The 103,872-nt window shown below is 43.3% G+C and overlaps 1 protein-coding gene across 6 annotated transcripts; it reads left to right on the forward strand.

Annotated features, from left to right (window-relative positions):
- The first annotated feature begins 12,924 nt into the window (after window positions 1–12,924).
- LOC139564047 (phosphatase and actin regulator 4B-like) lies at window positions 12,925–98,615 on the forward strand. 6 transcript variants are annotated; one of them, XM_071383253.1, is made up of 17 exons: window positions 12,928–13,071; window positions 13,313–13,407; window positions 66,122–66,228; window positions 66,331–66,375; window positions 84,553–84,714; window positions 85,059–85,139; window positions 86,005–86,532; window positions 88,824–89,180; window positions 91,289–91,432; window positions 92,585–93,110; window positions 93,348–93,628; window positions 95,098–95,323; window positions 95,469–95,524; window positions 95,976–96,037; window positions 96,376–96,513; window positions 96,688–96,764; window positions 96,952–98,615. In XM_071383253.1, exons 3-17 carry the CDS (start codon window positions 66,216–66,218, stop codon window positions 96,965–96,967), a joined length of 2,712 nt encoding a protein of 903 aa, XP_071239354.1. In that variant the 5' UTR covers window positions 12,928–13,071; window positions 13,313–13,407; window positions 66,122–66,215; the 3' UTR covers window positions 96,968–98,615. The 6 variants fall into 6 exon arrangements, with proteins under 6 accessions (XP_071239352.1, XP_071239354.1, XP_071239350.1 ...); XM_071383251.1 differs by lacking the exon at window positions 13,313–13,407 and having other exon boundaries at window positions 12,925–13,071; XM_071383249.1 differs by lacking the exons at window positions 12,928–13,071; window positions 13,313–13,407 and adding an exon at window positions 54,239–54,372.
- The last annotated feature ends 5,257 nt before the right edge of the window (window positions 98,616–103,872 follow it).

The following is a 103,872-nucleotide window of genomic DNA, read 5'->3' on the forward strand; positions in this document are numbered from 1 at the left end:
GCAGATAATGACAGGATGAAGCCAGAGTGGTTTATGATGCCCCAATCTGCATGAGGGGGGTTGAACCAACCATGACTGAGCATTGTTAGTATCAGCTATATATAGTACTCTGCATTTGTGTAAAGGTTAGGTTACTCAGTCCAATACTCAAGGGTGGTGGGTCGACCAGCCTCATTATTGCAATAATGAATAGATATTAAATAAGATGATTGTTTGAAGAAGTGACCAAATCTCTCTCAGTACTGAATTTCCACGACAGCCTACAGTATGTACAGTTGGCTGGACCTCTTTATTTCCATGCTATTCACCTCATATCCAACCCCAGACAAACTCTGCGACTCTGTAACTTTGCCTTTCGCGTGGTGGTCTCCAAAACAGGAAGGACTGTTTCCTCAACAACCCAAACAAACAGTCACTTTTGCCCCCGTTCCACTCCCCCTGATAAATGCCTCTCACTCTTATTGTCCCCGAGTGGCTGCTTTGCAAAGCGACCCCAATAACCCCGTAGAAAGTCTTCTGTAGCTGCACAAGTGCACGTGTTGTCCCTGTGAATGTGTCGTTGTTGGCTGATTTACAGTAGGTACATCATCAGTGCAGAGCATCTAGGAAGGCGGCATCCAGTTGATTGCTGTTTTTCGGATGACTGTGCGATCTCGCTCTGTCACAATCGTCGTAATGAGCGGACCAAGGCGCAGCGTGAGTATAGTTCCACATCTTTATTTCGGTGAAACTTAAACAAAAACAATAAACCAATAACGAAACGTGAAGACGTGGTGCACATGCACAAACACAAAACAATATCCCACACACACAGGTGGGAAAAATGGCTACTTAAATATGATCCCCAATTAGAGGCAACAATTACCAGCTGCCTCTAATTGGGAACCATACAAAACACCAACATAGAAAATTTTAACTAGAACACCCCCTAGTCACCCCCTGACCTACTAGACCATAGAGAAACAAGGGCTCTCTATGGTCAGGGCGTTACAGTACCCCCCCCCCCCCAAAGGTGCGGACTCCGGCCGCAAAAGCTGAAACCAAATGGAGGGGTTAGGGGGGGGTGACTAGTGTTGGTGGCGGCTCCGGTGCGGGTCGTAGCCCCCCCCCCAGGCCCAGGATCCGACCATGGCGCCGGGCTGAATGCCGTGCCTGGACTGTGCACCGGCGCAGAGGAGGACTCCGGCCCTGGAGCTGGGTTGGACGCCATGCCTGGACTGGGCACCGGCGCAGAGGAAGACTCCGGCCTTGGAGCTGGACTGGACGCCGTGCTTGGACTGGGCAACGGCGCAGAGGAAGGCTCCAGCCTTGGAGCGGGACTGGATGCCGTGCCTGGACTGGGCACCGGCGCAGAGGAAGGTTCCTGCCCTGGAGCGGGACTGGACACCGTGCCTGGACTGGTCATCGGCACAGAGGAAGGCTCCTGCCCTGGAACGGGACTGGACACCGTGCCTGGACTGGGCACCGGAGCAGAGGAGGGCTCCTGCCATGGAGCGGAACTGGACGCCGTGCTTGGACTGGACACTGGCGCAGAGGAAGTATCCTGCCCTGGAGCAGGACTGGAGTCCGTGCCTGGACTGGGCATCGGCGCAGAGGAAGGCTCCGGCCATGGAGCTGGACTGGACGCCGTGCCTGGTCTGGTCACCGGCGCTGACGAAGGCTCCTGCCCTGGAGCAGGACTGGACGCCTTGCCTGGAAGCTCCGGACCGTTGACCGTGGCTGGAGGTTCCGGACCGTTGACCGTCGCTGGAGGTTACAGACCGTTGACCGTCGCTGGAGGTTCCGGACCGTTGACCGTCGCTGGAGGTTCCGGACCGCTGACCATCGCTGGAGGTTCCGGACCGTGGACCGTCGCTTGAGGTTCCGGACCGTGGACCGTCGCTGGAGGATCCGGACTGCGAAGCGTCGTTGGCGGTTCTGGACTGTGAACCGTCGCCGGAAGCTCTGGACTGTGAACCGCACTGGGGACCTGGTGCGTGGAGCCGGCACAGGTGGTACTGGACTGGTGACACGCACTTCAGGGCCAGTGCAGAGAGCAGGCACAGGACGTACCGGACTGGGGAGGCGCACTGGAGACCTGGTGCGTGGAGCCGGCACAGGTTGTACCAGACTGGTAACACGCTCTTCAGGACCAATGCGGTGCCGAACACACCAAACCAACATCTCTCTCCTCTCTCTCTCTCCCAACATCTCCATCGCCTCCCTGACGGTCTCTGACTCTTCAGGGCGAGTGCAGGGAGCAGGCACAGGACGTACCGGGCTGGGGAGGCGCACTGGAGATCTGATGTGTGGAGCCGGCACAGGTTTCACCAGACTGCTAACCGGATCTTCTGGTCGAATGTTGAGCAGAACACACCTGCACAACATCTCTCTCATCTCTCTCTCTCCCAACTTCTCCATTGCCTCCCTGACGGTCTCTGGCTCTTCCCGCAGCTCAGCCGCCAGATCCATGGGCCCAACCCAAAAAAATCTTGGGGTTTCTTTGTCAGCGGACTGACGACACGCTCCTTATGGCGAGTGTGAGGAACCGGCACAGGACATACCGGGCTGGGGAGGCGCACTGGAGATCTGGTGCATGGAGCTGTCACAGATGGCACCGAACTGATGACCCGCTCTTCCACTCTCCGCTTCTCCGCCGACCACCCCTCGTGCCCCCCCCAAACAAATCTTGGGGTTGTCCTTGGGCTCTCCGTAACCAATGTGAGTAAGACCTTTAAGGTACAGGTCGAGAGAAGGATTATACAATTACAATAAGATTTTTATCCAGTTTAATTAAGGCCCTTAACCCCCTACTGTATCATTTCAGTGTTTGACCTGATGGGGCTTGGATAGGTGTAGCAATATGGTGATGACTCCACCCTGCTGGGAAATGGGCTCTGGGACACTTCTGCCATATTACTTACACAAATCTAGAACCTCCAGATATGCAAACACTAACTAGAAACCAATGTCCAATTCCAAACCAACCCTGCCCTAAAGTTTGATTTGTAATTGGGCACAACATATGAATTGCTAGGGAGAAGGGGTTTTAAGGACCAGTAAGGAACTGAACAGTCAATTTCAGTCAATATTTTTTGTAAAATTGTTAAAATTTTCAGACAATTCTTTCAAATATTTACCAGAAAGCAGACTCATTCAACTCTATGCTATATACTTACAAACCAACTTACCAGCTTTCACACTGCCAATGTCTGCAAGAAAACACATCTTTAAACAAATTAAAACATTATTATTACAACATGATTAAAGTTATTTACAATATCTTGCAATTTACAAAAGATGCAATGTCGTAAAATTACCTAACGCCTTGAGGTGGGGAGCCGGCCAAGCAGTGTCAACAAGGTTGAAGAAAACAACAGACAAAACAGATTACAGATGACAGACACCATGGACAGACAAATTCATGGACATTGACATGAGACAAACAAGACACATGAAAATGCTTGCATCATCTCCTGCACCGGCATAGGCGGTAGGTTGCTGCAGCACCCCTGATGAATCACAAAAAAAAAAGTATTCAAATTAGTGCGCTAGGGCTTCATTACACCTGTATGAGCAGAGAAAAATACTCAGCAGAACAGGGAGAAAAATACCCCCATGGATTTCAGGTATCGTGTCATGGAGGGTTCCTCACCTCTGCAGAGACTAAGACTGTTTCCAATAGCAAACCGCCCACAATCTGTGCCCCCTTTCTGCTGCTCGACGGCCGGCAACATGTACAGTACAAGTCACATCCACAGTTTGGACACACCTATTCATTCAAGGGTTTTTCGGTATTTTTACTATATTCTACATTGTAGAATAATAGTGAAGACATCAAAACTATGAATTAACACATATGTAGTAACCACATTTTTTAAAAACAAATCTAAATATATTTTAGATTTTAGGTTCTTCAGAGTAGCGACCCTTTGCCTTGATGACAGCTTTGCAAACTCTTGACATTCTCTGAACCAGCTTCACTGGGAATGCTTTTTAAACAGTCTTGAAGGAGTTCCCACATATGCTGAGCACTTGTTGGCTGCTTATCCTTCACTCTGCGGTCCAACTCATCCATAACCATCTCCATTGGATTGAGGTTGGGTAATTGTGGATGCCAGGTCATCTGATGCAGCACTCCATCACTCTCCTTCTTGGTAAAATAGTCCTTACACAGCCTGGAGGTGTGATGGGTCATTGTCCTGTTGAAAAACAAATGATAGTCCCACTAAGCGCAAACCAGATGGGATGGCGTATCGCTGCAGAATGCTGTGGTAGCCATGCTGGTTAAGTGTGCCTTGAATTCTAAATAAATCACAGACAGTGTCACCAGCAGAGCACCCCCATACCATCACACCTCCTCCTCCATGCTTCATGGCGGGAACCACACATGCGGAGATCATCCGTTCACCTACTGTGCGTCTCACAGACACAGCAGTTGGAACCAAAAATCTCAAATTTGGACTCATCAGACCAAAGAACAGATTTCCAGCAGTCTAATGTCCATTGCTCATGTTTCTTGGCCCAAGCAAGTGTCTTCTTATTGGTGTCCTTTAGTAGTGGTTTCTTTGCAGCAATTCAAATGTGAAGGCCTGATTCACGCAGTCACCTCTGAACAGTTGATGTTGAAATGTGTCTGGTACTATCACGTGTGGTCCCGCTCCCCCTCTCTGGCACTCGAGGTTGCCAGGTTGCTTATCATTACGCACACCTGTCACCATCGTTACGCACATCAGCACTTCATCAGACTCACCTGGACTCCATCACATTATTAATTACCTCCCCTATATCTGTCACTTCCTCAGTTTCTTTCCCGAGTCAGCATTAATGTCGTTATGTGTCCCTTGTCTAGACGCTGTTTGTTTTTTGTTTCCTGTCTGTCTGTTAATTCATTCAATATTCACTCCCTGTACTTGCTTCTCATCTCCCAGCGTCTGTCCGTACAGTTACTTGAACTCTGTGAAGCATTTATTTAGGCTGCAATTTCTGAGGCTGGTAACTCCTGAGGCTGGTACCTCTAATGAACTCTGGGTCTTCCATTCCTGTGGCGGTCCTCATGAGAGTCAGTTTAATCATAGAGCATGATGGTTTTTGCGACTGCACTTGAAGAAACTTTCAAAGTTCTTAACATTTTCCATATTGACTGACCTTCATGTCTTAACCTCTCTAGGATGAGAGTGGCGCTAGCGGCACTCCCCCCCCACCCCCACTGAAAAACCAGTGCCGCGAAATTCAAAAACAATATTTTTTTTAAATATTTAACTTTCACACATTAAAGTCCAATACAGCTAATGAAAGACACAGATCTTGTGAATCCAGTCAACATGTCCGATTTTTAAAATGTTTTACAGGGAAGACACAATATGTAAAGATGTACATCTATTACCTAAAAATACATTAGCATAATCCACCATCTTTTATTTGTCCACCAACACCAGTAGCTATCACCAATTCGGCTAAACTAAGATATTTATAGCCCCTAACCAATAAAAAAACTCATCAGATGACAGTCTGATAACATATTTATGGTATGGGATAGGTTTTGTTAGAAAAAAGTGCATATTTCAGGTAGATGGCCTAGGTTACAATTGCACCCACCGTCACAAATGGAATAGAAAAACTACTTAGAGCAACGTGTTTACCTACTTACTAATCATCAAACATTTCGTAAAAATACACAGCATACACGAATCGAAAGACACAGATCCTGTGAATACAGACAATATTTCAGATTTTCTAAGTGTCTTACAGCGAAAACACAATAAATCGTTATATTAGCATAGCACATAGCACATAGCAGCCCAGCATTGATTCTAGCCAAAGTGAGCGATAAAAGTAAACATCGCCAAAATATATTAATTTTTTCACTAACCTTCTCAGAATTCTTCAGATGACACTCCTGTAACATCATATTACACAATCCATATAGAGTTTGATCGAAAATGTTTATATTTAGCCACCAAAATCATGGTTAGACAATGTGAAATGTAGCTCAGCTGGTCAGAAAAAGTCTGTGCGCCACTTAGACAGTGATCTACTCTTATACATAAATACTCATAAACGTGACTAAAAAATATAGGGTGGACAGGGATTGATAGACAATTTAATTCTTAATACAATCGCGGAATTACATTTTTTAAATTATCCTTACTTTTCAATACAGCTTGCGCCAAGCCAAGCTACGTCAAAAAACATGGCGTCCGAAGCCACTAACACTTTTCGACAGAAACACGATTTATCATAATAAAAATGTCCTACTTTGAGCTGTTCTTCCATCGGTATCTTGGGCAAAGGATCCTTTCTTGGGTCCAATCGTCTTTTGGTGGAAAGCTGTCCTCTTGCCATGTGGAAATGCCAACCGCGTTCGGGATGAACTGGAAGCGTGCCCAGCAACTCACAGCGTTTCAGAAATAAATGTCCCAAAATCGCACTAAACGGATATAAATTGCTATAAAACGCTTTAAATTAACTACCTTATGATGTTTTTAACTCCCATAACGAGTAGAAACATGACCAGAGTAATATTACTCCCTCCACTAATGCTTGGAACAGGTGCGGTCGGTGTCCTCTAGGCGCATGACGCAGCTCCAAAAGATTGACTAGCCTCAGGGTTTTTTAATTTATAGTGCCTGTGAACGCGCAATCGACCCAATTCAAATCGTCATCACGTAAAGACATCCAGGGGAAGACGTAAGCAGTGTCCGTATAGTCATAGCAATAACAGTGGCCTTTTAACTGACTCCAGAACAGTGGCAAAAATTTCTGAATTCTGACTCCATGTCAGGGAAATTGCTGTAGAATGGGCTCTGTTCCACTTAGAGACAAAATTTCAACTCCTATAGAAACTATAGACTGTTTTCTATCCAATAATAATAATAATATGCATATTGTACGATCAAGAACTTTGTGGGAAGCCGTTTCAAAAAATTACACGATTAGCATAAATAGCCACAACAGCGCCCCCATCCTCAACAGGTTTAAAGTAATGATGGACTATCATTTCTCTTTGCTTATTTGAGATGTTCTTCCCATAACTTGGACTTGGTCTTTTACCAAATAGGGCTATCTTCTGTATACCACCCCTACCTTGTCCCAACACAACTGATTGGCTCAAATGCATTAAGAAGGAAAGACATTCCACAAATTAACTTTTAACAAGGGACATACAGTGGGGAGAACAAGTATTTGATACACTGACGATTTTGCAGGTTTTCCTACTTACAAAGCATGTAGAGGTCTGTAATTTGTATCATAGGTACACTTCAACTGTGAGAGACAGAATCTAAAACAAAAATCCAGAAAATCACATTGTATGATTTGTAAGTAATTAATTTGCATTTTATTGAATGACATAAGTATTTGATACATCAGAAAAGCAGAACTTAAATATTTGGTACAGAAACCTTTGTTTGCAATTACAGAGATCATACGTTTCCTGTAGTTCTTGACCAGGTTTGCACACACTGCAGCAGGGATTTTGGCCCACTCCTCCATACAGACCTTCTCCAGATCCTTCAGGTTTCGGGGCTGTCGCTGGGCAATACAGACTTTCAGCTCCCTCCAAAGATTTTCTATTGGGTTCAGGTCTGGAGACTGGCTAGGCCACTCCAGGACCTTGAGATGCTTCTTACGGAGCCACTCCTTAGTTGCCCTGGCTGTGTGTTTCGGGTCGTTGTCATGCTGGAAGATCCAGCCACGACCCATCTTCAATACTCTTACTGAGGGAAGGAGGTTGTTGGCCAAGATCTCGCGATACATGGCCCCATCCATCCTCCCCTCAATACGGTGCAGTCATCCTGTCCCCTTTGCAGAAAAGCATCCCCAAAGAATGATGTTTCCACCTCCATGCTTCACGGTTGGGATGGTGTTCTTGGGGTTGTACTCATCCTTCTTCTTCCTCCAAACACGGCGAGTGGAGTTTAGACCAAAAAGCTCTATTTTTGTCTCATCAGACCACATGACCTTCTCCCATTCCTCCTCTGGATCATCCAGATGGTCATTGGCAAACTTCAGATGGGCCTGGACATGCGCTGGCTTGAGCAGGGGGACCTTGCGTGCGCTGCAGGATTTTAATCCATGATGGCGTAGTGTGTTACTAATGGTTTTCTTTGAGACTGTGGTCCCAGCTCTCTTCAGGTCATTGACCAGGTCCTGCCGTGTAGTTCTGGGCTGATCCCTCACCTTCCTCGTGATCATTGATGCCCCACGAGGTGAGATCTTGCATGGAGCCCCAGACCGAGGGTGATTGACCGTCATCTTCAACATTTTCCATTTTCGAATAATTGCGCCAACAGTTGTTGCCTTCTCACCAAGCTGCTTGCCTATTGTCCTGTAGCCCATCCCAGCCTTGTGCAGGTCTGCAATTTTATCCCTGATGTCCTTACACAGCTCTCTGATCTTGGCCATTGTGGAGAGGTTGGAGTCTGTTTGATTGAGTGTGTGGACAGGTGTCTTTTATACAGCTAATGAGTTCAAACAGGTGCAGTTAATACAGGTATTGAGTGGAGAACAGGAGGGTTTCTTAAAGAAAAACGAACAGGTCTGTGAGAGCCGGAATTCTTACTGGTTGGTAGGTGATCAAATACTTATGTCATGCAATAAAATGCAAATTAATTACTTAAAAATCAAACAATGTGATTTTCTGGATTTTTGTTTTAGATTCCGTCTCTCACAGTTGAAGTGTACCTATGATAAAAATTACAGACCTCTACATGCTTTGTAAGTAGGAAAAGCTGCAAAATCGGCAGTGTATCAAATACTTGTTCTCCCCACTGTATGTTAATTGAAATGCATTCCAGGTGACTACCTCATGAAGCTGGTTGAGTGAATGCCAAGTGTGCAAAGCTGTCATCAAGGCAAAGGGTAGCTATTTTGAAGAATCTCAAATATAAAAAAGATGTTGATTTGTTTAACAATTTTTTGGTTACTACATGATTCCATATGTGTTATTTCATAGTTTCCATGTCTTCACTATTATTCTACCATGTAGATAATGGTACAAATAAAGAAAAACCTGGAATGAGTAGTGTCCAAACTTTTAACTGGTACTGTAAATTACCAACTTCTTATTAATATTTTTTTATTTAACCTTTATTTTAGAAAACATATTGAGACCTAGGTCTTTTTTACAAATGTGCCCAGTTTATACACAAAATAAATATACACATTATACCCAAACATATACACATTAAAATACAAAAATACAGTCATGGGAAGCACAAATAAAAGATCACAACTCACCCAGAAAAAAAGTTACATTCCTACACAAATAAGTCCCCAATCATCAGTACGTTAAATTGCCTGAATGGCACCAGAACATCAAGATTAAATGTATTTTGAATTTTGTTCCAGAAATTCAGTGCATTAAAACTAAAAGCAGATTTACCTAGCACTGTGGAGACCCTAGATGGCTAGGTTTAAAGAAATGGTTGTACAATAAATCCTTCCAGTGATCTAATAGTAGGTAACTACTTAACGTTACCCTGAATTGTGATATTCTCTGCCCCCTTAGGAATGGTGCGCCTCTTGTTGAGATCAGTGGTGTCTTCATGGTACTTTGCCTGGTTGGAAAGATAAAATAACATCTCCTCGAGGGATGCCATTAAAGTGCAAGCTACATACAAACAGAAAGCTACAATAAAAGTTAGCTAGCTAGCTAACGTTAGCTAAATAAAACTGTCTGGCTAGCTAGCTGACTAGGCAGGCTGAGGTAAATAAGTATCTAGCAATGTCAATCTAAAATCAACCTAAAAAGAGCTTCAATAGACAGCTGTGTGTTAGGCTAGGAGGTGGTTGTGTTGTACTTACCAGTACCCAGTGTTCGCGGGGTCCGACATGCCAATCAACCTGCTATCTGCCAATCACGGTAATGCCTGGAATGTTCTAATGCCGGGCATCCTGGCGGTTGGCGGAGTGGCGTGGAGGGGGGTTGGGCAGGGGGATGAAGCATTGGAAGTTAAGACCAGGTTTAGCCTTTGTTCTCTCTCTTACGTCTGGCCTTCACAAGAGAAGGTCACGGTTGGCTTGGGGGTTATCTTTCATTTATTTGGCGTGGGCTACGGCCAAACAGTAGCCTGTGTAAAGTTGGGTTAATAAACCGTTAATTCGTAAATTCAAACCTCTGTCTGGACAATTGTTCCTTTATGATCTATTCAGGTCATTACATTATATAAAGACAAATATATGGAAATCCTTGGAGAGTGATTCTGATGTAATAAATTAGTGCGGACCAAGTGAGCGCTTAGGAGGTGAAATAGAATTAGAACTGCCCGCGTCCTCCATCCGCCGCGTCTGCTACAGGGTAAAATAGAGCCACGCAACCAGCATAGCAATGGACGCTTTGGTTAATTGCGTAGGCCGGTCAGACTTTTGCAAGTTCTAGCAACAGCCCTACAGGGGGAGGGAACACACACACTTTTTGGCATGACAGGCCCCCTGGAAATCACGTTCTGGGTGCCAGGTCGGTATTCGGACATGATTACTACCAGTTTACAGTAGATAGATGGCTAGACTAACTTACCTATCAAAACATTGTTAGCTGACATGGCTAATTGAGTGAGTGTCAGTGACTGACATACCAAGAGAAAAACTGCTGATGCACAAACACATTTTGAAATTGCACCTTGTGTATTCTACTATTCTAAATATAAACAATAAGTTGAGACTCCAAATAAGTTCTTAAAAAATATATATATATGTTTTTAGGTCAGTGGACACCTAATGCCTGGGGATCCCTAAGCGACCGCTTATCCCTTATGCCTGGAACCAGCCCTGGTTGTCCTGCTATCCAGCTGCGGCCAGTGATCAAATCCTCTGCAGCTAGCCTGGTCCCCTGAACATAGACATTCCTGCCTAGATTGTGGCCTCATCCATTCTACCCGCTGCATACTATTATGCAGCGGGGGACTACCGGAATAAATAATGGCTCATAACATGCAAAGGCAACCTGATACAGCACAAGAAAACCTGAAACAACCCATCACAACACATATCTGTCTCTGGTTTCACTATGTTTTGATGTTTTTCTAACACCTGGGAACCAGCTCATGTTTCGTTATGTTGGACAAAACATCCGGCTGCAGTGTTCCATCAACACCTCAGACAGACAGAGTTCTGAAGAAATAAGAAATACAGTAGTGAGCCTAACTCTACTATACTGTACCTTAATGTTTCTGTTGTTGTTAGGCAGAGAGAGGCATGGCAATGTTATCAGAGGAAAGGGCACATGCTCATATCTAAGGAGGTGTAATACTGCCCAATGCCTGATTACTTTATAATGTCTCAATCTAAGAACAACCATCAAGCTGGAATCATATTTATAGACTTAAAAATGCTTCTTCCTTGAGGAAGTTACATGGAAAAGTTGTTTCTGTACACATTATCGGCAATGATTTAGTCAAGTGCATAACGGGTTTCATAATACTAGAATATGTATTTTAAAAAACGTCCTTCATTCAGTTCTAGATGTAGAGAACCTTTTAGAGAGTACCAACGGAGTACTAAATTCGATCAGATGTGCATGTTGTAAAAGTTAAAATGTTAGTTTTCAGTAGTCATCATTGCATTCCTTTGTCCAGTAACAATCAAATTATTTATTTTTAATCAAAGGGAAAAACATGTTTTCTTATGATCTGTTTTCAATGCAGTGTCCTCACATAAACCTTCCAATAAGAAATATGGCATTTAGGCAAAAAATATATATACATTAAATTGTGATTATGGAAATTGATGAGTTCTGTTTTACCAAAAGTTATTCCCCTGAAATCTATTATGGTCAGTAAAAACAGTAGTGTATTTGTAATGTTCTGCCGCAGTTTCCAGCTGATCCAACTCTTTGTTTCATAGTCTGTTAGTCCTTCCTGCCTTCCCTTCACATCACATCCTACTGGCACAAGATCATTCCTAAAGTATAACTATAACAATAAGACAATAAGCAGAATGTTCAGAGGGCAGTAAACGATTTACTACCATTCAGCCACTAGATGAGGCTGTATGTCCAATGTAAATTGAAGCTGAAGCTTGCAGAGAGTTTACAGGCTTTAGCTATTCTGTAGCCTACTTGGTCTGATTCAATCCAATTTACATTCAATCTAAAAATTCTCTTCAGTATGATAAACTGACTTAATACATATTTGTTCTATTCATGGCAACAATTAGGCTATTACAGTTGATATGACACGTTCTATATATTTGTTACATATGAAACAAGAATACAATTGTTTGACATGAAGTAAGACTTATGCCTACACCTGCACACTCTTAGAAAAAGGGTTTAAAGCAGGTTCTGCAGTTGTCCCTGTAGGAGACCCCTTTTTTGGTTCAAGGTAGAACATGTTTAGTTCATATTGGTGAAAAGGTTCTACCTGATACCAAAAAGGGCTCTACCCAGCCCAAAAAGGTTTCTACCTGGAACCAAAAACGTGTTCTCCTACAGGGACAGTTGTAGAACATTTTATGGTTCTAGTTAGCCCCCCCATAAGAGTGCAGTACATCAAGAGCTTTGTCTTTTGCTAAAAAAATATTTCAATCTTGACTCATCAAATGCTCTTAAAACACATTTATCTTTAGAGTTGTCCATGCTCCATGTGTGCTCAAATTGCTCTGAAAGCTTGTGAGACCAGTTACCAGCATATTATTATGGTCTTTAGTGATGATAAAAATATGAAAATATTGAATTCAACATCGCTCACATTGAAACAAAGAATACTGTATTGTAACAGTCAGCTGTAATCCGTTATTTCATTTAGGAACATCAATGATTTCAGATTACGAAAACAGTTAAAACAGTGCGCTTGGACCATTTTCCTTACAATGCTTGCTGGGTATTGATGTCTTTTTAATCCAAGGCAGATTCGATTTGCGACTACCACACATAGTAGGCTACTGAGATGCTCTTGGCTGCGGTTTTACACAAGAACTACTACTACCGAAATGCCCTCCAGGTTGTTTCCGGTCATTCCGGTAAAAAAAAGTTTCGATGGGGGCCTGGGAAAAAGTGTTTGGTGAGGAAATGGCTGAGTAGCCTAGCTATATTAAATCGACTATAACCGATTTCCAAACAAGAGGAGGGCAATTCATGAGTCAGGAGAGAAGGTATGTAGTAACATGCTATATAAACAGAGATGGATAATTCCCAGCAAAACACAATGAACGTGGTTTTAACTTGGCAATCACTAAGAGACAATTCCATTGCCGTTGAAAATATAGATTTGTAATAACTTTTTTCCAAATGACATTTTTTTATGAGTATTTATTTTGTTTTTACCGGTTAAATCAGTGATTATGTATTTTCCATCTTGGCTTGATCTCCATTGATGCTCTGTTGGCGTTCAAGCACAATGGATGCGCGTGATGACGCTCTCTAGATGTTATCAGTGGGATGGAGCGGTGATGGGTGGCAATTAGCAAGCCTCTTTCTCCTACAAAGAGGTAAGCTACAGGCTGCTGTTTGATTTTTTTTGTTGATATATGGTGACTATTCTTCATCCCTGTGGGTTGATTTACAACTGCGTTGTCTATTCAATTCGTTTTTTTGGCAAGAATGATAGGCTACAGTTGACGAAATAGCCAGTTGCTAAGTAGGCTAACCAGAACTTGTAGGCTACTTAATTAGTTTGAAAACAGCCGCTATAGTTATCTATGCAGTTGGTTTCCTGAAGGTCCATCATTTGCCCACTGTTCAGCCATTAGTAACAGTTAGAAATGTTGCTGCGGCTTTCTTTGATATGCACAATAGGCTAAACTGAGTCTAGGAATAGGCTATGCCAACATACGTAGTCAATCAGGAAAGCAAAGGCTAGCTTTTTCAAACAGAAATTTGCATCCTGTAGCTCTAACTCCAAAAGGTTTTGGGACACTGCAAAGTCCATGGAGAATAAGAGCACCTCCTCCCAGCTGCCCACTGCACTGAGGCTAGGTAACACTGTCACCACCGATAAATCCACGATAATCGAGAATTTCAATAAGCATTTCTCTACGGCTGGCCATGCTTTCCTCCTGGCTACCCCAACCCCGGCCAACAGCTCTGCACCACCCGCATCTACTTGCCCAACGATTGGAAAGCTGCCGCGGTCATCCCCCTCTTCAAAGGGGGTGACACTCTAGACCCAAACTGTTATAGACCTATATCCATCCTACCCTGCCTTTCTAAAGTCTTCGAAAGCCAAGTTAGTAAACAGATCACTGACCATTTCGAATCCCACCGTACCTTCTCCGCTGTGCAATCCGGTTTTCGAGCTGGTCACGGGTGCACCTCAGCCACGCTCAAGGTACTAAACGATATATCAACCATCGATAAAAGACAGTACTGTGCAGCCGTCTTCATCGACCTGGCCAAGGCTTTCGACTCTGTCAATCATCGTATTGTTATCGGCAGACTCAACAGCCTTGGTTTCTCAAATGACTGCCTCGCCTGGTTCACCAACTACAGGTGTCTGGCTAGACTGTAAACAGTCTAGCCAGGTGTCTGGCTAGACTGTAAACAATCCTTCCAGATTCCTATTAAACATCTCCAATCCAAAACTAAATCTAGAATTGTCTTCCTATTTTGCAACAAATCCTCCTTCACTCATGCTGCCAAACATACCCTCGTAAAACTGACTATCCTACCGATCCTCGAATTTGGCGACGTCATCTACAAAATAGCTTCCAATACTCTACTCAGCAAATTGGATGCAGTCTATCACATTGCCATCTATTTTGTTACCAAAGCCTCTTATTCCACCCACCACTGCGACCTGTATGCTCTAGTCGGCTGGCCCTCGCTACATATTCGTCGCCAGACCCACTGGCTCCAGGTCATCTATAAGTCTATGCTAGGTAAAGTTCCGCCTTATCTCAGCTCACTGGTCACGATAACAACACCCACCCGACGCACGCGCTCCAGCAGTTATATCTCACTGGTCATCCCCAAAGCCAACACCTCCTTTGGACGCCTTCCCGTTCTCTGCTGCCAATGACTGGAACGAATTGCAAACATCGCTGAAGCTGGAGACTCATATCTCCCTCACTAACTTTAAACATCAGCTATCTGAGTAGCTTTTTATTTATTTTTTCACCTTTATTTAACCAGGTAGGCAAATTGAGAACACGTTCTCATTTACATTTGCGACCTGGCCAAGATAAAGCAAAGCAGTTCGACACATACAACAACACATAGTTACACATGGAGTAAAACAAACATACAGTCAATAATACAGTGAAAAATAAGTCTATATACAATGTTAGCAAGTGAGGTGAGATAAGGGAGGTGAAGGCAAACAAAATATATAAATAAATAAAAATATAAAAAGGCCATGGTGGTGAAGTAAATACAATATAGCAAGTAAAAAATAAAAAATAAACACTGGAATGGTTGGTTTGCAGTGGAAGAAAGTGTAAAGTAGAGATAGAAATAATGGGGTGCAAAGGAGCAAAATAAATAAATAAATACAGTAGGTAAAGAGGTAGTTGTTTGGGCTAAATTATAGATGGGCTATGTACAGGTGCAGTAATCTATGAGCTGCTCTGACAGCTGGTGCTTAAAGCTAGTGAGGGAGATAAGTGTTTCCAGTTTCAGAGATTTTTGTAGTTCGTTCCAGTCATTGGCAGCAGAGAACTGGAAGGAGAGGCGGCCAAAGGAAGAATTGGTTTTGGGGGTGACCAGAGAGATATACCTGCTGGAGCGCGTGCTACAGGTAGGTGCTGCTATGGTGACCAGCGAGCTGAGATAAGGGGGGACTTTACCTAGCAGGGTCTTGTAGATGACCTGGAGCCAGTGGGTTTGGCGACGAGTATGAAGCGAGGGCCAGCCAACGAGAGTGTACAGGTCGCAGTGGTGGGTAGTATATGGGGCTTTGGTGACAAAACGGATGGCACTGTGATAGACTGCATCCAATTTATTGAGTAGGGTTTTGGAGGCTATTTTGTAAATGACATCACCGAAGTCGAGGATTGGTAGGATGGTCAGTTTTACAAGGGTATGTTTGGCAGCATGAGTGAAGGATGCTTTGTTGCGGAATAGGAAGCCAATTCTAGATTTAACTTTGGATTGGAGATGTTTGATGTGAGTCTGGAAGGAGAGTTTAGTCTAACCAGACACCTAGGTATTTGTAGTTGTCCACATATTCTAAGTCAGAGCCGTCCAGAGTAGTGATGTTGGACAGGCGGCAGGTGCAGGCAGCGATCGGTTGAAGGTCGGTTGAAGCTTACCGATCGCTGCAGCTGTACATAGCCCATCTGTAAATAGCCCACCTCATCCCCATATTGTTTTTAATTTACTTTTCTGCTCTTTTGCACACCAGTTTTTCTACTTGCACATCACCATCTGCTCATCTATCACTCCAGTGTTAATTTTGCTAAATTGTAATTACTTCGCTACTATGGCCTATTTTTTGCCTTACCACCTCACGCCATTTGCACGCACTGTATATAGACTTTTTCCCCCTATTGTGTTATTGACTGTACGCTGGTTTATTCCATGTGTAACTCTGTTGTTTAAATATACTCCCCTGGTCAAAAGATACTATCTTTTAATAGGCGCTAAAGCAGTTAGCGTCTGTGAACGGGGTAGAGTCGGACAGGCTTCCTGTGTAAATTAAAACACTGTGGAGCTGGCACAAGATATGTCTCTGAAAAAGTACCTCAATCCAGGGATGAGAAATGCGTTGTACTCCGAATTGTCCCCTTAGCCCAACTGTTACACTGAGAAGATTGAACGACTGCTAGTTAAGTAAACTGACATTAGTGATGTGCGGGTTGATTCAATCCGCGGTTTTATCCGTGGGGCAGACGGGTTTAGGGTCATGAAATATTGTGTGGATAAAGAGCGGGTGGGTTGACTAAAAAGAACAATACCTTAAATCCATGAATGTATTATTCTTGTGCAATTTATATCTATAGGCTACATTGAGGTTTTTGTTTAGTTATTTTAGGCTAGCTATTTGGTATGCGTGCGTAAGCCTAAGCTGTAGTGCCTAACCAGTTGTGGGAAAAGTACCCAATTGTCATACTTGAGTAAAAGTAAAGATACCTTAATAGAGAATGACTGAATGAGGTAGGTTTTCTGAGACATATCTCGCGCCAGCTCCGCAGTGTCTTAATTTAGTTTAGTTTATTAATTCGACCATTTAAAAAAAAAACAAGCACATATAAAACTTGAAAAAGCCTTACATGCACATTAATAAAATCATCAAGGATAACACACAATAAAGTCTGGGACTTATTTCCATTGTGGTCCTCTTGAGACAAGATGGCTAGACAAGATCGAACCCAGTATGGCAGTGAAATAATAAAACAAAAACAGAGAGGAAGAACATTTACATTTGACATTTTAGTCATTTAGCAGACGCTCTTATCCAGAGCGACTTACAGTAGAGTGCATACATTTTATTTTTTATTTTTTTACATACTGAGACAAGGATATCCCTACCGGCCAAACCCTCCCTACCGGCCAAACCCTTCCTAACCCGGACGACGCTATGCCAATTGTGCGTCGCCCCACGGATCTCCCGGTTGCGGCCGTCTGCGACAGAGCCTGGGCGCGAACCCAGCCCAGCCTGGGCGTGAACCCAGAGACTCTGGTGGCGCAGCTAGCACTGCGATGCAGTGCCCTAGACCACTGCGCCACCCGGGAGATCTATCTCATCATTCCAGTTACGTCATATGGGCACAGAATACATCAAACATATTTTTACTTTATTTTTAAAGCTGCCCTGAGAGGATGTTGTTTTTATGGGCAGAGGCAACTCAATCCATTCTGAGGCTCCAGTATACAAGAAAGTACCTTTCCCAGCATTACTCCTGAACCTGTATAAGTACACATCAGCAACACCTGATCTGGTGCTGTGATTGTGTGCATCCCTAACACGAGGAAAGTAATCACTTAGATATCTGGGCGCAGGACCATAAATACTCCTGTAAACCAAACCTAGTCTAATCTGGGACACCCTAGCCTCAACAGGTAGCCAGTTTAGTTCCTGAAAGCAGCTCCTGCCTATGTGAGTACGTGGACTCACCTTCAATACTACCCTTGTCAGCTTATTCTGGGCTATCTGGAGCTTCCCCTTCATAAGTTTAGATAAGCCCTCAAACCAGGAAGTACTAGCATAGTCAAAATGGCATTGAATGAGGGCAGTAGCTAGCACTTTCATGGAGTTCTTATCAAGCAGCTTGGACTTTCTAGCCAAAAACTTAGTCCTGGCATTAACCTTCCCTAGCACTTTATTGGCCATGCTCACACCTCCCAAGCTTTCATCAAGGATACATCTTAAGTAGCTAATAGAGGTTTTAGTAGTCAGCACCTCACCCTCTAACTCCACTCTGATTTCAGACGACCTACACAATTTAGGTCTGGATCCAAAAATAATTGCTTCAGTTTTCCCTAAGTGCAGAGATAGCTTATTATCTCCAAGCAATTTGCTAATTTTGGTAAGCTCTGTGCTAAGTATGTTCTCCAACATAGTTTTAATTTTGTGAGACACCAGAAGTGTAGAGTCATCCGCATAAAGAAAAAGACGGCAAGAACAAGGATCTTTCATATCGTTAATATACAATAAAAACAGCAGAGGCCCAAGTACGCTCCCCTGCGGAACGCCACAACTCATTGGTTTTGCCTGAGACAGTGAACCATTAACCTCTACTACTTGCTCCCTTCCTGATAAATAGGACTTTACCCAGCCTAGAGGGATACTGCTTAACCCCAGTGCCTCCAGTTTGGAGATTAGGAGACAGTGGTTAACTGTATCAAAGGCCTTCTGTAGGTCAAGCAGTACCATTCCACACAGATTTCCCTCATCAATCTCTTTCCTGATGAAGTCAATCAAATAAAGTAGACATGAATCAGTGGAGTATGTTTTTCTAAAACCCGCCTGAAAACCATACATTAGACCCTGTTTGTTAACATATTCATACATTTGCTCATGTACAACTCTCTCCAAGATCTTTGATGTTATAGAGAAGATAGATACAGGCCTATAATTCCCAGGGTCAGACTTTATCCCCTTCTTATACAGAGGTATAACTTTAGCTTGTTTCATGTCCCTGGGAAAGGTGCATTGTTCAAGAGAGAGATTAACGATATGCGTAATACAAGGGCCAATTTGCTCAGCAGAATCTATAAGAAACCTTGCAGGAATATTATCCAGGCCTGTTGCTTTGGAGCATTTAAGCTCTGCCAGCATACTGACTATTTTGGTTGTTGCTACCTTTGCAAAAGAAAAAGAGTTTGGCTGAACCCCTAACTACATAATACTTCTTGACTTGGTTGCTTCCATACAAACCAGAACTGGTAGGCAGCTTGCTGACCAGCTTTCTGGCAACAGAAGGAAAAAGAATAGTTGAATTCATTGGCAACCTCTGCTTTTTCATATACCGTCTCCCCCCTGATGTTCAGTCCAATACTGTTTAGTTTGGTTTTGGTAGTACTACTACAGCCTAGTTCCTTAAATGATTTCCAAAGCTTTTTAGGGTCATTTTTGTTCTCAATTATTTTCTCAGCAAAGTGTAACCCCTCTTAGCTTTATCCATCCTGCTCTTTCCTTAATTTCTGTAATGTTTATATAGGACAAAATCATGCTGCTCTTAAGAGTAAGAGTTCTTTAAAAAAAAATAAGACTTATTCCTTGCTTGGATAGATTCTAGAATCTCATGATTAAACCAAGGGCTAGATGTCTGTTTTACCTTGACCCGTCTAATGGGAGCCATCACATTCACCACATCAAGGAATCTACATTTAAAGACTTCCCAGGCAATGTCTACCCCTACACTATCTAGCACAGGTGACCAGTCAATTTTACCCACTTCCTCCCTAAACTTTTCAACACAGTATTTTTTGAGGCCTCTGATTCTAACGGTTTTGTGACACTTAAATATATCTTTAAGAATCCTCCTTGTGCAAAATGTAATAAAATGATCACTGATTCCATATACTATTACTCCACTCTGCGATATTTTAGATTTATCAGATTAGATTTATATTAGATTAGATTTATAATCTACAGTTGAAGTCGGAAATTTTCATACACTTTAGCCAAATACACTCAGTATTTCAACATTTCCTGACATTTAATCCTAGTTCAGATTCCCTGTCTTAGGTCAGTTAGGATCGCCACTTTGTTTTAAGAATGTGAAATGTCAGAATAATAGTAGAGAGAATTATTTATTTCAGCTTTATTTTGGCCCATTCTTCCTGACAGAGCTGGTGTAACTGAGTCAGGTTTGTAGGCCTCCTTGCTCGCACACGCCTTTTCTGTTCTGCTCACACATTTTCTATGGGATTGAGGTCAGGGCTTTGTGATGGTCACTCCAATACCTTGACTTTGTTGTCCTTAAGCCATTTTGCCACAACTTTGGAAGAATGCTTGTGGTCATTGTCCATTTGGAAGACCCATTTGCGACCAGGCTTTAACTTCCTGACTGATGTCTTGAGATGTTGCTTCAACATATCCACATAATTTCCCCCCCTCATGATGCCATCTATTTTGTGAAGTGCACCAGTCCCTCCTGCAGCAAAGCACCCCCACAACATGATGCTGCCACCCCCGTGCTTCACGGTTGGGATGGTGATTTTCAGCTTGTAAGCCTCCCCCTTTTTCCTCCATAACGTTGGTCATTATGGCTAAACAGTTCTATTTTTGTTTCATCAGACCAGAGGACATTTCTCCCAAGTACGATCTTTGTCCCCTAACATTCTCCTGTAAAATGTCTTGATAAACTTGGGAATTCATTTTTCCGTTGATGATAGCAAGCTGTCCGGGCCCTGAGGCAGCAAAGTAGCCCCAAACCATAATTCTCCCTCCACCATACTTTACAGTTGGGATGAGGTTTTGATGTTGGTGTGCTGTGCCTTTTTTTCTCCCTTCCAAACAACTCAACTTTAGTTTAATCTGTCCACAGAATATTTTGCCAGTTGCGCTGTGGAAACTCCAGGTTCTCTTTTGTGAACTTCAGATGTGCAGCAATGTTTTTTTTTCGCCAGCAGTGGCTTCTTCCGTGGTGTCCTCCCATGAACACAAATCAAATTGTATTAGTCACATGCACCGAATACCACAGGTGTAGACCTTACAGTGAAATGCTTACTTACGAGCCCCTAACCAACAGTGCAGTTTAAAAAAATACGGATAAGAATAAGAGATAAAAGTAGCAAGTAATTAAAGATTAGCAGTAAAAAATAACAATATATACAGGGGGGTGCCGGTACAGAGTCAATGTTCGGGGGCACCGGTTAGTTCAGGTAGTATGTACACTTGTGGCCAAAAGTTTTGAGAATGACCCAAATATTAATTTCCACAAAGTTTGGAGCCCATTCTTGCATAATCAATGCTTGGAAATTGTCAGAATTTGTAGGTTTTTATTTGTCCACCCGCCTCTTGAGGATTGACCACAAGTTCTCAATGGGATTAAGGTCTGGGGAGTTACCTGGCCATGGACCCAAAATATCTATATTTTCTTCCCCGAGCCGCTGAGTTATCACTTTTGCCTTATGGCAAGGTGCTCCATCATGCTGGAAAAGGCATTGTCCGTCACCAAACTGTTCCTGGATGGTTGGGAGAAGTTGCTCTCGGAGGATGTGTTGGTACCATTCCTTATTCATGGCTGTGTTCTTAGGCAAAATTGTGAGTGAGCCCACTCCCTAGGCTGAGAAGCAACCCCACACATGAATGGTCTCAGGATGCTTTACTGTTGGCATGACACAGGACTGATGGTAGCGCTCACCTTGTCTTCCCCGGACAAGCTTTTTTCCGGATGCCCCAAACAATCGGAAAGGGGATTCATCAGAGAAAATGACTTTACCCCAGTCCTCAGCAGTCCAATCCCTGTACCTTTTGCAGAATATCAGTCTGTCCCTGATGTTTTTCCTGGAGAGAAGTGGCTTCTTTGCTGCCCTTTTTGACACCAGGCCATCCTCCAAAAGTTTTTGCCTCACTGTGCGTGCAGATGCACTCACACCTGCCTGCTGCCATTCCTGAGCAAGCTCTGTACTGGTGGTGCCCTGATCCCGCAGCTGAATCAACTTTAGGAGACGGTCCTGGCGCTTGCTGGACTTTTTTGGGCGCCCTGAAGCCTTCTTCACAACAATTGAACCGCTCTCCTTGAAGTTCTTGATGATCCGATAAATGGTTGATTTAAGTGCAATCTTACTGGCAGCAATATCCTTGCCTGTGAAGCCCTTTTTGTGCTAAGCAATGATGACGGCATGTGTTTCCTTGCAGGGAATCATGGATGACAGAGGAAGGACAATTTTTCCAAGCACCACCCTCCTTGACGCTTCCAGTCTGTTATTCGAACTCAATCAGCATGACAGAGTGATCTCCAGCCTTGTCCTCGTCAACACTCACACCTGTGTTAACGAGAGAATCACTGACATGATGTCAGCTGGTCCTTTTGTGGCAGGGCTGAAATGCAGTGGAAATGTTTTGGGAGGATTCAGTTCATTTGCATGGCAAAGAGGGACTTTGCAATTCATCTGATCACTCTTCACAACATTCTGGAGTATATGCAAATTTCCATCATACAAATTGAGGCAGCAGACTATGTGAAAATTTATATTTGTGTCATTCAACTTTTGGCCACGACTGTACATGTAGGTAGAGTTAAAGTGACTGCATAGATGACAACAGAGAGTGGCAGTGGTGTGGAGGGCAATGCAAATAGTCTGGGTGGCCATTTGACTAGATGTTCAGGAGTCTTATGGCTTGGGGGTAGAAGCTGTTTAGAAGACTCTTGGACCTAGACTTGGCGCTCCGGTACCTTTTTTCGTGTGGTATTAGAGCTAGTCTATGACTAGGGTGGCTGGAGTCTTTGACAATTTTTAGGTCCTTCCTCTGACACTGCCTGGTATGTAGGTCCTGGATGGCAGGAAGCTTGGCCCCAGTGATGTACTGGTCTGTTCACACTACACTTAATGCCTTGAGGTCAGAGGCCGAGCAGTTGCTATACAAGGCAGTGATGCAACCAGTCAGGATGCTCTCGATGGTGCAGCTGTAGAACCTTTTGAGGGTCTGAGGAGCCATGCCAAATCTTTTCAGTCTGCTGAGGGGGAATAGGCTTTGTCGTGCCCGCTTCACGACTTTCATGGTGTGCTTGGATCATGTTAGTTTGTTGATGTAGACACCAAGGAACTTGAAGCTCTCAACCTGCTCCACTGTAGCCCCGTTGATGAGAATGGGGGTGTGCTCTTTTTCCTGTAGTCCACAATCATCTCCTTTGTCTTGATCACGTTGAGGGAGAGATTGTTGTCCTGGCACCACACAGCCAGGTCTCTAACCTCCTCCCTATAGGCCGTCTCGTTGTCAGTGATCAGGCCTACCACTGTTGTGTCATCTGCAGATTTAATGATGATGTTGGAGTCTTGCCTGGCCATGCAGTCATGAGTGAACAGGGAGTAGAGGAGGGGTCTGAACATGCACCCCTGAGGGGCCCCTGTGTTCAGGATCAGTGTGGCGGATGTATTGTTACCTACCCTTACCACCTGGGGGCTCCCCGACAGGAAGTCCAGGATCCAATTGCAGAGGGAGGTGTTTAGTCCCAGGGACCTTAGCTTATTGATGAGCTTTGAGTGCACTATAGTGTTGAACGCTGATCTGTAGTCAATGAATAGCATTCTCACATAGGTGTTCCTTTTTGTCCAGGTGGGAAAGGGTAGTGTGGAGTGCAATAGACTGCAACATCTGTGGATCTGTTGGGGCGGTATGCAAATTGGAGTGGGTCTAGGGTTTCTGGGATGATGGTGTTGATGTGAGCCATGACCAGCCTTTCAAAGCTCTTCATGGCTACAGATGAGTGCTACGGGTCGTTAGTCATTTAGGCAGGTTACCTTAGTGATCTTGGGGACTATGGTGGTCTGCTTAAAACATGTTGGTTTTACAGACTCGGACATGAAGAGTTTGAAAATGTCAGTGTAGACACTTGTTAGTTGGTCAGCGCATGCTCGCAGTACAAGTCCAGGTAATCCGTCTGGCCCTGCGGCCTTGTGAATGTTGACCTGTCTAAAGATCTTACTCACATCGGCTGCAGAGAGTGTGATCACACAGTAGTAGTTTAGCTCGTCCGGTAGGCTTGTGTCACTGGGCAGCTCTCTGCTGTGCTTCCCTTTTTAGTCTGTAATGGGTCACATCCGACGAGCGTCGGAGCCGGTGTAGTACGACTCGATCTTAGTCCTGTATTGATGCTTTGCCTGTTTGATGGTTCGTCGGAGGGCATAGTGGGATTTCTTATAAGCTTCCGGGTTAGAGTCCTGCTCCTTGAATGCGGCAGCTCTGGCCTTTAGCTCAGTGCGGATGCTGCCTGTAATCCATGGCGTCTGGTGGGGTATGTACATACGGTCACTGTAGGAACGACGTCATCGATGCACTTATTGATGAAGCCAATGACAGATGTGGTGTACTCCTCAATGCCATTGGAGGAATCTTGGAACATATTCCAGTCGGTGCTAGCAAAACAGTCCTGTAGCTTAGCATCTGCTTCATCTAACCACTTTTTATTGACCGAGTCACTGTTGCTTCCTGCTTTAGTTTTTGCTTGTAAGCAGGAATCAGGAGGATGGAATTATGGTCAGATTTGCCAAATGGAGGGCGAGGGAGAGCTTTGTATGCATCTCTGTGTGTGGAGTATAGGTGGTCCAGAGTTTCCCTCTGGTTGCACATTTAACATGCTGATAGAAATTTGGTAAAACGGATTTAAGTTTCCCTGCATTAAAGTCCCCGGCTACTAGGAGTGCCTACTCTGGTTGAGTGTTTTCTTGTTTGCTTATGGCGGAAAACAGCTCATTCAATGCTATCTTAGTGCCATCATCTTTTGTCTTTGGTTGTATGTAGACAGCTACGAAAAATACAGTGTTTTCTACAGCTTATCATGAAAAACTACTTCAGGCAGGCAATAGCTCGATAATTCCTTAGATATTTTGCACCAGCTGTTGTTTACAAAAAATACTTAGACCGCCGCCCCTTGTCTTACCAGATGCCGCTGTTCTATCCTGCCGGAACATCGTATAACCAGCCATTCAGCCGTTCAGCAACGACTCCGTGAAGCATAAACTGTTCGTTTTTAATGTCCCGTTGGTAGTTTAATCTTTCCAGTAAGTCTTCCATTTTATTGTCCAATGATTGCATGTTTGCTAACAGAATTGAGTGAAGTGGGGGTTTATTCAATCGCCTCTGACTTCTCAGAAGTACAGCTTGCTCTCCGGCATCTCTTTCTCTGCCTCCTCTTCACGGGGTCGGGACCTGTTCCCGAGGGAGCCGTATATCCTCCGCCTCGGGCTCGTCAGAGTCGTGAAAGAAGAAAAATGATTATTTTAGTCCGTGGCTAGTAATCGCAGTCCTGATGTCTAGAAGTTATTTTCGGTCATAAGAGACGGTAGCCAAAACAAATTTAAAAAACACAATCGGTTGGGGCAAGTTCTGCTCCAGCGCCATCTTTCTTCTTTAGTGTTTTACGTATCGTAGACTCGTCAACAGAGATGTTAGCAAGTTCCAGAGATTTCTGTAAGTCTTTAGCTGACAGTCTAGGATTCTTCTTAACCTCATTGAACATTCTGCGCTGTGCTCTTGCAGTCATCTTTGGAGGACGGCCACTCCTAGGGAGAGTAGCAGCAGTGCTGAACTTTCTCCATTTATAGACATTTTGTCTTTCCGTGGACTGATGAACATCCAATGTTTTTAGAGATACTTTTGTAACCCTTTCCAGGTTTATGCAAGTCAACAATTCTTAATCGTAGGTCTGCTGAAATCTCTTTTGTTCAAGGCATGTTTCACATCAGGCAATGCAATATTTGTGAGTTTTTTATAGGGCAGGGCAGCTCTAACCAACATCTCCGAGATCATCTCATTGATTGAACAGGTTAGCTGACGCCAATTAGCTTTTGGGGAAGTCATTAACCTAGGGGTTCACATACTTTTTCCAACCTACACTGTGAATGAATTATGTATTCAGTATAGACAAAAATACAATAATTTGTTATTAGTTTAAAGCACACTGTGTTTGTCTATTGTTGTGAAGATGAAGATCAGATCAAATTTCATGACCAATTTATGCAGAAATCCAGATAATTCCAAAGGATTCACTTACATTTTCTTGCCACTGTATGAATATTTAAATTGTCGTCATTTTCTTCCCTAAACCAAAGGGGATTTGATGTTTTCAAGTTTATGTTAAATTAGAGGACATTGGCACATTGTTTGTGTTTGAGCAGAGCAGTCTCTGTGAGGTAGGTGCCTGTGTTGTTGGGGTTGTAGTTAGGCTATGTTGAAAGGAGTTCTTTGTGGTTGTCTTAATGCTGGACAGTCAGCATGCAGTAATACCAAAGCATCTACTAACTCTGTGGTAATACAGTAGCAAAACACTGCTGCCCGTTTTGCCTATGTAGTCCTGTTTTACAGAGACTACTTAAAACAGGATAGTGCAGAGGTGTTGGATGCATGGTGTATCATTATGTCAAATAAAATGTTCTGTCACATGAGCCAAATACAACTGGTGTACAGTTATTTTTTTTTTAGTAAAAATATAATAAAATAGTGACACAAGGAATATAAAATGTGATACAGTGTATGTTTGCAGGGTGTTAAACTGTCAAACCATTTCTGTAATTTAACTATAATCTAATAATTTAGTCCAGGTCTGGGAGGAGATACCTCAGGAGACCATCCGCCACCTCATCAGGAGCATGCCCAGGCGTTGTAGGGAGGTCATACAGGCACGTGGAGGCCACACACACTACTGAGCCTCATTTTGACTTGTTTTAAGGACATTACATCAAAGTTGGATCAGCCTGTAGTGTGGTTTTCCACTTTTAATTTTGAGTGTGACTCCAAATCCAGACCTCCATGGGTTGATAAATTTGATTTCCATTGATCATTTTTGTGTGATTTTGTTGTCAGCACATTCAACTATGTAAAGAAAAAAGTATTTAATAAGAATATTTAATTCATTCAGATCTAGGATGTGTTATTTTAGTGTTCCCTTTATTTTTTTGAGCAGTGTATAATATTTTTGGGGGGGAAGGTGAACTCGGGAGGATGGTGATTGTTTAACCTGTTTTCCTCCCACATTCCATTGAAAAGGCAGAGCGGCAAATTCAAAATTTTTTTTTGAAATATTTAACTTTCACACATTAACAAGTCCAGTACAGCATTTGAAAGATAAACATCTTGTCAATCCATCCAACATGTCCGATTTTTTAAATGTTTTACGGAGAAAACACCACATATATTTATGTTAGGTCACCACCAAATAAAAAAAGACAGACAGACATTTTTCACAGCACAAGTAGGCTGCAGGTAGCATGCACAAGCCAACCTAACTAACCTAGAACCAACCTAAATAACCTAAAAACTACCTCAGATGACAGTCCTATAACATGTTACACAATAAATCTATGTTTTGTTCAAAAAAATGGCATATTTTAGCTATAAATCAGTTTTACATTACTGCTACCATCATAGCTACAGTCAGAAATCGCACGGGAGTAGCCAGAGTAAATACAGACACCAACTACCTAATTACACATCATAAAACATTTCAGACAAATATATGGTGGATAGCTAATGAAAGACAAATATTTTGTGAATACAGACAATATTTCCGATTGTTGAAGTGTTTTACAGCGAAAACACCACATATTTATGTTAGTTCACCACCAAATACAAAAGACAGACAGACATTTTTCACAGCAACGGTAGCATGCAAGTACCTAACCTAACTAACCTAGAACCAACCTAGAACCAACCTAAATAACCTAGAAAAAACTCCCTCAGATGACAGTCTTATAACATGTTACACAATAAATCTATGTTTTGTTCGAAAAATGTGCATATTTTAGCTATAAATCAGTTTTACATTACTGCTACCATCATAGCCACCATCACAGCTACAGTCAGAAATCGCACGGCAGTAGCCAGAGAAAATACAGACACCAACGTCAACTACTAATTACACATCATAAAACATTTCAGAACAATATATGGTGGATAGCTAATGAAAGAATAAGATCTTGTGAACAGAGCCAATATTTCCGATTTTTGAAGTGTTTTACAGCGAAAACACAATATATCGTTATATTAGCTTACTACAATAGCTAACACACAGCAGCATTGATTCTAGTCAAACGGTAGCATAGCACAGTTCGACAGATATACAGTGGGGAGAACAAGTATTTGATACACTGCCAATTTTGCAGGTTTTCCTACTTACAAAGCATGTAGAGGTCTGTAATTCTTATCATAGGTACACTTCAACTGTGGAAGACGGAATCTAAAACAAAAATCCAGAAAATCACATTGTATGATTTTTAAGTAATTAATTTGCATTTTATTGCATGACATAAGTATTTGATCACCTACCAACCAGTAAGAATTCCGGCTCTCACAGACCTGTTAGTTTTTCTTTAAGAAGCCCTCCTGTTCTCCACTCATTACCTGTATTAACTGCACCTGTTTGAACTCGTTACCTGTATAAAAGACACCTGTCCACACACTCAAACAGACTCCAACCTCTCCACAATGGCCAAGACCAGAGAGCTGTATAGGACATCAGAGATAAAATTGTAGACCTGCACACGGCTGGGATGGGCTACAGGACAATAGGCAAGCAGCTTGGTGAAAAGGCAACAACTGTTGGCGCAATTATTAGAAAATGGAAGAAGTTCAAGATGACGGTCAATCACCCTCGGTCTGGGGCTCCATGCAAGATCTCACCTCGTGGGGCATCAATGTTCATGAGGAAGGTGAGGGATCAGCCGAGAACTGGGACTACAGTCTCAAAGAAAACCATTAGTAACACACTACGCCGTCATGGATTAAAATCCTGCAGCGCACGCAAGGTACCCCTGCTCAAGCCAGCGCATGTCCAGGCCCGTCTGAAGTTTGCCAATGACCATCTGGATGATCCAGAGGAGGAATGGGAGAAGGTCATGTGGTCTGATGAGACAAAAATAGAGCTTTTTGGTCTAAACTCCACTCGCCGTGTTTGGAGGAAGAAGAAGGATGAGTACAACCCCAAGAACACCATCCCAACCGTGAAGCATGGAGGTGGAAACATCATTCTTTGGGGATGCTTTTCTGCAAAGGGGACAGGACGACTGCACCGTATTGAGGGGAGGATGGATGGGGCCATGTATCGCGAGATCTTGGCCAACAACCTCCTTCCCTCAGTAAGAGCATTGAAGATGGGTCGTGGCTGGGTCTTCCAGCATGACAACGACCCGAAACACACAGCCAGGGCAACTAAGGAGTGGCTCCGTAAGAAGCATCTCAAGGTCCTGGAGTGGCCTAGCCAGTCTCCAGACCTGAACCCAATAGAAAATCTTTGGAGGGAGCTGAAAGTCCGTATTGCCCAGCGACAGCCCCGAAACCTGAAGGATCCGGAGAAGGTCTGTATGGAGGAGTGGGCCAAAATCCCTGTTGCAGTGTGTGCAAACCTGGTCAAGAACTACAGGAAACGTATGATCTCTGTAATTGCAAACAAAGGTTTCTGTGCCAAATTTTAAGTTCTGCTTTTCTGATGTATCAAATACTTATGTCATGCAATAAAATGCAAATTTATTACTTAAAAATCATACAATGTGATTTTCAGGATTTTTGTTTTAGATTCCGTCTCTCACAGTTGAAGTGTACCTATGATAAAAATTACAGACCTCTACATGCTTTGTAAGTAGGAAAACCTGCAAAATCGTCAGTGTATCAAATACTTGTTCTCCCCACTGTATATGAAAAAGCATCCCAAATTGGGTCCTTATCTTTGTTGATCTTCCATCAGAATGTTCTCCAAGGGGTCCTTTGTTCAGAACCGACTTTATTTGGATCCATAACGAACGATTTCCCTCAGAATTAGCAAGCACACTGGCCGTGCGTTGCTAGCCTCTCGTTCTTGAACCAATTCTTGCGACGCATCACGTCTAAAGTCCAGAATAAATTTCAATAATATAATTAAACTATATTGAAAAAATATACTTTAGGATGATATTGTGACATGTATCAAAGAAAATCGAAGCCAGAGATCATATTCACCTTTAAAAAGGTTCTTCCATGAGCCGAGTACAGTTCCTACTTCGCGCCCAGGAAAAAAAAGAAAGTGCGCACGTCTCAGTCCAAGAGGTTGTGTTCAGTCCCTGATCGAGATAATCAACTGATTTCTTCTCTCACTTCCGCATGACACCCAGGCGAAGGCGTATGACGTGTTTCTACAGTCATAAGTGACATGCCCTTTTATAGACAAGCTCTTGAAGAGAGAGTTCGCTTTTGGAAATCTCACTTCCGGTTAGGAAATGGTCTGTAAAAGGAGTTCTGTTTCACTTAGAGAAATAATTCAAACGTTTTTAGAAACTAGAGACTGTTTTCTATCCAATAGTAATAATAATATGCATATTGTACGAGCAAGAATTGAGTACGAGGCCGTTTAAAAATCATACGATTTTCCCCAAAAGTGAAAATAGCACCCCCTGGTCCCCAACAGGTTAACTACTTGGCCCTATTTTATATTTGAGAGATGATAGTTATCGTCTGGTAAAGGTTTTCATTTATATATCAGAGATTTCAGGATCTTCAGGAATCTTCAGGAAACAGCAGAGGGAGCACCCCCCTATCCACATCGACGGGTCAGTAGTGGAGAAGGTGGAAAGTTTTAAGTTCCTCGGTGTACACATCACAGACAAACTGAACTGGTCCACCCACACAGACAGCGTTGTGAAGAAGGCGCAGCAGCGCCTCTTCAACCTCAGGAGGCTGAAGAAATTCGGCTTGTCACCAAAAGCACTCACAAACTTCTACAGATGCACAATCGAGAGCATCCTGTCGGGCTGTATCACCGCCTGGTACGGCAACTGCTCCGCCCACAACCGTAAGGCTCTCCAGAGGGTAGTGAGGTCTGCAGAACGCATCACCAGGGGCAAACTACCTGCCCTCCAGGACACCTACACCACCCGATGTCACAGGAAGGCCATAAAGATCATCAAGGACAACAACCACCCAAGCCACTGCCTGTTCACCCCGCTATCATCCAGAAGGCGAGGTCAGTACAGGTGCATCAAAGCAGGGACCGAGAGACTGAAAAACAGCTTCTATCTCAAGGCCATCAGACTGTTAAACAGCCACCACTAACATTTAGCGGCCGCTGCCAACATACTGACTCAACTCCAGCCACTTTAAAAATGGGAATTGATGGAAATTATGTAAAAATGTACCACTAGCCACTTTAAGCAATGCCACTTAATACAATGTTTACATACCCTACATTACCCATCTCATATGTATATATACTGTACTCTATATCATCTACTGCATCTTGCCATCTTTATGCAATACATGTACCACTAGCCACTTTAAACTATGCCACTTTATGTTTACATACCCTACAGTACTCATCTCATATGTATATACCGTACTCTATACCATCTACTGCATCTGCCATGCCGTTCTGTACCACCACTCATCCATATATCTTTATGTACATATTCTTTATCCCTTACACTTGTGTGTGTGTGTAAGGTAGTAGTGTGGAATTGTTAGGTTAGATTACTGTTGGTTATTACTGCATTGTCGGAACTAGAAGCACAAGCATTTCGCTACACTCGCATTAACATCTGCTAACCATGTGTATGTGACTAATAAAATTTGATTTGATTTGATTTGATTTATGTCTTTTTTCCTGACCTGCTGGGGTGCGTTTGTGGTCATCACTTTTGTCGCCGCGCGGCACAGGTTTCAGGGCGCATTGGGGAATGCCGATTGGTTGACATTTTGGTGTGCGGGTAGGCTCTGTTGGTGACTATGAACGCACCCGAGTTTTTTTTGTTGTTGTTGAGACTTGCTCAAGTGGGGCTAAATAGTCCGGTCATTATTGTTGTAATCAAATTGTATTTTGTAACTTGACTAACAATAGTTTCATGCTACAAGGAACAGTCAATGTACTTCTATTTCCATATGCATATAATTTAGAATTAACCTAATTAGAGCGATGCGATGCATATCAGGTACATCTAGCTTAACTTCTTATGGCTGCAATCCCGGTAACAGGATGATATGACAACAACCAGTGAAAGTGCAGGGCGCCAAATTCAAAACAACAGAAATCTCATAATTAAAATTCCTCAGACATACATGTGTTTTATACCATTTTAAAGGTAATCTTGTTAATCCCACCAAAGTGTCCAATTTCAAATATGCTTTTCAGCGAAAGCACTACAAACGATTATGTTAGGTCACACCAAACCACAATAAGCACAGCCATTTTTCCAGCGAAAGATAGCAGTCACAAAAAGCACAAATAGAGATAAAATTAATCACTAACCTTTGATCTTCATCAGATGACACTCATAGGACTTCATGTTACACAATACATGTATGTTTTGTTTGATAAAGTTCATATTTATATCAAAAAATCTTGAGTGTACATTGGCGCGTTACATTAACTAGTTCCAAAAACATCCAGTGATTTTGCATAGCCACATCGTTTCAACAGAAATACTCATCATAAATGTAGATGATAATACAAGTTATACACATGGAATTATAGATACACCTCTCCTTAATGCAACCGCTGTGTCAGATTTCAAAAAGACTTTACGGAAAAAGCAAACCATGCAATAATCTGAGACGGAGCTCAGAACAATAGTCAAATTTGCCGCCATGTTGGAGTCAACAGAAACCAGAAATTACATGATAAATATTCCCTTACCTTTGATGATCTTCATCAGAATGCACTCCCAGGAATCCCAGGTCCACAATAAATGCTTGATTTGTTCGATAATGTCCGTTATTTATGTCCAATTAGCTACTTTGGTTAGCGCATTTGGTAAACAAAGTCACAAAGCGCTCACTAAAACCTGACGAAATGTCCAAAAGTTCTGTAAGAGTCAGTAGAAACATGTCAAACGATGTATTGAATCAATCTTTAGAATGTTGTTAACATAAATCTTGAATAACGTTCCAACCGGAGAATTACATTGACTTCAGATGAGCGATGGAACGGAGCTCCCTCTCATGTGAACGCGTATGGTCAAAGAATGGTCACCTCATGGCAGTGGTGACTAATTATCCTCTCATTCGGCCCCCTTCACAGTAGAGTCATCAGACAAAGTTCTACAGACTGTTGACATCTAGTGGAAGCCGTAGGAAGTGAATACTCATTCATATCTCGCTGTGATTTCAATGAGATCTTGGTTGAAACTCGACCAGCCTCAGAATTTCCACTTCCTGTTTGGAATATGGTTTTTGCCTGCCATATGAGTTCTGTTATACTCACAGACATAATTCAAACAGTTTTAGAAACTTCAGAGTGTTTTCTATCCAATACTAATAATAATATGCATATATTAGCAACTATGACTGAGGAGCAGGCCGTTTACTTTGGGCACATCTGTGCACCTTTCATCCAAGCTACTCAATACTGCCCCTTCAGCCACAGGAGGTTAACTGATAAACTGTGGCTGGAAAGGAAAGGGGTAAAAGGTTTCATTTCCTACATGTACTCTAGGCTTCAAGCTCTGTTGGGGAATGGTGAACATCTGAAAGCTTGCATGAAGTGGCATGATGACCTTGGTCTCATTTTTGAGGATGAGAAATGGGGAAAGCTCTTTTTAGATGCTCAGCGTCTTTCATTTAACATATGGCACAAGTTGATGAAATTCAATATTTTACATAGGGTCTGCTTTAGAGAGAAACTGTATAAGATCAATTCACAATTGTGTCCAAGGTGTAAAACGGAAGTGGGCAAACTTATGCATATGTTTTTGTCCTGCCCTGAACTAAGCAATTATTGGAAAGACATTATTCTGATCTTATCACAGGTCACTAATATAACGGTACCACTAGATCCTTCCCTTATTCTTCTTGGAGATTATTCTGTTCTACCAGTTAATATTTGTAGCAAAACCAGATTCATTAAATTGGCAGTCATTGCAGACAATAAATGCACAGCTATTATATGGAAGAGTGACATTCCGCCAAGCAAGCAGATGTGGCTAAAATAACTATCTTCCTATATTCCATCAAAGAATTACATACAATTTATGTAATAAACCCTTTGAATTTACTGATGTCTGGGGGGACTTTCAGCAGTTTCTAGAGATGTTACCTTAGCTGCCTCATTACTACTTTCTTCATTAATGTATTATTATTATTTGTTTGTGTTGAATAATTTATTTTCTAGCATGGAATGTGAAGGTCATTCTGTTTCTTTTTTTGTTGTTAATCAGTGACGCTAATACCGGTAGAGGGGAGGGAGGTGTTCCTGTGTTGGGGAGGGAAGGGTTTTGAACGATGTGCCCCCATGTAGCATGGTGTTTTGTGTAGGTGGAAGGAATAACGGGGCATTAGCTGTCATATTTTGGTAATTGTAAAAAAAGAAGAAATGGCAATAAATATATTGTACAAAAAAAATATATATATTAAAAAAATAGAAATAAAATCCTGCTGAGGACAACGAGCATGCAGATGACAGTTTGTGCAGAAATTCTTTGATTGTGCAAACCCACAGTTTTATCAGCTGTCTGGGTGGCTGGTCTTAGATGATCCTGTAGGTGAAGAAGTCGGATGTGGAGGTCCTGGGCTGGTATGGTTACACGTGGTCTGCGGTTGTGAGGCTGTTTGGACCTACTGCCAAATTCTCTAAAACGACGTTGGATGCGGTATATAGTAGAGAAATTAACATAAAATTATTTTGCAACAGCTCTGGTGGACATTCCTGCAGTCAGCATGCCAATTGCACGCTCCCTCAAAACTTTAGATATCTGTGGAATTATGTTGTGTGACACAACTGCATATTTTAGTGGATTTTTATTGTCCCCAGCACAAGGTGCACCTGTGTAATGATCATGCTGTTTAATCAGCCTCTTGATATGCCACACCTTTTCAGATGGATGTATTAGAAATAAGCTTTTGTGCGTATGGACAATTTCTGGGATCTTTTATTTCTGCTCATGAAACATGGGACACAATACATGTTCAGTATATTTCCCTCTTAAGTGCACATGATTTAATCCTATTTCATCTTTTCATTTTTTGCCCCTTTTCTCCCCAATTGATAGTTTGTCTTGTCCCATCGCTTCAGCTCCTGTACGGACTGCGTCACTCGGGAGGCCCTATTTCATCTTTTCTCCACGTACTAGTGGGGTTCGTTCCTGTGTGTCTGTACTGTCTGTGTTAGCCACCTCCAATACCTGCTCCATAAAACTGTATCTCATTATCTGATGCTGACTATTTGTGGCCTGAGAGGTCTTGAAGTTAATTTGCCTGTCAGAGAAAACGCTGTATCAGTGCTCGCCACCTCCTTTTGGAATGCACTGCCATGGGTAATGGGCCATTATAAGCAGAGCAGGATGCTTAACCCATCAGCTGGGCATGATTCAGTTAGACCAAAGAGGAGACAGGTTTCTGACGAGCCACTTCAATAGCTCTCAGCCAGGGTTTCTGTTAGGAAAATGTTGCGCCAGACAACATGACCGGGAAGATTTTAATTTACCAGCCGTTTTGAGAAATGTACCTGACACATATGCATTGTGTGCATAACGGCGTCCACACACGGTTCTCAGAATTACAGAAATCACATTTAGATTATGGTAATGAATTTTAACAGAACATGCAACTCATGTAATGAAGCAGACAATAAAACGTCGTTTTCAAATATTGGCCACAATGCAATTCGCACCTGATAGCGGAGATGAAAATCTCTGTCAGAAACTTTGAAAGATGGTGAATCCTAAAGATGGGTTGCTAACAACTCAGATGGGTTGCTAATATGAATGGGTTTGTAGCTTTTGGCTTCTGGACAACAAAATAAAGTTGATATGAAAACCAATGGAACAGGAGAGAAATGGCATAGTGGTGGGTCCAATGGGGAAGTAAATGGAAATACATTTGCCAAAATAAAATTATTTCTCCTGTCTATACAGAAATAAATAAAATCATTCAAAATACTTCATCAGAAAGCATAACTTAGCCTCTTGAAAAAAATTGCTGTGGAGGTACAAGCTCGTAGGCCTGTGCCTATTTGGGAAGCACACAATTTGGGCATTGTGAGTGGCAATAGGGATAGCTGATTATTAAATTGCGTCTGTCAGTGAAAAGCATCTCAAATATGTCTGAAGATAACGTCTTTATTATCATTTAAAAGTTGACAAGAAGGGGAGGGGTGTGTGGCGACAATATAGGGGTGTCTCTCAAGAATGGTTTAGCTGTATCCCGCCAATTTTTCGCATTCATTGATTTATTGATTCTCCATTTTTACATATGTCACCATTAGTAAATATACCATTAATCTCCATCATTTGGTTGTCACTCTAGCTAAGGAAGAAGCAAAATGGAAGCGTGATTGGGGAGGTTGTACAGTGAATTCGGGAAGAATTCAGGCCCTTCCCCTTTTCCACATTTTGTTACGTTATAGCCTTATTTTAAAACGGCTTGAATAATTGTTTTTCCTCATCAATCTACACACAATACCCCATAATGACAAAGTGAAAACAGGTTTTTAGAATAAATAACAGAAGTATCTTATATACATAAGTATTCAGACCCTTTGCTATGAGACTCAAAATTGAGCTCAGGTGCATCCTGTTTCCATTGATCATCCTTGAGATGCTTCTACAACTTGGAGTCCACCTGTGGTAAAATTGAATTGATTGGACATGATTTGGGAAGGCACACACCTGTCTATATAAGGTCCTACAGTTGACAGTGCATGTCGGAGCAAAAACCAAGCCATGAGGTAGAAGGCATTGTCCATAGAGCTCCCAGACAGGATTATGGCGAGGCACAGATCTGGGGAAGGGTACCAAAAAATGTCTGCAGCATTGAAGGTCCCCAAGAACACAGTGGCCTCCATCATTCTTAAATGGAAGAAGTTTGGAACCACCAAGACTGTTCCTAGAGCTGGTCCGCCCGGCCAAACTGAGCAATTGGGGGAGAAGGGCCTTGGTCAGGTAGGTGACCAAGAACCCGATGGTCACTCTGACAGAGCTCCAGAGTTCCTCTGTGGAGATGGGATAATCTTCCAGAAGGACAACTGTCTCTGCAACAATCTTCCAGACGGAAGCCACTCCTCAGCGGAAGGGACTGGGAGATTAGTCAGGATTGAGGGAAAGATTAACAGGGCAAAGTACAGAGAGATCTTTGATGAAAACCTGCTTGAGAGTGCTCAGGACCTCAGACTGGGGTGAAAGTTCACCTTCCAACAGAACAACAACCCTAAGCGCACAGCCAAGACAACGCAGGAGTGGCTTCGGGACAAGTCTCTGAATGTCCAGTCAGAGCCCGGACTCGAACTCGATTTAACGTCTCTGGAGAGACCTGAAAATAGCTGTGCTGTGACGCTCCCCATCCAACCTGACCGATCTTGAGAGGTTCTCCAGAGAAGAATGGAAAAACTCCCCAAATACAGGTGTGCCAAGCTTGTAGTGTAACATGCTGACCAGACCGAACACGTCGCGTGCGCGAGCGTCGCAAAATACATTTAGAAATCCATGTTATTCAATTATTGCACCCACACTTGCTCGCGCGCGCCAACAAGCGTCTAAAATAGAACTCCTTTCTATTTCTGACGCAGATAGCGCTGCAAGTCCTGCCTCTCCCATCTCCTCATTGGTTTATAGAAGCAGGAACCCACGTGCAATCTCCTCACTGGTAATACCTACGTGGGTGATTGAAAGATTAACTTTGTTGCCGGTTGTCGTGGTAATACAATGAAAGTTTAGATGCGATCACCATATAAGTTCAAAGATGAAAAAGCCTGGAAGGAGGAGAGATGACTAGAAGCGATTCGGTTGGCCGTTTTATGTGTGGATTAATTGTCGGAGTAGAGGTCCTTGTGCAGTTCAGGTAAAATAACAAGTCAATGTTTATATCCCAGGACAAATTAGCTAGCAACAGCAAGCTATCTAAATAGGACAAATTAACGTTAGCTAGCAAGTGCAAGCTAACTAGCTAAATTGCCATACATGTTTAATGCTTTTCGACCTGTCCCCAAATTTTTAATGTAATTGGTTCAGAGTTTGTTTTGATATTTTAACCTGCGTGTCATGATCGCGTTTGGTGTGGGGGGGCAAAATAAATGTATGCACGATAGCGCACAATGCGCACGCGCACAGCCGGTTTGGGTTCCGTGTTATACTCAAGAAGACTCAAGCCTGTAATTGCTGCCAAAGGCGCTTCAACAAAGTACTGAGTAAATGGTTTGAATACTTAAGTAAATGTGATATATATATATTTTTTTATATTTTTTTAAATAAATTTGCAAAATGTGTTTTTTCATTATGGAGTGTTTGTTTGTTTGTGTGTGTGTATGTAGATTGATGAGGGGAAAAAACTATTGAATACCATTTAGAATAAGGGTGTCACGTAATAAAATATGGAAAATGTCAAGGGGTATCAGTACTTTCCGAAGGCACTGTATTTCTTTAATCATGGCTTAAGAAACAAAAGAGGGATTCTTATTGGTAATCAGATTAGCTAATATCCATGTGACTGTATGAGATTCTCACGAGAGATGTATTATATTAGATATATCAGTGGACAACTTTAGTTTATTGTCTCATCAACCTCTATGCCCCAAATGTGGATTTTCTTTTTTTGAGAGGAACGATACAGAAATTTAAGGATTGTAATGAACAAATTAGAATGGTTGGAGATTTTAATACAGTTCAAATTCAGCAATCGATAGAACTGGGAGCCGCATGTCAAATTATCACCCACAAGCTCTTTCAGCATACAGTTGAAGTCGGAAGTTTACATACACCTTAGCCAAATACATTTAAACTAAGTTTTTCCACAATTCCTGTCATTTAATCCTTGTGAAAAGTCCCTGTTTTAGGTCAGTTAGGATCACCACTTTATTTTAAGGATGTGAAATGTCAGAATAATAGTAGAGAGAATCCTTTTTTTATTTCCTCACATTCCCAGTGGGTCAGAAGTTTACATAGACTCAATTAGTATTTGGTAGCATTGCCTTTAAATTGTTTAACTTGGGTCAAACGTTTCGGGTAGCTTTCCACAAGCTTCCCACAATAAGTTGAGTGAATTTTGGCCCATTCCTCCTGACAGAGCTGGTGTAACTGAGTCAGGTTTGTAGGCCTCCTTGCTCGCACACGCTTTTTCAGTTCTGCCCACAAATTTTCTAAAGGTTTGAGGTCAGGGCTTTGGGATGGCTACTCCAATACCTTGACTTTGTTGTCCTTAAGCCATTTTGCCACAACTTTGGAAGTATGCTTGGGGTCATTGTCCATTTGGAAGACCATTTTGTGACCAAGCTTTAACTTCCTGACTGATGTCTTGAGATGTTGCTTCCATATATCCACATAATTTCCCCCCCTAATGAAGCCATCTATTTTGTGAAGTGCACCAGTCCCTCCTGCAACAAAGCACCCCCACAACATGATGCTGCCACCCCTGTGCTTCACGGTTGGGATGGTGTTCTTTGGCTTGCAAGCCTCCCCTTTTTCCTCTAGACATAACAATGGTCATTATGGCCAAACAGTTATATTTTTGTTTCATCAGACCAGAGGACATTTCTCCAAAAAGTACGATCTTTGTCCCCATGTGCAGTTGCAAACCGTAGTCTGGCTTTTTTATGGCGTTTTTTTGAGCAGTGGATTCTTCCTTGCTGAGCGGCCTTTCAGGTAATGTCGATATAGAAACTTTTGTACCTGTTTCCTCCAGCATCTTCACAAGGTCCCTTGTGAGCCCTGTTTCACTCCAGACCTGACTGCCCTCGACCAGCACAAAAACATCTTGTGGCGAACTGCAATAGCATCGAAGAGCCCCCGCGATATGCAACTGTTCAGGGAAGTCAGGAACCAATACACGCAGTCAGTCAGGAAAGCAAAGGCCAGCTTTTTCAAGCAGAAATTTGCATCCTGTAGCTCTAACTCCAAAAGGTTCTGGGATACTGTAAAGTCCATGGAAAACAAGAGCACCTCCTCCCAGCTGCCCACTGCACTGAGGCTAGGTAACACGGTCACCACTGATAAGTCCGTGATAATCAAACTTCAACAAACATTTCTCAATGGCTGGCCATGCCTTCCTCCTGGCGACTCCAACCTTGGCCAACAGCCCGCTTCCCCCGCTGCTACTCGCCCAAGCCTCCCCAGCTTCTCCTTTACCCATATCCAGATAGCAGATGTTCTGAAAGAGCTGGAAAACCTGGACCCATACAAATCAGCTGGGCTTGACAATCTGGACCCCCTATTTCTGAAACTGTCCGCCGCCATTGTCGCACCCCCTATTACCAGCCTGTTCAACCTCTCCTTCGTATCATCTGAGATCCCCAAGGATTGGAAAGCTGCCGCGGTCATCCCCCTCTTCAAAGGGGGAGACACCCTGGACCCAAACTGTTACAGACCTATATCCATCCTGCCCTGCCTATCTAAGGTCTTCGAAAGCCAAGTCAACAAACAGATCACTGACCATCTCGAATCCCACCGTACCTTCTCCGCTGTGCAATCCGGTTTCCGAGCCGGTCACGGGTGCACCTCAGCCACGCTCAAGGTACTAAACGATATCATAACCGCCATCGATAAAAGACATTACTGTGCAGCCGTCTTCATCGACCTGGCCAAGGCTTTCGACTCTGTCAATCACCATATTCTTATCGGCAGACTCAGTAGCCTCGGTTTTTCTAATGACTGCCTTGCCTGGTTCACCAACTAATTTGCAGACAGAGTTCAGTGTGTCAAATCGGAGGGCATGTTGTCCGGTCCTCTGGCAGTCTCTATGGGGGTACCACAGGGTTCAATTCTCGGGCCGACTCTTTTCTCTGTATACATCAATGATGTTGCTCTTGCTGCGGGCGATTCCCTGATCCACCTCTACGCAGACGACACCATTCTATATACTTCCGGCCCTTCCTTGGACACTGTGCTATCTAACCTCCAAACGAGCTTCAATGCCATACAACACTCCTTCCGTGGCCTCCAACTGCTCTTAAACGCTAGTAAAACCAAATGCATGCTTTTCAACCGTTCGCTGCCTGCACCCGCACGCCCGACTAGCATCACCACCCTGGACGGTTCCGACCTAGAATATGTGGACATCTATAAGTACCTAGGTGTCTGGCTAGACTGCAAACTCTCCTTCCAGACTCATATCAAACATCTCCAATCCAAAATCAAATCAAGAATCGGCTTTCTATTCCGCAACAAAGCCTCCTTCACTCACGCCGCCAAACTTACCCTAGTAAAACTGACTATCCTACCGATCCTCGACTTCGGCGATGTCATCTACAAAATAGCTTCCAATACTCTACTCAGCAAACTGGATGCAGTTTATCACAGTGCCATTCGTTTTGTTACTAAAGCACCTTATACGACCCACCACTGCGACCTGTATGCCCTAGTCGGCTGGCCCTCGCTACATGTTCGTCGTCAGACCCACTGGCTCCAGGTCATCTACAAGGCTATGCTAGGTAAAGTGCCGCCTTATCTCAGTTCACTGGTCACGATGGCTACACCCACCCGCAGCACGCGCTCCAGCAGGTGTATCTCACTGATCATCCCTAAAGCCAAAACCTCATTTGGACGCCTTTCCTTCCAGTTCTCTGCTGCCTGCGACTGGAACGAATTGCAAAAATCTCTGAAGTTGGAGACTTTTATCTCCCTCAACAACTTTAAAAATCTGCTATCCGAGCAGCTAACCGATCGCTGCAGCTGTACATAGTCCATCTGTAAACTACCCACCCAATTTACCTACCTCACCCCCCATACTGCTTTTATTTATTTACTTTTCTGCTCTTTTGCACACCAGTATCTCTTCTTGCACATGATCATCTGATGATTTATCACTCCAGTGTTAATCTGCTAAATTGTAATTATTCGATTTATTGCCTACCTCATGCCTTTTGCACACATTGTATATAGATTCTCTTTTTTTTCTACCATGTTATTGACTTGTTTATTGTTTACTCCATGTGTAACTCTGTGTTGTCTGTTCACACTGCTATGCTTTATCTTGGCCAGGTCGCAGTTGCAAATGAGAACTTGTTCTCAACTAGCCTACCTGGTTAAATAAAGGTGAAATAAAAATAAATAAAATAAAAAAGGTCCTTTGCAGTTGTTCTGTGATTGATTTTCACTTTTCACACGAAAGTACGCTCATCTCAATGAGACAGAACGTGTCTCCTTCCTGAGCGGTATGACGGCTGTGTGGTCCCATGGTGTTTATACTTGCGTACTATTGTTTGTACAGATGAACGTGGTACCTTTTTAGGCGTTTGGAAAAAAATTCCAAGGATGAACCAAACTTGTGGAGGTCTACAATTGTTGTTCTGAGGTCTTGGCTGATTTCTTTTGATTTTCCCATGATGTCAAGCAAATAGGCACAGAGTTTGAACTTAGGTACACCTCCAATTGACTCAAATTTTGTCAATTAGCCTATCAGAAGCTTCTAAAGCCATGACATCATTTTCTGGAGTTGGAATTTTCCAAGCTATTTAAAGGCACAATCAATTTAGCGTATGTACAGTCGTGGCCAAAAGTTTTGATAATGACACAAATTAATTTCCACAAAGTTTGCTGCTTCAGTGTCTTTAGATATTTTTGTCAAATGTTACTATGGAATACTGAAGTATAATTACAAGCATTTCATATGTGTCAAAGGCTTTTATTGACCATTACATGAAGTTGATGCAAAGAGTCAATATTTGCAGTGTTGACACTTCTTTTTCAAGACCTCTGCAATCCGCCCTGGCATGCTGTCAATTAACTTCTGGGCCACGTCCTGACTGATGGCAGCCCATTCTTGCATAATCAATGCTTGGAAATTGTCAGAATTTGTAGGTTTTTATTTGTCCACCCGCCTCTTGAGGATTGACCACAAGTTCTCAATGGGATTAAGGTCTGGGGAGTTACCTGGCCATGGACCCAAAATATCTATATTTTCTTCCCCGAGCCGCTGAGTTATCACTTTTGCCTTATGGCAAGGTGCTCCATCATGCTGGAAAAGGCATTGTTCGTCACCAAACTGTTCCTGGATGGTTGGGAGAAGTTGCTCTCGGAGGATGTGTTGGTACCATTCCTTATTCATGGCTGTGTTCTTAGGCAAAATTGTGAGTGAGCCCACTCCCTTGGCTGAGAAGCAACCCCACACATGAATGGTCTCAGGATGCTTTACTGTTGGCATGACACAGGACTGATGCTAGCGCTCACCTTGTCTTCCCCGGACAAGCTTTTTTCCGGATGCCCCAAACAATCGGAAAGGGGATTCATCAGAGAAAATGACTTTACCCCAGTCCTCAGCAGTCCAATCCCTATACCTTTTGCAGAATATCAGTCTGTCCCTGATGTTTTTCCTGGAGAGAAGTGGCTTCTTTGCTGCCCTTCTTGACACCAGGCCATCCTCCAAAAGTCTTCGCCTCGCTATGCGTGCGGATGCACTCACACCTGTCTGCTGCCATTCCTGAGCAAGCTATGTACTGGTGGTGCCCCGATCCCGCAGCTGAATCAACTTTAGGAGAATGTCCTGGTGCTTGCTGGACTTTCTTGGGCGCCCTGAAGCCTTCTTCACAACAATTGAACCGCTCTCCTTGAAGTTCTTGATGATCCGATAAATGGTTGATTTAGGTGCAATCTTACTGGGAGCAATATCCTTGCCTGTGAAGCCCTTTTTGTATAAAGCAATGATGACGGCATGTGTTTCCTTGCAGGGAATCATGGATGACAGAGGAAGAACAATGATTCCAAGCACCACACTCCTTTTGACGCTTTCAGTCTGTTATTCGAACTCAATCAGCATGACAGAGTGATCTCCAGCCTTGTCCTCGTCAACACTCACACCTGTGTAACCGAGAGAATCACTGACATGTCAGCTGGTCCTTTTGTGGCAGGGCTGAAATGCAGTGGAAATGTTTTTGGGGGATTCAGTTCATTTGCATGGCAAAGAGGAACTTTGCAATTAATTGCAATTCATCTGATCACTCTTCACAACATTCTGGAGTATATGCAAATTGCCATCATACAAACTGCGGTAGCAAACTTTGTGAAAATTAATATTTGTGTCATTCTCAAAACTTTTGGCCACGACTGTACACTTCTGACCCACTGAAATTGTGATACAGTGAATTTATAAGTGAAATAATCTGTCTGTAAACAATTGTTTGAAAATGTACTTGTCATGCACAAAGTATATGTCCTAACCGACTTGCCAAAACTATAGTTTGTAAACAAGAAATTTGTGGAGTGGTTGAAAAGCGAGTTTTAATGACTCCAACCTAAGGGCATGTAAACTTCCGACCAACTCTTTATCCTCTCTGGATCTAGTAGATATCTGGATATTTAAAATCTCCAGTCAATTAGATATACTTGGTGAAGAAGGGAAAAGGCGAGACTGATTTATTATTTTTTACTTTATTTCCTTTTCACTCACTTCTAAGGTATCAAGCTATTATTGCAGAAAGTTTACATTCAAACCACTGTTATTACAATCTAACATGTCAGTGAGGAATTCCCAAGAGGTCCAGGGTTTTGGACCTGTGTGTTGTCCTTGTTAATGCAGACAGAGAAGAGCTCCAACTTCTTAATCACAGCCTCAATTTTTGTCCCGCACATTGAATATAGTTGCGGAGAGTCCCTGTAATCCTAGATTCAGATCATTCAGGCGTGAAAAAACATCATCCAGATCGGCCAGTCGTGTGAGAAACTCGTCATCATTCAAGTGGTCAGACAAGTGAAAATGATGGTCAGTAAAGACAACTTTAAGCTCGTCTCAATTAAAAAAACAAAAAAATGTGTCAATTCTTGCCGCTAGTTAACCCGCGCACTACTGTATGTTGTAAAAGCATTACATGGTCGCTGCCCATATCATTGCATAGTGCAGAAAATACACGAGTTCAGGGGCCTTGCTTTAATTAACAAAGTTAACCATTTTCACTGTAGTGTCCAAAACGTCTTTCAAGCTGTCAGACATTCCCTTGGCAGCAAGTTGCTCTCGGTGGATGCTGCAGTGTAACCAAGTGGCGTTGGGAGCAATTGCTTGCACGCGCGTTACCACTCCACTATGTCTCCCTGTAATGGCTTTTGCGCCATCAGTACAGATACCAACATGAGCAGCAGCTACGTTTGGCTATATATGGACCATTAGTGGAATTCCCGCGAGAGAGTAACGCTTAATGTGATTGGATGTTAATTATTTGACTGGGCTATCTGTATTTCACGTGTTATTTCGCTGAACGCTAAATGGTTTTAATTGTATTTTTGGCAGTGAAACGAGGCTACTCAGGTGAGAATAAAACCTCACCCAAATGTTTAACCCCGTTGGAAAATATAAATGGACTGTTTGAAAATGTGAAAAACTTAATTTAAAAACATGTCATTTGGCGTACCCCCGGCGGCATTACACGTACCGTACCCTAGTTTGGGAATACCTGCTCTAAACCAACAAATGTACAATTATTTTTAAGATTTAAATTACAACATTACAATTGCTCAATGGAAAACAGAGGGCTAGAGAGACTTCATCAACAGGTGGTTGGGGGTATCATCTATACTGTAGGTCTAAAACCGCGTGGATGGAACATGGTGAAAAATACTCCATGCATTTACATTTCATGCATTTACAGCAGAGACATTTTTCCAGAAAAAATATCAACTCATTTTAGAGAATTGCGATATTAATGGAAGGAACAAATTATTTCAAACAGAAGCCAGCCCTAAAATCTCACAAGTATTCACAGAAAAGCATTTTTCTACACCCCCAATAACATCTGCTATATATACAGTGGGGCAAAAAAGTATTTAGTCAGCCACCAATTGTGCAAGTTCTTCCACTTAAAAAGATGAGAGAGGCCTGTAATTTTCATCATAGGTACACTTCAACTATGACAGACAAAATGAGGGGGAAAAATCCAGAAAATCACATTGTAGGATTTGTAATGAATTTATTTTAAAATTATGGTGGAAAATAAGTATTTGGTCACCTACAAACAAACAAGACTTCTGGCTCTCACAGACCTGTAACTTCTTCTTTAAGAGGCTCCTCTGTCCTCCACTCGTTACCTGTATTAATGGCACCTGTTTGAACTTGTTATCAGTATAAAAGACACCTGTCCACAACCTCAAACAGTCACACTCCAAACTCCACTATGGCCAAGACCAAAGAGCTGTCAAAGGACACCAGAAACAAAATTGTAGACCTGCACCAGGCTGGGAAGACTGAATCTGCAATAGGTAAGCAGCTTGGTTTGAAGAAATCAACTGTGGGAGCAATTATTAGGAAATGGAAGACATACAAGACCACTGATAATCTCCCTCGATCTGGGGCTCCACGCAAGATCTCACCCCGTGGGGTCAAAATGATCACAAGAACGGAGAGCAAAAATCCCAGAACCACACGGGTGGACCTAGTGAATGACCTGCAGAGAGCTGGGACAAAGTAACAAAGCCTACCATCAGTAACACACTACGCCGCCAGGGACTCAAATCCTGCAGTGCCAGACGTCTGAAGTTTGCTAGAGAGCATTTGGATGATCCAGAAGAAGATTGGGAGAATGTCATATGGTCAGATGAAACCAAAATAGAACTTTTTGGTAAAAACTCAACTCGTCGTGTTTGGAGGACAAAGAATGCTTTGAACTTGTTATCAGTATAAAAGACACCTGTCCACAACCTCAAACAGGTTTGAAGCATGGGGGTGGAAAAGCATGGAAACATCATGCTTTGTGGCTGTTTTTCTGCAAAGGGACCAGGACGACTGATCCGTGTAAAGGAAAGAATGAATGGGGCCATGTATCGTGAGATTTTGAGTGAAAACCTCCTTCCATCAGCAAGGGCATTGAAGATGAAACGTGGCTGGGTCTTTCAGCATGACTGATCCCAAACACACCGCCCGGGCAACGAAGGAGTGGCTTCGTAAGAAGCATTTCAAGGTCCTGGAGTGGCCTATCCAGTCTCCAGATCTCAACCCCATAGAAAATCTTTGGAGGGAGTTGAAAGTCTGTGTTGCCCAGCAACAGCCCCAAAACATCACTGCTCTAGAGGAGATCTGCATGGAGGAATGGGCCAAAATACCAGCAACAGTGTGTGAAAACCTTGTGAAGACTTACAGAAAACGTTTGACCTCTGTCATTGCCAACAAAGGGTATATAACAAAGTATTGAGAGAAACTTTTGTTATTGACCAAATACTTATTTTCCACCATAATTTGCAAAAAAATCCATTAAAAATCCTACAATGTGATTTTCTGGATTTCTTTTTCTCATTTTGTCTGTCATAGTTGAAGTGTACCTATGATGAAAATTACAGGCCTCTCATCTTTTTAAGTGGGAGAACTTGCACAATTGGTGGCTGACTAAATACTTTTTTGCCCCACTATGTGTATGTGACCAATAAAATTTAAATTGATTTTTTTATTTTATTTTTTTATTTCACCTTTATTTAACCAGGTAGGCTAGTTGAGAACAAGTTCTCATTTGCAACTGCGACCTGGCCAAGATAAAGCATAGCAGTGTGAACAGACAACACAGAGTTACACATGGAGTAAACAATAAACAAGTCAATAACATGGTAGAAAAAAAAGAGAATCTATATACAATGTGTGCAAAAGGCATGAGGTAGGCAATAAATCGAATAATTACAATTTAGCAGATTAACACTGGAGTGATAAATCATCAGATGATCATGTGCAAGAAGAGATACTGGTGTGCAAAAGAGCAGAAAAGTAAATAAATAAAAGCAGTATGGGGGGTGAGGTAGGTAAATTGGGTGGGTAGTTTACAGATGGACTATGTACAGCTGCAGCGATCGGTTAGCTGCTCGGATAGCAGATTTTTAAAGTTGTTGAGGGAGATAAAAGTCTCCAACTTCAGAGATTTTTGCAATTCGTTCCAGTCGCAGGCAGCAGAGAACTGGAAGGAAAGGCGTCCAAATGAGGTTTTGGCTTTAGGGATGATCAGTGAGATACACCTGCTGGAGCGCGTGCTGCGGGTGGGTGTAGCCATCGTGACCAGTGAACTGAGATAAGGCGGCACTTTACCTAGCATAGCCTTGTAGATGACCTGGAGCCAGTGGGTCTGACGACGAACATGTAGCGAGGGCCAGCCGACTAGGGCATACAGGTCGCAGTGGTGGGTCGTATAAGGTGCTTTAGTAACAAAACGAATGGCACTGTGATAAACTGCATCCAGTTTGCTGAGTAGAGTATTGGAAGCTATTTTGTAGATGACATCGCCGAAGTCGAGGATCGGTAGGATAGTCAGTTTTACTAGGGTAAGTTTGGCGGCGTGAGTGAAGGAGGCTTTGTTGCGGAATAGAAAGCCGATTCTTGATTTGATTTTGGATTGGAGATGTTTGATATGAGTCTGGAAGGAGAGTTTGCAGTCTAGCCAGACACCTAGGTACTTATAGATGTCCACATATTCTAGGTCGGAACCGTCCAGGGTGGTGATGCTAGTCGGGCGTGCGGGTGCAGGCAGCGAACGGTTGAAAAGCATGCATTTGGTTTTACTAGCGTTTAAGAGCAGTTGGAGGCCACGGAAGGAGTGTTGTATGGCATTGAAGCTCGTTTGGAGGTTAGATAGCACAGTGTCCAAGGAAGGGCCGGAAGTATATAGAATGGTGTCGTCTGCGTAGAGGTGGATCAGGGAATCGCCCGCAGCAAGAGCAACATCATTGATGTATACAGAGAAAAGAGTCGGCCCGAGAATTGAACCCTGTGGTACCCCCATAGAGACTGCCAGAGGACCGGACAACATGCCCTCCGATTTGACACACTGAACTCTGTCTGCAAATTAGTTGGTGAACCAGGCAAGGCAGTCATTAGAAAAACCGAGGCTACTGAGTCTGCCGATAAGAATATGGTGATTGACAGAGTCGAAAGCCTTGGCCAGGTCGATGAAGACGGCTGCACAGTAATGTCTTTTATCGATGGCGGTTATGATATCGTTTAGTACCTTGAGCGTGGCTGAGGTGCACCCGTGACCGGCTCGGAAACCGGATGGCACAGCGGAGAAGGTACGGTGGGATTCGAGATGGTCAGTGATCTGTTTGTTGACTTGGCTTTCGAAGACCTTAGATAGGCAGGGCAGGATGGATATAGGTCTGTAACAGTTTGGGTCCAGGGTGTCGCCCCCTTTGAAGAGGGGGATGACCGCGGCAGCTTTCCAATCCTTGGGGATCTCAGATGATACGAAGGAGAGGTTGAACAGGCTGGTGATAGGGGGTGCGACAATGGCGGCGGACAGTTTCAGAAATAGGGGGTCCAGATTGTCAAGCCCAGCTGATTTGTATGGGTCCAGGTTTTCCAGCTCTTTCAGAACATCTGCTATCTGGATTTGGGTAAAGGAGAAGCTGGGGAGGCTTGGGCGAGTAGCAGCGGGGGGGGCGGGGCTGTTGGCCAAGGTTGGAGTCGCCAGGAGGAAGGCATGGCCAGCCATTGAGAAATGCTTTTTGAAGTCTTCGATTATCACGGATTTATCGGTGGTGACCGTGTTACCTAGCCTCAGTGCAGTGGGCAGCTGGGAGGAGGTGCTCTTGTTCTCCATGGACTTTACAGTATCCCAGAACTTTTTGGAGTTAGAGCTACAGGATGCGAATTTCTGCTTGAAAAAGCTGGCCTTTGCTTTCCTGACTGACTGCGTGTATTGGTTCCTGACTTCCCTGAACAGTTGCATATCGCGGGGGCTCTTCGATGCTATTGCAGTTCGCCACAGGATGTTTTTGTGCTGGTCGAGGGCAGTCAGGTCTGGAGTGAACCAAGGGCTATATCTGTTCTTGGTTCTGCATTTTTTGAACGGAGCATGCTTGTCTAATATGGTGAGGAAGTAACATTTAAAGAATGACCAGGCATCCTCAACTGACGGGATGAGGTCAATATCCTTCCAGGGTACCCGGGCCAGGTCGATTAGAAAGGCCTGCTCGCAGAAGTGTTTTAGGGAGCGTTTGACAGTGATGAGGGGTGGTCGTTTGACCGCGGACCCGTGGCGGATACAGGCAATGAGGCAGTGATCGCTGAGATCTTGATTGAAGACAGCAGAGGTGTATTTGGAGGGCAGGTTGGTCAGGATAATGTCTATTAGGGTGCCCATGTTTACGGATTTAGGGTTGTACCTGGTGGGTTCCTTGATGATTTGTGTGAGATTGAGGGCATCAAGCTTGGATTGTAGGACTGCCGGGGTGTTAAGCATATCCCAGTTTAGGTCACCTAACAGAACAAACTCTGAAGCTAGATGGGGAGCGATCAATTCACAGATGGTGTCCAGAGCACAGCTGGGAGCTGAGGGGGGTCGGTAGCAGGCGGCAACAGTGAGAGACTTATTTCTGGAGAGATTAATTTTTAAAATTAGAAGTTCGAACTGTTTGGGCATAGACCTGGAAAGTATGACAGAACTTTGCAGGCTATCTCTGCAGTAGATTGCAACTCCTCCCCCTTTGGCAGTTCTATCTTGACGGAAAGTGTTATAGTTGGGTATGGAAATCTCAGAATTTTTGGTGGCCTTCCTAAGCCAGGATTCGGACACGGCAAGGACATCAGGGTTGGCAGAGTGTGCTAAAGCGGTGAGTAAGGCAAACTTAGGGAGGAGGCTTCTGATGTTGACATGCATGAGGCCAAGGCTTTTTCGATCACAGAAGTCAACAAATGAGGGTGACTGGGGACATGCAGGGCCTGGGTTTACCTCCACATCACCCGAGGAACAGAGGAGTAGTAGGATGAGGGTGCGGCTAAAGGCTATCAAAACTGGTCGCCTAGAGCGTTGGGGACAAAGAATAAAAGGAGCAGATTTATGGGCGTGGTAGAATAGATTCTGGGCATAATGTGCAGACAGGGGTATGGTGGGGCGTGGGTACAGCGGAGGCAAGCCCAGGCACTGGGTGATGATAAGAGAGATTGTATCTCTGGACATGCTGGTCTCAATGGGTGAGGTCACCGCATGTGTGGGGGGTGGGACCAAGGAGGTATCAGAGGTACGGAGAGTGGAACTACAGGGTCCATTGCAAACCAAAACAATGATAATGATAACTAGCCTGAACAACAGTATGCAAGGCATATTGATATTTGAGAGAGACATACAATAAGGCATAAAGTGATTGCAGGTCTTGATTGGGAGAGCTAGCTAAAACAACAGGTAAGATAACAGCAGCAATAACAGGGTGCTAGTCTAACACAGCAACAACAGGTAAAAATGGCGACGACTAGGCAGAGAGGGTCGGATTAACTACACACAGATCCTGAGTTAAAGCACAGAGCCGACAGATAAAACACAAATAAACAGAATGGAGTACCGTGAATTAATGGACAGTCAAGCATGCATCAGCTATGTAGCCAAGTGATCATAGTGTCCAGGGGGCAGCCGTAGATGGAGCAGGGAGGCCTCCACTAAGCTAGCACGCGGCGTTTAAAGTTAGTAGCCCGGGGGGTGGTCTGCTCAGACGGAGGGGGTCTGCTCAGACGTGGTCGTGTCGACAGAGAATCCAAGCCAGATGGCGATGGCGAAAGAGAGGTTGTGAATTGTGTTTGCTAACTGGTGCTAGCTTCGTGGCAGTGGCGCTAGCTGCGCTAGCTACAAGCTAGCTGTGAGGATCAGAAGTAGTGGCTCAGGGATTACGGCAGGAATCCGGCGTTGTTGTCGAGAGACAGTCCGATGCTGGTAAATTGGTGAGTAATATCCAGGCTAATAACAGGGCTGGTGTCTGTGCAGAAGGTGAAAGCTACTAGCAGCGGCAAAAAAATGGCTAAATTAGCTTGTAGCTGGTATTGTAGCCCAAGAATTCGCTGGTAGACCTCTTCAGCTAGCCGGCAGATGGGCCTAGCTCGAGGCTAGCTCAAGGCTAACTGGTGCTTGCTTCGGGACAGAGGTGTTAGCCAGTAGTAGCCACTCGGTTGCAGCTAGCTAGCTGTGATGATACGGTATAATTGTCCAGAGCTTGCGTCAGGAATCCGGTGATGTGGTAGAGAAAAAGCAGTCCTATATGCTCTGGGTTGATATCGCGCTTGCAGACTGGCAGGTATTGGCCCGGTATTGAAGCTGGCTGTGTCTGAGTTGAGGGTGAAGACCGCAGCAGTGGCTAACTGACTACTAGCTAGTAGCTAGTTATCTGGCTAGCTTCTGATTGGGGTTACGGTTCTAAAGTATAAAAAATAGCAGGTCCGTACCACATTGGGTGAGGCGGAATGTAGGAATGTATATTCAGTTCCTAGATGGAAAGTGAAATTAAAATATATACGAAATGTATACGAAAAATACGAAGACTATTTACACGGGACAGGACAAGACAAAGAGACACGTCCGACTGCTACGCCATCTTGGATTGGAATCCAAGAATATCCCCCACCTGCAACGTACAGATGAGCAGCAGCTTTTAGGTGAAGGTTTTATCATGCAGGAGGAATTACTTTATGCCATTGAGTCATTCAAAATGGCAGAGTCCCCATGTTTTAGATGGAATTCCAATTGCGGTATGTAAAACGTTTTCACAGAAATTAAGAAACCCTTACTATTCTTTCTGTGCTGTAAACCAATCCAGGACCCAACAGGAGGGAGTAATTTCCTTATTATTAAAGCAAGATGCAAACGGTCAATAGAAAGACCCAATTAAACTTAAATTGGAGACTCCTCACGTTACTTGGTTGTGATGCCCGTATACTGTCAATGTATTTCCTTGAGAGTTAGAGAAGTCATACAAGATATCCACCATGATCAAGCAGGTTTCTTGGCAGGGAGATTCATAGAAGATAGTTTCAGAAGGCTTCTTGAAATTATTGATTATTATATTTTTGTAGGCTACACTGTGGCATTGCTGATAACTCTCTTGTCCAAATGTGTTGTATCGTGTGTGTGTGTGTTTATTTGTCTGAGTTTTGTTATGTACATTGTTCTTATGATTGTCTTATCCTGTCATAAATTATTTTTTAAATCTGTTAATTAATTTATTAATTAGTCATTTACCTTAATCATTCTTGGAGTGGAAACGTTGTTTGCAGAGTTCACAACCTGCTATACACTTGTGAGAAACAAGTTTTGGATTATTTCATAACCATAATTTACGAGATTTGTCCATCTCTTTCATTGTCTTTTGTTTGGTGTGCTCCATATGAGCGTTGAGCATGTGTCTGGTTTGTCTTTTCTGATAATGTTGAGGTAGTGTGCGCACACCTGAGCACGCATAGAAGTACCTGGCCTGCTGCACAGGAAATGTAGGAAAGTGTTTATTTAAAAAATATATATATGTATATCCATTGCAAGTTATAATATTAAAACTATAGTTCCTCACAGTAAGCTATTTGAAAAAGGTTTCAAACAATTAAGTATGTTTTCAAAATGCATTCTGCCTTCAGCTCCTATTGCAGTGGTGGGTGACGCACTAATAGGCTGTTGCCTGCTTTTGAATGTTGAATAGGAGTCGTGCTTCAATTACCAGTTTAGAATTGTTTTTTTTTTTTTGCTCTTTTTAAGTGTGCAATAAAACTGTTTTAAACATGCGATTTGGATTTGTGGCGCAATGAATGGGCTTAAAAAAGTACATGTTTTACTCTAGCAGCAACCAGCTGAGGAGCTGCAGAAGAAATCCCACTCAAAATAGGCTCTGTATGCGTGCGCGTATGATAGTTGTTGGATAAATAAGATGCATGATGACTAACGAATACACAGGCCAATTTAATTACACTAACCTATAGACCGATAAGCATGACGGTGAAATGTATCTTCATCGACTGGTATTTACACCAATGAATTAAAAAGCATTATTTATCCGGGCATTTTTATCGTCTTTTCATGTATTTATTTTTATCGGCTAACAGAAATGCTGTCAGTTAATGTACTCTGTTCTCCCCTCATCTTAGTCCACTAGCAGGGTGGAGGGTGCGGAGACTGCGGACTCACTGGCTTTAAACAGTGGAAGTGCATTTAGGCACGAGGACGGAAATATGGGATGCAGAGAGCTTGGGAGATGGGTGTGTGAAAATACCGACCATGCAAAAGGTGTGGGTTCAAGCTAGATTATGCTGATACATGACAGCTGTCCAAGCCAAAGATCTTGTCTACTGTATGTACTGTAATCAGGAACTTCACTTCCACAGACCACATTGAGTGGAGTCCTTACTTCTGCCTTTTGGGCAGAGGATAAAAACACATTCGCATTGCTCGTAGTGACCGAAGAACAGTGAATTTCAAAGGTCCATTTGCACTAGCTTACTGTTGAACAGTGCTCTAAACAGGTGGAGAGAAGAAGTCAAGTTTTTCAGAGGAGAGGAGCATTTTGGGCTCCTTGGGAAAGTGGGCCATTAGTCCCTGCGGTGAGTGGTGCTATTCTGGGGTAGGTGCGGTGATGACGTGTAGCTGGCCCGGATTGAGAACAGACTCTATCTTCTGTCCGTATCCGAGAGGGGGGCTGGGGAGCGGTGCTGATCGGAGAGATTCGCACGAGAGGGACCAGAGAGGCTGTATGTCTGCCACTGCGCACCCAGCTCCAAGACACCTTTGGCAGGGGAGAGATCTGTCAAAGGCCCTTCCAGAGCAGTGAGTATGGCACTGGGTCCACCTGCTTTAGGCTCTGGTTCTGGACAACTGCAGTGCTTGGCAATGCATATCTACTTCTAGATGTGTAGCGCTAGATGCATGTCATAGGCTGAGCTCAGTGTTGGCTTTGTGAAGCGGAGATAACTGGGAATAACAATTTTTTTCCCTCTGCTTTATTGGCGGCTATTTGTTCCCAAAACCCAAGCAACCCTGCAGTGAGAGGTGGGCTGGTCTGCTATTTAAAGATCACATAACCAAGCCAGCTGCTCCCGTTTCCGCTCGCGTTGTAATTGAATCATCGCTAGTGCAGTGCCAGCCAGTGAAAGTGGTGCACTCTACAAATGATTATATAGTAGTGACTCAAGCAACAACTAGTTTGTGATTCCTCCTGACCTGTGCTTTCTGACCTGTGATGCCTGGTACTTGTTGACTGTGGAGGTGGAAATGGGTGTGTGGGGAGGGGTGCAGGCAATAGCAGGACTTAAAAGTACCCTCCGAGTTGTTGTGGGTTTAGTCTGTGCGGGTCGCCTCAGGTTGTTTGCTACGGCAAGAGAATCTTTCATATCAATCGGAACGAGTTATAAGACAACCACTGACCCAGAGTTCATCAGGATCAATTCAATCGGCTACTCACCACGGTGGAAATCCTTACGGTCTCTAATTAGTCAGGACTATCACTGACCAATGCGTGTGCCAGGTCTCGCACCCTCCTGCTTGACAGTCAGTGTGAGGTCAGGTGTGGTCGGACTGGAGACTGACGTGTTATGTGTCAAAGACAAGTGGTGTATATCTGGCATCGCTGTGGTGGAAGAGTGAGTGATTGAAGTCTCTGGACTGTTTGACTTTGACACAGTGAGACTGTGGCGGTGCTGAAAAGCATTGATTGAGTGCAGCGGTATCGCCCAGCAGTGAGCATGAGAAGAAGAAGAGTGAGCGAGAGAGCACATTTCTCTGTTTCAAATCACATGCAGTGAGATGTATAAGATCACTCACACTTTTCTAAGATCTGGAAATGCTCGCCACTCTGCTCCAGATTCTGCTGTGACTCACCAAGCAGTGGTACTGGGCGAGTCAGGAGTGTGAGAAACGTCATCTTTAACCACCCTGACGTCTGCTGCCTCTGTGGTGTGTGCGCTCGCACCTTGTCCAATAATTCAGTGACTACCTGTCTTTCAATGCTAAAAGTCCAATACATTTAGCCCAGGCTCTGAACTCAAGGAAAGGATGGGGCTTATCTGGTGTCACTGCCACTTGTTCAGTTCAGTTTCATTCCTTTACCCTTTTAGCTTCCTTTTGTGGTTGAAAAGCGAAGCTTTGTTCCTACACTCATACAGCAAGAGAAACTCATAAGGGGTAATGATGCTTCTGAAAGAGAGCAATCAGTCATATTAAATGGTAGCCTGATGATGGGAAGTGTGTGTGTGAGCAGTAGAACCCTCTGCATAGCTGAGTCCTAGACAGACTATTAGTCTAGGTAATGGCTGTGTGTGAGTGTAATAGAGCAGTAGAACCCTGTCCTTGGCTGTGTCCTGGACAGAATTATTACCTCACGGCAGGGCATTGATTGGACGGTGTGTATTTATAGCTCTGGTCAATGGGGCCTCTCAGGATGACAGCCGTCACATTGTCTAAACAGGCTTTTGCCCATGTAGTCATGGGTTACTAACACACTATTCATTAAAGAAAGACAATGTATAGTGATAGTCATTTGTAGGGTTGGGAATTGCCAGGGATCTCACGGTATGATATTATTACCATACTTAGGTGCCAATACAATATGTATTGCGATTCACACAATTGTATATGTTTTGCAATTCAGTACTGTGATTTTATTGCAATTCGATGTTACAAACATATTGCTCTCCATGTCTGCTGCAGAGACGAGAACCATGAGAAGTTTTGATCAGTTATGGAAATAAAAGTGCTGAAAACTAATTGGCTCCCTATAAAAAGAAGATTGAGAACAAGTTATGACATTTTGGTGCAGGTAAAGCAAACTAGCACAAAAATGATATCGCCAAAATGATACAAGATATCATATAATAATATCCCAATATATAACTATCCACTACCCCCCCCCCCCCCTCCCCCGCTGCTATCACTAGTACCCCCGCTATCACTCATGCAAGAAATTTAATTTGGTAGGCTTGGCCGATATACCGTTTATGGGTCTTTCTATAAACTAAGGTACCAGTGAGGATTTCTCACAATAACTTGTTACAAAGCTGTTGATAAGTCATTGATAATAATCTGCCAAGAGTTTTCATGTCATTACATTAACATATAAGGGGGATCATTGTTATATTCAATAAAATGTATGAGTTGATTTAAAACTGTTTTGGTGTCTTGATGGATTTGTCCAAAATTGTGTAACTTTTCTGTCCTTGCATTTATGGCAGTGTAAGTTGTCGTTATATTATATATTAAGCATGAATCAGTTAAATTAGACATTGAGCCCTGTAAGAACATTGTAAGAATCCTTGAACCCTGTAAGAATCCTGGATCTAGCTGTTGGACAGTTTCTTTTTTTGTATAGAGATCTCAAAAATGCAGTCTAAGTAACATTTTTTGTCTCCTTATGTTACAGGGTTAAAACAGTTTTCATGATAACACAAATCCAAAATGATGTATGCGATTGCAAAATCAAATGCTTCTAACCGTAAGAGTCACCTTACCTTGTATTTCTTTCATTTCACCTTACCTTGTATCCCTATTAGCTGCTGCTAAGGCAGTGTTACTTTACAGTCCCCGCTGTTCCATAAGGTGTATTTTTACTTGCTTCTTTAAATCTGATTCTACTGCTTGCGTCAGTTACCTGCTTGCGTTAGTCACCTCAACTTGCTCTATTTCAATATTATGCATTACGGGATGTAGTTGAGGTTTAGGGTTTATTGAATGAGTTGTCCCAAATACAATGCTTTTAGTTTTGGAAATATTTAGTACTAACTTATTCCTTGCTATTCCGAAACTAACTGCATCTCTTTAAGTGTTGTCGTAAGTAAACATTGGGAAAAAAGCACGGGCCTAAACAGCTACCCTAGGGAATTCCTGCTTCTACCTGGATTGTTTGATGGGCTTCCATTAAAGAACACCCTCTGTGTTCTGTTAGACAAGGAACTCTAATGTCAAAAGCTGCACTGAATTCTAACAAGTCAGCCCCCACAATCATTTAATCATCAATTTCTCTCAGCCAATCATCAGTCATTTGTGTAAGTGCCGTGGTTGTTCAGTGTCCTTCACTATTATATGTGTGCTGAAAGTCTGTCAATTTGTTTACTGTAAAATAGCATTTTATCTGGTCAAACACAATTTTTTCCAGAAGTTTACTAAGGGTTGGTAACAGGCTGATTGATCGGCTATTTGAGCCAGTAAGGGGGGCTTGACTACTCTTGGGAAGCGGAATGACTTTAGCTTCCCTCCCCATCCTGAGGGCACACACTTCCTAGTAGGATTACATTTCAAATGTGGCAATATTGTCAGACCGTCATTGTTGATAGACAACAATATTTTTTTTCACCTCTTCCACACTGACTTTATGGGAATTCAATAGTACAGTTCTTCTCTTTTCATAATTTGGTCAGATATGCTTGGATGTGTAGTGTCAACATTTTGATTCTGGCATGTCATCCCTAAGTTGGCTTATCTTGCAAATGAAAAAGTCATTAAAGTAGTTAGCAATATCAGTGGGTTTTGTGATATATGAGGCATCCGATTCAATGAATGAAGGAGCCAAGTTGGCTTTTCTCCCCCAAAATTAAGGTGCTGCAAAACGTTTTACTATCATTCTTTATATTATTTATCTTATTCATAGTATAGTTTATTTTTATTTAGCTTAGTCACATGATTTCTTAATTTGCAGTATGTTTGCCAGTCAGTTGGGCTGCCAGACTTATTTGCCATACCTTTTGCCTCATCCCTCTCAACCATACAATTTTTAAATTCCTTATCAATCCAAGGGGATTTTTACAGTTTTTACAGTAATTTTCATAATGGGTGTGTGCTTATTAGTAACTTCATAAATGTGTCAAGTGCAGCGTCTGGTTGCTCCTCATTACACACCACAGACCAGCAAATATTCTTTACATCAACATATGAATCCCTACAAAACTTATTGTATGACCTCTTATATACTATATTAAGCCCAGTCTTTGGAACCTTGATACTTAAAACCTAAACCAATACTGTCATTTACGCGGTTCTTCAATAATTTTGCATATTACTTGTTGGATGTGCATTTGGTATCAAGCTGATTTAGTTACGCCGTGATATTTTCACACCATCTGACCCAGGAATGAATTTTCAGAATGACAGTCAAGTGACTAATATCTGTTGTGATAGTGCATGCGATGCAACAAACGTGCTGGAAAAAAGGTGTTCGCAAGGAATATCCAGAATATTTTGGTGTCTCATTCATTAAGTCTGTGAAAACCGTTGTGCCTGGATCCACTTTGGATCTAATATCCCTAGCAAATTGATGTTTATCATCTGTTGTCTGCTTGATTAACTGAGAATTTCATGTTTTCATATGTTATTGTGCCTCGGATTGGACACCAAGTCTATCGTGCTCAATTGTATAGTATAGACTATTGCGCAACCCCCAAAGCTAGTCCTATTCATTATTCTAGATATAGTGACAACAAATGACATAGCCTAGTGGGCTTATTCACAATATGATCTGGTAATGAAATAACATGACATACATTTTGCTTTCCATGTTACACCTGCAATTTTAAACAATACAACGGGCCAGAAGTAGCCTACTTGAATTTGGAGCTCAAAAATTTAATTACATGAATAGTCGGCCTACCTTCAAATTTGGTGCTTGAAAAGTCCTTGTAATTATTGTAGCCAATTTATGTACCCCTGCTCTCTTAATTGTCCGTGATTTCATTTTTGAGTGGTTTTGGTGATAAATGTGGCCACTTTCGTTTGTTTCCAGTCACTTCAATTGAAGGGTGTTGCGAAACTCTGGCTTCAACTTGGCTTTCCATACAAATCCTTCCATTAAAAAAGGAACGTGTTTTTTGGTCACTTTCTCATTATAAAAACAGCGATGGTGAGATTAATGCTACCGCTATTCATGGTTTTATTATGCGCCTCCCTCGGCCACATAGGTTACAGAAAAATCACCATGCATCCAATCTGTCAGGCAAGGTCCACATTATTGTCACAGATTTTAAAATATAATTAAAATATCAATGCATTGGCAAGGCCAAAAAATTCATTTTTCTTAGTGGTAATGGCATACTTTTTTATGACATTTTTTTATGTATACATTCTTTTTGGGGATGGTCAATTAGGCCTTATGTGTACAATTTATATAAAATATACAATTATACAACATTGACGTCCTTTACAATTAAGTGCATGAAAAATTCCCTGAAAGTCCTTGAATTTGGCTAGCCAATTGAGAACAAGTTCTCATTTACAACTGCGACCTGGCCAAGATAAAGCAAAGCAGTGCGACACAAACAACACAGAGTTACACATGGGATAAACAAACGTACAGTCAATAACGCAATAGAAAAATATATGTACAGTGTTTGCAAATGTAGTAAGATTAGCGAGGTAAGGCAATAAATAGGCCGTAGTGGCAAAATAATTACAATTTAGCAATTAAACACTGGAGTGATAGATGTGCAGAAGATGAATGTGCAAGTAGAGATACTGGGGTGCAAATAACAATATGGGGATGAGTTAGTTGGGTGGGCTATTTACAGATGGGCTGTGTACAGGTGCAATGATCGGTAAGCTGCTCTGACAGCTGATGCTTAAAGTTAGTGAGGGAGATATAAGACTCCAGCTTTGGTGATTTTTGCAGCCAAATGAGGAGTTGGCTTTGGGGATGACCAGTGAAATATACCTGCTGGAGCGCGTCTGTATGAACCCCGCTTAAAAGATCTATAGTCCTAGGCCTACGTTGTTGTATAGGTGGAGTTATGGACCAATTTTGTATATTCACTTTTATTCCACTAAGTACATGTGGAACTGCATGAAATCTTTTTCATTTCTTTTTTAACCATTTAGAAATGTTTATCCCAATGTCACACATTGTCCCCATTTTATTAATAGAAAGACCCTTACCCCGGGAATACGGTATATTTCTTCTGTTTATACAGAAACGGTAGGACGGTATGAAAATCTGGATACTGCTGTCGTGTCTATACTATGGTTAAATGAGATGACATGCTATTTTCAAATTGATTACCTAACATTTAATTGATTACGTAATTTAATTAAACCATGCAACAATTAAACCATTAATAACATGGGGCACCACGGAAGCATTCGTTTATGTAGAGCGGCGATCTCCTGAATCCGCTCTTAAAGATCTGAAGATCTTTTATATCAATAGCAGTCAATCTGTCATGAATTATTCTTTACTTAATATCAGTCTCATCTGAACGTCGTAAAATTCTTGGTTATCTACACGAACCCAGCCTTTACTTATAAATCAATAATACACATATTAGCTCCATTTTTTATTTACTAATGAATTAAACAATTACAGAATATACAATACATTATACATGAAATACCGTCCCTAGTGGACTAAACAGAAACAGTTTGGTTATAACACGATAGGAGAGAAGAGAAGGGGGTTTTGGAAAGAAGACTAAGGAACATGGGTCTTTATCGGACCTGACAAACTATTCTCACATAAATACATATGCCACTATCGATCGCTCTTTCGGAAAAGCAATGCATTGTCGTGGAGGACAAGTACTCCCGTTATTTGGAACTTAGTTGACTTTTCGTCACTGAGGCTTTTATCCAAGAGTGGAAAATTGGTTGTTTCCTAATTTCCAACCAATGTCTATTCACTTGGGTGTGGCTACTGACTAAGTTAAACTTTAAAACGAAGGCCAATTCTCTCATTTTAAAGGTTAACATCACATTACATTTTTGCAAATAGTTTCATCTTTACTCATTCATTTTATACAAGAATTAGATGCAAGCCTCATAACTGAGGAACCTGTATAAACAGAGTTAGGGTAATGTGGCTGTATTGTCTTTCATGAGGTCACAAACATGAAACAAAACGGACCGGTCGTAGCTGGCTTCTCCACTGACCATTTACACATTCTCCAAAATAGGAATATTGTTCAATTCTCAAATTTGGGATGTAGAATTTGTCAGGAGAGCGTTACTTTGTTCTACTGTGACCCTCTCTCTCCCATACGGCATGGTCAGGGAGACAAGAGTCTTTGCAAGGAATTTACAACGTGTTTGCCACCCCCCCCCCCCCCCACCAATTCACTGATCGGGCTAGTGTCATGACACCGCCCAACCCTACATTCACTTGTGATGCAGAAAAAAGAAGTGCACAGCTATTGAGCGCTGGCCTTGCAATGTCTTTTTTTTTTTTTACAGATTTACAAAAATGACACTTAGATCAATGTCTTCATGGTTAAAGTACCTGTAGAATACACCTGTTTTAAACCATGAAGAACTGCATGAAGAACCTGTTTCGAGGACATTGGCAGGTTGTTTCTTGGTAGTACACAGCTTGTTGGGCTCTGTCGAAGCAGCGCTGGCTCCCTCCTTGTAGATTTTTTTTATAGAAGACTTCAACAGAGCAGACTGAGTCAGGGTCAAGCCTTTACATTGTTACATACCAAGCACCAACACGCATTACTGGGATGGAGCATCATTCTTATGTGTCTCTGCCATGAGGTTAACTTCTTATGGCTGCAGGGGCAGTATTGAGTAGGAAGTTCCACTTCCTGTTTAGATTTTTTCTGAGGGTGCCAGATTTTCAACCAAGCTCTCATTGAAATTACAGCGAGATATTGATGAGTTTTCACTTCCTACGGCTTCCACTAGATGTCAACAGTCAATAGAACTTTGAAGGAAACAGGAATCAGTCACCACTGCCACGAGCTGACCATGCTTTGACCACGCGCGTTCACATGATAGGCAGCTCCGTTCCATCGCTCAACTGAAGTCAATCTAATTCTCTGGTTGGAACGTTATTCAAGATGTATGTTAACAACATTCTAAAGATTGATTCAGTACATCGTTTGACATGTTTCTACTGACTGTTATGGAACTTTTGGACATTTCATCACGTTATAGTGGACGCGCTTTGTGACTTTGGAATTGTTTACCAAACGCGCTAACCAAAGTAGCTAATTGGACATAAGTAACGGACATTATCGAACAAATCAAGCATTTATTGTGGACCTGGGATTCCTAGGACTGCATTCTGATGAAGTTCATCAAAGGTAAGGAAACATTTATCATGTATTTTCTGGTTTCTGTTGACTCCAACATGGCGGCTAATTTGGCTATTGTTCTGAGCGCCGTCTCAGATTATTGCATGGTCTGCTTTTTCCGTAAAGCTTTTTTGAAATCTGACACAGCGGTTGCATTAAGGAGAGGTATAACTTGTATTATCATCTACATTTATGATGAGTATTTCTGTTGATACGATGTGGCTATGCAAAATCACTTCATGTTTTTGGAACTAGTGAATGTAACGCGCAAATGTAAACTCTTAAAAACTTTTTTGATATAAATATGAACTTTATCAAACAAAATATGCATGTATTGTGTAACATGACGTCCTATGAGTGTCATCTGATGAAGATCATCAAAGGTTAGTGATTAATTTTATCTCTATTTCTGCTTTTTGTGGCTGCTATATTTCGCTGGAAAAATGGCTGTGCTTATTGTGGTTTGGTGGTGACCTAACATAATCGTTTGTAGTGCTTTCGCTGAAAAGCATATTTGAAATCGGACACTTTGGTGGGATTAACAACAAGATTACCTTTAAAATGGTATAAGACACATGTATGTTTGAGAAATTTTAATTATGAGATTTCTGTTTGAATATGGCGCCCTGCACTTTCACTGGCTGTTGTCATATCGATCCCGTTAGCGGGATTGCAGCCATAAGAAGTTAACCTTTGTTAACCACTGTACCTGTAACTTTGTGCCTTAGCATAAGTAAGACTTTAGCCCAAACATTCTCAACTATAAGCAAGTCATAACCATTTCATGGTGGGAGGTTGCAGGAAATGATCTGATGGTAGTAATATAAGGCCTCTGAATGGGCAGCAAGTTAGAACGGTTGTAGCTTTTACTGTTCCTCCAGCCTTTTCATTACTTTCTCCGTTTACCTCTGACTCACTCACTTACTCATTCACTCACTCACCACACACAAAGACATTACACCTAACGTGGTCCCTGCAAATTAATTTTTAATACCCTTTCCCAGATTTGTGCCTCAACACAATCCTCTGTCTGAGCTCTACAATTCCTTCGACCCCATTGGCTTGGTTTTTGCTCTGACATGCACTGTCAACTGTGGGACCTTATAAAGACATGTGTGTGCCTTTCCCAATCATGTCCAATCAATTTAATTTACGACAGGTGGACTCCAATCAAGTTGTAGAAACATCTCAAGGATGAATGGAAATGCACCTGAGCTCAATTTTGAGTCTATTTTTAATACATTTGCAAACATTTCTAAAAACCTGTTTTCTTTTGTCTGTTATGAGGTGTTGTGTATAGATTTTAAGGGGGGGAAACTTTAACCAATTTTGGAATGAGGCTGTAAACTAATTGTGGGAAAAGTCAAGGGGTCTGAATACTTTCTGAAGGCACTGTACCTTTTATTAATATTTCCCCTGATGTTACTAGCCTACCCCTTTCTCTTACCTCCTGTTGCTTCATTCCTTCCTCACTTTCAACAGTTAAGCTAAATGTCACGATTCCTACAGAAGGTGGCTCCCCCTTCCTGTTCGGATGGTGCTCGGTGGTCGTCGTCACCGGCCTACTAGCTGCCACTGATCCTTTTTCCCCCTTTTCTGTTTATTGGTTTCACCTGTTTTGTGTTTGGTTGATTAGTCGGGCTATATTAACCAGTAGGCCCGCCTGCTATTTGTGCGGGATTGTTTGTGTGACTAGGGTGCACGTTTTGAGGTTTACGTGTTTCTCATTTCGTGGGTTTTGCTGGACTGTTTCAGTCCCCGGTTTTGGGGCATTTGTTTTGTGTGCGCCCTGTGTTTTGTGGGTTGGCTTATGTTTGCCGTTTTGTGCATTAAATTAGCACTACCACTGAACTCTCTGCTTCCTGCGCCTGACTTCGCACCCACTACACCCAGATCGTTACACTAAATTAAATGATTTTCGTGGTCTTTACGTTTATCATTCTAATGACATGCTTGAATAATATAGGACTAGAATTAGATGCAGATGGCTTTCACTTCCCTTCATGAAGATTTTAATGGTTATGGGTCTGACTAAATAACTGCATACAGCCTACTGCCATCGTGCGTTCGTTCTTCTTTCAAACTAAACATCAGTTCTGTTGACTGTTGTATTTAACATTCAGCAAACGAACTTGCGTCCCTCTTCAAATAGTCTATTCGTATATAACATTTTTCTTAAATATAAAATGTCCAGCAAGCTATTCTAGCTTTTCCTGCCAGGGTTTTTTAACTAGAGGCCAGCGGAGCACAGGCACATGCGTATTGCAAAAGACACAGAGGCTATAAGTTAGAAGCTTATTATGCATAACCCATCATTCATAGCTATATGTAAAGCTAATACTGCATTGAATGTATTACCTGAAAGAGGTAGGCTAGAATGTCTTGAACAGGATTATCTATTTTCATGCAATTTGAAGGGAATTGATGGAGAGTCTGCTAGCGCATGCTCTGATTTTAAAGCAACGATATTCGAGTGATAGGCTGTTTTAAAACTGCAGCTGCAATAAAAAATATCTTTACAATTCAAAAATCCACTGATCCCCGAAAGCCAGATGGAGATGTGTAAATTAGACGTGCATTCGGTCCTTATATTACTGTAGCAGTATGCTATGCTGCAGCAAATGTAAGCATACCTGTCGCAAGTATTTTTTTTTTAAGTTACCATGATGGGTCTACATGCGGTGTGAACTGCATTCCATACCGAGATGGTCTGTCCACACCATGAGCGTTTATGATTGATCATGCAGAGAGAAGGCCGTAGAGAAGCCAGGTTTAGACATTGCATATTAACAGTTTAACGTCATGCTGTTAATATAAATCATTTATTGGTTTCTCACAGTTATTTAACCCGGGAAAAGGGAGTGGTTTTGGGTGTTTAATCTTGGTAACCGGGTTCCAGCCATTCAACCCAAGCCTGCACCCACACTTTTTCACCTCTCCCTTGACACTCCACCATCTCTCCCTTGACACGCACGCACCCACACCATTCCTGTGCTTGTCCTTCATTCTCCCTGAAAAAGGTCCCTGTTACAGCAGATCTGCTCGAGTTGGCGACACTAAAAATAAGTTGCAAACGTGCTCCCGCTCTGTTCCCAAGGTTTAATATTGTCCCCCTGGCTATGACACTGTCACACCGAGCTGCAGCTAGAGTCGTGTGTGTGTGTGTGTTTTAGTCTAGATGGACTGTAAATGAGCATGTCTTTTAACTCTCTTTTCCCAAGTTAATATTTAGTTACCACACACCACAATGTGTTCATTGCTAATTGTTTTTATTAAATAGCTTAGAATTCAGATTTGGGTGTAAATCTGAAGAGAGAAAAATGCAGTTTTCAAACAATCGTCAAGACAATGTGTGTTTGCGTGTCATAGTGATGCCATTACCCTTCTCCTCACTCCAAATCCTCTAAATATGTAAGTGTTGTTTTATGTGGAATGTCACTTGAGTTTATCAATCCCCATTTATAGCTGGTAAAATGCTCTCCCCTCCCATTTGTGTGTGACTGACTGTGTGTTGTGCTCTCTCTGGACAGAGGGACTGAGCCGAGAGGGCATCTCCAGGGAGGCCTGAAACCTCTCCCCACAGACCTACCTACTGCTGCTGAAGACCACCACCTCCCAACACCAATGACCTTCTACAGTGTACATCTTTTCAGTTTTTACATAAATGCTACTCATTAAAGTTGACCTTTTGCCATTTACCTCTGCAGGCTAATAAATAATGTTGCCATTTCTTTTTCAGGAACCGTTGACTGTTGCGCCTCAGACCTTGTAATGGAAAATCGTGGTAAGTTTGGCTTCTTGTTCATTGTGGTTTGTGTAGTAGTGCAATATAGACCTGGGTGTGTTTATGGGGCAGTTTGTTTTTGCTGCTTCTCGGCGCACAGCAGACAGCTCAGTTCTCTATGGCGCCCTCTGTAGGCAAGGGAGATGGGCTCCCTCCCTTTCTTGTTAGCACCAGTCTGTGTGTTGAGCTTCCGTGCCGTCTGCCTGCTGAAGAGGCCTGGCCCAGTCTGTTTTCCAGGTCGACAGGTTCCGGGCTCATGCGGATTGGCCCAGCTCTGTCTCCCGCTCTCTGGAAGCCAGCCCAGTTTGGCTTTATGTGGGGCAGTGAGAAAGGGCCGTACAACTACAGACTCCATCTTCAGAATCAGAGAAGGGGAAGGGGAAAAGGGTCATACCTAGTCAGTTGTAAAACTGAAATGTGTCTTTTGCATTTAACCCAAACCCTCTGAATCAGAGAGGTGCAGAGGGCTGCCTTAATAAATATCCACTTCATCAGTGCCTGGGGAACAGTGGGGTTAACTGCCTTGTTCAGGTGCAGAACGACACTTTTGTTACCTTGTCGGCTCTGGGATTTGATCCAGCAACCTTTCGGTTACTGGCCAAACGCTCCTACCCGAGAGAGACAGCCCAAGAAGGTCAGAGACCTCATCTGTTCAAATCAGCAAATACTTTAGCTGTGCTTGATTGAGCTTGCCTAGCACAATGGAACCAATATAATAGTCCCCAAAGTGAAAACCTCGCCCACCTGGCACTCCAGACAGGCTCAATCAAACGCTCAAAGGATTTGAAGGAAAACAAATATTTAAACCCAGGAGCCTGTTCATGATAGAACTTTCAGATAGGAATGTATCGTGTAGAACAGATATGATTGTCTGTCAGATCATGCCAGCTCTGTTCACTCTATTCCTATCTGTGACTTCCAGAACGTTTCACATCACTGAATACACCCCACGTCGGTTCAGTGCCCTGTGTTGTCATGTTGCATGTGACCCCAGGTAGTGGGTTTAAACATGCTCTTCGTTCTAACCAAAACAGCCTGGCTGGATCTGCCGATATCTCGCTCTCTCTCTCTCGCTCTCTCTCGCTCTCCATTGGGAAGGAGTCGTTTGTGTGTCCCTTCACGCTCCCTTCTTTCTGTCTCTGTATTTTGCCCAAACAGTTTGTTGTTCCACCTCAAAAAGCACAAGACAGAGGATTTTGACACCCGCCATTTCAAATTGTTTTGAAATCGTTTCTGATAAGGTTAACATTCCTGCAACATTATTTTGTCGAAATATAGTTGGATCTCTGAGACATTAAGCTGATTGATTGCACCCAATTTGGCCATTTTAAATTAGAGGATTCATATAATATTCAATAAATATAGTAAATAACATCCAATTTGGACCCTAACAAAAATTTTAGTGAGTAACATTCCAACACGCCAATCCATAACAAAATCCTATGTTTGACAAGTATACTGAACAAAAATATAAATGCAACAATTTCAATTATTTTGAGTAAAATCATTGAAATTGTTGTGTTTATGGAAATCGGTCAATTTTAAATGAATTCATAAGGCCCTAATCTATGGATTTCACATGACTGGGTAGAGGTGCAGTCATGGGTGGGCCTGGGAGGGCATAGGCCCACCCACTGGGGAGCCACGCCCAGCCAATCAGAATGAGTTTTTTCTCACAAAAGGGCTTTATTACAGACAGAAATACGCCTCAGTTTCATCAGCTGTCCGGTTGGCTGGTCTCAGACGATCCCACAGGTAAAGAAGCAGGGTGTGGAGGACCTGGCCTGGCGTGGATAGACATGGTTTGCGGTTTTGAGGCCGGTTGGATGTACTGCCAAAAAAAAAAATGACCTTGGAGGCGGCTTATTGTAGAGAAATTAACATTAAATTCTCTGGCAATGTTACCGGCCTCAGTCTGTAGCTGAGGTGGCCTGTAATAGTAAAAAATAACGGGCACAAGTTTACGTCTGCAAAGTTCTGGTGTTTTCTTTATTCTGAAGAATGTTTTTTTTCTCTTGTTCAATTGTCTATTTTCTTCTTCGTACTTTTAAAACATTACCATCAAACAAGTGCACACTTTAAAATACACTGCATAAATGCACTTTACCTAAAGCAGAATTCAAAAATGTTCCACAAATAACCCTGTCTACTGTATGATTTCACATGAAAACCACAATGTATTTCATGTTCATACAATAAAAACACTTATATATGAAGACAAAAATAACTGAATGTTTTTCTACAAACTGCTACCAATAAAGAAAACTGACAACAATACATTCAGCTTTAAGATAGTGGCACCAACGTAAAATCGTCTTTCTCTCATGCACCCGCACTGTCTGCACTAAACGTCCACACTCCAGATAACGTGATAATACTTTGACAAAGTTGTTAAATTGCATGTTATTACATATTTTTTTGATATTAGAACGTTTGGAAGTTCTGTTAAAAAGAACGGACAAGTTTACATCTGCAAAGTTTTGATGCTTTCTTTATTCTGAAGAATGGTGCGTGCACTTGGCCAGAACTTGCTGTTTTTCCTGACTACCACAGTGCAACATCGCCATCTATTGGCCTGATGGACTACTAATGCTAAAGCATGTAGAATATAATATTTTAGATTAATTCAGACAAATACATAAACAAATTGGTTTAAAAAAATAATAATAAAGGGGTGTCTGTTTTTAGTGACTTTGTTTTCAATACATTACAGCAACAGTTGTGGTGGACATTCCTACAGTCAGCATACCAATTGCACGCTCCCTCAATCTGTGGCATTGTGTTGTGTGACAACTGCACTTTTTAGTGTGGCCTTTTATTGTCCCCAGCACAAGGTGCACCTGTGTAATGATCATGCTTTTTAATCAGCTTCTTGATAATCCATCCACCTGACAGGTGTGGCATATCTTGGCAAAGGAGAAATTCTCACTAACAAGGATGTACACAAATTTGAGAGAAACAAGCTTTGTGCATATGGAACATTTCTGGAATCTTTTCTTTCAGCTCATGAAACATGGGACCAATGCTTTACATGTTGCGTTTATATTTTTGTTCAGTATAGTATGAAGCTGCAGCTAAGAGTATTGTTTCTTCATATCCTATGTAATGCATTCTCATGCTTAAAAGTTTGCATTTGAAACAGTGGCCAGGTCAACATGGTTGTCATGGCTTGCTGAAATGACATGGAACGATCCAGTATCATCTCAATATTGCTCTTGTCATGAGTGCTGACTGGAAGTGAATGTGAAGAAGGCTTTTGTGAAGCATACGCGGCCATTTTGAATGGCTCGCCATTGTGCATTCATTTTTCACATTTACATTTTAGTCATTTAGCAGACGCTCTTATCCAGTGCGACTTACAGGAGCAATTAGGGTTGTGCCTAGCTCGAGGGCACGTCAACAGATTTTTTACCTAGTCAGCTCGGGGATTCAGACCAGCAACCTTTCTGCTCTTAACCGCTAGGCTACCTGCCAGCCCATGACCTCCTCAGCAGTACTAGCGACATTTCTGCTGATGGAATGCTGTGTGGTCTCAGAGAGAGAAGGAAGTTTCTGCTCTAGCTGAACTACATCTCCATTGATAGAGGGCACAGATAGAAATAGATATCTCTCCCAAAGGACAAGCTAGTAGCTTTGTACCTGCTCTGGTTTTTCAGCTTTAAACAATTTCATTTCTATGTCGGAAGTGAGAGAGAGAGAAGGTACTACTGTCTATATTTTTTCCCGATATTTCTCTCTTGGACAGTGGCCCATCCTTGCAGTTCTCTGTGACTACTCACACCTCTCAGCCCTACTGGCAGAGTTGCTGTTAGGAGCCTCCTGCTCATGCTGTACATCCATATGGTGGCTCCATAGAGACAGAATATGAATACCTCAGTGGGTGTCATTATTTAACCTTTGACCTGGATCTTGCCACTGTCAGGTCACATGAGCAGTCAGAGCCCACCGCTGAAACTACTTTCATTACTACTGGTTTTGGTCTATTAAGCTGCTGAGTGCCCCATTCAAAGTGGAAAGAGATCCTGTGAAGAAAGGATCCCACTGTGGTGGGCATATATGAAGGGCTAAAGCCTGAGAGGTTAGCCAGAGAATGTTGGTAAATTATGTCACTCTCTCACACACACAAACACACTAAAATACAAACGCATATTTATACACCACCAGTGCAGCTCAAAGGAATGATAGGCATCCGTCTGTGAATGCTGACCGGCCCAGAGAACCAAGGAGGGAGGGTCAGTGGGAGAGGGTGGGGAGCACTTGCAGGGAGGGTAGGTCTTACAGAGACCGAAAGAGGGAGGGAGAGTGGGAGGAGTATACCAAAAGAGGTAGAGGGTAAAGAAAGTCGCACAGAGTTGCTGGCAAAGTAGACAGAGGTGTCCGGGAAAGAGGAGACCAGGGAACTTGGTTGAACAAGCTGTGGACCAGGTGTGCTCCTCCTCTGCCCAGCACGGAGTGCCTATTCCTGGGTAGAAAGAGCAAAAGAGGCCCCTCTGGGGCTGGATCATGGGACAGAGCCTTCCTCTGGAGACCCCAGCTCAGGACCAACACATCCACCGAAGCGGTGAGTTTCTAGCTTACTCACTCACATACACATGCTCTATAATCAGTCTCACAAGTACACACAAGCACCTTTTATAAATACACTCAAGCACTTTCACTCAATTATAATACAATCCTTAGTGTTCAGTTTTTCTAGTTTTTTTTTCAACATCTTAGCTGCGAAGGAGAGAGGGCAGAGGAGAGGCGGAGCAGGAGATTGTGTAATCAACAATGTTGCACTCTTTATTTCTCTCTTTACCACAGGAAATGCTAAAAATCACTGGGATCATGTGGATGAATATCAGTTGTGTGTGTGCTTGCACCCACATTACTGAGTGCAGGATACCCTTCTGAAGTGCTGTGTGCAAAACAAAAAGATTAGCCGCACAAACACATGCCTCACTGTTTGCGGCAGTAAACTGTGAGATATTGAAAAAAAATTCTGAGGGATTACTGGAAATAGGATTGTCTGTCAATGTGTAGGGCGTTATTATGTGCTTTTTTGGAGCCATTGCATCCCCCTTCCCTCAGTATTGTTGTGGTCTGTTATCCCACGGAGGTTAAGCCTATGAGGTTGGGTAGTATTATTATTTTATAGAGATGAAGTATGGCAACCCGCGAATAATCAGCCTAGTGTGCCAATAACAAGTTACAGAAAAAAATCAACCAGCCCATCTGGCATTTGAAATGCCACATGGCCAGTCAGACCCGGTGTGTAGGCACAAGTACACAAAACCAGGTTTCGAAATGGCTATCTTTTCAACCAATAACTGTAGGTATTGGAATTACCTCTCTGGTACCACCCACTAGTGACTAGTCAAAGCTTATCTAGGCTCCATTTCAAAACATGGAAGGTGACTAGTTTAGGGATGGAGAGGGTGGGCTTTCCTTGCGGAAGCAGACTCTTGTGTAAGTGATCAGGCTGCTCGAGGCAGCGGGCCTGCTGCTGAGGCCCTTAAAACAACACGATCTGCTCTCCACCACGTGCTCACCTGACTGCTCCTGCAAGTCAAGGGGCTGAGGCTAAACCTGGATCATAATTAACTACCGTTTTTTTACGCAAGATATGTTACATAACGATGTTTCCATACTCAACGTTACAGCTTAGCTTATACAAAATGACACCATAGATTTTTCAACTAACCTGCTCTTGGCAATACTTTTCTCGTTTCGGGTAAAAGGTTATCTTATAAATGTTTGTCCAGTTGCTGAGCACGCCCCCATTTTCATTGACAGGGCTGTAGTGGAGCAGGTTGAGAGCTTCAAGTTCCTTGGCATCCACCTCACCAACAAACTAACATGGTCCAAGCACACCAAGACAGTCGTGAAGAGGGCATGACAACCTTATCACCCCCAGGAGACTGAAAAGATTTGGCATGCCGTCCTCAGATCCTCAAAAGGTTTTACAGCTACTCCATCGAGAGCATCCTGACGGGTTGCATCACTGCCTGGTATGGCAACTGCTCGGCCTCCGACCGCAAGGCACTACAGAGGGTAGTGCCAGTACATCACCGGGGCCAGGCTTCGTGCCATCCTCTATACCAGGCGGTGTCAGAGGAAGGCTGTAAAAATTGTCCGATTTCAGCCACCCTAGTCATAGACTGTTCTCTCTGCTACCGCACGGCAAGCGGTACCGGAGTGCCAAGTCTAGGTCCAAGGGGCTTCTAAACAGCTTCTACCCCCAAGCTCTAAGACTCCTGAACATGTAATCAAATAGCTACCCAGACTATTTGCATTGCCCCCCCACCCCTCTTCTACGCTGCTGCTATTCTCTGTTATTATCTATGCTTAGTCACTTTAATAACTACCTACATGTACATATTACTTCGACAACGGTGTCCCCTGCACATTGACTCCGTACCAGTACCCCCAGGATATAGTCCTGCTATTGTTATACTGCTGCTCTTTAATTATTTGTTATTCTTATCTCTTACTTTATAAAAATATATTTTCTTAAAACTGCATTGTTGGTTAAGTGCTTGTAAGAAAGCATTTCACTGTAAGGTCTACACCGGTTGTATTCGGCGCATGTGACAAATAACATTTGGTTTGATTCTACAAAAAAAAATATTGAAACCATGTTTTGTATCGAGCGAGAGATGACTCTTGCATGTGTGTAGATCTTTGTTTTGGTCGCACTGTGTAACTTGCTGTCGTCTACTACTAGAAACGACTAGTTCCTGCAATGACGCTGGGAAATGCTAGATGTGTGTCGGTGAAGAACCTCCCAGCGCGGTACAAAACATGGATTTAATAGCTTTCTGATTTTTTGTTTTGTAGAACCACCTGCAACTGGACATTCACATTTATAAGAATTTCCCCTAATGACCACCACTTAGGCCTATTTATTTTTAGTTTAACTCTAGTTATTTTTATTTATTTTAATCATTCTTTTGAACTGAACAAAATTAGTCAAGATTTGTTCTTTTGACTAAATGAGTAGAAACGTCCACAACTCCGACTAGTAAACTTCCCATCACTAGTCTGAGGTGTGGCTATTAGCATTGCTTTGAGATCATCCCAGTCTGGCGGTTTACACTAGATAGTAAAGCCACAAAGTTGAAATTGGCTATATCGTAAAAATTTATGAAAAATATTCTTAATTTAAGATTAGGCATAAGGTTAGGTTTAAAATTGTATTTTAAGAAAAATTGTAGAAATAGGTGGAACTTAATGTAACGGGTTTCGTCCTCTTCGTCTGACGAGGAGTAGCAAGGATCGGACCAATACGCAGCGTGGTAAGTGTCCATAATGATAATTTAATCAATCAAACAGAACAAAATAACAAAAATACAAAACAAACAACCCGAAACAGTCCCGTATGGTGAAAACACTAACACAGGATACAACCACCCACAAAACACAAAGGAATGAATATGGCTCCCAATCAGAGACAACGACTGACACCTGCCTCTGATTGAGAACCATACTAGGCCACACACATAGAAAAAGACAACCTAGACATACAACATAGAATGCCCACCCACATCACACCCTGACCAAACAAAACATAGAAACATACAAAACAATCTATGGTCAGGGCGTGACACTTATGACTTTGTGGCTGTGGTAACTGTTACAGGCTTTGGTTTTTGTTTTCGAGGTTGGTCCTATTTAGTTGTGGATGCGACAAATCTAGTGGGCGTCCATGGTGTAACAGTATTGCTTCCGTCCCTCTCCTCACCCCTACCTGGGCTCGAACCAGGGACCCTCTGCACACATCAACAACAGTCACCCACGAAGCATCGTTACCCATCACTCCACAAAAGCCGCGGCCCTTGCAGAGCAATGGGAACAACTACTTCAAGGTCTCAGAGCAAGTTACGTCACCGATTGAAACCCTATTAGCGCGCACCACCGCTAACTAGCTGCCATTTCACATCGGTTACACATGGTGGGTGTTTAAGACCCTACTCGAGTTTGTTTGGCCAGCACCCAGTCAGTAGGCACCCCCATGGATGCCTTTCAGAACCCATTTTAAAACCCCACCTGTTTCGTTCTGGTTGTCAGAGGCTCATTTTGTTGGTTCCCTATTTCTGTTGAGGAGCGATTTTATTTTTTTATTATTTGTGAATGTAACATAACTAGTGACGACCAAGTCTGACCCTGTTTCCTTATTGGCAAGCTCTAGATGCGCTGGCTTCCTGATTGGACAGAACTGTCTAGACTGGTATCCTGGCTGTCACTGCATCATTCACTTTGAACTTGTCATCCAGACCTCTCTGAGTCCTTTGTTTTTACATAAAAATCTGACAGCGCAATCCACTGTCTCATCAGCCCAGCCAGGCAATTTATAAACTTGATCTCGACTATTAAAAGCATCTAGACATTATTTCACATTTCTTTTAGACTAACATTTAGTTTTCAACCTCTGAGATTTGTATTAACCTTGCTCTCTGTCTCTACGACGTTTGCAACATTGTTTCAATATTCAAATGTGATTTTCAGCTGTCCCATAGTAATGAACGTGTCGGGAATCGGAATGAGACAGCCAGGCAGGCAGGCAGCGTTTCTCAGCCAGTCGAAATCATGAATCAGCTTGAATCATTTTTATGGATATATACAAAGAAATGTCATTTGAATTTTTTTTTTACGAAATGAAGTGCAGCTAGTTTGCAGTCTTTCCAGCTTCAGTTTGAAGTGATTGTGTTAGCTGTGTTATAGGCTAGCTCTTCTGAACAACAGTGTCCTGACAAGTGAGCACATTTTCTATGCCAGGCGAAATCGTGCCTCATTAGCTCATTTTTACGGATGCATACAAATAAATGTCCCTAGAAAACAGCTTAAACAAATTCAAGTGCAGCTATTTTGCTGTTCTTCTGGCTGCACTGTAGTTGCCGTAGTTGCCTAGCTAGTAAGCAAGGGATAAGAACGTTGCCAGCCAGTATGGCAATGGAACATTTAGACTGAACGACTGGGTCACGTCTCCAGCAACCGAACCGATAGAATGAACGACCAGCCAGCTTGGGTAGCAACCCTAGATTTGTGTCGGGACTATATCTTGTGGAAGGATGAAATAGTATGAATAAATTCACAGGTCCCGTGTGGCTCAGTTGGTAGAGCATGGCGCTTGCAACGCCAGGGTTGTGGGTTCATTCCCCACGGGGGGACCAGGATGAATATGTATGAACTTTCCAATTTGTAAGTCGCTCTGGATAAGAGCGTCTGCTAAATGACTTAAATGTCAAATAAATTCATCAAAATAAAGTTAATGAAAATATGTCAATCATTATTTGAATATGTTGGTAACCCATTGTATAAAAGTGATAATGCCCTCGAAGCCGGTGTTTGAAGGATATATTGGCACAATTATCTAACACCCGTGCCAATATATCCTCCAAACACCGCCTTCTCGGGCATTATCACTTAATATTATGTCCTGTGTGCTTTATAGCCTACAATGCAGGCTATCAGTTGAAACAGGCTCTCTGTTTCCATGTCCAGTACAGTAAGATGTGTGAGGGGTGGAGGTTGTCTTTGTTCTGTCACAGTTAGGATCAGGGTGGAGTGCCGTTTCCTCCCTGTGTTTCCCAGACCTCACCCGCCCCTTCCTCTGTCCGAGTCAACAGCTGCAGACAGTCTACACACACCGGACCTCCACTCACTCTTCAGGCACCCTTTTGGGTATAGGAAGGATCCATTTGGTCACCTTTCCAATCTCTGTGATAAGATCAACTGTGTTTCTTGCTACCAGCTGAATGGAGTGAATGTTCTGCTGCTGTGTGTTTCTGGTAGTATCAGTCAGTCAACCCACTGTGGATCTGGAGTGTGTCGGCCCAGCACAGCCAGCACTTATCCTGCTTGAGTGGATTTTAGCTGACCTGCCTGCCGTGCTCTCCTTGTCAGCGGCAGACCGCTCTGCCAGAGCCTGCTGTGCCTGAGTGTATGAGAACCAGGGGAGTGTGTGTTACAGACAACTGCATTTAGCAACTCGTTCTTTGCACATCATAACCTGAATCCACTGGTTTTTGTAACTTCCTGAGGAGCTGGATGTACAGTGGGGAGAACAAGTATTTGATACACTGCCGATTTTGCAGGTTTTCCTACTTACAAAGCATGTAGAGGTCTGTAATTTTTATCATAGGTACACATCAACTGTGAGAGACGGAATCTAAAACAAAAATCCAGAAAATCACATTGTATGATTTTTAAGTAATTAATTTGCATTTTATTGCATGACATAAGTATTTGATCACCTACCAACCAGTAAGAATTCCGGCTCTCACAGACCTGTAAGTTTTTCTTTAAGAAGCCCTCCTGTTCTCCACTCATTACCTGTATTAACTGCACCTGTTTGAACTTGTTACCTGTATAAAAGACACCTGTCCACACACTCAATCAAACAGACTCCAAACTCTCCACAATGGCCAAGACCAGAGAGCTGTGTAAGGACATCAGGGATAAAATTGTAGACCTGCACAAGGCTGGGACGGGCTACAGGACAATAGGCAAGCAGCTTGGTGAGAAGGCAACAACTGTTGGCGCAATTATTAGAAAATGGAAGAAGTTCAAGATGACGGTCAATCACCCTCGGTCTGGGGCTCCATGCAAGATCTCACCTCGTGGGGCATCAATGATCATGAGGAAGGTGAGGGATCAGCCCAGAACTACACGGGCAGGACCTGGTCAATGACCTGAAGAGAGTTGGGACCACAGTCTCAAAGAAAACCATTAGTAACACACTACGCCGTCATGGCGTAGTGCGTCATGGCGTAGCAGTCGGATGTGTCTTTGTCCTGTCTTGTCCCGTGTAAATAGTATTCGTATTTTTCGTATACATTTCGTATTTATTTTAATTTCACTTTCCATCGAGGAACTGAATATACATTCCTACATTCCGCCTCACCCAATGTGGTACGGACCTGCTATTTTTTATATACTTTAGAACCGTAAACTAACCCCAATCAGAAGCTAGCCAGATAACTAGCTACTAGCTAGTAGTCAGTTAGCCACTGCTGCGGTCTTCGCCCTTAACTCGGACACAGCCAGCTTCAATACCGGGCCGATACCTGCCAGTCTGCAAGCGCGATATCAACCCAGAGCATATAGGACTGCTTTTTCTCTACCACATCACCGGATTCCTGACGCAAGCTCTGGACAATTACACCGTATTATCACAGCTAGCTAGCTGCAACCGAGTGGCTACTACTGGCTAACACCTCTGTCCCGAAGCAAGCACCAGTTAGCCTTGAGCTAGCCTCGAGCTAGGCCCATCTGCCGGCTAGCTGCAGCGCGATATCAACCCAGAGCATATAGGACTGCTTTTTCTCTACCACATCACCGGATTCCTGACGCAAGCTCTGGACAATTACACCGTATCATCACAGCTAGCTAGCTGCAACCGAGTGGCTACTACTGGCTAACACCTCTGTCCCGAAGCAAGCACCAGTTAGCCTTGAGCTAGCCTCGAGCTAGGCCCATCTGCCGGCTAGCTGCAAGCGCGATATCAACCCAGAGCATATAGGACTGCTTTTTCTCTACCACATCACCGGATTCCTGACGCAAGCTCTGGACAATTACACCGTATCATCACAGCTAGCTAGCTGCAACCGAGTGGCTACTACTGGCTAACACCTCTGTCCCGAAGCAAGCACCAGTTAGCCTTGAGCTAGCCTCGAGCTAGGCCCATCTGCCGGCTAGCTGAAGAGCTAGTGCCACTGCCACGAAGCTAGCACCAGTTAGCAAACACTATTCTACAATTCACAACCTCTCTTTCGCCATCGCCATCTGGCTTGGATTCTCTGTCGACACAACCACGTCTGAGCAGACCCCCTCCGTCTGAGCAGACCACCCCCCGGGCTACTAACTTTACACGCCGCGTGCTAGCTTAGTGGAGGCCTCCTCTGCTCCATCTACGGCTGCCCCCTGGACACTATGATCACGTGGCTACATAGCTGATGCATGCTTGACTGTCCATTAATTCACGGTACTCCATTCTGTTTATTTGTGTCTTATCTGTCGGCTCTGTGCTTTAACTCAGGATCTGTGTGTAGTTAATCCGACCCTCTCTGCCTAGTCATCGCCATTTTTTACCTGTTGTTGCTGTGTCAGACTAGCACCCTGTTATTGCTGCTGTTATCTTACCTGTTGTTTTAGCTAGCTCTCCCAATCAAGACCTGCAATCACTTTATGCCTTATTGTATGTCTCTCTCAAATATCAATATGCCTTGCATACTGTTGTTCAGGCTAGTTTTCATTGTCATTGTTTTGGTTTGCAATGGACCCTGTAGTTCCACTCTCCGTACCTCTGATACCCCCTTTGTCCCACCCCCCACACATGCGGTGACCTCACCCATTGAGACCAGCATGTCCAGAGATACAACCTCTCTTATCATCACCCAGTGCCTGGGCTTGCCTCCGCTGTACCCGCGCCCCTCCATACCCCTGTCTGCACATTATGCCCAGAATCTATTCTACCACGCCCATAAATCTGCTCCTTTTATTCTTTGTCCCCAACGCTCTAGGCGACCAGTTTTGATAGCCTTTAGCCGCACCCTCATCCTACTACTCCTCTGTTCCTCGGGTGATGTGGAGGTAAACCCAGGCCCTGCATGTCCCCAGTCACCCTCATTTGTTGACTTCTGCGATCGAAAAAGCCTTGGCCTCATGCATGTCAACATCAGAAGCCTCCTCCCTAAGTTTGCCTTACTCACCGCTTTAGCACACTCTGCCAATCCTGATGTCCTTGCCGTGTCCGAATCCTGGCTTAGGAAGGCCACCAAAAATTCTGAGATTTCCATACCCAACTATAACACTTTCCGTCAAGATAGAACTGCCAAAGGGGGAGGAGTTGCAATCTACTGCAGAGATAGCCTGCAAAGTTCTGTCATACTTTCCAGGTCTATGCCCAAACAGTTCGAACTTCTAATTTAAAAAATTAATCTCTCCAGAAATAAGTCTCTCACTGTTGCCGCCTGCTACCGACCCCCCTCAGCTCCCAGCTGTGCCCTGGACACCATCTGTGAATTGATCGCTCCCCATCTAGCTTCAGAGTTTGTTCTGTTAGGTGACCTAAACTGGGATATGCTTAACACCCCGGCAGTCCTACAATCCAAGCTTGATGCCCTCAATCTCACACAAATCATCAAGGAACCCACCAGGTACAACCCTAAATCCGTAAACATGGGCACCCTAATAGACATTATCCTGACCAACCTGCCCTCCAAATACACCTCTGCTGTCTTCAATCAAGATCTCAGCGATCACTGCCTCATTGCCTGTATCCGCCACGGGTCTGCGGTCAAACGACCACCCCTCATCACTGTCAAACGCTCCCTAAAACACTTCTGCGAGCAGGCCTTTCTAATCGACCTGGCCCGGGTACCCTGGAAGGATATTGACCTCATCCCGTCAGTTGAGGATGCCTGGTCATTCTTTAAATGTTACTTCCTCACCATATTAGACAAGCATGCTCCGTTCAAAAAATGCAGAACCAAGAACAGATATAGCCCTTGGTTCACTCCAGACCTGACTGCCCTCGACCAGCACAAAAACATCCTGTGGCGAACTGCAATAGCATCGAAGAGCCCCCGCGATATGCAACTGTTCAGGGAAGTCAGGAACCAATACACGCAGTCAGTCAGGAAAGCAAAGGCCAGCTTTTTCAAGCAGAAATTCGCATCCTGTAGCTCTAACTCCAAAAAGTTCTGGGATACTGTAAAGTCCATGGAGAACAAGAGCACCTCCTCCCAGCTGCCCACTGCACTGAGGCTAGGTAACACGGTCACCACCGATAAATCCGTGATAATCGAAGACTTCAACAAGCATTTCTCAATGGCTGGCCATGCCTTCTTCCTGGCGACTCCAACCTTGGCCAACAGCCCCGCCCCCCCCGCTGCTACTCGCCCAAGCCTCCCCAGCTTCTCCTTTACCCAAATCCAGATAGCAGATGTTCTGAAAGAGCTGGAAAACCTGGACCCATACAAATCAGCTGGGCTTGACAATCTGGACCCCCTATTTCTGAAACTGTCCGCCGCCATTGTCGCACCCCCTATTACCAGCCTGTTCAACCTCTCCTTCGTATCATCTGAGATCCCCAAGGATTGGAAAGCTGCCGCGGTCATCCCCCTCTTCAAAGGGGGAGACACCCTGGACCCAAACTGTTACAGACCTATATCCATCCTGCCCTGCCTATCTAAGGTCTTCGAAAGCCAAGTCAACAAACAGATCACTGACCATCTCGAATCCCACCGTACCTTCTCCGCTGTGCAATCCGGTTTCCGAGCCGGTCACGGATGCACCTCAGCCACGCTCAAGGTACTAAACGACATCATAACCGCCATCGATAAAAGTCATTACTGTGCAGCCGTCTTCATCAACCTGGCCAAGGCTTTCGACTCTGTCAATCACCATATTCTTATCGGCAGACTCAGTAGCCTCGGTTTTTCTAATGACTGCCTTGCCTGGTTCACCAACTACTTTGCAGACAGAGTTCAGTGTGTCAAATCGGAGGGCATGTTGTCCGGTCCTCTGGCAGTCTCTATGGGGGTACCACAGGGTTCAATTCTCGGGCCGACTCTTTTCTCTGTATACATCAATGATGTTGCTCTTGCTGCGGGCGATTCCCTGATCCACCTCTACGCAGACGACACCATTCTATATACTTCCGGCCCTTCCTTGGACACTGTGCTATCTAACCTCCAAACGAGCTTCAATGCCATACAACACTCCTTCCGTGGCCTCCAACTGCTCTTAAACGCTAGTAAAACCAAATGCATGCTTTTCAACCGTTCGCTGCCTGCACCCGCACGCCCGACTAGCATCACCACCCTGGACGGTTCCGACCTAGAATATGTGGACATCTATAAGTACCTAGGTGTCTGGCTAGACTGCAAACTCTCCTTCCAGACTCATATCAAACATCTCCAATCCAAAATCAAATCAAGAATCGGCTTTCTATTCCGCAACAAAGCCTCCTTCACTCACGCCGCCAAACTTACCCTAGTAAAACTGACTATCCTGCCGATCCTCGACTTCGGCGATGTCATCTACAAAATAGCTTCCAACACTCTACTCAGCAAACTGGATGCAGTTTATCACAGTGCCATTCGTTTTGTTACTAAAGCACCTTATACGACCCACCACTGCGACCTGTATGCCCTAGTCGGCTGGCCCTCGCTACATGTTCGTCGTCAGACCCACTGGCTCCAGGTCATCTACAAGGCTATGCTAGGTAAAGTGCCGCCTTATCTCAGTTCACTGGTCACGATGGCTACACCCACCCGCAGCACGCGCTCCAGCAGGTGTATCTCACTGATCATCCCTAAAGCTAAAACCTCATTTGGACGCCTTTCCTTCCAGTTCTCTGCTGCCTGCGACTGGAACGAATTGCAAAAATCTCTGAAGTTGGAGACTTTTATCTCCCTCAACAACTTTAAAAATCTGCTATCCGAGCAGCTAACCGATCGCTGCAGCTGTACATAGTCCATCTGTAAACTACCCACCCAATTTACCTACCTCACCCCCCATACTGCTTTTATTTATTTACTTTTCTGCTCTTTTGCACACCAGTACCAATATCTCTTCTTGCACATGATCATCTGATGATTTATCACTCCAGTGTTAATCTGCTAAATTGTAATTATTCGATTTATTGCCTACCTCATGCCTTTTGCACACATTGTATATAGATTCTCTTTTTTTCTACCATGTTATTGACTTGTTTATTGTTTACTCCATGTGTAACTCTGTGTTGTCTGTTCACACTGCTATGCTTTATCTTGGCCAGGTCGCAGTTGCAAATGAGAACTTGTTCTCAACTAGCCTACCTGGTTAAATAAAGGTGAAATAAAAAAAATAAAAATAAAAAATGGATTAAAATCCTGCAGCGCACGCAAGGTCCCCCTGCTCAAGCCAGCGCATGTCCAGGCCTGTCTGAAGTTTGCGAATGACCATCTGGATGATCCAGAGGAGGAATGGGAGAAGGTCATGTGGTCTGATGAGACAAAAATAGAGCTTTTTGGTCTAAACTCCACTCGCCGTGTTTGGAGGAAGAAGAAGGATGAGTACAACCCCAAGAACACCATCCCAACCGTGAAGCATGGAGGTGGAAACATCATTCTTTGGGGATGTTTTTCTGCAAAGGGGACAGGACGACTGCACCGTATTGAGGGGAGGATGGATGGGGCCATGTATCGCGAAATCTTGGCCAACAACCTCCTTCCCTCAGTAAGAGCATTGAAGATGGGTCGTGGCTGGGTCTTCCAGCATGACAACGACCCAAAACACACAGCCAGGGCAACTAAGGAGTGGCTCCGTAAGAAGCATCTCAAGGTCCTGGAGTGGCATAGCCAGTCTCCAGACCTGAACCCAATAGATAATCTTTGGAGGGAGCTGAAAGTCCGTATTGCCCAGCGACAGCCCCGAAACCTGAAGGATCTGGAGAAGGTCTGTATGGAGGAGTGGGCCAAAATCGCTGCAGCAGTGTGTGCAAACCTGGTCAAGAACTACAGGAAACGTATGATCTCTGTAATTGCAAACAAAGGTTTCTGTACCAAATATTAACTTCTGCTTTTCTGATGTATCAAATACTTATGTCATGCAATAAAATGCAAATTAATTACTTAAAAATCATACAATGTGATTTTCTGGATTTTTGTTTTAGATTCCGTCTCTCACAGTTGAAGTGTACCTATGATAAAAATTACAGACCTCTACATGCTTTGTAAGTAGGAAAACCTGCAAAATCGGCAGTGTATCAAATACTTGTTCTCCCCACTGTATATTGTTTGGAGCTGGCCTCTGAACTTTGACGTTTTGTCCCCATGTGGTTTAGAAGCCTGCTGTGGGTCTCTGCGCTGTCACAGCCGCCCCCAGCCCCTCCCTACCTAGGGTGTTGGGATCGACTAGGGACAAGAGTTTGAGTTTTTGAACACAACCTTCTGCTTCCTCATGGCATGTTGCCTCAAGTCCCACCACCATGGAAGCTGGACCCTGAGCTCTCACCCAGGTAGACTAGCTCTGTAATATAACCTCCACGACCCTGCTTTGGAGCCCATTTCCACCTTTTGACATGTTTCCTATTCCTCCACTTCTGGTCTTTTGAAGGAAGGTTTTGTATAGTATTATTACCTCTGCCCATCAGCAGCTGGCAAATATAGTTTTTTTTTACGCGTGCGTTGTTGTGTGAACCGAAATGCTGTAGTAGTATTATTGCCAGGACATCCTGTTTTTGTGGGACTGGTTGGTTGTTTTGCCCCAGCCCTTCTACACAGTAAATATTATGTCTGCTGAATTAAAACCTAAACCTTAGAGGAACCTGGCACACAGAGATGTTCTGTGTGAGGCCTTGTGAAGCTCAGCACCTTGTCTGTCAGCCTGTCAGTCACCTGAGCTGTTACCATGGCAGCTGGATGTCTGTGCGTGTCTCGGAAAGAGACGCCAAAGAGCGAGTCCTACCTCCCAAATCATTTTTAAATGTGTATTTGTTCGTGAAAAATGTGTGTATGTGTGCTTCCACATAGCCTGTTGGTGTTGAAAGGCTGATAACAATATTCTCCCAGTAGGGAGGAATGTGAGACTCTTGACTGTGGGAAGCTATGGACGGAGGCCAGTGCAAGAGGGACTCTCCCTTCCCAAAGCTGTTGGTTACTTTGTTGTGAATGTGTGGAGGAGTACATGAGCTTTCACCATCACCCTGCCAAAGCACACACAGTCCCAGAGCTCTGAGCTAAAGATAATAACCTTTCTAATGAGCCTGGCCCTCCCATGTTCTTTACTCATGGTGTATATTTATTTTACCTTTATTTAACCAGGTAGGCAAGTTGAGAACAAGTTCTCATTTACAATTGTGACCTGGCCAAGATAAAGCAAATGGGTATTGGTGTCAGTCTAGCATAGCTAGGCTAATGTTCTTCTGCACTTTATTCTGAGTGCATATGGGTGTCAGTCTAGCTCAGTTAGGCTATAGGCTATTTCTCCACTTTACTCGGAGTGCATGGGCCAGGCTAAACAGCAGCTTGTGCACAAGGTTTTGCTCGCCTGAGTTAGAGCTCAGCTAGGCTACTGTGAAATTGTCTGGGTTCTGGTTACCTCTGCTCTCTGTGCTGTTGTTATGTTGTAGATGCCCAGATATGGTTGTCATATTTCACCAATGTTTCTTGACTCTCCATTCTTCTCTCTCTGACTCCATTACTCCAGTTGATGAAGTTGACCACCTGCACAACACGACAGAGGGAGATGGGGACAGCACCCCTCTCCCATGCAAGGGCAAGGGCAAGTTCTCTACCCTCGGCAAGATCTTCAAACCATGGAAGTGGAGGAAGAAGAAAAGCAGCGAGAAGTTTACGGAAACTTCAGAAGGTTTGTGTTCCGGCTTCATTGTGTTTGTTAGTTTTTACGTGTTGCATTCAATCTTTATCAAACGCCTTTCAGTGTGTTTTACTGTCTCCTGGTGATATGTACATGCCATGGCCTTTTCCAGTGTGTCCAGTTCAGTCTGCTTAAACAAGACAATTGTTATAGTGGTTAGAATAATATCCTTTTTATCTGAAGATCTGTAAACTTACATCTTTGACTTCTGGAACGTGAAATGACACACTAAAATTTGAAATATTATCTTCGGTTTTATATGCTATCTGGAAGAAATCTGGGGGGGAAACTCAGTGCGTTAATGCACTGGCTTAAATTCTGTGTGTTGACGGCAGTTCTGGAGAGAAAGATGTCGATGAGGCGACCGAGGCAGGAGCTTATAGAACAGGGAGTGCTGAAGGAGCTCTCAGAGAATGGTAAGAGTGCTGCCGCTGGTGATGTCACTCACTCACATGACTCAATCAGCCAGTTCCAGTTGGCTCCCTACTCCTTCCTCCTAACATTTTCAATGTTTCTATATCTGTAAAGTGTAAGCAACATGGTGGACGCTCCACCGCTACCCTGCATATACCTATCCAGACCCTTCAGATCTACAAACATTTAAGGGTTTTGGCAGCCAAGGGGGAGGGAGCAAATTGGAAATGGCTTTATCTTTATCAGACAAAAGTCCAGGGCTATCACACCTACACAGACAGCATAGTCGATGAGTAACGGCTTCAAATTCAGCACACTCAATGGCAGTTGAAGAAAGGCAAATTCACTCTCATGCTCCTTTTCAACAGTATAACTGTATATTTTTGGAAGAAAATTAATTGGTGTTTTTCTTGAGCTGGGGAAAGTGGAACGAATTGCGCCCTGCAGCGAAATATCTTTTACAGTAAGTGTGTTCTGTGCTCTTACTCACTCTGCCGTGTTGCAGAGGCCCGTTTATTAAACATATTTCCCTCCATGGCCAGAGCTCTGATCCAAAGGGTTTGGCAGTTAGGACACCTTTCTCAAACCTCTCATTCTGAAGGGGCCTGTGAAATCATGTCCAGATGCACAGAGGGACCCAATCCAAAAGTCCATCATGTGCCCTATTTCAACAAGCCAATTAAGTTTCACCATTTATACTCAAATATGCAGAACATTTTGAGTAGAGATAATGGCTTTGTTAGATTTCTGACTAACCCCTCCCTCACACTTGGTTAGTGACTCAAAGTAGTGCTAGTTTATAGATCTTCTCATGTGTGAGTGACTCTGTATGGAAAGTCTCACTGCTTGTATCCATTTTTGTGACAGATGGGGACGATCCTCACAGCCTCAAACAGTCCTACGTGAAGAATGGCCACACCCTGCCCGTGGGTGGTGGTGGTGGAGGGGGCAGAGGGCAGGAGAACCAGACAAGACCCCCCTCAGACCTTGGGATGAACCCCTCAGACTTTAAGGTGAACCCAGCCTGGCTGCCCCAGATAGAGGACCGCAGGGTCCGATTCCCCCCGGATGTAGAACTCCATGGGGACCAGGGTGGCCCCAGAGGCTCCGGACAGCAGGAGGAGGGCCGGCGAGGAGGTGGAGCAGTACGGTCCCAGGGGGAGGGGGAATGGAAGTCTAACATGGCCTGGCAGGGCCAGGCGATGGGCCAGGTGCAGGGGATGGGACAGGAGGAGGGTAGACGTGGGGGCAGACTCCACCCTTCTGACGGAGACAAGCGGCCGGGCCTGCAGAAGGCGCCATCAGAGGACGGTAGGAGGAGTCGCCCTGCTGAGACGGCATGGAAACCCACCCTCCCCCGGCACGCGTCCGCAGAGGAGGGAAGGGCCCGTAGAGGTGAGCTATTAACACCAACACATTATTTTACTTTTAGATATGTGTGTATTGTTGTGACTTGTTAGATATTACTGCACTGTTGACGCTAGGAACACAAGCATTTCGCTACACACGCAATAACATCTCCTAAATATGTGTATGAGACCAATCAAATTTGATTTGACACACACACACGGCCTTATTCTGTGGAGTAGGGTGAAGCTGTCCTTAGACACTGATCTAAGGTTTGTGTTTTTCCCCCTAATGGAAGATTTGAAAAGGATCAGCTGATCCTAGATCTTTGCATAAGGGCAACTTCTACCTGGAGCCTGGTTTTCTGACTGCCCTCTCTCCAGTCAATCTTCCTCCTCTTCAGTCCTCTGGTTTGGCCCCAGATATAGACAGGAGTCTCGGAGCCTCTTTGCTCCCCTGAGTCCTGCTCCAGCTATGCGTCTTATTCGGGAACAGAAGGGAATAGAGGGAATAGCTCATCTTCTCCTTTCGTAATTAATGCGGCACTATCGTTTTAACCATTCCTGTCCTTAAAAGCTAATGCCTGTCAGCTCAACTGTAACCCTGCTGAAGAGCTAAAGCTAATTGATACCATTCCAGCTATTACACACTGAGCTAAATGGCCTTTAGTGTCTATTTTAGATCTTATACTCTCCCTGATTTATATCTTAATCTTCTGGCTTTCTCTCTCTCCCTCTCCTTTTCTCCCCTTTTCTCTCTCCCTCGGTTTTCTCTGACCTACAGTGCCTTCAGAAGGTATTCACACCCTTGACTTTTTCCACGTTTGTTGTTATAACCTGAATTTTAAATGGATTAAATTTCGATTTTGTGTCACCGATTTACACACAATGCCCCATAATGTCAAAGTGGAATTATGTTTTTAGAGAAGTTTACAAATTAATAAAAAATGAAAAGCTGAAAGGTCTTGCGTCAATAAATGTTCAACCCTTTTGTAATGGCAAGCCTAAATAAGTCACTACAAAGATACAGGCACCCTTCCTAACTCAGTTGCCAGAGAGGAAGGAAACTGTTAGAGTTTAGATTTTAATGGCTGTGATAGGAGATAACTGAGGATGGCTCAACAACATTGTAGTTACTCCACAATACTAACATAAATGACAGAATGCAAAGAAAGCCTGTACAGGAAGCCTGTATTCCAACACACCACGGAGTACCATTCTTCATATTTTCAAGCATGGTGGCTGCATCATGTTATGGGTATGCTTGTCATCGGCAAAGATTAGAGTTTTTTTTTAGGATGAAAATAAATGGAATAGAGCTAAGCACAGACATAGTCCTAGAGGAAAAACTTTCCAACAGAAACTGGGAGACACATTCACCTTTCAACAGGACAATTACCCAAAACACAAGGCCATAATATACACTGGGCTTGCTTACTAAGACGACCTTGAATGTGCCTGAGTGGCCTAGTTACAGTTTTGACTTAAATTGGCTCTGTGGCAAGACTTGGAAATTGCTGTCTAGCAATGATCAACTTGACAGAGTTTGAATAATTGTTTAAAGAATAATGGCCAAATATTGTACCATCCAGGTGTGCCAGAGACTCAGAGCTGTAATTGCTGCCAAAGGTGATTCTAACATGTATTGACTCAAGGGGTTGAATACTTATCTAATGAAGATATATTATGGTTTTATTTTCCATAAAAAAAAACTAATGTTAGAATTTTTCTTCCACTTTGACATTAGAGCATTTTGTGTAGATCATTGACAAAAAAGGACACATTTTAATCCCACTTTGTAACACAACAACATTTGAAAAAAGTAAAGGAGTGTGAATACTTTCTGAAGGCACTATTTCCTATTTTCTCTGTGACATCAGCGTGTGATAAAGACTTGTCTATAAATAAACTTCAGCTTTGAGGAATGGCGTGGGATAAGAAGCAGGGTGGAGGGCTAGGGGAATGGGGGTTTAGTACTGTAATTACAGCACTGTTTATCTACACAGCGGATCCCCTGATAATGACAATCTCATACAAGGTTTTTGACACACACACACACACACACACACACACACACACACTAGAGTGGCTGAGTGAATAGCACAAATTGGCTCAGTGCTTCAACCCAAGACTGAAACATTTATGTTTTTTAGGGATGAGATAGTATCTTTTCCATTTTTGAAAGAGCCAAACACGTCCAAAAAGGCTAGCAGTGTGTACGGTCTTTGACACGAATGTGCTCATGTGTCTCTCATGATGATGATTAGTTATTAAATGTATAGTGCTCTTTAACACATGTATGTTATGTAACATGTGTTTTGTGTGCTGTGTGTTTTGCAGAATCGGAGAGCCATTTTGTTCCTGATCCAGATTTGCTGCGGGACACTCTCCGAGAGTCTCTGCCCCCCAAACAGTCCGTTATGCCCCCCAAGTGGCTGATGAGCTCCACCCCCGAGCCCGGCAGCGAAGGGTCACCCTCATCCCACACCCCATCCAACCACCCTGCAACCACGTACTCTTCCTCCTCTTCTTCCTCTGCAGTTGCAATGCCTGCCCGAACTGTCTCCTCTGCAGGCGCCAACCCCCAATCTTCAGCAGTAGTGTCCTTCGCTCCATCCTCCACCCCCCAGGTGACCAAGCAGCCTCCCCTCCCACTGCCCAAGCCCGTCAACAGGGGCGTTAATGCTGCCATGTTAGGTGAGTAGTAGTACTAGTTGCGGTGGTTGTAGTAGTAGGGACCGCAGCTGCCTGTTTAATCACGGGATGGCAGAATTAGCTAATGAGATGCCAGAGGAGACCAGGTGCAGCTTGCATCAATACACACACACACACACACACACACACACACACACATTCACTCAGTGGAGCTTCCTCGTGTAACATGTAGTCAAGTGTCACATGCACGCATGTCTGCAGAAGACTCACGTTACATGCATAGGCGTTACTACAAGGGACATGTGCACGTCGCGCGCATTCTATCTCACACACACACTTTGCCACTCATCTTTATAATGATGTTATCCCTGCGGCTCCAGCAGCTGTTCCCCAGACGATAACTTAATAAGACTGAACTATTTTAGACAGCAGCAGCAGAGCAGAGATTTTCCCTGGCATTGTACTCTCCCAGGACACCACTGACTCTGGTGGCTCTGAGCCTGCTGCTGCTCAGCTCCATACGAAGACAATATTAATGTTGTTTTTACCAGGGGCGTTTCTCGTCAGGGAAGCCTGACTTTATTCACTGTTGTTCTCTTCGAGATCTGATACGCCTGTTACCTTAGGACTGTTTAAACACATTTTTTGTATATATCCCCTCTAGTTTCCTGTGTCATTTTTACATGTAGGTTGGTTGGTTTAGCCTGGAGCTAGTGGGCTTGGAAGTCATTTGCCATGCGCTCGTGTCACCTATTTGCCATCTATAGTCTGTCAAGCTATTTCATATGTACGTTCTAGAATGTATGTAGACATTTCAGCTCTCACATTATGTAAACAATTCCGATGTATTAAACCATGTCGGATATGTTAAAAGGGGTGGCATACAATACTCTGAACAATGGGGTTTTTTCATGATGTAGCAGGAAGGAGAAACGGCAATAAGAAGTTGCTTCGCTGCATTCTTAATTTGGTACAATTACAATACGTTCCGTTACTGTCAACAATGCATTTTAGCCAGTGCATTTTGTTAGGTAATGTTCAAACCAAGGTTATCATAAACTACTGGGAAAAGTTATCGGATACTTGTAGATTTATAATCTGATCCGACATGATACGGAATATGCAATCATTGCTTGCCCAGCTGCTGTTGAAACATATCAAACTGTATACGAATGCTAGCTGAGCCAGTAGTGACTTTTCAAAGGTATTCCACTAGTTAATTAGGAAAATTCCTAACAGGTAGCTAGGTACAGAGTGATTACTTCACCGGCTAACCTAGAGGGCCTGAAGCTGAAGGAGTTTTGATAACCTCTTCACTTTCCCCATTGATGCCCCTCTCACAGCCCAGGCAAGCCCCTCAGACACTTAGCACAGTACTCTAATTACACAAACCCTCTTGTTCTGGGTGCTGGTAGTGCGTTCAGTGTAAGCATATCCACCTTGGTCGTGTTCATAAGACACCACACATTTTTTTTTTTTTAAATGGCTGAAACCAGGAAGGACTACCTGGACTGTATTTAAAATGTTGTGCTACGACGTGCCCAAATGAACACCACCCTAGTGTATGTGTAGTTAAGGTTAAGGTGACCAGATATTGGAATGAAAATCATGGATTTTTTTATATGGGGCTAGCTGTGCAAAAATATAAAATACAATGTTATGGAACTATAGTTAACTATAAATTTTCACTATATTCCTTTCAAATACGTATTAATTCTAACACAGAAATGGATTACCCCTCCACCGTTATCTTAGGCTAGTCATTTTAGAATCACTTGTTTAGCAGCCTGGTGGGTATGGTTGTTCATGCAGTGGTTACATGTTTGTATCAATGATCAAACGTTCTCATAAATGGTCAAACAAGTTTGGTACAGGGATAGACAATTTGTACATGCAAATCTGACTGGATACAGTGTTTTGATTATTGAAATATAAACTTCAATATCAACAGTTGCATCTTTCTTTCTGAGGGATAATCGGGGATATTTTTTTTTGGGGGGGGGGGCAGCTCTAGCCAGGGACAGGCCACTAAAATTGGGGACTGTCCCAGGAAATCAGGGATGTCTGGTCACCCTATACACAGTGTATACATTCAGCGAGCCTATATGAGAGCTGAAGGCCTGTGTGTCGTGCCTCTCGTCCCCTGCCAGCCTCCACTCTACAGGGGGGTGAGAACCAGAATGACTCCCAACTGCCCCTCTACTGGTCCTGCTGGAAACGCGAGGGCGACTATGATGTCTACCTGTCCCTCCCTGTCTACCTGTGCCGGCGGGACGGCAGAGGCCTGCGGTCAGGTAAAACAAAGGATGCCCACCAATGCCCCTCTTCACTGGCATCGCCGCAGCAACGGTGCCCACCCTGTCTCTCTAACGTCTTCCCAAGCCTGCGTTGTATGTGTGGCTGTATGCCACACCCCTGTTAATGTCAACCTTCTGGTCACTTGCGTCATCATATTGCATCATCCTGACTTGAAAAGCCTCATGCCAAACGCTACCTGGATGCAACTGATGGACTAACCTATAACGGCCTGGATTGAGTGCTCTCTTCTGCTCATGCCACGTTAGGCTGCATGCGCGTGACAAGGTTGAGTGAGGTGTGGGTGTACGTGGGCCTCTGACCACCATATGTGTACTACCACCTCTGGCATGTGAATGGGGGAGTTACTGAGTGTCTCCCGTGATGGCTAGCTGTGGCAGCGCAGCGCAGACCAGGCTGCCCCATAAAGGCTAATCCACACATCTGCTCTGGAGCGAGAGAGGGGAGAAGGGCAGATAAAGGGCTTGACTCTGTTTAAAGCAGATGTTATAATCCAGTCTATAGCATGCTTCATGTCTGGCGCTCAATCAGTCTGCTGCTGTGATCTATTGTACTCCAATGCAGTATGTCTCCATGGCTTTGTATTTTAATGCTATTTCATGTTGACACATTCATCAGCAACTGCATCGAGCTTACGTATTTAAAGGTTTGCATGCAATCGCAAAATGTCTATTCCAGCTTGGTTGAACAGGGTTTTTTCATAATTCTCAGTTCAGAGATGCTAAGAAGCGATGGATGCATACTGGCCAATTCGATTTGTATATGGTCTGTGTGTGTTCTAGAGCATGTGTACTTATTCAAACCCTCACTGTAACCTTGATTGCCACATGCACCCGTTTGTAATGTAAGACCCTGTCGGATACACTCATGTGGACCCAGTCATGTGACCTGGGTTTGTCGACCTATGCATTCATGTGGACTCAGTCATGTGATCTGGGTGTGTATATCCATTCATATGCACTCACCCATGTTACTTGGGCTCGATCTTACATGTAAATGGAGACGTAAACAAGCAAGTGCACTCACTTGATCCGCAGTTGAAATCCCAGATTTAGGTTAATAAAGTAAGTGAACATGTGTGTTTGAATGTGTCACACACTCTGATAAGAAACTGTTTCTCCATCCCACAGGCAACCTCACCCAGGCCGGTACCAGCCTTGTGCCAACTAAGCCCTCCCCACCGATGCCCCCCAAGAGGACCACCCCTGTCACAAAGCGCAACCCAGAGGACCCGTCTGCGTCCACCCAGTCTGTCTCCACCCCTTCCCCTTCCCTGCTTTCTCCTGAGGACCATCATAACCACTCAGCGGGCTTCCAGATGCCTCCCCCGTCACCGCCCTTACCCAACCACATCCCCCCTTCTCCCCCCCGCCAGCATCTGCAAGCGCACTACCTCCACCACCAGCACTCCTACCAACATCCCATCCCCCAGCCCTTGCTCTTTGACCCCCCCAGCCCCACCAATGAGCCCCCCCAGCGGCCGGCCCCCGTCCCCCTGCACATCATGATCCAGAGGGCCCTGTCCAGCCCCGGCCCAGCCCAGCCACATCCCGACAGCTCCCAGCGCTCAGCTCACTCCCTGCTCTTCGAGACACCGCCCGAGTACCAGGGGGACCGCAGCCGGCCCCTAGCCGTCAGCATCCAGCCTCTGAAACTGTGAGTCCTATATGTCGCTGTGGGTATTTCGTCAATGTTCTAGACTTGAGTAAAACACACACCTTTACACATTAGGTGTAAAGTTGGCAAGGACTTATGAAAGGATCTAGCCACACAATCTTTCTGTGATGCCAATGATTTATTATCAGCTCCATCAATAATGATATGTGACTGAAGGCTTTTCCTATTTCTGTTGAAAATTCATCTGGTCTCCATCGCTCCATTTCTCACTATCAGGGCTGAGGATGACTACTCGGAGGAGGAGGAGGAGGATGATGACGAAGAAGAGGAGGAGTATGATGGGGAGCTCCCCCAGCCAGAGCTGGAGCCACGGAGCAGGAGGTGCATGGTGGGAGAGCCCAGCATCAACGTCATCCCTGAGGGACCCAACAGCAGTGAGGAGGAGGAGGAGGAAGAACAGCAGGACTTGCAAAGGGACGACAGCGACTCGGACGGGCCAGTGCTCTATAAAGATGAAGATTCAGACGAGGATGATGAGGAGGATGAGCCTCCACCCAGTATGTATCTCTGTCTCACTTGAATTGCTTTATGGATAAACATTTATACTCAGATACAGCAGCATCTTTAAAATACTGTAAAAATATATATGCCACCTATCAGACACATTTTACACATTTTACAGTAGAGTGAGCTATGATGTGACTATGATCCCTGTGGGAATTTACCCGTCATTTGGCATTGTTAGCACTGCACTCTTACCAATTGAGCCACACATGATACCTATACAGTACCAGTCAAAGGTTTGGACACACCTACTCAAACATCACGGTCACCTAATAATCCCCAGTTTACAATTGGCTCTTTCATCCCCCTCCTCTCCCCTGTAACTATTCCTCAGGTCGTTGCTGAGAACGTGTTCTCAGTCAACTTACCTGGTAAAATAATGGATAAATAAAAGTGCAGTCGCAAAAACAATCGAGCGCTATGATGAAACTGGCTCTCATGAGGACCGCCACAGCAAAGGAAGTAAAGAGTTACCTCTGCTGCAGAGGTACAGGTACCAGCCTCAGAATTTGCAGTCCAAATAAATGCTTCAGAGTTCAAGTAACAGACACATCTCAACATCAACTGTTCAGAGGAGACTGTGTGAATCAGGCCTTCATGGTCGAAATTGCTGCAAAGACACAACTACTAAAAAACAACAATAAGAAGAAGAGACTTGCTTGGGCCAAGGAACACGAGCAATGGATATTAGACCGGTAGAAATCTGTCCTTTGGTCTGATGAGTCCAAATTTGAGTTTTGGTTCCAGCTGCTGTGTGTTTGTGAGACGCAGAGTAGGTGAACGGATGATCTGAAGCACGGTGGAGGAAGTGTAGGGGTGCTTTGCTGGTGACACTGTCTGATTTTATTTTGAATTCAAGGCACACTTAACCAGCATGGCTGCCACAGCATTCTGCAGCAATACGCCATCCCATCAGGTTTGCGCTTAGTGGGGCTATAATTTGTTTTTCAACAGGACAATGACCCTACACACTTTCAGGCTGTGTAAGGGCTATTTGACCAAGAAGGAGAGTGATGGAGTGCTGCATCAGATGACCTGGCCTCCACAATCACCCGACCTCAACCCAATTGAGATGGTTTGGGATGAGTTGGATCGCCGACTGAAGGAAAAGCAGCCAACAAGTGCTCAGCATATGTGGGAACTCCTTCAAGACTGTTGGAAAAGCATTCCAGGTGAAGCTGGTTGAGAGAGTGCCAAGAGTTTGCAAAGCTGTCAAGGCAAAGGGTGGCTACTTTGAAGAATCTCAAACATTTAAATATATTTTGGTTTATTTAACACTTTTTTGGTTACTACATGATTCCATATGTGTTATTTCATAGTTTTGATGTCTTCACTATTATTCTACAATGTATAAAATAGTGAACATAAAGAAAACTCTTGAATGAGTAGGTGTGCCCAAACTAATGACTGGTACTCTATATCTTTGTATACCTGACTACATCTCTCTGTGGTTCTTGTTCAGGTGCTTTGGCCAGCAGGGTCAGAAGGAAAGACACTTTAGCTTTGAAACTGAGTAACCGACACGCCCCAGAGAAACATGCTCGAGAGGACAAGTCCAGCGGTCACACCGAACGATGCACTCCGGGACACACACCAGGACACACACACCAAGGGTCAACAGGGCTGACGTGGCAGAGCAGGGAGCAATGGGATGCCATACGCACACAAATAGGCTCTGCACTCACAAGGTAATAGATAAAGCCACAGAGTCTCACTATCATTTTCTTCTCGCTCTTTCCTCTTCTCTCTTTCTCTCTTTTCTCTCCACATATACACACACCAAATCTAACACAAGGTTGATGTGATATTGATATTCTAACTTCTATCCTCTAGGCGTCTCAGCCAGAGACCCAGTGCAGAGGAGCTGGAGCAGAGAAACATCCTTCAACGTAAGTCTTTCCAACTCCCCATCACAATTTTTTAGACAGGTGAAGGCTTTGTGGTGGAGGCGTGGAGCCCTTGCCTTCACCTGTCTGATCATGTCTAATCAGAGACCATGAAGGGAGGAAGGAATAATGCACTTTTATGGAATTAGAATGGGGCCTAGGTTTTCACCTAATCACTGATCAATCCCCACTGGTATTTCTCTCTCAGTAAGGATTCTTATTATTTATATAAATGAGGCCACATTCCAAGACCCTGATGCCACTTATCATCGTGGATTAGAAGAAAAAATTATGTCAGTGTACTTTTGTATTTGTACCTTTATTAAGTCCCATTGGAAATTCAAATTTTTGTGAAAAAGACAACAATTGCACAATTTGGTGAATGTCTGTACAGGGTTCTAAACAATGGTTTAGAACCCTGTACAGAACCCTGCTCTCTCTCTCTCCTTTCCAGCCAAGAACCAGGTAGACAGGCAGGCAGAGGTCCGAGAGATCAAACGTAGGCTCACCAGGAAGGTAAGACCAGTGACACACGCACAACTGTTACCTGTAATAAGATAGTTCTCTCATTTAACAGAACATTTACATACAGAGGATTAACTAGAGTGAATTGTTATAAAACGAGAGAAGATGGAAGGTTGTCTTCTTCAAGGGAGACTGGCAATGGCAATGACTGGCGCTTTATCTACTTCCCCAGATTCAGATGAACTTGTGGATACCATTTTGACTCGCAAAACTACCTCTAACTTCCTTCATACTGAACATAAATTCATCTGACTCTGGGGAAGTAGATAAAGTTCATCATTGCCAAAATCCTGAAGTATCCCTTTAAACTCTTAATTTAACTCCTCTAGCTGAGTCAGAGGCCCACGGTTGCTGAGCTTCAGGCCAGAAAGATATTGCGCTTCCACGAGTATGTGGAGGTCACCACAGCCAATGATTACGATCGGCGAGCGGACAAGCCCTGGACCAAGCTAACACCCGCCGACAAGGTACAATCAGCTGTCACTCATAGCTCCCTAAATCACGGCTTGTAATGCACTTATTTATTGACACCAGTATATCTTATTGCCCAGTAAAGGAAGTATATATTTCTGTCTTTACTTTAGTATTTAGATGCTGTTTATGCAAGTCTTCACTATATTAACTTTCCCTCCTTCGTCCAGGCTGCCATTCGGAAGGAGCTCAATGACTTTAAGAGCTCTGAAATGGAGGTTCATGAAGACAGTAGGATCTATACAAGGTACTTCCTCAGCTTATGGACAACATGAAGTTATATACACCATTCCATAATATAGATCTTGAATTAACATACCAAGACATTTGTTTCGGTCCCTTTAATTGGCGGCTCTTACAGCCTTGGAAAATACCTTTTTGATATGTTGAGTTGTTGTGATTGATCAAATTATCATTGATGTCCCTTTCTTTAGGTTCCACCGGCCTTAGCATCCACCCTATACTGGAAAGCACTTTCTTAACCAGTGGCTGGCAGAGTCTCTGGAGAGGAGTCGTAGGGTCTTGGTGCTCCCTAAACAGACTGCCTTTTTTATGTTGCTGAATGTACTGTACAGATTATCAAGGAAGGCCCTGGAATTGACTGAACTGAAAACGGGGACTGAGGACCAGATGCAGTATTTCTCCTGGACAGTAGGGGGGACCAAGTGCCAACAAAGTGGAGAGCTGGCAGATGGGCTTGACCGAGAGGGCTGACTGGGAGCCACCCTGCCGATGTGTGTTATCCCTCAGGGACTTGGTTCCCCTGACAAAGACCTTTTGCCGCCTCTTTCGATGTTGCCTTTTTTCTGCTTTTACTCTGTATTGCACAGTTAACCCATGTTGCAGAGATGTAAATGTAATAAAATTACAGTAATAATAATTACGGCTACAATAATAAACACAGTAATAATACATGTTAGAGAGGAAGCTGCAGAAAGAGGATAAGGAGGAAGACAACTGTGGGATTTGCCGTTCCCAAGACTGGAAAAGCTCTGGGATAATTGTGTATAGATTTCTGTGATTTGTTAGACTGAAACTTTGGAGAGTTCTAATAATGACAACTGTAATGCATAATATTTTGATCACAACAGAAATTACTGCTTTTATTTGAACCTGTTTTGTAGTGTGCATTTTTACATTTTAGTCATTTAGTAGACGCTCTTATCCAGAGCGACTTACAGGAGCAATTAGGGTTAAGTGCCTTGCTCAAGGGCACATCGGCAGATTTTTCCCGCCTGGTCGGCTTGGGGATTCGAACCAGCAAACTTTTGGTTACTGGCCCAGCGTTCTTAACCGCTAGCCTGCCCTGCCTGTATTTGTATTTGGCTGTAACGTGGGGTGAGCATTTGAGCTTATACTAGTCATAGGAAAGAACACAATGAGGAGGTAGTTGGTGTGCTATTCTTTTTATTTGTTTCGTTCTTTTTTTGCCAGACACTGATCCCTATGCTGACAGTAGAATGCTGGTTTTTCATGTCGCAGATTTCTTCAATTCGCTGCATGAGCCAACACACAGTGCAATTATTGAATCAATACATCATTCTTTTTTTTAATTTATGCTTTTTTATTAGAATTTTTTGTACTTCTCTACATAGGTCAAACCATGCAATGCTGCAAATAATAGCTGTTTTAAAATGCTAAGATCATGATGATGGCATCTTAAATAAAACAAAAGTTAAAATGTTACAAATCTTTAGAGAATGTATCAAAGTGCAGTTAGTGTAGATCAGGATTTGATTAATCAAACATGAAAAAACAATTTAGTGCATTTTACAGGGAATAATTTCGTCAGGAAAATACTTTTTTATCTGGAGAAATGTATCATGCATTGTCTTCTGGTCAGTAGATTACAGGGTCCTTTGCTGTACAGATGCATTTAGGTTACTGTTGTGTAAATCTTTTTCTTCCTTATTATTTGAAAATAAATGTTAAATATAATAAAGTATTATATGTTGCTATTTTTCTAAGCACAAAATATTACTATATGATTAAACACTACAACAATGGGAATCTTTAAGTGTACCTGTTCAGTTTTACTTAGTTTTTTTATGAAATGTAGAATTTTAGTAACTGACTATAATTAAAAACCTTAATCACTCTTTGTGTCTTGTTGTTGGACTTATGCCGCGTTCACGTGCTAAACAATGCATTATTTCAGGTCCATTCCCGTCTCCACGCTCTACGGATAATAATTTCAGTCGTATACGCCAGCTACACATCTGGTTTAAAGGTTATTGTTGTTCAATAAGCATACAATATGTGGACAATTTTACAGCTTTTCTACATCGTCCAAATGTATTTCTCCGGGATGGATTACATCTGAATAGGTATGGTACAAGCATTCTCTCCTCAAACCTGGCTCTCACTATCGCCTCATACAGGGCATGTGAGAACTGACAATATATAGCGATGGGGGTTGATACTCGGAATTGGTCGATTTCCCCATCAGGCTATACTGACTGCTCCCCCCATAGCTTTAAATAGCTCTACAGGTGCTGCTAACATGGATTAAACTTTTGATGGACTTTGTTATTGTTACACTACTGTCAAGGTACCGTGTTGCTATTTCCTCACACAGGCAGAGGGGTATTGTTAAAAGTAATCTCATCTCCATCCAACTCAGGCCTGTCAGTAGTTACATAAGGAAGCGTAACTCATCTAATATTACCTTGAATGCTCCATCTGATATGAGCTCTCGAAATAGTGGCCTAGGAATTATTCATTTGAATGCTAGAAGCTTGATCCAAAAGTTAGATTTGATTGAAATACTGGTCTCACAATCACATGCTGACATATTGATTATATCTAAATCCTGGCTCTGTGTCTCTGTTCCAGACTCAGATGTTCTGTTAGCTGGGTATAATGTCTACAGAGCAGACAGAGTGGGTAGAGGTAGACTCAGATGTTCTGTTAGCTGGGTATAATGTCTACAGAGCAGACAGAGTGGGTAGAGGTAGACTCAGATGTTCTGTTAGCTGGGTATAATGTCTACAGAGCAGACAGAGTGGGTAGAGGTAGACTCAGATGTTCTGTTAGCTGGGTATAATGTCTACAGAGCAGACAGAGTGGGTAGAGGAGGAGGTATTGCCATATATGTTAAATGCAACCTAGATGTCATTGTGTCCATTTCAACTTCTGTTACGAAACAGTATGACTGCTTAGTTCTAAATGTGGTCCTTGGTCATAATGCACTATTAACGCTAGCAGGAGTTTATCACCCACCCTCAGCTCCGGTATCTGCTCTATCACTCACCCTCAGCTCCGGTATCTGCTCTATCCCCCACCCTCAGCTCCGGTATCTGCTCTATCACTCACCCTCAGCTCCGGTATCTGCTCTATCACTCACCCTCAGCTCCGGTATCTGCTCTATCCCTCACCCTCAGCTCCGGTATCTGCTCTATCACTCACCCTCAGCTCCGGTATCTGCTCTATCACCCACCCTCAGCTCCGGTATCTGCTCCATCACTCACCCTCAGCTCCGGTATCTGCTCTATCCCCCACCCTCAGCTCCGGTATGTGCTCTATCACCCACCCTCAGCTCCGGTATGTGCTCTATCACCCACCCTCAGCTCCGGTATGTGCTCTATCACCCACCCTCAGCTCCGGTATCTGCTCTATTGCCCACCCTCAGCTTCGGTATCTGCTCTATCACTCACCCTCAGCTTCGGTATCTGCTCTATCACCCACCCTCAGCTCCGGTATGTGCTCTATCACCCACCCTCAGCTTCGGTATCTTCTCTATCACTCACCCTCAGCTTCGGTATCTGCTCTATCACCCACCCTCAGCTCCGGTATCTGCTCTATCGCCCACCCTCAGCTTCGGTATCTGCTCTATCACTCACCCTCAGCTTCGGTATCTGCTCTATCACTCACCCTCAGCTTCGGTATCTGCTCTATCACCCACCCTCAGCTTCGGTATCTGCTCTATCACTCACCCTCAGCTTCGGTATCTGCTCTATCACCCACCCTCAGCTCCGGTATCTGCACTAAGCAAATTGTTTGAGTTAATGTCGAATTATACAACCTCTGAATTATTGATTATCGGAGATCTCAATCTGGACTGGCTGATGCCAGCATCGTTTAAATTAAAAGATATTTGTAACGAACTAAATCTTACTAAACTAATAACTATACCTACCCGTCCTAATCCAAAAGACCCCCAAAAATCTACATTAATAGACCTTATCTTAACAAATACACCTCACAAATATATAGCTAATGGGTTATTTGCTAATGACATCAGTGACCACTGCCCTATTGCATGTATCAGAGATACGAGGCTAAAAAACCCTGACCCTCGTATAATTCTAAAGAGAAACTATAAACACTTCTCAGAGCAAGCCTTTATCCATGACCTTTATTATTCAGAGCTTTTATCCGTAAACTGCATAATGGACCCAGTTTTAGCGTTCTCTTTCTTTTTGTACATTTTTACCTTCATGGCTGATAAACACGCCCCGTTAAAGCGACTTAAGGTAAAAAATCGAACTAATCCTTGGTTCTGTGATTTGAAAATCCTTTTTCTGCAAAAGATTCAAGCATAGGCCTTGGCGAGGAAAACTGGTGAAACAGCTGATTGGCTGCTTTTTAGACAATTGAAAAATAAATGGACTGGAGGAATAAAAAAGGCAAAATCTAGGTATTTTCTTGATGTTATGACAGAGTCTGCTGGTGATCCCGCTAAATTCTGGAAAACTGTCAACTCACTTAAACGAGGAAACTCCTTGACTTCCCTGCCGAAGCAAATTACATCGGAATCTGGGATCATCAGTGACCGAACTGAAATGTGTGATGTTTTTAATAAGCATTTTATTTCTGCTGGTTTTCTTTTTGAAAGAAAAAATGGCCAACATGATCCTGACCGGTCTATTGTTTCAGCCCCTCGGCCTTTAGCTGATGTGGAAAACAGTAATCCGGTTTATTAATTTTTTTAAGTAACAGAAGATGAGATCTTATATGCACTATCTGCTATAGATTCTAAGAAATCATTAGGCGCTGACAATCTGGATCCATATTTACTCAAGTGTGTGGCACCTATTATTGCTGGTATAGTGACGCATATTTTTTATCAAACATTTGTCATAGGAAAGATTCCTAAATCTAGGAAAACAGCTTTTGTTTTACCACTCCTCAAGGGAGGTGATGGTAGTGAATTGGATAATTATCGGCCCATCTCTAAGCTCTCCTGTTTGGCTAAAATTCTAGAGTCACTGGTGAATAGGCAACTACAATCTTTTTTAACTGTTAACAATACTCTTTCTAGTAATCAATCTGGCTTTAGACCTAAACACAGTACTATTACGGCCACTGTACGTGTTGTAAATGATATTACTAATGCCCTAGATAATAGAAAGTACTGTGCCGCCTTGTTCATAGATTTATCTAAAGCTTTTGACACTGTAGACCATGCGATACTTTTGGGTAAGCTGTCGTCAATAGGACTGGGACTGGATGCCTGTCGTTGGTTTCATGACTATCTAAAGGATAGAAGTCAGGCTGTTAGAGTCGACGGCATCCAGTCAGAGCCATTGGAGTTGGTTAAAGGGGTCCCACAAGGTTCTATACTTGGTCCATTACTGTTCACTCTACATAAACAATATCGGTGATGAGATAAGAAAGTGTCAAAATCATTTATATGCTGATGACACTGTCATGTACTCTATCGCTTCAACGGCTGACCAAGCATTATCACTATTGGAGACAGATTTTAAGATATTACAAGGATATTTTATACAGCTGAAACTTGTTTTAAATGCAAAGAAAACACATTTTATGATTTTTAATAGGTTCAAAAACTTGGTTGAAAATACACTTTCACTTACGAGCTTAGATGGTTCTCGAATTAATCAGGTCTCTGCATATAAATACTTAGGGATATGGTTGGATGATAAACTGTCTTTTAAAATGTATATTGACTAACTTTGTAAACGGCTAAAAATCAAACTAGGCTTCCTCTATAGAAACAGGACATGCTTGTCCTCTACAAATAGAAGACAAATTGTGCAAGCTACTTTTATGTCTGTTATAGATGATGGGGATATTATTTGCATGCATGCTACGGCATCAACACTTAAATCGCTGGATGCTACTTATCATTGCGCACTTAGGTATATTACGGTTGCTAGCTACAGAACTCACCACTGTGTTTATATCATAATGTGGGTTGGACTTCGCTGTCCGTGAAACGAGAACAACATGCTCTCGTGTTTGTCTATAAAGCACTTCTGAATAAACTACCTTCTTATTTATCATCACTCATCAATATTAGAATTATAATTCCTTAAACCAGGTCTCAAGCATGGATTACACTTGAGGCCCATGCGATTTCCACCGAGTTGGGTATGGCTGCCTTTTCCTGTTACGCTCCTTGCCTATGGAATAGCCTGCAGACTAAACTTAAACTTGAGACTCTTGTCCCCCTTACTCATTTTAAATATTTTTTGGAGCATTTTTTTTTTTGTATTGCTTGTAAGTGTTTCGGGTAATGCAAGTTCTTGTGCTGTTAGTAGAATAACCTATGTGTAAATGAAATCTGTTGCTGTATTTAAAAATATATATATATATTATCTGTGATCGTTTTGTTTGTCTTGTTTAGTTTTTTAATCATTGTACCTAAACTGTATGTGTAAACATGTATATGCAGGGCCCAGCTGTAAAAGAGACCTTGGTCTCAGTCTGTGTTCCTTGTTGAAATAAAGGTATAATAATAGTCGGAACTAGGAAACTAAGAAAAGTAAGACTTACTAACTGTTTGCAGTTACACGTGCCGCGTTCAAACAATTAGCAAGTCTAACATCTTCGAGTTTCCTACTTCCGACTAGCACTTGAATGCGGCATTAATAGCTCACTTGTGAATAAATATGTGCGTGCTGTACTGGAAAGTGATGGTTCACTCCAGAATGAATTGCCTAATTTAGATAGAGTCCACGTCCCACGTCCCACCTCCCGTTTTCAATTGTGAAGATCCAGCTATATCCTGTAATTCCAAATGAAATGGGAAAGATGGTACTTCATCATTCAAGATGGTGCATCTCTCATTCATCTGGGATTCAGGCATATAGCTGAATCACAAGAACCTACAAGTGGATCTAGACTAGTTAATATGAAAAAATATAAAATAATTTCTGGTTAACAAGTACTTTACTGTAATAGATTTCCCTAAAAAGTGTTTTTAAAAAATGCTTTTTCGAAAAACAATATTTCTCAAGCAAGAATTTTGCTAGGACAAATCATGTTTCCATCCAGTTTTTATGCGAATAAGTCATTGCGACAGCTGTGATCGAAACAGGAAGTTTTGGCACAATTTTGTAAATGCTGCCATTTGTTCGTAAATATTGCGGGTCTTATTCTTGTGG

This window comes from Salvelinus alpinus, chromosome 35 (assembly GCF_045679555.1).
Source record: "Salvelinus alpinus chromosome 35, SLU_Salpinus.1, whole genome shotgun sequence".
NCBI classification, from domain to species: Eukaryota; Metazoa; Chordata; class Actinopteri; order Salmoniformes; family Salmonidae; genus Salvelinus; species Salvelinus alpinus.

Coding starts and splice junctions, on each gene's coding strand:
- LOC139564047 (XM_071383249.1), top strand. CDS start 54,299: ATGTCTGCCACTGCGCACCCAGCTCCAAGACACCTTTGGCAGGGGAGA. Junction 91,433..92,584: donor CGGCAGAGGCCTGCGGTCAG/GTAAAACAAAGG, acceptor TCCATCCCACAG/GCAACCTCACCCAGGCCGGT. Junction 93,111..93,347: donor AGCATCCAGCCTCTGAAACT/GTGAGTCCTATA, acceptor TCTCACTATCAG/GGCTGAGGATGACTACTCGG.